This window comes from Glycine max, chromosome 16 (assembly GCF_000004515.6).
Source record: "Glycine max cultivar Williams 82 chromosome 16, Glycine_max_v4.0, whole genome shotgun sequence".
NCBI classification, from domain to species: domain Eukaryota; kingdom Viridiplantae; phylum Streptophyta; class Magnoliopsida; order Fabales; family Fabaceae; genus Glycine; species Glycine max.
In genome coordinates, this window is record NC_038252.2 from 7,475,656 (window position 1) to 7,619,834 (window position 144,179).

The 144,179-nt window shown below is 32.1% G+C and overlaps 10 protein-coding genes, 1 long non-coding RNA gene, 1 other non-coding gene and 1 pseudogene across 15 annotated transcripts; 9 read left to right on the forward strand and 4 right to left on the reverse strand.

Annotated features, from left to right (window-relative positions):
* Nucleotides 1-20,633: 20,633 nt before the first annotated feature.
* LOC100808521 (mechanosensitive ion channel protein 10) lies at nucleotides 20,634-34,444 on the forward strand. The gene is made up of 6 exons (XM_003548533.5): nucleotides 20,634-21,216; nucleotides 22,310-22,970; nucleotides 31,871-31,994; nucleotides 32,648-32,941; nucleotides 33,393-33,595; nucleotides 34,112-34,444. The coding sequence occupies exons 1-6, from the start codon at nucleotides 20,688-20,690 to the stop codon at nucleotides 34,380-34,382; spliced, it is 2,082 nt and encodes a 693-aa protein (XP_003548581.1). The 5' UTR covers nucleotides 20,634-20,687; the 3' UTR covers nucleotides 34,383-34,444.
* Nucleotides 34,445-44,153: 9,709 nt separating this feature from the next.
* On the forward strand, nucleotides 44,154-52,765 carry LOC100809061 (uncharacterized). The gene is given in 8 exon segments (XM_041010278.1): nucleotides 44,154-44,416; nucleotides 44,418-44,601; nucleotides 46,107-46,261; nucleotides 46,598-46,846; nucleotides 50,892-51,026; nucleotides 51,220-51,402; nucleotides 51,558-51,719; nucleotides 52,036-52,765. Coding segments are annotated over 8 exon segments (1,650 nt in total). The 5' UTR covers nucleotides 44,154-44,254; the 3' UTR covers nucleotides 52,456-52,765.
* LOC112999840 (small nucleolar RNA snoR126) lies at nucleotides 49,021-49,114 on the forward strand. The gene has a single exon (XR_003265058.1). It is a non-coding gene; the product is annotated as a small nucleolar RNA snoR126 (small nucleolar RNA).
* A 5,035-nt stretch (nucleotides 52,766-57,800) lies between the features above and the next one.
* Nucleotides 57,801-61,171, forward strand: LOC100809606 (RING-H2 finger protein ATL39). Its single transcript, XM_041010279.1, has one exon. It carries the CDS (start codon nucleotides 59,594-59,596, stop codon nucleotides 60,089-60,091), a length of 498 nt encoding a protein of 165 aa, XP_040866213.1. The 5' UTR covers nucleotides 57,801-59,593; the 3' UTR covers nucleotides 60,092-61,171.
* Nucleotides 61,172-64,588: 3,417 nt separating this feature from the next.
* Nucleotides 64,589-70,550, reverse strand: LOC547656 (syntaxin). 2 transcript variants are annotated; one of them, NM_001249060.2, is made up of 7 exons: nucleotides 70,173-70,550; nucleotides 69,419-69,512; nucleotides 68,982-69,121; nucleotides 68,646-68,720; nucleotides 65,958-66,115; nucleotides 65,740-65,840; nucleotides 64,589-65,060 (listed from the first exon to the last, which is right to left on the reverse strand). In NM_001249060.2, the coding sequence occupies exons 1-7, from the start codon at nucleotides 70,358-70,360 to the stop codon at nucleotides 64,995-64,997; spliced, it is 822 nt and encodes a 273-aa protein (NP_001235989.2). In that variant the 5' UTR covers nucleotides 70,361-70,550; the 3' UTR covers nucleotides 64,589-64,994. The 2 variants fall into 2 exon arrangements, with proteins under 2 accessions (NP_001235989.2, XP_040866134.1); XM_041010200.1 differs by having other exon boundaries at nucleotides 64,614-65,060; nucleotides 65,740-66,115; nucleotides 70,173-70,549.
* Nucleotides 70,551-73,156: 2,606 nt separating this feature from the next.
* On the forward strand, nucleotides 73,157-74,269 carry LOC100810142 (uncharacterized; annotated as a pseudogene).
* Nucleotides 74,270-79,214: 4,945 nt separating this feature from the next.
* On the forward strand, nucleotides 79,215-81,694 carry LOC100810672 (D-inositol 3-phosphate glycosyltransferase). The gene has a single exon (XM_003548536.5). The coding sequence runs from the start codon at nucleotides 80,062-80,064 to the stop codon at nucleotides 81,562-81,564; it is 1,503 nt and encodes a 500-aa protein (XP_003548584.2). The 5' UTR covers nucleotides 79,215-80,061; the 3' UTR covers nucleotides 81,565-81,694.
* Nucleotides 81,695-82,159: 465 nt separating this feature from the next.
* On the reverse strand, nucleotides 82,160-87,576 carry LOC100775725 (protein NUCLEAR FUSION DEFECTIVE 4). The gene is made up of 3 exons (XM_003547681.5): nucleotides 87,145-87,576; nucleotides 83,780-84,708; nucleotides 82,160-83,636 (listed from the first exon to the last, which is right to left on the reverse strand). Exons 1-3 carry the CDS (start codon nucleotides 87,547-87,549, stop codon nucleotides 83,168-83,170), a joined length of 1,803 nt encoding a protein of 600 aa, XP_003547729.2. The 5' UTR covers nucleotides 87,550-87,576; the 3' UTR covers nucleotides 82,160-83,167.
* A 5,382-nt stretch (nucleotides 87,577-92,958) lies between these two features.
* On the forward strand, nucleotides 92,959-95,881 carry LOC100811212 (pectin acetylesterase 8). The gene is made up of 10 exons (XM_041010280.1): nucleotides 92,959-93,079; nucleotides 93,187-93,269; nucleotides 93,661-93,787; nucleotides 94,009-94,088; nucleotides 94,211-94,297; nucleotides 94,380-94,504; nucleotides 94,599-94,659; nucleotides 94,750-94,803; nucleotides 94,890-94,967; nucleotides 95,852-95,881. The coding sequence occupies exons 1-10, from the start codon at nucleotides 92,959-92,961 to the stop codon at nucleotides 95,879-95,881; spliced, it is 846 nt and encodes a 281-aa protein (XP_040866214.1).
* Nucleotides 95,882-110,422: 14,541 nt separating this feature from the next.
* On the forward strand, nucleotides 110,423-115,476 carry LOC100776802 (pectin acetylesterase 8). The gene is made up of 13 exons (XM_003547683.5): nucleotides 110,423-110,885; nucleotides 111,652-111,805; nucleotides 111,913-111,995; nucleotides 112,384-112,510; nucleotides 112,791-112,870; nucleotides 112,993-113,079; nucleotides 113,162-113,286; nucleotides 113,380-113,440; nucleotides 113,533-113,586; nucleotides 113,673-113,750; nucleotides 114,348-114,453; nucleotides 114,749-114,894; nucleotides 115,283-115,476. The coding sequence occupies exons 2-13, from the start codon at nucleotides 111,685-111,687 to the stop codon at nucleotides 115,409-115,411; spliced, it is 1,197 nt and encodes a 398-aa protein (XP_003547731.1). The 5' UTR covers nucleotides 110,423-110,885; nucleotides 111,652-111,684; the 3' UTR covers nucleotides 115,412-115,476.
* Nucleotides 114,500-116,536, reverse strand: LOC102669344 (uncharacterized). The gene is made up of 2 exons (XR_418734.3): nucleotides 116,295-116,536; nucleotides 114,500-114,833 (listed from the first exon to the last, which is right to left on the reverse strand). It is a non-coding gene; the product is annotated as an uncharacterized lncRNA (long non-coding RNA).
* A 552-nt stretch (nucleotides 116,537-117,088) lies between these two features.
* Nucleotides 117,089-122,514, forward strand: LOC100812272 (E3 ubiquitin-protein ligase MBR1). The gene is made up of 6 exons (XM_003548539.5): nucleotides 117,089-117,697; nucleotides 118,590-119,636; nucleotides 119,905-120,099; nucleotides 120,191-120,342; nucleotides 121,410-121,520; nucleotides 122,186-122,514. The coding sequence occupies exons 1-6, from the start codon at nucleotides 117,536-117,538 to the stop codon at nucleotides 122,253-122,255; spliced, it is 1,737 nt and encodes a 578-aa protein (XP_003548587.1). The 5' UTR covers nucleotides 117,089-117,535; the 3' UTR covers nucleotides 122,256-122,514.
* A 7,467-nt stretch (nucleotides 122,515-129,981) lies between these two features.
* LOC100777675 (rop guanine nucleotide exchange factor 14) lies at nucleotides 129,982-137,057 on the reverse strand. Of its 3 annotated transcripts, none has more exons than XM_006599057.4 (8): nucleotides 136,823-137,057; nucleotides 135,727-135,863; nucleotides 132,642-133,037; nucleotides 132,252-132,406; nucleotides 132,085-132,159; nucleotides 131,727-131,996; nucleotides 130,946-131,293; nucleotides 129,982-130,688 (listed from the first exon to the last, which is right to left on the reverse strand). In XM_006599057.4, the coding sequence occupies exons 2-8, from the start codon at nucleotides 135,803-135,805 to the stop codon at nucleotides 130,341-130,343; spliced, it is 1,671 nt and encodes a 556-aa protein (XP_006599120.1). In that variant the 5' UTR covers nucleotides 135,806-135,863; nucleotides 136,823-137,057; the 3' UTR covers nucleotides 129,982-130,340. The 3 variants fall into 3 exon arrangements, with proteins under 3 accessions (XP_006599120.1, XP_006599119.1, XP_040866215.1); XM_006599056.4 differs by having other exon boundaries at nucleotides 135,727-135,876; XM_041010281.1 differs by lacking the exons at nucleotides 135,727-135,863; nucleotides 136,823-137,057 and adding an exon at nucleotides 133,516-133,603.
* Between the last annotated feature and the right edge of the window lie 7,122 nt (nucleotides 137,058-144,179).

A 144,179-nucleotide genomic window follows, 5' to 3' on the forward strand; every position in this document is an offset into this window, starting at 1 on the left:
AATGCGTTGCACCGTTTACAAATGAAAACGGGCACAACATATCAGACTCATCAACTAAAACACTTCTCTTTTTTCAAGTTCTGTTTCGTTGAAGTTGGTCCCTCAAAGCTCGCCATGCTAACATATCAGACATATGCTGACTTTGAGGAGTATAGCCCCAACGGATTACACTTCTAAAGCCACACATCCGCCTCAAATTTATGAACCTACACTCCATTTAACAAAGGTTGATTATTGTAATTTAGCATTTTCTATTTTGGTTCTTGAAAAAAAAAATTAATCCTTGAAAAATTTGTGTTTTTTTTTCTTCTTAAAATATTTTAGATAGCATTTTGAACCATATAAAAATATTTTAAACAGTAAAAAATATTGTCTAAAACATTTTAAAAACAAAAAATAAAATAAACATATTTTATAAAAACTAAAATGAAAAAAAAAATTAAAAAAAAATTTAGATCAAAAATATATTTAAGTATATTGTTCAAAATGACATGGTCAAAGGGCTCCCTCCTCTATCTAACATCCCATCACCACCTATCTTCCCACCAAGCACCCATAATGGCACACTCCTTTTGATCCGAGATAAGAAAAAGTCTAGGGATAAGGATGCCAATTTTTTTTCCTTCCACCCAGTCATCTAACCAAAATCTCACTTTGTAACCTCTCTTCAAGTCTCTCTACCACCAAGACTCCCTTGGATTTTCACACTCCCTTAAAAGGTCATGTCCAGGGATGGATCCAGAAATTTTAAGCTGTGGGGACAGCATACTTATATATAGATTAGCTATATAATATACATGGTACCTTTTTTTTTATTTTTATACAATTAAATTCAAATAATAAACAAATTTTAATATTTAAATTATATTATAATGAAAATTCATAATAAATAGTTAGCTTTAAATGTATAAACTTTATTTTCCACCGTAATAATAGACATATCAGGATCATGTGTTATTTGATTTGAATTCAAACTAGGCTCTCCTAGTTTTGCCATCAGCTCAGCTGTAGAACTACCAGTTTTTTTTCTCTTCCGAAGTGTCAGGATTCTCAGCAATCTTTCTCTCTAGACACGAGCTATCTTTATGACGATAACAAATTGAATGGAGACCTCCATATTGGAGGTGTAATAGATAGCCTCTGGCAATAACCTTAGCTTGTAGAGGCTCATCTAAACCAATCTCGACACATATTCTTACAAAACACCCCCTAGTTTGAACTGTCATAACCTTATCAACTTTCAGCATGACTCCCAGCGTGGACCCAAGCCTGGTCAAAAATTCATTGCTGAATAATTCTGTCGGAAGCACAGGAACTCTAATCCACATTGCCAATTTTCGTGCAACATTTGTATTTGCAAGGAAGAACGACCTCCATCTTTGAACCAGAATATAGTGATCCACCATGCCACCATCCAAGACCCATCAAAGATTGCATGATTATAATCTTCGTTTGATGAAAAAAGGACCTGATAATATTCTCTTGATACATCAAAAATTTTAATTGCACCCTTCTTCGCCCATTCACAATTAAGCTTTGCCTCCATAAGCTTGAATCCAACTCTTTTGCCTAACAATGTCACCATAAGCATCAAAAGCAGAAAAAGTCAGATGACCCTCCCTAGATAGCAACTTCTCTTTGTAAGGAGTGTTCGTCTCCTCCATTCTTGCCACATTGTCTACATGCATTTCTTGGTTCTCCTCGTTCTCGTGCGCCTTTCACTTGACTTTCCTAGTGTTTCGTAAAAGAAAGTCTTCTTCTTTTGATGTGTCATCAGAAAACCTTAGCAAAACTTTCTTCCTCCTAATAATTGTTCCCGTGAGTTCATTCTCTCTTAACTTTTCTCTTTATTATTCTCCTTCGGAGTCATTTATATTTAACAATCAAGGTCACGTGCTCAACAAATTTTTTCAAGGTTAGTTTTTTTTCTTTTCATTTATTGAGTGTGGTATATAGGTTGGAAGGTTTTAAATTGCTGTTGCGGTGAAGTTTAGTGACTGAAATTGAGGGAAATTGTGGATGTGTTCGTAGAGCTCTGAAAGAGTGAACGTAATTGTTGGCTTCTGGAGTGTAGGTTGTAAGGTTTTAAATTGCTGTCAAGAGTTGGAGTTACTGAAATTGAAGGAAATTGTGAATGAATGCGGTTTATGCTGTTGTAATTTTGGTTGTGTTACAGTTGTATAGACCTCGGATTCTGAAAGACTGAAACCATAGTATTGCGGCCACAATTGCAGTTGCGGACCACAATCAAGGATTTAATTTGCAGTTGTGGTTTCGTTGCAATCCTTGATGTTGTAGGAAATGTGGTTGACGTGGCTGCAATTGTAGTCATGATGCTGTTACAGTGACTCCGAAAACTTTGATTTTGCAACTGAAATTGTGGGCCAAACTGTTGTTTTTTAAACTTTGATCACAATTTGAAACTTTGGGAGTTAGTAGGTTGTTTCAGGGGTGAAACGATGTATTTTATGGTGAAGTGGATATAGAGATCAAATTGTTGGAGATTTGAAGGACTAAATAAACAAAATTGATGAAGAATGCATTTGTGAGGGGAGAAAATTGGGTGTTAGTCCTTTACTGTACTCTTTAATTTGTTTGTTCATATATGCATTGTACGTTGTTTATAATGATATCTTGCTGCTCTCTATTCCAAACAGTGTAATATTTGTTGATATAATCTTGTTGTGATTGTTGAATGGTTTCTGTTGAACTTTATACATGTGTTGGGTTGGGTGCGGTGATATTCATTAAATTGGACTTAACTTGCTAAGATATGTGAATTTGTGATAATTGCAAAACAAGTGTGAGGAGTAGTTGTCCATTTGGTTGAACTTGTTTTGTGGGTTTGATTGTTTAACTTGTGTGTGAGATGCAGGTAATCCTAAGCATGTATCACAGTGGTTTTTCTGCTCTTCATCTGGTGGCGGACTAGAGTAGGGGAAAGGTTTCAGGGCACTGTCCCAGTTTGCATTTAAAAATACGGATATTTGTTGGGAGGAGCTGGAGTGGAAAGGAAAGCATGGACAGTCACTGGCAATGGTTGCTACGAAGCCCCATTATTTTCTTGATTTGGACATCCAGCGAACGGTGGAAAATTTTCTTGATAATGTGCCTGAATTTTGGTCATTTGAAGAGTTTGCTGAGTCGGTGAAGGATGATGATATTTTTTTCATTGATAGGTCATTCTTTGTGCATTATTTCATTGCTTTAATGCATAAACAGGAATTCAGAGATGTATGGGATGTTGTAAATGAATTCCTCATGCAACAGCCTTTCTCCTCTTTGTGTAGGCTTCTTCTTATTACTCTTGAAGACCAGGACTTTGCTACTTTGTGGAATTGCTTTATAAGTCTCTCGGCCCTAAATTGGAACTTCAACATTCCAATGACGTCTCTAATTTGTTTGTGAATGTACTTTTTAAGTGTGGTGCTTATGGATCTATTGACCAGTTACTGTTGTTTAATGCTGTCATGACTTAGGGGAGGCAGCTTCTACGCCTTTTACGTGATGAAGAGGCTCGGGAGACGCTAGAAAAAATCAATAAAATTGTGTCAAAGATGTTTGCAATCCCAAACAATCCTAATAGCTTGACCCCAATCTTCAAGAACAAATATAAGATGAAAACTGCAAAAGTGATAAAGTATTTGAGACTTCTGTCATGGCTTCTTTACTATAGATTGTCAAAAAAATGCCTGACCCCTAAAACTTGGGAGTCTATATTTACGAATAATCAAATTGATTTTCTTAACTCTAATAAACATGCATTGTCAGATGAGGATGAACCATCAAAAGAAGATTGTTCATCCTCATTTGACAATGCATGTTTATTAGAGTTACGAAAATCAATTTAATTATTCGTAAAAAGTGAGAGAAAAAGAAAGGCTAGAAAGAAGAAGACCTGTGACCACAATGATAATAGTGATGATGAGCTGCTAGATTATGATACATCAAACCAAAAATTAGGTTTTCTGTCAAATACTAGAAGTTGGTTGCTTTCAATTGATGGGTACTCTTCAGCATGGAGCATTGTAATTTCCATATCTTTGAATAAACTATTAGGCTAATAAAACTTTAGTGGCTAGAATCATATTTGCAGCATTTGTGGCAAAAAATCTTTGATTTTGGTCATAATAATTCTTCCAGTGGATGAGAATTTGTTAGGAAAGAAGGTCAAGACCAGTCTCAAACAGAACCAAGACCTTTATTAGTGTATAAGAGGAGGAATAAAACTCAATAAGGATCTAACAAAATACTGTTAGACCAGTTAATACTATTAGAAGCAAATATTTCAGTTAGGAAAGTTAGAAGAAAGCTAAATAGATCCTTGAGAAGGTAGTTAGGATCATCATTGAGTTTAGTTTGTTAAACAAGGAAGTGTCCTTGTGTTAGAGAAGATGGCTTTGTAACACCTCATTTTTCATAAAATATATTTAAAATGATTTTATTTAAAATAAATAGAATTTTATGAAAATAATGAGTTTTTTGTATTTAAATAAATAAGAGAAATAATTTTACTAATTAAAATAATAGTTTTAAGATAAATAAAATAAATATATGTATTTAGAAGAAAAAAAATTATTTATTCATTGATTTTCTTTATATAAAATGACAAAATAAAGAAAAACAAAATGAATAATAGGTTCAGAGTACCCTAGGTATAAATAGAGACTTAATAGGTCACTTTTCACATTTACGACACGTCTGTATGCTCTATCTTTCTCTCAAATTCGGTTTTTCTTCTTCCTTTCCAAAAACTCACTATTTTTCCTGCATACACTTAAGTATGTCTCAGTAAAATGATGATTCCAGACTCATTAATAGTTGGATCGTCGTGAAATTTGAACACAAGGTTTGGAACTTATTTCCGCACACACTCACCGTTGCGATTTTCCATTCAATGTCTGTGATGGAAGAAATGTCCCTCGCCCTAAGTTTTCTTTTTTCTCGCATACACCCAAACATGTCCTAGTAAAACTACGATCTCAGACTCATTAACCGTTGGATCGTCGTGAAATTTGGACACCATCTTTGGAACTCATTTTCGCACATTCTCACCGTTGGGGTTTGGAAATAATGTTTTTGTAGAAAGAAATTAGTCTTGCACGTTGACAGTGGAGAGAAGATTACAATCTCTTCTCCTTCTCTGTAACGTTTGGAAATCCTAGTAGAACAATCAGAGGAAAAACTTGAGGAGTCTCACGGAATCACCAAAGATGCCACTATCACCTCGGACTACACCCGTGAGCTCGCATAGAGGTAATGGATGAGTTCATCGCAATTAGGGTTAGAATGAACATATGTAGGGGTTCTTAGAGGATTAAATTGAGGTTTATTCTTGGATGTTTGTTGTATTGTAATTCTTCCAGTATGATTATGTGAAATTGTTTGAGGGATTTTACTCCCCGTGTTGTGAGAAACATTTTTGTATAATTTGTTTGTGTTTTGGATAAGATTAGTGTGATAAATAATTATATTGGGATCATGAATTGTGATTGAAATTGTGTATAAGTGATAAATTGAATATGTGATGAATTGTGGAATAACATGTTGCTTTGAGATTATAACATTGTTATTAAGATTGAGTATAAGTGCAAAGTTGAACATGTGTTAATTTGTGAGATACACATAAACATGTGATGGTGGATTGTGACATTGTTTGTAAGATGTTAAAATTATGGACATGAAATTTGATTGTGAATAAGTGAGTGATTAACACTTGATATGACAATACTTATGTTGTGAATTATGAATTATATGATAACCTGATTGGTGTTTATTTTGAGAAAAATGTTTATGCGCAATGTTAAAGGGAAGATGTAGGATTCCTAGTTACCAACCTAAAGTGTTAAATTGTAGGGCAATGTGTTAAACGTGTTTGAAACACGAGTGTGAGGTTGTTGGTATTGTATAATTCACTAGCAGCGTCTGCGTGCAAAAATTGTTTTAGGGGTTGACCTGAATTAGGAAGGTGAGACCCTGACTCTCATATGGTTGAAATATTATCGCAAAACAGAGTGACACTGACTAGTCACCTTATGATTTTACTTAGTGAGAATGACCTGACATACCCATTGTGTGGTGTGTCTCGTTATGTACTCCTAAGCGCTCCAATGTGGTTTTTCAGTGACATGGTACCACATTGCATATAGGCTTGAGTCTTAGTATAATTATTACATAATGCCTGCTAATTATTTATTATGAAATTGATGAGAATTATTACGTCTCGACCCGATTATGTGATTCATGTGTAATGTGATAAATGATTGAAAAATGAATTTTAAATGATAAAGTGGTGAAGTGACGTGGATTGTATTAAGTTGAGCTATGTTATAAATACTTGTATTATTTATTTTGATCATGTCTTTGTTCATTTATATTTTGTAGAAATGTAATAACTCACTCCTAGAAATGTAATAAACCTCAATTTAATCCTCTAAGAACCCCTATATATATGTAACATTAGGGATGATTTTTTATTTTAATTGCATGATGTTATTTTATTTTATTTTACCTCACTGATTTAACGAAATTTCTTTTGTAAACTTTAACGGTGTCGTTCTAAGTTAGATATGTTTTTAATAAATTTTATTTGATAATAGTAAAGAGAATGTGACTCTTATACTCACATGAGACCCTGTATATTAATTGAATAAAATCATTTTAGTTAATTTTACATATTTATATGTTTTTCTTATTTATATGGATGATGGAAAGGAGGATGTCAAAGATTCTATGCGTTCCTTTGTAATTCTGCTTATCAATAAACCAAAAGAACATTCCTTCTGTTCTTCAATCCAAACACATATCTCTCTAGTTACCTAATACTTTCATTAGTAAGGATTCCTAACAATTTGTCTGAGATGCCCTGGATCAAAATGAGGCTAGAATCGTTGCCCTGGAATCCTCAATTGAAATCCTGAAGAAGACTACCAGCAAACAGGGGAATCACATTGCCGAAATCAAGAAGAGTGTGGAGGGCATCAATGACATGAAGGGGATGCTCAAAAGGTGGATGGAAAAGCAGGGCATTATGGATGAAGGCGACAATAGTGGCAAGAAATCGGTCGAAGGGGAAATTGTGGTGGAAACCCATGAGGCAGAACTGGAGGGGACATCTCATGAGTAGGCGAAGAAGGTGAAATTGCCATCGTTCGAGGGGAGCGACCCTCTTGGGTGGATAGCACAAGCCGAAAAATTCTGAGGTTCAACAAGTGAACCTCACAGAAAAGCTGAGGTCAGCATTTATCGGCATGGATAGCAATGTTGTACATTGGTACTAGTATTGGCGAAAAAATGCCAAGAACCTTACTTGGAAGGAATTCACAACAGCACTGTTGAGGAGGTATGGCAACAATGGGCGCGGCATTGGGTATGAGTGTTTGGCAGCCTTGAGGCAGAAAGGGAGCGTTGGGGAGTATGTTCAAGATTTTGAACTGCTCGTGGCACAAACAACTATGACTTCTTAGGAGCAATTATTGGGGTATTTTCTGGAGGGTCTTTGTCAAAGTATCCAAGGCAAGATTCGGCCTCATGAACCAAAAGAACTGATGAGGGTGATGGATTTGACATGTAATATTGAAGAAACAGAGAAGGAAGGTCAGCGATATAAGGATTCGTGAAATCGGAACATGGGTTTCAGGTTTCAATCTGCAGGTGGCAACGTTTTATGTGGCAACGTTTCAACCTGCAGATGAAGAAGAAGAAACAGAGGAGATTTAGATAGCTTGTCAATGGTTGGACTTGTCCTTATGTTTAGCCGGAGGGCTCACCCAGCCTCAAACCATGAAATTGGAAGCCTCAGTTCATGGACAAAGAGTGTTGGTGTAGATAGATAGTGGTGCGATCCACAATTTTATCTCCGCGGGGTTAGTACAAATGTTGGGACTGCAAGTGGAGCCAACAAAGTCTTATGGAGTGAGATTAAGGGATGGAAACAGGAAAAGAACTCAAGGGTGCCGCAAAGAGTTGGCGGTACAGTTAGGAGAATATGTAACTTAAGGAGATTTTTTTCCTGTTCGAGTTAGGAGGAGTAGATTTGATTTTAGGAGTTGCATGCTTGGCAGCTTTGGGAGAGGTTAAGGTGAATTGGAAAACTCTCACCATGAAGTTTTCTGCATCAAGAAAAGGTTTGGGAAATAAGAGGGGATCCGGGGTTGTCTAGAACTTTGATATCTATACCCAAGCTTTGATGAAGATGGCAGAGATAGAAGTTGTTTCAATGCTGTGGGTGGTGGAATCTGGGCCAACTAAGTCAGTATGGCTGAATCAAGTCCACTGTGATATGTCAGAAAAGGAGCAGCAGTAATTAAAGTCAACTCTGGACGAGTTTGCTCAAGTTCTGTCTGAGCCAAAGGGTTTGCCTCCCAGCTGAAGGGTAGATCATTGCATTCACATCAAAGTTGGAGTGGATTCTGTGAATGTCAGGCCTTACAGGTACCTCTATTTACAAGAAAATGAAATAGAAAAGCAAGTAATGGATATGATAAATGCTGGAATCATAAGACCTAGTAACAATCCTTATTCTAGCCCTGTGATACTAGTAAAAAAAGAAAGATGGTAGCTGGAGGTTCTGCATAGACTACGGAGCTTTGAATAAAGTTACAATACCTTGACAAATTTCCAATTCCGGTAATAGAGGAGCTGTTAGATGAATTGAATGGAGCTAAGTATTTTTAAAAGATTGATTTAAAAGCTGGGTACCATCTGATTAGGACGTTTCAGAATTACATACCAAAAACAACTTTTAGAACACACCAAGGGCATTATGAGTTTGTAGTAATGTCTTTTGGATTAACAAATGCCCCTGCAACTTTTGAATGTGCTATGAATTCTACCTTACAGTCCTATCTAAGGAAGTTTGTATTAGTTTTTTTTATGATATCTTGGTGTATAGCAAGTTTTGGGCTGATCATTTAACTCAATTAAGGGCTGTATTGGGGGTATTAGCAAAGGAGATGTTTTTTGCTAATCTAAAAAAGTGCAGTTTTGGGAAAACAGAAATGGAGTATTTGGGGCATATGATTTCATACAAAGGGGTTTCTATGGACAGCATGGTTGAAGCAATTCTGAAATGGACAATTCCTAAAACAATCAAGGCTTTGAGGGGTTTTTTGGGACTAGCCGGTTATTATAGAAGATTTATAAATGAATATGGAAAGATAGCAAGGCTCTTGACAAATTTGCTGAAAAAAAGGAAATTTCAAATGGACTCCAGAGAGTGCTGAAGCTTTTGCACAGTTACAACAAGCTATTATTAACGCTTCGGTACTCACAATGCCTGATTTTTCTCAGCCATTTTCAATAGAATGTGATGCTTCTGGAATAGGGATAGGAGCAATTTTGTCTTAGAATAAAAAGGCCAAGCTTTTTTCAGAAACCTTTCTCTGAATCTTCTCTAAGCAAATCAGTGTATGAGAAGCAGTTGATGGCTCCAGTTCTAGCCATTCAACAATGGATACCTTATTTGTTAGGAAGGAAGTTCACGGTTTATACTAATCAAAGGAGTTTGAAATAATTGTTGGAGCAAAGAATTACTACCCAAAGTCATCAAAACTGGTTGGCAAAATTATTGGGATATGAATTTGATATTGTGTACAAAATAGGGGCATTGTCTAGGATGGATGAAGAAAAGGAGTTGCAAGGGTTATCTAAGCCCTATTGACAGGAGGTGACAGAGAGTAAAGAAGAAGTTCAAGATCCTAATTCTCATGGTAAGTACACATTGGAGAATGATAGGCTTTATTATAAAGGGAAGCTGGTGTTGGCAGCTAATTAAGAATGGATTCTACAGCTGTTACAGGAATTTTTATTATAAAGGGAGAGTCGTTTCGTCGTTGCTACAGTGCTTGCGGTGGGTTTGCAGTAGCTGTTGGTGGTGGGGTTTTTTGTACTTCGTGGTGGTTTAACCATTGTTGTTGCAGTGATGTCGTTGTTGCGCTTCCTTAGATGGTGTCGTTGTAGTGGTTAAGGTGGTGTCATCGATGGCGGCTATTGGCTCTTGGTGGTGACGACAGGATGCGCTTGTTACTGGTGGTGGGAGAGATGAGGACAAGGGATAAAGAGGGAAAAAAAAAAGAAGAAAAAGTTAAAAAAGAAAAAAATGAAAAAATCATAATCTTTAATTTAAAAAATTATATATCCAATGATAAAAAGAAACTTTGGCATGGTGCAGAAGTTGTTTGTGCACCCTAGCCATTGTCTTCAAACGATTATCCAAACATGTATTATTAGGTCATTGGTGATAATTAAGTTTACAATAAGGTACAAAAAAGTGGTGTGTTGGATTGTCTTCTATAATTCTTAAAGCTATTTTATAAAATAATTTTTAAGAACTGTATTATAGAAGAAAAATGTTTATTTCATAATATTATCTTAAAAATAATTTACAAAGTGAAGAACATGAATTCTTGTAAAATGTAACCTTCTTAAAGTTAGAAACATAAATAAGATAAAATTATTCATTTGATCCCCAGTGTTTCATATTCTTTGTTTTTAATTCTTACATTTAAAATGATTTAATTTGTCTCTTATATATTACATTTTAAATCACCTATAAGGTAATGCTTTGAGATTGAAGGAGAAAATCCAATATATGGTTACTTTACCACCATAAAAGAAAGGGAATTGTTAGGGGCACCTAGCAAGATTTCTGGTGCACCCAGCAATTTTTTAGAATTTCCAAAATACCCATTAACGTTTTCGCGGAAGAACCTCCTTTCACAATTAATGTTACAATTGTAGAAGAACCTTCTTTCGTGCCATCTCACGGAAGAAGATTCTTCCACAGTTGTAACATTAATTGCAGAAGAACCTTCTTCCGTGCCATCTCGCGGAAGAACTTCTTCCGCAGGGAGCCACGGAAAAACTTTCTTCCGTGAGTTAATTTATTTTTTTGGTTTTTAAATTTTTGAATTATTTTGTATTTGCCTATGTTATTTTGTATTTTGTTTTACAAAATAAAAAATAAAAAATATAGTCCATATTTAATTCGGGTTATTATTATAAAATAAAAATATTTATTTAATACATATTAAATTTGTAATAGTAAAAAAATTTGTGATAGTTAATATTTTTTATTTTTAAAAAATATACAAATTAAACAATATATAGGTTATTAGCACGCTATAACCAATTGGGATAATGAGCCAATTAAGTTATAAAATAAATAATGATACTATATATATCACTACAATTTCTAATGCATATTTAATGCACATGTAAATTTAAATAATTAATTTTATGATAATTAATTTTGATATAAATCATACGAATTATTTAATTTGTATATATTTTTTTTAAAATAAAAAATATTTACTATCACAAATTTTTTACTATTACAAAATTTAATATATATTAAATAAATATTTTTTATTTTATAACAGTAATCCAAATTAAATATACATTAAATTTTGTAATAGTAACTCGAATTAAATAAAAAATATTTAATACATATTTAATTCAGGTTACTATTACAAAAATATTTAATGCATTAAATTTTGTAATAGTAACCCGAATTAAATAAAATATATTTAATGCATTAATTCGGGTTACGTTTACAAAAATATTTAATGCATTCAATTTTGTAATAGTAATCCAAATTAAATATACATTAAATTTTATAATGATAACCCAAATTAAATAAAAAATATTTAATTCATATATTTTTTTTAAAATAAAAAATATTTACTATCACAAATTTTTTTACTATTACAAAATTTAATATATATTAAATAAATATTTTTTATTTTGTAATAATAATCAGAATTAAATATGTATTAAATTTTGTGATAGTAAAATATAAAATATAAAATAATCCAAAAATTTAAAAATCAAAAAAGCAAATTAACTCACGGAAGAAGGATCTTCCGTAGTTGAAAATAACAACAGCAGAAGAACCTTCTTCCGTGGCTTCCCGCGGAAGAAATTCTTCCACAAGATGGCACGGAAGAAAGTTCTTCCGCAGTTGAAAATCACGTTTTTAAAACAAGGACAATTTTGTCCATTCACATAATTGTTGGGTGCACCCAGCAACTCAATAAAAGAAATGCTTGTAAGAAAAACCAAACGTCGACAATAACAAGGGTCAGGCCGGCTCAACATATTTCTAGGCCTAAAACTAATCTTAAAAGTGAGGCCCTTCTAAAACAAATATTTTTTTTTAAAAAAATAATTATTAATTTAATTAAAATAATTATATTTTTAGCATTGAAAGTTTATTTCTCAAACTTTTAGGGATGCAAAAATATTTATAAAACTATTGTAACCAATTTTTTTAACATTTTTTTCCTATCAATATTAAAGTTATTCCATTCAATCTTTATTGAAATGTTGTTGATTTAATTTTGAAAAACTTATTTATACTCAAGCAACACTTAAATGGATGACTAACATTATTCTATAAGCAATAAATGTATTTGGAAAAGAATTAAGTCTCTTTATATAATTAAGTACGACAATTGATGTATCATTATCATTTTTCATTTGGGTAATTTTTCTTAAATTTTTTTAGTTCTGTGAATAAATCTAATTCATTAATATCTCATTGATTATAAAATTTTAATGAACATTTAATGTTAAGATAATTTTCTTTAAAAAACCGAATATATCTTCATACATTTTAAATTGTTCAAATCTATTTTTGTAATGCAATAGTTGTTTAATTTATTATGTACAAGAAATAATCAATTCAACTGAAGATTTTATAACATTATTAATAATAATTTCATCAAATTGTTTAAAAATTCATCTTTAAAAAAAATTACCACTAACTTTAAAAGGATTTTTTTTCTACCGATAAGTCTCTCAAACTTGTTTCAATATTTATTCAATAACTTGAATCATATACATTTTTAGTAATGGTTTCTCCTAACTTTTGGGTTTCCTTTTCTTTTTCAATGTGAGCATGAGAATTAATACAATCCTGTTTATCAACTAATATTTTTTCTTTATTTTCATTTTCATCTATGTCTATATTATTTACTTTTTCATCCAACAAACAATCACTTAATAAATTTATTTATAACTCCCTTTTGTGATTCAATTAAAACATTCCCTGTTTTCTTTATCTTTTTTAAAAAAATTGAATAACCTAATTCATATTTTCGATTTGACATTTTAAAATAAAACAATTAACCTTTCCTACTATAACAAATAGCAACTTTAAATCAAGACTATAGAAAAAAAAACAATAAAACCTGACTGGCAAAGAATTGCTTCACAGAAACCTCTTCAAGATTTATCTTCAACGCTCCCACCAAATCGAATGTCGATGTTATTGATCAATTTAAAAGTTAGTGAATTTTAAACATAATAAATAATTTAGAATTCTATTTCTTACAATGAATCTAACTATCTAAGATGTAAAAATATATACACACTGACACGCATAAGATAAAATAAATTTATTAAACCCCGCCCAAATAATTGATATCAAATTTGATATAAAACAAATAAAAAACAAAATAGACTAGAATGAACGGACAAGAGAATGATTAGAGGGTATGGCATTGCGTAAGGCGTTTTTGAAAAACGATGGATTGAAAAGTGCAAGAAAGATGATCAGAGATATTGATGAACAAGAAAAAAGATCAGAGAGAATAACTTTTGAGTGTATTTTGCTGAGAATTTATATATTTAGAGTAGAGAGTGTAAAAGTGATTTTTGGACGAATTTTGGTAATAATTGATATATTTAATTAAAATAATTAAAATAATTTTTGGTAATAATTTTTGGTAATAATTATTTTAACATTAAAATTTATATATTTAATTAGTGATTTTTGTTAGATTTGCTAATAATTTTAATGTTAAAACAATATTGGGACGAATTTTTAGCATTAAAATAATTATAATTTAATTAAAATAATTATTAATTTAATTAAAATAATTAATTAAAATCATTAATTACTCTTTTTTATTATTTTAATGTACAATTTGATTAATGAGTAATTAATTTTTTAAGTCACACAAAATAATAAAAAAGAGACCCACTGTAATGATCAATAAATTTTGGATTCAAATACCAATATTACGTATTTGGAGCATCACTCGTACCAATATTGCAGGTTTGCAGCATCAACTTGGCCATGCAAGAAAATTAACCCACTACACTAGAATAAGATACATTAAAAAAATTATATAAAATATTAATTATAAGGGATATTAATCTGGGGAGGCCTAAAGCAAGGGTTTTGGCTGCTTTATGCTTCAGTCGACCGTGGGTCTTTGACAATTAGAATTCTTGTCACCTGCATTATTAATGGGGTTACTTGTTTTTAAATGGTAGGGACTAAAACTAAAACGGATTTAAAATTATGGGTAGCACTGTAGGTACTAAATTTGATTATTTTTTTTTTTTACGTATAAGGATTAGAATTAGAAAGAAAGTAAAGAATGTGTAACTATAGGGATTAAACACTCTTTATAGAGAACAGGAACAAAAATTTCTGTATTTTAAATTTAGTATTCTACCACATGCCATCGGTAGCATCAAGAATTGAAATAAACAAATACAATTCACACAAAAGTTGTATTATCAATAATGATTAAAACAAGTATAGGAGATTTGTATCTCTTAATCAATATTTCGTATTGATATTGATAAAAAAAAATTGCTGTGTGGCACCTTTCTCATTTATTTGGTTCAATTCTGCATTCCATTCTGCATTGGTGGTATCGAATCCACTCAAATAACTCCAGATTCTATTTAAATGCTGGCCATATAGACATCGCACTCGTCATCACCAAAACCACATTTTTCTTTTCCTTCCACCGCACGTCCTGTTACATCCCTTCTCTTCTTTCGGGTCAGATATTTCGTCACTAGCAAATCTAACTGTATATGGATGATTCCATGGAGTTGCAACTTAGTGTCTACGGAAAATGCTTCTTGACAGAAGATTAACAAAAGCACTATCTGGGAAGGTAATCAACTTTATAAATTACTAGTTGAAAAGAGATACTTCATGCTTTTATCTGTATTTTTAAAATAAAAAGAAATAGCAGTTGAAAAATGTAATGACAACAACAATTATATTTTGCAGGTTTAAGAAGGAAACGAAAACATTTATATATATTGAAGGGTAATTTAGAAATAAAAGATATGTACATTAAAGGAAATAATTGTTTTTATTAATAGTTATGGATAACAACTGATTTACAAAATTAAACAAATATAAGGATTATAACATCACGAAAATATATTCAATGGTGATTGTTTCAGCTGTCGCGTGGAATGTAATTTTTTACTTGTAAACATTTTATATATTTATCTATACAAAAAAAGTTGATACCAAAACATAATTATATATAATGAGAAATTATCGGCCTGTTAGGGATATATTTTTCTTTTTTTTTTTCTTGAATGGGATGATATGCTTTTCTTGAAAAATATTTATAATGTTTGCTTGAGTTTTTCTTATAACGTTTTTACGTTATCAACCAGAAATCATTAATAATATAAAATTTTAATTAACTATTATAAAAATCAATATATAATTATTTTTTATTAAACAATTTGTGTAAAGAACAAAGTGAGTATATATACTGTATATACTGTGTGTGCGCGCAATAAGTATATTTTGAAGAATAAATAGTTTATGCACTTTATATATATACAAAATAGTTTATGTAGTAATTGTAAAAAAATATGTTATCATTTAATTATAAATTACTATATATAATATATTTATTGACTTTTATAACAATAAACTTAAAATTCTACTCATCATAAACCCTGATTAGTTGATATTATAAAATTTTGTATATTATCATTACATAAAAACTAAACTCTACTTTTGAAACTTTGATCAATATCTCATGTATTATACATATATTTTAAAAAAAGAATGTTTTTAATATTATAATATATATATATATATATATATATATATATAAATAAATAATTCCATATATATACTTACACATTAATTTTTTAACTACTTAATTAGTGCTAAAGATTCTTTGTTTTTCAAATACTTTATACTTTAGTGGGATATCCCCACCAAAGTGTTTTATGATCTCATACCGTTAGTGTTAACTAACGTCTTTGTTGATAATAAGTCGATGGAACACATATTGTCTTTTTAGCATCATGTTGCTATTTGCTGAATATTATTATTTGTTGAAGGAAAATAGTTCTTAGACATCCAAAGGTGCTAGACACCTTGAGAAAAATAAGAAGAGATAAGAAATAAGTGATTATTTAAGTGTTTGTAAATTAAGTGATATGATATGATAAAAAGAAAGAGATAGAACAAAATGAAAAGTGTTATTTAATTGTTTGTAAATTAAGAATTTCCAAATATTATCAATCTTTGTTGAAATAGTATGCTTTTTAACCATAATAGATGTGTTTAAACCTTAAACTTGGTCGATCGATGGGGCACTTCTTTGACCTCGTACTGCAACTTTTTCTTTGGTGATCGATATCTATCTATCTAATTAATATCCATATATTCTTCAACAAGATCGATATGCATTTTTTTAATGCTTCACAAGTTGATGTAACATGACATTGTCACGTACCTATGATCTGAATTATATGATGGAAAGGGTGATTCATTTCATCATGATGTTCTTTTCGTGCGCATGAGCAGCCTTCACTATCGACGCATTCAGAGCTATTTACACCCAAACCTTCAGAAAGCTACTAGCACAATACGTATTTTTGACACTATTTATATATATCCTCTTATATATAAATTCGTTTTGATAGATATAACTTAATTAAATACTTTATTTCATGTTTTATTATTACTTAAGAATTAATTTATGTCAAAAGTTTAGTGATAAAATTTATTAAAATTAAATAATTAAAAATCTTTATATATATAGATACATATATCAATAAATTTATTAAAATAAGCTCAAAATAATTTATAATAATTCGGAGTCCAAGTAAATTTAATACAGGTTTTCAAACACTCTTAATCGTCTCTCAACCACAATGAATATGCTAATTTAGTGTGTACGAAATTCTCTTATCAGTGGAAACCATGTAGAAACTTCGAGAGTATAAATAAAGAATAAAGATACGAGTACATAATCACTCTGATTGACACCAAGAGAGATAAAGAAAGAGAAGAAGAAAAATAAGAAAAATAAAGGGAGGTGCATGTGTAATAAGTTCTACTCTTAAAAGAAGTGAGTATAATTTATTTTATTTTTTTATCTAAATCATAAATTGTTTTTGTTAAATAAATTATTCTTATGAGCACAATATGATCTTATATATTAATCTTTTGAGTTATAATAAATATTAATTAATATGATATAATAAAGAGAAATAAAAACAAAAAATATGTATTAATGAAATTTTTAAAGTGATAAAATATTCAAATATCACTACTCTAAAATAAAACAAAAAATACGTGCGCAAAAATCATCACAAGCGTTTTCAAGTTGACTTTAGCAATTCAGCCTAGAATTTAGGCAAGTTGCATTTCCATATCATGAAGCTTTCAAGTAAGTGCTAGTACGCACTGCACACGCGCTGTCATGCTCGTAGAGGGAGATCCCTCCTCATTCCTCAACCAATATATATATATAGATATATATAAAACATATTATATAAGAATGACCGGATTAAATTTAGACCATATAATTAAATATAGATGATCAAAATTTAAGATATTTTTCTCTCATATAATATGTGTATTATATGAGAACAATGGTATCATGTGAAGATGAGAATACTCAATCTCAATTGTTAAATTAAATTAAAAAATTAATATTAAAATATTTTAAATTTATTAAAAGATTTATCAAACAGAAAATAAAATATTTTAAATATTTAATTTATGATATCCTAAAATATCTCAAATTTATTATTACCACCATCATGACAGATTGTGTTACAACTATCATGACTGTCATCACAAACATTACAATAATCGTCAACCGTCACTACTACCAACATGATTATTGTCACTGTTACTTCAACCACCATCACCGTGATCGTTGTCATAATCACCATCGTTGTCACTAATATGATCGTCATTGTTGTTGCTATCGTCATCAACGACGGTGGAGGTAGCAGTAACCACGAAAATCATGTTGGTAGCGATCACGGTGGTGGTGGTGGTTGTTGTAGTGATGATCTTAACATAAATTATTTTTTTCAATAAATGACAAATTAAATTGTTAAGATATTTGATTTCCTGTTTAATAAATCTTTTAGAAATTGTACGGTTAAATGAAATTTTTAATTTGAATTTAAAATATTTTAATCTTCATCTTTTATTATAATCTAACAATTGAGATTGATCATTCTCACTATCACATAAGATGATCATTCTCATACATAGAGAGAAGATGAACCATATGAGAATGATAATCTTAATAAGAATGATCAATCTCAATTGTTAGATTAAATGAAATGTCAAGATTAAAATATTTTAAATTTAAATGAAAACTTTATTTAACCCTAAAATCTCTAAAAGATTTATTAAATGGGAAATCAAATATTTAAAGATTTAATTTATGTCTTTTATAAAAAAAAATTATGTCAAGATTGTCACCACAACCATCATCAATACCATGACCATTGCCACCAACATGATCATCGTTGCTGTCACTACCAGCAACAACGATTATGTTGATGATGACAACAATGATGACGGTGATCATGGTGTTGATGGTAGCAATTCACGATCATGATGGTGGTTGCACTGACAACTATGGCAGTTGTAACGAAAACGATTATAATGGTGGTGATCATATTGATAATAAGTTTGTGATATTTTAGGATTATATAAATTAAATCTTTAAGATATTTTATTTTTGTTTGATAAATATTTCAGAAATTTTATGGTTAAATAAAATTTTAATTTTAATATAGAATGTTTTAATCTTCATATTTTATTTTAATCTAATGATTGAGATTGATCCTTCTTATTTTTACATAAGATCATCATTCTCATATGATATAATCTCTTTCTTTTCCTCTCTGCATATTTATATTTATATTTATATTTATTAATAAATGTTAGAATGTTAGTTTTTTTTATAAAAAGAAAGATCAAATCTACAATATTTTTTATTTTTTAACCACCCAACTAGTCTTACATATATCTCCATCTCCATGAAACTATAAATTTAATTCCTACCGTTGTAATATACTATATCTATTATCTTCTTTCTATTCTTTCATCTTTTTATTTTTATTTTTATTTTTTTCTATTCTTTCTTTTTTATGACATCATTTATTATGTTTTATCATGCATTTTATTTCTATTCTCTCTCGAATAGACGTTTAGGGTTATCCATAGAAATATCAAGGTATTTTCTAAATTTACTTGAAAAATTAAGTAATAAAAATTAAATTGGAAGATTTGTAAAAACAAATAAAAAATATATAAACTTTTTAATCAAACGATTATTCTTTGTAATAAAAAATGATTATCTAATTTTATAAATGATTAATAATACAAAAATGAAATTATCCTTTGATCTTACCTCCGGACTCTAAAGACTCATTTGCAATTATATCTTACTAATTAATGATATTAACTTCTTATTATTTTTTAAGAAAATTCTTTGCCTCCTTGCACGTGCTTATTTGCCTTCTTTTACACGTATTGCGTATTTGCGTATTGCGTATTGTGCATCCTTAATTCACCTTTATGAAAAACATGAAAATGAAGGGTAATTGAAATAATTAATATTCTCTCGGAATGTTGTTCTAAGACACTTTATACATAATCACATGAACAAATAAAAATAATTAATGTAGTTAATTTTATTGATATTTTTTAAAATGTTATTAATGAATATACGAATTTTATCCATATCAATAATCATTAACTTATTAAAGTCTAAGGAGAAGTAATGAAAAAGAAAAACATAAATACTTAGAATATAATAAGGGTAAGTAATGAAAAAGAAAAAAAGAAGACAATATTGTATAAAAATATAAAATGTCTTAAAAAAAGAAACGTCAATTCATTTTGAATGGTGTCTTATAATAAGAACAAAAGAAAATATTAAATTACAATGCTAATACGTAAATATAATTTGAAACTTAAGACAGTTGCCTCAATCGCCTTCCTAAATATTACACAGCCCTCCTAATTTCTAGAATTAAATTTTTATCATTATTTTTTGTGAAATAAATTATTATTATTATTGATCAAAATTTAAATTTTGATCTTAATTAATAACATAGACCCATGCACATTTTTTTATAGTCTGAAAAAAGAGAACTACATAGAGGAGTATGAACTCCCCACCGAACAAAAAGGAAACAATTAGCTTAAAAAATCTGGCAATTGATCAAACATCAAACATCTCCCTCCAATCTACAGCCCAAATTTGTTAAGGCATCTGCACATTGATTTGCCTATCTGCACAGAAAATGGATATAATGATTCATTCTTTTGTTATTGTCTAAAATGTCATTGCAACTAAGACCCATGCACATTTTCGATAAGCATTATTTTATAACTTGATTAATTATTTATTAAAAGTATCAGAATAATATCTTCATTTATTACTCAGTTAGATTTATTAAGTATTTATTTGATTAAAATTTATCACAGCATGAAAATTTATTGGTAAATATTATAAAAATCACAAACTAGTCTCAGCAAATTCAAATAAGTTTGGTCTAAGGTTCTATATAAGTTTGTTTTCAAGTCCTCCATTCCCTCATATCCACTTTTAGCAAGAAAGGGTGGCCACCATCCTAAAATGGAGAAAACAAGGCCCTCAGACCAAGTTGTTCTGTTCTTGGACCAGCATAACCCTAAACCACCCTCTATAGAGTCCGAAAACCATCAAAATAAACCTAAACACCCCTTAAAGGTCAGAACTCTTAACCGTCTCAGCTTCTCAAAACCCAAATCCCGAATCCTAGAATACAACTATAATGTCCCCCGCAACAAAGTTGCAATCTCTGAAGAAATTAGTGACGTTATTCAACCCACCTATAAGCTCTCGTCCAACGATGACGACAAAGAGGACGACGAAGATGATTGCGAATGGGATGAGGACGAGACGGAGGAGGATGGTTCGGAGCATGGCCCAAAGTTGCACCAAAAGAGGAAGTGCAAAATCAAGTGGAGGCTCATGATGGAGTGGATTTTGTTCCTAAACATATTGACATGCTTGGTATGTTCTTTGACCATATCTTCCATAACCAACATGCACCTTTTGGGATTGGAGATTTGGAAGTGGTGTTTGATGGCAATGGTCACATTCAGTGGCCGTTTGGTTTCGGGTAATTATATATATTCATTTTTTCATCCATCTCACTACTATCTCAAATTTTTTAATTTCTTTTTTATCACCTTTAATTTCTCATATATTATCACACATATTACTTTCTTTCTCCATCTTTTAATTTTTTTTCTCTCGTTTCACACTTCCTCGGCCCGAATTAACCCACAACAAAATGAGAAATTATTAGAGAAATCATATGTGTATTGTTTCAGTCAATATTTACATATAACACTAACCATGAAAAAAAGTACTCATGGATACTTGGAATAACACCTGTTATGAATTATAAATTGATAATTAAATAAATATTCATTTATTAATAATACAAGAATACTAAATAATAAGATACTCGTACACGTAGGATACCCTCTACTTTGAGTTTATTTAAATTTTCATAATTATACCGAGTTTAATGTATATGTATTTACAATATAAAATAATTTTACGTTATCATCTAATCATAGATTATCATCGTTTGAATTATTTTAAAGTCAAAAATAAATTTATTATATATAACGAATTGTAATTTAATGAGTGTGTAAAATGTTTTATATTATTAATGCATAATCATTATACATAAACTAAATCCATTTTTCATTTTTAACACACACATTATGAGGAGTGACCAACACAGGTATAAATTTGATAATTATTATACTATTTTTATAATTTGATATAAAATGTCATTTTTATTTATCTAAGTCGATGAATTATATTTACGCATTACGTAGATTGTTTGTGTCAAATTTTATCAAAATTAAATAATAATAATATAATAATCAAATTATATATATTTTAATATATTTTTAAATATTTATATTAAGTTAATTTTAATATATATAAAAGAGATAATAAATGATTTTAAATTAATATAAAATATTACATATGTGATATATGTGAAAGAAACTTTAAATTCAAGATAAATTTAAAGAAAACATTATTCAATTGAAAATTATAAAATAGTATAATAATTGTGAAAGTAAACCAAGTATAATTTGATCCTCCTTAATATATTTATATTCCAAAATTATTTATTTTTAAGCATAAATATATGTTTCAAAAATATATTTTAATTTTTGATGGGATTTCAGGGTGGCTGGTAGGTCTAACGGTGTTCATCATCGAGCGAAACTTCATGCTCCGAGAGAAGGTACTGTACTTCATCTACGGGCTCCGAAAGAGCATAAGAAACTGCATGTGGCTAGGCCTGGTGCTACTCTCCTACTGGAGCGTGGTGTTCGACGACGTGCAAAAGAAGAACCACAAGTTCCTCAACAAGGTCTTCCAAGCCCTAGTAGCAGTCTTAGTTGGGGCCACCATCTGGCTCCTGAAGATCGTGCTGGTGAAGATGCTGGCGTCCTCGTTTCACGTCACCACCTACTTCGACCGAATGAAGGAGAGCGTCTTCCATCACTACATCTTGGAGACCCTGTCGGATCCACCGATGATGGACGATGTCGCCGAACAGCAGCACCATCTCACCAGGTGGAACAACGCCAAGAACTTGAACAAGTCCAAGAAGTTTGGGTCAAGGAGGATTGATATGGAGAAGCTGAGGAAGCTCAGCATGGAGAGCACCGCTTCGGCGTGGAGCGTGAAGAGGCTTGTGAACTACGTTAGGTCTTCTGGGTTGTCCACTATTTCAAGGACTGTCGATGATTTTGGCAACGCCGAGTCTGAGATTAATAGTGAGTGGGAAGCTAGGAACTGTGCTCAGAGGATTTTCAAGAACGTTGCCAAACCTGGTGCCAAGTAAGTGCATGTTAATATTCTGGTTTTTATTTCTTCAAATTATGCTTTTTGATTAGTTAATTAAGGTTATATATGGATCGGATTTGGTTATCATACGTGCCGTTGCTTTTTCTATTAATTATTTTAAGAGTCTTTTTCTAGTGTTTTTATTTTTATTTTTAAAACTATTTATATATGATGGGTTGATTTTACTAGGACAAGAAATTTCGGTTTGAATGGAGTTTTGTACTCACTTAATTAGCAGGAAACACCATCCTGAATATATGTTACTTTTTTCTTATTTTCTTACATCAAACAATCAATGTAAGAATTAGTTATATTTCAACCAATATAAAAAACATGATGAAAATAACATGTTGCATCACTCAGGATTACATTTCTTATTATAGGACAAAAAGTGAATACAAAACTTCGTTGTTCAACATTTCTTGTTATCCTAAGTGATAAAAACAATGTAAATAGTTTTAAAATCACTCTATTTTGATACATGATTTTTTTATTACTTGTTTCGTAAAAAATCTAATATATGTAACTAAATTTAAAAGGTAAATTAGGATGAAAATTGTAAATATAATTGTTCAACAACAATTGTACATTATATATGTTGATTGTCACTCCTTCATTTACAAATTGTTTTTGATACATGGAGGGTCCTTCATTTACAAATTGATAAGTGATATTTGGACGTAATAATTTCAAACACCTTTTTTTGAGATGATTTCAAACACCTCATTAATATCTATAAGGTTGTAATATTTCTATATTTTTTATTTTATTATGTTACTAATCATATTTATTATGTTTCTTTCTGGTCTCTTTGTCTCTTTAGATGTGGATTAGAGTTGGATGTCCACTAACTATTTTCTTACGAAAACCAACATCTGTTATTATAGTCCAAGATTATTGGAGGATCCCTTAATCCTCACCATTAGTTATGGAATACTCATTTAACTGTTGAGATGTCGCTAAGACACGAAAATCAGACCTAACTCTAGTTGATCCTGACACGAACAAATACATTTTATAAGCTAGTAAAACAAAATACAAATGGCCATTTCATTTTAGGATGGATTAGGGTGAAGGTGAGAGATAAAAAAAGGTCGAGAGAAAAAAATAATAGATATAGTATGTAATATATAGAAAAATATAGAGAGGTAAAAAAAAATAGATAGATGTATGTAAGAGAGTAAAATATATGTTTATAAGGACACTTAATATTAATGTAGACTTACTAACAATATTTCTCTTAAAAGACTACTAACAATAGTTATACTAACAATTTAATTTTAATTTCCACTAGTAAAAGTCTATGTCAATGTAAATTTACCAAAAGACAAACCTTTAATGTTAGTAAATAAACTTTTTGTAGCGTAATAAATCGATATAAGAATATGTTTTTCCTATTTATTTACCTCAGATACGTTTTTCTTTTATGAAAAGGGAAAGCTTTAGTTAAGAGCCCACAGCTACGTTTAATTAAACTGTTACAGTTATCATAAATAAAATTATTAACTTAGTTTTTTTTTCGCTGAATCTTCATATTTTTTCTGAATTATTAACTTAAATTCTTTAAAAGTTGAAAGGTTCTTTTTTTTTATCAGCAACAAATTTTAGAGATAATTAACAAAATGGAAAGATTAATATTATATTTATTAATTCCATCTTTTTTAATCTAAAAGGCACGCAGAAAACGTGGTAAAAAATCAGTATCTCTTCAGAATGTTGGAATAAAAAATCATTATTTCATGACACAAAATTTCTAAGCCACTAACAGTGGACAGTATAAGTGATTAAGGTACTTTATTCTTTTAAAAATACAAACAAACGCTATAAGAAAATCCGAGAAAAAAAAAGTTAGCCACTTTCGGGTAGGTCAATCCAAAGGGTTGTGAATTGTGATCACTTGTCCCCTTAATCATAAGTAAAAACTACTATGAAGAGGGTCAATTTTGTTGTTGTTGTTGAAAAATGAAAAAGGTGAATGGGATTTACACCACAGGATATATTGCAAGTCACGTTCGGACCCAGATGTCATAGCACTATCTATTGTGGGTTTGGTAATTGGTCCCGTGTTCATTTTATTTTTTTTACATTTGTTTTGTGGTCCTTATATATGATCCTCTTAAAATATAGAAATAATAAGTCTAAGGTGTGTCGTGAACCTAATCAAATTGGTGCTTCATTTCGTACTCAGAGTCAGTGGTCCTGCATTCGTTTAGTATTTCACTTCTCCATTTATCGATCCATTTCCGCAATTTGTGCTCAGTGCTTCTCTTTGGTTGCTCAATGTGGCAGTGCGTCATGCCGCAAAAGAAAGAACGTATTTAAAACACATACACAATCTGACCTAACTCAGTTTAAATAAATTTAAATTTAATTAATTGAGTTGGTTCCATTTAAATAGAAAATATATTTCAAATCAACCCGAATCAAATCAAAATATTAATTTTAACTAGATAGCACATTTCTTTGCATAAACTTAGGTAGATGACCCTTGTTTCAAAAAGGAAGCAACAGGAAACGATAAAAAGAGAGATAAGATGAATATATTAATTTTTTTTCTATTTATTTGGGAGAAAAAAAAAGATTTTTTTAAACAATTACAAAAAATTCCTCCCAAATTGACATGATGTCAAGAAAGACCAGCTCTCACTTTTTTTTTTAATTTTAAAATAATAATAAAATTTTCATATCATGAAAATTTAAAGAATTACTAATGTTATGTTAAGAAAAAAAATAATTGAATAAAAATTTTATCTCCTTACTTTTTTGCTTCTTATTTCTCTCCGTTGAAATTTTTTTTCAATTTTTTCTCTTATATATTTTCATTTTCGCATTTTATTTCTTTTTCTTTATATTTTAATTTTAATATAAATAATTCATAAATATCTTGTCACTCTTTCTTTAAAATAAAGTTTATTTTGACAATATACATTTGTTTTTTTTATAGAATTTTATCGTGGGATTTGTTATAGACCTAGTATTAGTAAATTAATCAACACTTAGGTGATGGGTTTGAGAGGGTTATAAGGTTGAGTGGATGATAAAAAAAAAGAAAGAAAAAAGAAAAAAATATGAGTTTAATTCGTTTTGTTAATATAAAAAATTAATAATTAATAATTAATGTTTATTAATAAAAAATGTGATAGATTTAATTTAGGCCGTCAAACAAACACGCCAGGTGCTTAGATCCATTTTTTCATCAACACAACCATAGCCGGTGATCAATTTTCTATTATTATTTTTATTCAAACTAAGTTAAGCGCAAGCAAAGCACTACTGATGAATTGTGAATTGTCCCACCAAGACCAGGGTTTTAGCTTGGTCCAAGAAAAGCACTTTCTCCACAATTCCTAGTACATTTTGTTGGGGTCCAGCCAAAAGTAGTCAAGCTGCATTTAATGCACTGCATGTCTCTTTGACAAATTTTACTAGCTTTACTTAGATGAATAGCTAGGGGGTGTAGTAATATTTGAAAGGCATGAAAAATGTTTTACGGTGCAAGCTTTGTTGAAAATCTTAGTAAATTTCTATACTACCTTTTGCTTTCTATAAATAAAGGGGCTTTGCAGGTGAAGGAAATTATGGAACAGAACCAAAGCAAAGCTTCTGGATAGTTGTGAGAACATAGTGAAAAGAAAAATAGTAAATTTGGAGAGTGTGAGAAAAATATACCGGCATAGGTATAAACTCTATAACTTTTTGATACTGTAAAACACAATATTCAAATAAAAATGAGTTTGACAGGAAACAGTATATTATATCTCTTATGTGTGAAAGAGAGTAAAAAGAATATTATAATGTTCTTTAATACAGTGAACTATTTTTTGAAGTTTGTTCAATGGTTTTTTCCTCGATATTAGAGGGTTTTTGACATTAAATATTGATGTTCATTTTTATAGTTACTGGTGTTTATTTTATTGCTTTCGTTGTGTCACAATTTTTAATTTTAATTTACACTGATCACGTTTTGCTTGTTGAGCCCAACAAGTGATATCAGAGCTTTAGTTGAGGCTCAGTATTGTGTAAATTAAAATCAAGGAGAACAATGGTATTATGGTCAAGCTCACCTCTACAAACTACCCCATTTGGAAGCCAAAAATGGAGGATATACATTTCTACAAGGATATGTGTGGTCTTGTGGAAAAGGGAGATGCAAAGCCATACAACGTGACAGTTGAAGACTAGAAAAAGTCACATTAGAAGGCCATCGATTTAATTAGGCAATGGGTGGATCTCAGTGTATTCCACCACGTGGCTGTAGAGACAAATGCCCAAACTATGTGAAAAAATATTGAAAAGATGTATCAAAGAAAGGCTGCACAAAACAAAACTTTTGTCATTAGAAGGTTGGTGAATTTAAATTATAAGAAGGGAAGATCAATTGCAGAGCACTTGAGTGACTTCTAAAACTTGATGAACCAATTAGTTACCATGAAGTTAGTGTTGGAAGACGAATTGCAAGCACTGTTAATTTTGAGTTCTTTGCCAGAAAGCTGGGAAACTTTGGTGGTGTCATTAAGCAACTTTGCTCCAAGCGGACAACTTACTTTATCTCAGGTGAAAGATAGTATGTTCAATGAAGAGACCAAAAGAAAAGACCTGGGATCAAGTAGTTCTCAAACCCTTGTCACAAAGAATAGAGGGAGGAGTAAGAGCAAAGGTCAATCAAGTAAAACCAAGGATAGATCACAACCTCAGCCTCGAAGAAAGTTTAAGTGTTATCAATGCGATGAAAAAGGACACCTCAAAAGAAATTGTAAAGCTTGGAAGAACAAGGAGAAGAAAGATCGGAGGAACCAAAGATCCGATGAAGATGAAAACACCACATCCCCTATAATTGATGGGGAAGTGGTGTTGATCTCTATTGAAGAAGAAGAAGAGTGTCATGTTGTAGATTCATGTGTTGAATGGGTCAATGAATCAACAACATCTTATCATGCGACTTCCAACAAGGAATTCTTTATTGTGTATAAAGTAGGAGACTTTGGAAAAGTAAAGACGGGCAATAGTAGCATTGCAAACATCATTGGAATTGGTGATGTGTGCATTCAAACCAATAATGGTTGCACACTAACACTGCAAGATGTGCAACATGTGCCTGATTTGCGTTTGAATATGATTTCTTTGTATGCCCTAGATTTAGTCAGATATCGCAAAAAAATTGGTGATGGAAAATGGAAGCTTACCAAAGGTTCATTGATGGTTGCGAAAGACACATTGTATTCAATGTTGTGCAAAAATAAAGTCAAACTAATCAGAGATGGATTGAATGCAGTTGAGATGATGCTTTGCCAAATTTCATGGCATAGAAGACTAGCTCACTTAAGTGAAAAGGGATTGCAATTTTTGATAAGGAAGTCCCTCATTCCTTCTAACAAAGGTGCAAAATTGAATCCTTGTGATTATTGTTTATTTGGCAAGCATCATAGAGTATATTTCTAGAAAACTTCAAAGTTGAAGGATAATATTGTTCTGGATACGGTTTATTCTAATATGTATGAACCCATGGAAGTGGAGACTCTTGGTGGTAGCAAATATTGTGACGTTTATTGATGATGCTTCATGGAAAGTGTGGGCGTACTTCTTAATAATGAAGGACCAAGTTTTTCAATACTTCAAAAGGTTTCATGTGATGGTGGAGAGAGCAGTTAGTAAACCTTTGAAGTTTCTTCATATGGATAATGGGGGTGAATATACTTCCCATGAATTTAAGAATTATTGTTTTGAGCATGGAATTAGACATGAGAAGAAGGTACTTGAAACCTCACAACATAATGGTGTGGCCCAAAGAATCAACAGAGCCATTATGGAGAAAGTTAGATGTATGCTCAAAATGGCTAAATTGCTTAAGCCATTTTGAGGTGAAGCTGTTCAAACCACGTGCTACCTGATTAACAAATCTCCATGTGTTCCTTTGGGCTTTGACATCCCTAAAAGAGTATGGTTTGGTTATGATATCAGTTACTCTTATTTGAAGGTGTTCAGATGCAAAGCTTTTGCTAAAGTAAGGAACAAAGACAAAACTTGATGATAAAGTCATTCCTTATATATTTTTGGGCTATGAAGACGAGGAATTCGATTACAGGTTATGGGGATCCTAAAAAGAGAAGAGTTACTAGAAGTAGAGATGTAGTGTTTCATGAGTAAGAAACTATGTTGGATTTTGATGCATTAGAAACCAGTGAACAAGGTGGTAAGTTTGATCTTACACCAATCACCCACGTTAGAAGAATTGCCACAAAAGGGTAACATCTTGATGATGAACTTAGGGTTAATCATGAGCTAGCAATTAATAAAAGATGGTGATTATGAAGGTGTTGAGTAGGAAGAGCAACTACTGCTTAAGAGATCAAATAAAGAGCGACAACCATCTAAAGGGTACCCTAGTTCAAAGTACATCCTCATCACTGATGAAGGGGAGCCAAAAAGTTTTACAAAAGTTGAAATTCATAAGGATAAAGTCCAATGGAGGAAAGCTATGAAAAAAGAAATATATTCCTTACAGAAAAATGATACTTATGAACTTGTGAAACTTCCTAAAGGTAGGAAAGCCTTGAAGAATAAGTGGGTGTTTAAGCTTAAGAAAGATGGTGACAAGCTAGTGAAGTATAGAGCTTCGGTTTTAGGCAAAAGCAAGGAATAGACTTTTATGAAATTTTCTCTCCAATTGTGAAAATGAGTTCAATTCGAGTTATACTCGAATTGGTTGCTAGCTTGGATTTGGAGCTTAAATAAATGGATGTGAAGATTGCATTTCTTCATGGAGATTTAGATAAAGAGATTTACATGGATCAACCAAGAGGATTTGAGGAGACGGGAAAGGAAAACATGGTTTACAGATTGAAGAAGAGTTTGTATGGATTGAAGTATGCTCCAAGATAGTGGTATAAGAAATTTGACTCATTCATGACGAGTCATGGATATACCAGGGCTGATGTAGATCATTCTGTATATGTCAAAATATTTCCAGGCAACAAATTTATCACCCTCTTGTTGTATGTAGATGATATGATGATAATGGGACAAGATAAGATGATTGGTGATTTGAAGGAGTTGTCAAATTCCTTTGATATGAAAAATCTTGGCCCACCAAAGCAAATTCTGGGTATGCCAAATTTTTTAGATCAGAAAGCTAGAAGAAAGCTATGGTTGTGCAACAATATGTGGAATGGGTCTTAGAAAGATTTAATATGAAGAATGTCAAGCTTGTTAGCCCACCACTGGCCAATCATTTTAAGCTCAACAAAATGAGTTGTCCTACTAGTCCAAATGAAAAAGAAGCTACTATGGTTGCTATACCATACTCCTCAACAGTCGAGAGTTTGATGTATGCAATGGTCTACACAAGGCCAGATATTGCTAATGCGGTCGGAGTGGTTAGCAGGTTTCTCTCTAATCTTGGTAAATACCACTAGGAAGTTTTGAAATGGATATTGAGGTATATGAAAGGCACCTGTAATAAGTTCTTATGCTTTGGCAAAGCATGCCTAAATTTGGAAGGCTATACAAATTTGGATATGGTAGGTGACTTGGATAGTAGAAAATCTACTTCAAGAATTCTATTCACTTTTGTAGGGGGGCTATATCCTGACAATCTAAATTGTAAAAGTGTGTGCCTTATCAACTACTGAAATAGAATATGTTTCCATGACCGAAGCAGGAAAATAAATATTTTTATTCAATAGATTTCTTCAACAGTTGGGAATGAAGTAAGAAAGGTATGTTATCCATTGTGATAATCAAAGTGCTTTGAATTTAAGTAAGAATGTGATATATCACTCTCGCACAAAGCACATTGATGCAAGATATCATTGGTTGGGACAAGAAGTGGAAGAACATTACATCAAGTTGGAAAAGATTCACACTGATAAAAGCCCAACAGATATAAAGACAAAAGTTGTAGCACGAGAAAAGCTTCAACTTTGTGGTAAGGTAATTGACATGGATTGCCTGTGAGCAATTGAAGATATTCCCCTTGGCTGGAGAGAGAGAATTGTTGGGGTTTAACCAAAAGTAGTCAATGTGCATTTAATGCATTGCATGCCTCTTTGACAAATTTTACTAGCCTTACTTAGATGAATAGCTAGGGGGTGCATTAATATTTGAAAGGCATTGAAAATGTTTTACGGTGCAAACTTTATTGAAAAACTTAACAAATGTTCACACTACCTTTTGCATTCTATAAATAGAGGACTTTATAGGTGAAGGAAATTATCGAGCAGAAACAAAGCAAAACTTTTGGGTAGTTATGAGAAAATAGTGAGATAAAAAATAGAGTGTTGAGTAAATCGTGTAGGAAAAATACACCAAGATCGGTATCAATTTTATAGCTCTTTGGTACTATAAAAAAAAGTATTTGAATAGGAATATATCTCACGGGAAACATTATATTATATCTCTTGTGTGTGAAAGAGAGTAGAGAAAATATTATAATGATCTTGAATATAGTGAAATATTTTTAAAGTTTATTTCATGGTTTTTTCATTGATATTGGAGGGTTTTTCACGTTAAATATTAATATTCATTTTTATAAATACCAATGTTTATTTTATTGTTTTTGTTGTGTTGCAATTTTTAATTTTAATTTATATTCATGTTTCACTACTTGTTGAGCCAACACATTTTTCATAAGAATAATAAACTATAAAGTGGGATGAAATATTTTGGTGGGCCAGAGTTGTAAATTGCTTCATTGATAATGTGTTTGGGACTTTGAGTCAACTAATTAACATAAATCATTGAACTGGTAGTTGACCTTTTCTTTGACAAATCATTGAACTAGTATTTGACTTTTTCTTTGACAAATCATTGAAAAAGTAACATCTGAAAATAATTACCACCGAGTATATATGACTGAGATAATTAATTAAAATATGGTATTTTGTAATTTATTGAAGGTATATTGAAGAGGAGGATCTCATGAGATTTTTGAAGAGGGTTGAGATACACACCATATTTCCCCTCTTTGAAGGCGCTCTCGAAACGGGACATATCAGCAGGTCTTCATTTAGAAATTGGGTGGTAAGTTTTGACATTAAATTTCTCTCTTCAAGTTATATAGCAGTGATGTTGAACCATATTTCATTTCTGAATTACAAAAAAGTATTTGATTGAACTTCTCCTTTTAAAAAAATTGTAAATAAACTAAAAATAAATAAATCAAGTACGCTTTTAGATCTTAAGGAAAATTGTGTACATGTCTTTTAAAAAGTAAAATGGTTGATTTTATAGTAATTATTATAGATAAAATAGTTTTATATAAGGATTAAATATATTTTTGGTCTCTCTAGTTAGCGTTTTTTTATTTTTGGTCCCTTTATAAGTTTAGTTTTTTAAATTTTTGTCCTCATAAGTGTAAGTCTTTCTAATTTTGATTCTTGTAAGATATTTTATTTAGTTTTACTCCCTGTAAATCTGTGTTTTTTTAATTTTGATCCCTGTAAATGTGAATTTATCAAAATTATAAATGAAAAAAAGTATAATTTTACCGGAATAAAATTTGGAAAAATGTCAACCTATAAGGATTAAAATTAAAAAAATAAACTTATAAAGATAAAAAAAAAATTTACTTGAATAAAAAATATATTTAAGTCTTTATATAATTGATTATTGGTATACAAAACTAGATACTAATAATGTATCAAAATTAAACTTCAATTAATTTTTTTTATCAGATTCGAGCATATTATGAACGAAAAGCTCTAGCACAATCATTGAATGATACCAAAACAGCAGTGCAGCAGCTTCACAAAATAGCAAGCGCAATCGTTAGTGTGATAATAATCATTGTGATGCTCTTGGTGATGGAGGTGGCTACGCTCAAGATAATATTATTTTGTATTACACAAACTGTTTTGATAGGTGTTGCTTTCCAAGGTACCTGCAAGACTGTATTGGAGGCCATCATCTTTGTCTTCGTCATGCACCCTTTTGATATTGGAGACCGCTGCGTCATTGATGGAGTTCATGTAATTTTCCAACTTTTCTAATTAAAAAGTTTAGGAAAACATTTTTTAATACAAGAAGAGGAAAATGAAATGTAGTTTCAAGATGCACATATATGAAAAAGATTTTAAAAAGTGAAAATAAAAACAGTTCAATAGTTGTGCATTGATGATATTTTATATTGATATCCAAACACAATTATCATTTGTATGACTTTTAAGATAACTATTATAAAAGTTAACAAACTTATCATACATGATAGATTGTGAAAGGATAAATCCCTATAAGCTTTTTGTCTAAAATAAAAATAAGTTAGACTTGATTTCAATATTAAATCTCTACCTTGAATACTTTTAAAACACTTTCTTATTCGTAGGTGTTGGACTTCTTTTCGAATATAGTATATAAAAAATTTGCTTCATTTGCATGTCAATTAACTTGATGATATTATGTACTAATAACATGTACTTACAGATGATTGTGGAAGAGATGAATATCTTGACAACAGTGTTTCTTCGATATGACAATGAGAAAATATACTACCCTAACGCAGTTTTACTCTCTAAGCCTATAAGCAATTTCTATAGGAGTCCAGAGATGTGTGATTCAATTGATTTCACCATTGATGTATCAACTTCTATGGAGACCATCCTTGCACTCAAGAAATCAATACAAATGTAAGATCTTTAATTTATTCCTTATTCTTTGTATGTGGAACTTTTTTTTATTTTATTTAGCTTTAAATATGTTTTTATCCTTAATAAATATTTTTATTTTACGTTGAGTGTCTAATAAAATAATCTTTTTATTTTTTTATCCTTGATATTCTATTTTAGTCCCTGATAAATTAGAAAATTTTATGTTTCCTTTCTAATACGTTAGTAAATTTTGTTTTAGTCTGTATTAATAACAAATGGAAAATATTTATCATGAAGCAAACACAAAATTTACTAATTTATTCTAGACTAAAAATAAGTGTCAATGATCAAAAATAAAATTATTACTTTATTAGATACTCGTCACAAAATAAAAATTTATTCAAAACCATATACAAAATTGAATATTTATTAGGAATAAAAACATATTTAAATCCTTTTATTTTCTTAAAACCAATTAGGATGTATTAGGGGGACTGTATAAAGATAAGCACCTTTTCATTTTTTAATATTTGACTTGTGTGCTTATGAGTTTAGGTACATTGAGAGCAAGCCAAAGTATTGGAATCCAAAACACAGCATGATAGCAAAAGGAATTGAGAATATGGACAAGCTAAAGTTGTGCTTATCTGTGCAACATACCATCAACCATCAGAACTACGGTGAACGAAACGTCAGGATAACAGAGCTTCTCTTGGAACTGAAGAAGATCTTTGAGATTCATGGTATTAAGTACCATCTTCTTCCTCAAGAGATCCAGATAACCCATATGAATATTGAACATGGCAAAGTTTTGTTTCAATCATGAAGTGCAATTTCCATCTCTTTGCATTTCCCATAAATAATTACCACGACAATCACTTGGATAAATACTTTCAAATTATCTTGATTTCAAACATCAATTCTACTATGCTCTATTTTGCTCGTGGTATATATGCATTATTAATTTTATAAATAGAATTTACTTAATTACCATACTTTTTATGGTGTGGTATACATTCTATATTGTTTTGTGGCATATTATTATTGTAAGACCATCCATATATATATATATATATATATATATATATATATATATATATATATATATATATATAAAGAATTTTGTGGATGGAGAAAATGTGGTTGAAGATTCTAACAAAGATTAGATATTGGTATAAGAAGTCTCAGTTTTATTTTGTTATCAAATTTTAAAAGGAAAGGTTCATTAACATAAGAAATGATTTGGAAAAAAAAATAAAGGAAAAGAAACATACTATATGGATCTGTTATTATAAATTGTCAGGTGCAATCCGTATTGTTCTTTAATTATATATGGAGAATAGAGTCAATTTTCCACCAAGATAGGCCTTTTTTATTATATTTAGTTGTTTATTGACATTCACCATTTTTGTTTGTGATTCCATCAATAAAGCAAGTCTTGCTTATCTGAAAAATGTGAAACTAAGTACTTATATTGTTATTGACAAAAATCGATACTTGTATATTTAATCATAGCTAGTAGACTCAGTACCCATGCCCAACTTTTTGGTGTTTTTTGGTTGAGACGGTATTGTAAAGAATCTCAAACCAAGACCAAGGTGTGGTGTTGTGGTGAGGGATGTTAGAAATTGAACGATCCACACATCTCTTATGATTTTGATGAAAATAAATACATAATTTATGTTAACTATTATGTAAATCAACAAAATTGATGAGTGAAAGCAACATCAGATAATATTTGTCTTTATATGCATACCTCCTCCACTAGAAGAAAGATGTATTCACTCTTCATGTATTAACAATTGTCCAATCAATTGAAACACATGTCTATATATCCATGTTTGTTAAAATAGATCAGTTTGTGCCATGTTAAATGATATTATTAAAAAGGAACATATTTGTTAAGCTATATTATTCTTCCTTTTCAATATCTAACCGACATTTTGAGATATGAAAGATAGATTTAGAAAGTATTGATTCAAAATCAATCAACACGCACATCAATTATCAATAATTGGAAACAAGAATCAAAGATCGGTCATATTTTCAATGCTTAAGATCCTCTCCTAATTTACAAACTTATCAATATAAAGAAGACATCAAAGACTCGAAGAAAAATGACGAACAAGAAGAGAAAAGGTTGTGCATTCAAAAGAGAAACACAAGAACTTCATTTTTTATTCTATTTCAAACTATTGTTTGTGAAAGTCAAAAGTGACTTAGTGAGTAAATAATACTTGAGTATTCTTAGATTTATAAAGAGTTTAAAGGTTGTGCCAGTACTGGTCTAGAGAATACTTATAAGTCGGGAGTGACAAGATAGAATATTTGTTGTAATTAAGTTTGATTAGTGGAACCCTTTACTGGTTGATAAAGGAGAACTGAGCGTATCTTAGGTTGAGTGAACCAGCATAAAGTAAGTGTTTATACTACTCTCCTCTAGCCTTTAAAAATACTTTCAAGGCATATTATTGACACATCCTTGCACACAAGTCTTACACTAGAACTATGTTTTACATACCATTGGACGACAATTCATCTTTGCTTAAGAAAATAGTTCTTATCATTGGACGATAGTCATATAAACTGTTTTGTTTATCAAACAACTTCCATTGCAAAAGTGTATAATATTTTATCTAATACACTATCTAACCCCCTTCTAGTGCGATTTATTGTATTTCAAGGGAGAAAGTGGTTGTTGTTGTTGTATTCACACATGTTTGTGTTGTTTGTCGAAAATCTCATCTTGAATGGTGAGGACGGGATGTAGCCCAATTTTGGGTGAACCAATAAAAAAATCTTTGTGTTGGATTCTTTCTTCCCTTCCTTTTTACATTATGCTATTTGCTGTCATATATATTGCAAAATGTTTCAAAAGAATCCTTAAAAAATATTTCTTTCAAAATGTTTCAAAATTTAGGCAAGGCAAAAAAATGATAGCCACACTTTCATAAATCATGATAGAAAACACATATTTTAAATTTGAATACTTCTTTTTCAAATTTAAAATATGTGCTTTCTATCATGATTTATGAAAGTGTGGCTATCATTTTTTTTGCCATGCGTAAATTTTGAAACATTTTGGAAGAAATATTTTCTCACTAATACACATGGTTTTCATTTAATTATTGCAAGCAAAAAGGCCCAATTTAAAAGTACTACTAACGTACTATTATAATTTTCATCAAATTAAGATAAGATAATAAAGAGTTTAATAAAATCTAAGGTTTTGTAGCATTTTATAAACCTTAATGGTAAATAGTTTAATAAATTTTGATGATCATCTTAAAAAAATAAAGATGCAAATATTTAAGACATAACTTATACATATTATGAATTTAAAGACTTCAATAAAATTTAATGAACATAATAAATTTAGGATGCTAATAAAGTCAAGCCTTTTAAATTTAAAATTAAGCAGAGTTAAAGATAGGTTCTGCAAAACCGTCTTTGAATAGTGTAAAATAAAGGAGGTTTTTGAAAATCGCCTTTGTTTTATATTATTTAAAGACGGCTTCGTAAAAACCCTCTTTGAAATATTATTGGTATTTACAAAAATATCACCACCCCCCAAACTAAGACGATTTTCTGACGACCGACTTTAATTGCACGTCGTGAAATACGCTAATTTTAGTAGTGCCTCAACATGCCACAAGGGCGTCTATTGCACACTTGAGTTGGATTCTGATGAAGACTAGGTGTGTGAATGTGCCTTGCGGTCTCATAATGTTAATTTTTTAATATTGTTTTGAAAAACTTGTTGGATATCATCATTTAATTATAATCAAATAAATGGATTTATTTCTCTATATTATATCAGAAAAATAAAATATATTATTGAAAGAGTGAAAGGAGTATGTGGGAATAACTTATGCACTATAATTTTAATCACAAAGTATCATATATAAAAAATTATTAACTTTTAGGATAATTACCTTAAAATTATACTTAGATATTTCAACTCATTGAAAAATATATTTGTTATAATATATTACATTTCTTGAAATATTATTTTATCTTTCTTGCATCATTCATTTATTAAGTACTTACAGTTTTTTTATCTTATATATCCTTTTATTAGCTTCACTACAAAAGCTAATATGAATATGATAGGTAGTTTATACTTTATACTGAGAATCACATACTAAATAAAGAATCCTCACCTTTGTATTTGGCTTGACTTTTGTGTCACTCCTTTAGCTCAATTTTAGCATTTATTTTGACGGCAAAATTTGGCCCTTTCATTTAAGATATAAGAAGACATCATTTAAGAGAGAAGCTATTTTTGTTGCATTATTGGTAAATAGTGATAACATACTTAATTTCCAATAGAAATTTTGTTGCTCAATTAATAAGGATTCTTCTCAAATCAAAAGTTTCGATTCATATATACACATTGAATAAATAGTCAAATTTATTCTTAAAAATGTGAGGTGTTGACAAATTAGTTCCTGAAAAATACAAATTTTGGTCCTAAAAAATACAACTTATTATCAAATTGGTTATTGGATATTACAACTTAATGATAAAATAATCTCATAAATTTAATAATAAAACTAATTTATTGTATTTTTTTTCATATTCAATGATTAATTTTGTATTTTTTATTTTTAAGGGACTAATTTGTCAATCCCTCATACTTTTAAGGATAAATTTAACTATTTAGTCATATATATATATAGTAGGACTCCTACGGAAAGATTCTTATGTTAGAACATGAGAGCAACTAATAACACAATACACATTTTTAAGGATGTACACGTTTTAACTCTATTAATTTTGGTCAACACACATTTTTTCCTTTGATTTGCTCACTAATGCAATCGTTTTTAGCTCAATTAATTCCTATTGATTTTCTTTAATGCTTTTTCTATCAATTAGAGCCTATTATTTTTTTCACTTAATTATTGAAAAAATTATTTCCAAAACTACCCCCACCTACTTCCTTTCAAATGTGTATTATAGAATGCTGAGTAGGTTAAAATATCAAGAATCACAAAAAAAATGTCAACTTTTTTTTTTTACAAAACTATGTGGTATTGTAAAACTATTTATCAAAGATAAATGATTTTAACATCAATTGTAATTATAACCGATGTAGAAAAATGACTTTTTACATTGACTATAACCATAATTGACATAGAAAGTCACTTTTATACACCGTTTATAATTATCGCCATTGTACAAAAATCTATAAAAAAGTGACTTTTTACATCGTTTTGTTACCACTATTTTGGTAAAATACATTTTTAGGGAAGCATGAGGATAAAATCATAAAAATCAAAATTTTGGATGGTAAAATTTGTGAAATGTTGAAAGTTGGATTGTAAAATTCGTGAAAAAAAAATCAGCGATAAAATCTGCTAAATTATAAAAATTGAGTGGTAAAATTTATAAAAATAAAACTTGAATAATAAAATTCGTAAAATAATGAAAGTTTGGTATTAAATTTTACAATTAAGCTTAAATAAATGAACCCTTAGTCCTTATACATAGTATTTTTAATTCAATCGAATTTAAATGGTTGGGACTAAAAACTAAAAAATGATTAAAAATGGTATGCATACATTGTATGTAGAGCAAAAGACAACCACCAAGCATGTAGAACAACAAGTGTATATGAGAAATTATTAGGTGGTCCATGATCATCATGTCATCAATGGTTTCGACGAATAATTATATAACACATTGATAACTTTATATTTTAAATTGATTAAGATCCCTTAAATAACACAATTAAATATACTTTTAATTTAGTCAAATATCTTCAATTGTTCATGTGTCACATGATTATTGGTCGGGATCACGGATGATTTGATGATCCTTGATCACCTAATAATTTTTCAGGATTATTCCAACTTATCTGGAGATCTTGAGTTTAAGTTGTGGGTATAGAGGGAAAAAATCTATGAATAAACACCAACTTAGTAGTTTTTTTTAAAAAAATTAATAAAAGGGCAGAGACTGGATGGAAAAAAAGCAATGAAAGTGGTAAACTAATGACTATTGAGCATTTTGGTCGAAGAAGTGGTTTGTAGAGGTTGGCCTTGAGTCTCTCAACAATGGCCATTTTGGTCGAAGAAGTGGTAAACTAATGGTAATACATAATATTTTTAAAAAGGATATGCAAGGTTCTACCTATTGTTGTGTTGCAACAATGAATGTCATTTTGGTGACAAAATGGTAGGTATTTGTTTAAAAATAAATAAATATTCCCAAATCATCTTATGCTTCAACCATATTCCTTTTCAACCTGACTCAAATTATACCTTGACATCAATGTTAGATATTTTTACGATAATGTTGCTGGATATTATCATTTAATCATAATCAAATAAATGGATTTATTTCTCTATACTATATCAGAAAAATAAAATATATCATTGAAAGAGTAAAAGGAGTATGAGAAAATAGCTTATGCACGGTCATCTTAATCACAAAATATCATATATAAAAAATTATTAATTTTTACGATAATTACCTTAAAAGTTATACCGATAGAGATTTCAACTCACTAAAAAAATATATTTGTTATAATATATTGCATTTTTTGAAATATTTTTTTTTATCTTTCTTGCATCATTCATTTATTGAGTACTTACCGTTTCTATTTTTATCTTATATGTCCTTTTATTAGCTTCCCTACAAAAGGTAATATGAATATGATAGGTAGTTTATAGTTTATACATAGAATCACGTGTTGAATAAAAAAATCTTCACCTTTGTGTTTGGCTTCACTTTTGTGTCACTCCTTTAGCTCAATTTTAGCATTTGTTTTGTCGGCAAAATTTGGCCCTTTCATTTAAGATATAAGAAGACATTATTTAAGAGAGAAGCTATTTTTGTTTCATTATTGTTAAATGGTGATAACATACTTAATTTCCAATAGAAATTTTGTTGCTTAATTAGTAAGGGGTTCTTCTCAAATCAAAAGTATTTATATATACACAAAGAATAAATAATCAAATTTGACCTTAAAAGTATGAGGTGCTAATAAATTAATCCTTAAAAAAAATATAAATTTAGTCCTAAAAATACAACTTATTATCAAATTGATTATTGAATATTATAACTTAATGATAAAATAGTTTCATAAATTTAACAATAAAATTAATTTTTATCACATTTTTTGCATATTCAATTACTATATATTTTTTTTTCATTTTTCAGGAACTAATTTGTTAACACCTCACACACCTTCAAGAATAAATTTAACTATTTATAGAAACTAGAATACGAATATAACTAATAACACAATACACATTTTTAAGGATATACATGTTTTAACTCCATTAATTTTGGTCAACATACATTTTTTTTCTTCCATTTGCTCACCAATGCATTTTTTAACTCCATTAATTCCTATTCATTTTCTTTAATGTTTTTTCTATCAATGCCTATTGTTTTTTGTCAACACACGTTTTCCTTAATGTTGGTCTACATATTTTCTTTAATGCCTATTGTTTTTTTTTTCACTTCATTGTTGCAAAAAATTATTTTCCAAACTACCCCCACCTACTTCCTTTCAAATATATATATAATAGGATGCTGAGTAGGTTAAAATAGCAAGAATCACAAACAAAATGTCAACTTTAATGCATATATCCCTTTTCTTTTTTCTTGTACTTTGTTTCAATAACTCACCTTTTGTTGATTCTCTTCCACCCATCCTTCATCCTATTGCTTTTCAACCTGACTCAAATTATCACCCCGACATCAACCTACTCTTCTTTTCCATGGTGAATAACATTGCTAATTACAATCATCAGCCATCAAGATTATTTTTTATTGGTAGTTTTCAATTTATTGAATATGAATTGGAACTCGGTGTTCCTTATGAAAAAATTACCAATTTTGAAGTCAAATCGGTTAGAATGATATGGAGGCCAAAATGTGCTAATTTTCATGTGTATGACCCCAAGACAGAAGGCAATCATCAACGTATCTATTGGTCAGTAAGAGAAGATGGTATATATCATAGTTGGGACAATGTAAATTGGGATAAAAGGACAGGCTGGGGAGTTTGTACATGGGCAATATCAGATTAAACAACACAGGGTCATGGGAAGCGCTATATCCAATGTAATTTATGAATTAATAATGGATGTGTTTAATGTTTATTTCTCTTTATCTTGAAATATAAAGATTAGATTCAAGAATTGCTAATAAAATCACTTTTTTTTTTTACTTTTGAAATTCATGAAATTTAGTTGGATCATTCTTGGGATGACAACTTGGGAAAGGACCTATGATCACAAGAGCTGCAGGTGTAATTGGAGATGGTATAAATGTAGGCACATTAGGAAATATTTACCAAGTTGTCATTCATCTTCAAATGAGTTGTTACCTTTCGTCTTCAAATGGCGGCAAAAAATGAACCACCATCATTTGTTGACACGTTATCTCCATTGACCACTAGCGATGCAAAGGATGGGAAGGAGGAAGGACAATGTTTATCTCTCAATGGTAACAAATAGTAATAAAAAATAAGTGCATGGTGAGTTAAAAAGGTAAAAAAAAAAAAAAACACACAATTTGATTACCTCTGATGTAGCTTAGTGTGTTCAACTCACATATGTCACATGAATTTTCCGTGCCATCAACATTAACAAGTATGACACATACTTAATGGTTGGACTATGTTGTAATATTTATACATTTATACACTAAATTAGTCATTTCGAATATATAATCTCTAAATTGATAAGAAATACATAATCTAGGATCTATATAATAAATAAGCTATTTATCCTAAATTTTAACCAATAATAAAATTTTTTTAAAGATGGTGTTGGAGAGAACCGGGCACAATATTTTGTTACTAACTATTGTAATTGGCAGGGTACCAATATGATTAATTAATTTTGAAGTTAGCAAGAGCATATTCGAGTTCACACAGATCCATGAATCATATTAAATAATATTGTAATTATCATTTTTCAATGGCCGATAAAAGTGCTTACAAAGTTTAACATATTCCTTGTCAACAAAAAACAGTTTAACACCATAATAGATAGGAAAATTTTCATAATATAATTAAATTATTACAAATAAAAAATAGATTTATTATATAAAAAATACGTATAGATCTAGGAGACACCTAGAAGTAAAACTTTGTGTATTTTTTTCTTTAAGAAGATAATCATATCCTCATCGTTGTATCTCAATGGATGAAAGTCAATTGGATGAAAAAAAAAAAAACAAAATGACTATGATTATCATTTTTAAATACATGAGCAATAACTTTTGTAAAAATATTCTTCTCATGGTCAATTTATTTAAAATTAAAAAGTGTTTCTAAAAATAGTGATTTTTTCACAAGTAGAAAGATAGAATTTACTTCTTAAAAGAAGAAAGAGACTGTTTTATTTTTTATGTAAAAAGAGTTAAAAAAAACACACATAAAAACTACTTATTTTATTTTAAAGAAAACATTTTTCAAGAAATAACTTTAAACAAAGACTTAATTTCAAATTTTACCACTCAAATTTCATTATTTTATAAGTTTTACCATTCAACTTTCATTATTTTACACATTTTATCACCTAAATTTTATTTTTATTGGAAATTTTACTACCCAAGTTTTAATTTTTTGCACATTTTACCATTACTAATGAACTTTTTTTTTACAAAACTAGGTGGTATTGTAAAACTATGTACCAAACTAGGTAATCTCTAAAATTATTTACTAAAGATAAATTATTTTAACTTTTGACATCAGTTGTAATTATAACCGATGTAGAAAAGTGACTTTTTACTTCAATTAACGTAAAATTTACTTTTTTTTACATTATTTATAATCACCACCGATGTTCAAAAATCTAGAAAATTGATTTTTTTTAGATTATTTTATTACCAACATGTTGGCAAAGTACATTTTTTAGGAAAGCATGATTATAAAATACATAAAAATCAAATTTTTGGATCGTAAAATTTGCAAAATGTTGAAAGTTGGATAATAAAATTTGTAAAAAAAAATTCAGTGATAAAATTTGCAAAATTATGAAAATTGGGTGGTAAAATTCACAAAAATAAAACTTGAATGATAAAATTCACGAAATAATGAAAGTTTGATAAAAAAATTTTACAATTAAACTTAAACAAATGAATCCTTATATATATAGTATTTTTAATTCAATCAAATTTAAAATGGTTGGGACTAAAAACTAAAAAATGATTAAAAATGGTATGTAGAGCAAAAGACAACCACCAAACATGTAGATCAACAAGTATGTATGAGAAATTATTAGGTGATTTATGATAATCTCCATGATTTCAACAAATAATTATATGATACGTAGATAATTTTATATTTTAAATTGATTAAGATTTCTTAAATAACATAATTAAATATATTTTCAATTTAATAAATATATTTTTGATTGTTTACATGTCATATCATTATTGGTCTGGTGGATGATTTGATGATTTTGGACTACCTAATAATTTTTTCAGGATTATTCAACTTATCTAGACAGATCTTGAGTTTAAGTTGTGGGTATGGAGAAGAAAAAAATCTTTCTATGGATAAAAAGTTTATACAATTGTAAACACCAACTTAGTATTTTTTTAAAAAATAAATAAATAAAGGGTGGAGACCGGATTGAAAAAAAGCAGTCAAAGTGATAACTAATGGGGACTGAGCATTTTGATCGAAGAAATGGTTTGTAGAGGTTGTTGGCCTTGAGTCTCTCAACAATGGCCATGTTGCTACAAACGCATTACCCTCTCGGTCTACACTCACCGCGTTACCCTTATCTTTTCCCAAACCCTTATTATCATTCATTTCTCATTATCCCCACCAAACCCCTACCGCGATTCAATGCCGCAGTTGCATTATCCGGTCACCGGACTCTGTCGCCACCCCCAGCCTTCGCTTCCGACCGCCACGCGCTTCCGGAACCAGCCCCTTCCCCTCAAGGTTTTTACGCGCGTCGCCGTCTCCACCGTGCTGTTTCTCTGCTTCGGCGTTCGCATGTGCTTGGCCTCTTCGCCGCCGGCGGCGGCGGCTCTACCCACGGTTCAGGATGAGCAAACTGTTCAAGGTTTCCAAGAAGCCCAACATTCTCTATTCTCTGATATGTTATTGTTAGTGTTGTTGTTAATTATAATAGTTGAATTCGGTGGTTTCTGGTGTGGTTTTTAGTTTTTGTCACTAATTTTGGTAAACGTTGATTTTTTTTTTAGTTTTTAATTTCTCCTAATAATTACGAAAAATGTCCCTGTGACAGTCTGATTTTGTATATTTTTGTAGTTATTCATAAAAAAAACAAGGCATCTGAAAATATTTAGATAACAAAAGGGTAACGCTTAGGTTCCTTGATGTTAGATGAATTTATACATTTTTAGGTTAAACTAGGATATCTCTTAGCTGACAGCTAGTAGATGCTAATCCCTTGAGGTACTGAGATACATTTGAGTAACTAACTTTTCCCAATATATGCTCTTCCATACACATAACCTGGGATCAAACATTTGATCACGTGTTTAAGTGGCATAATTATCTGTCAATCATACCTCACCAACTGATAGCAACCCGAATCCACCTACAAGTGCAGACAACACAGAGGCCCAAGGTAGCAGCAATAGCAGGCACAAACGGAATGCCAGTAAACCAGCATATCTCAAAGACTACGTGTAATTGGCACCTAGCACTATCAGCATAGTTGGTGATTGTTTAGCAAAAGGACAAAGTTTGTTATTAGTGGGGTAGATGGTTAGTAGTGCTGTAGTGGAGTGCAATTTCTGTTAGTAGTAAATTGGTGCGTGTGTATTTGATTCTCAGTAGCCTATACAATCATGATCAGCATCAATAATAAATCAAGAGAAATATTTCAGTAACATTACCTATTATAGTAGGAGGCTACCTTGACCTTGAATCCAAGGCATTTATCCGCAATTCATTTTCCCTCTGCTCCTATCACCAACACACCATGTTAGTCGCTAGAATTATATTGAACTTGAATAAGGAACAGTTTCACCAAAACATTAATGCAGAATTTCTTCCCTTAAGTATGCGGTATTGTTAGATTATGTATGCAAAACTATTGATGAGGATTACTTAATAAGTTTAATTGTTTGATTTTTTATTGAAATTAAATCCTACAGACTTTGCTTACTGAAGGGGTAAAGAAAGTCTATTATTTCCTCAAAAAAATTTGCTGCCTCAGGAAGGACACTAGGAACCTAGAGTAGAATGAAAAATTGAACAAAAGATGGGGAGGATTTTGGGGTGTTTTGTTTCTTTAATTTCTTCTTTCCTTGCTTGTATATTTTCATATTTTAATTCTGTCATTTACCTTAACAATTTAAAATTTGTTTTAGCTACCGCCATTTAGTAAGGAAGTTGAAGTTGATGTTACAAAATTTATTATGGATCTCCATAATTCTATCTGGTAATCAAATGTACATAGCGCTTGCTACCCATCAGTTGTTTTGACTGTTTTAGCATAGGTTGAGAGAAGTCATAATGATAAGCACCTACTTAGTTTATGCATGTATACACACATAATTATCCATGATGTTGTGATTTGTGGTTTAATGTTCACAGATGATCAGGATGGAAGAAAACAAGACAACAAAGAAACTGTAGTAGATAAGGAATTAGAGGAAGCTTTTAATGCCTGGAAATCTAAAACATTTGCATTGACTGTTCCTCTGAAAGTTGTTGCTCTGCGTGGTTCCATACCTCCTTCATGGATCAAGGTCTGTAACATATATTCCTTAACCTGTTTTCTGTGATTAATTAACATGTTCTATTATTGTTTGTACTGTATTTTCTCTCTGTGCCGGTTCCTGGGAATGGTCTTTCTGTATTCTTCCCAATCTGGATGTGTATTGTTTGCTCAAAAGTTCTCTGAAATCCTAATATTGTGTCCTGTTATTAACTCTTTTCTTGCATCAATTAGCAGTTCATACTGTAGCTTCCTTTGAATCTTCCATGTCATTTTAAGCAACTTATAGTTGCTAAAATAATTTAATCTAGATTTGCAGTAACTTATGTTATAGTTTGTCATGTTAATTTTTTTTTTTCATTTTTAGGACTTCATAAATTCTCAAGGGAGGAGAATGAAGTTTAACGTCAAGTATTATGCAAGTCTTGAGAACATGTTTTCTGATCCATCTATTCCTTTTACTAAAGGAAAAATTGGCCCAGCATCTGCTTTGGCAGCTGATATTGTTGGTATTGGCGATTCATGGCTCAAATTTGCTATTAACAAAGGTATAATTGAGCCAATAAGAGATGTAGAAGATCAGGAGTGGTTTAAAAGCTTAGATGACAAATGGAAGGTAACCCTATATTTTGTATTTCTTCTCCTTTGGACTTGTCTCTCAATATTGGTTGCATGCTTCTTTTATAACAAAAGAATTGATTTCATGAACTTAGTTCAGCTTAAATTTGAAATATGTATATCTTTATTTTGAAAACCATATAGGGGCAAACCAAGACATCATAGTTGTCTGAATGCTTCTGTGTGTTCACTTGGCTATGTGACATGCTTGTATGCATGCCCATTTATATCTGCATACTTCTATGCTTGTGCTAAACTGATAGAACTTGTATCACAGTAGATTTTTTTGAGTTCCTTATATATCAGAGACAGTTCCTACATACCTTATTTTAAGAGAGAGACTGTTAGGCCAGGAACTGCAGAAATTGAAAGTGGGCTTGAGATTGAATGACCCAAGAGTCTTGGAAGTTTACAATAGAAGGGATAAGGGAGTAATGAAAAAGAGGGGGGGGGGGGGGGTTGGTTGGTTAGGAAACTGTACCAAAAAAGGATGCACAATACTACCACATAGAAGCGTTGTTGGGATGAAGTTATATTGCATGTTCGGGAAAGAAAAGGGAAGTTTTGACAGTGTCGTGGTTAAGCTTAGTCCTGTGAGGATAGCTTCCATAGCTACTTTTGGGGTTATTCCTGTGTATTCTGTTGCTCCATTCAGCCAACAGTTCCTTTTTCCATTTGAATTCAATGAAATTCAGTGGCTTTTCTATCTTAATTTAATCATATCTTTCTTCTATTTAATGATCTAACAAGGTGAGAGAGAGAGATCTTAACCGAAAGATTGTAACTCTAGACTCTAAAGGGGGATAAGGCTTTGTTCTTGTTGTTTTCTTTCTTTTGTTTTTTAGTTTATTTTTTTCCAAATAAAAAGTAATTTTGGGATATAAGGTGGAAACCTAAATGTGAACTTGGGTTAAGAGAAAACACTTGAAGTTCTAAGGAAATGTAAAAGTGAAATGGAGTATAGGTAATCTTGGACAGTGAAGTACCACTATTATCTGTAGTTATATACTTATTGACAGCTATTTGTCTGAACCTCAATAGCCATGATATTTCTTGTTAGCAACCTGAATATTAATCAGAGTGAGCTCTTGCTTACATGGTACAGTGCTATCACTACACCAGCTTTTTATTCCAAAAACATAATATCACCCAATAATGGTTTGAACCTCAGATAGTGGCACGTAGCGGCTGGCCCAAAACTGCTATAGCATGATAGAGCATAGCGTTATAGCCACTATTCTGAAATTTTTTATAGTCTATAGTTTATATAATGTATAATATATATACATATAAATTCTCAAAAATGATAAAAAAAATACTCAAAATTCATGACATTCATAATTAACAATAAGAAGTTATGTCAAGGGAGTCTAGTTCAATTGGTTGGACAGGGTGTGAGTTATTGTAAACCCTTGACATTGCCTTCGATTCTTACGAATAAAAAAAACAATAAGTTATAGGTGTCTTAAATAAAACATACAAGTAAAGATGAAGACTAGCATGAACCACTTGTGTAAGTGGTTTATTTGGACCACATTTGTAGACCGTCAGATTTATCTCACTCACACAGCCATATGATGCACCCTCTCCACTAGATTTTTTTTTCTTCTTTCTCCCTCTTCTTGCTCCATTCAGTTTTTCGACCTGCACCAGTAAAAAAACATGCCACTGCTCACTGGAGGCGATTTCCGGCGGCAGCGATCTTCCCTCCCTCCCTCTTTTTTCCCTCTCTGCATGAATTTCAACTGTGTTTTCCTTCCCCCGTCTCTCACAACGTCTTTTCCTGGTCCCACTTAAATCCCTACCCTGCCGATTCTAATTTAATCGAAAACGAAGTCAAACAAAATAGATCACACAAAAATTTGAAGTTTCTAGAATTGACATGAAAGCAAGGACGAACGACTTCCCTTTGCCTTCGCTGTAGGCAATGATTTGGAGGTTGTTGGTCAGGGGACCGATTAAGTTTGTCAATACGAGCAGAGAGGACTCTTAACTCCTTCAAAACAAAGTCAATGTGTGTGACCAGATCCTGTCTTATTTCTTGCAAATCTTTTGCCAATTCTGACTGTTGCATGCCCACATTTTTTATTAAATTAATTTTTCATTTTAAAACTGGGTTCTTCTAATGCTGATTTTGTTGTTGACTTGTTTTTAAAATTATATAATGACCAAGGGCTGTGATGACCGAGAACATTTCTTGATTCTGATGAGGACCAAAGCAAGTTGTTTGCTCTATGATGACAGTGTTTGTGCATGTCTGAGCCTACCATTTCCGTTCAACTTATGTTTAATTGTTAGAACTCAGAACAATAATTTCTTTGCTATAAACAATTCGACTTCACCACACCAAAAAAAATCAACTTCACTTAGCTCTTGAAATTCTTTTCTGATTTTTCATCAGCAATGCACTGTAAGCTGATTGATACGGTGCATCCCTTCTACAAGGAGAAGACAATTGAAAAACAAATTTAAAAAATTTGACAAATCCAGTATTATGTATTTATGATAAATATTTGTTTGTTAAGTTGCAGTTCTAAGAATGTTATGGCAACAGTTTAATCACATAATAGTTTGAGATTTTTTTCTTCTTCTTAATTCTACTTTTTGGTAAATCAATGACGTCATATCAGAAAAATCAACTTCAAATTCAAGATCGATTTATGTGGATAAGGAAGGTACGATGCTTGTTGGTAGAGGGTTGAGCAAGTGGTTAACTTTAAACTGCTGAACTGGACGCAGAATGACATGCATTTCGAACTTCATTTTCACTAATAGGAATTGAATTTGAAAATTCTGCATTTCTTGATTAAATGAACAGTCTTTACTGCATATATGAGTTTTTAATCTCATAACAAAGTCACTCTTTGTTGGGGGAAAGCTGCGCCACCGTGGTGGGGTAGGCATGGTCCACGTAGACCGGCCTAAAGTCTCATGATGACAGCAGATCTGTTGGTGTAGAGAATGGAGTTGGATAAATTTATACTAAAAATCTAAATTAATTACTATTTTTTTTTAATAAAAAAGCCCAATTAATTATTTTACAAAAATTTATTAATGTAAATTTCTTCGAAGTACAACTTAATATTTAATTTGCTTTTTCAATTCTTTTTGAGAATATGCTTTTTCAAATTTTATACAACGCTGTTTATAGATTCATACACTCAAAACTAGAAGTTGATTGAAGACTAACAAATAATAACAAGAACAAAGTTCAGACGAGAGAAACAAAAAAATATATATGAAGAATAGTAGTTAAAAAAGTACTTGTTAGTATGTCTCAAAATTCAAGTGGTTCCTTACTTGGTATTCATAAACTTATCTTATAGACAAAGGTTAATTATAAATAGTAGTACCATTTAATTCTTCAAATCAATTATTACAAAATCAATATAAAAGAAAGGATAATAAAGTTATTTGATCACAAATATAAATATTTATAATTTTTAAAATAAATTATAAAAGGAAGAAATATAACTATTTCTACAATGAAGACCATAAAAAGAAAAATAGGATTTATAAAAAAAAATAGTATATTTTTCTTAAAAGAGAAAATATGTCATTATTTTCACAATGAATACTATAAAAAGGGAAAAATATTTTATCAAAAAATAAAATAAAATAGATAATTAATACTTAAATATTATTATTTTCTACAATCAAACTCTTTAAATAAATATAATTAGTTTATTATTAAAATATTATACATTGTACATACTAAAAAAATTAGATTTAAAAAAACCATGGCCCCCATCCACACTATGCACGTCTGCCCCTGTAATTTGTTATTATCCTTTTGTAACGTTTCTTGATAGTCATCATAGTAAAAACCTGGTCTATTGATTCATGTTGCATATCCCTTAGGTTAATTCTTGCATATACAATGTTTAGTTAGTTGTGATTATTTTGGAAAGTTCTGGTATATACATCTTCTTGATTTGTGGTGCATTTGCCTGGGTTTATAGTGTATACAATGTTAAGTTGATTATTATCCTTTTTGGATTATCTCTTGATAGCATATGGTACACGCTCTAACAAAGTTCCAGGTATACCTACGCAGGAACTGTGAGGGAGAAATAGATCCTAAAGGTGATATATGGGCTTCTCCATATCGATGGGGCTGCATGGTAATAGCATACAAGACAAATAAATTTCAAAAGCATAAGTTGGCTCCTGTAGAGGTAGGTTGTTTTTAGTAGACACTGTAAAACCCTTATGCTGTGTTTGTTTGAGGGAGGGGGAGAGTAATAATGTTGGTTTTATGTGGATGCCTTGTACACTATACTTTAATTCAAATATTTTTCTTCTATTTTCATCCTCTAAACCAAACACAACATTATAGTGTTTATGAGAGCATGTGAACTGAAATTGCAGGACTGGGCAGATCTGTGGCGTCCTGATCTTGCAGGGAGGATCTTGATGGTTGATTCTCCAAGAGAAGTTGTTGGTGCAGTTTTGAAATATATGGGAGCTTCCTACAATACAAATGACATCAACGCAGAAGTTAATGGTGGGAGAGATGTTGTTAAACATAATTTGGCTTTGCTAGCAAAACAGGTATTGTTACTGGATGATGTCTCAACTGATGCTGTTGTTTTTTTATTGAAATAGAGGTGGGAAGCCTTCTACAATTCAATACTTGACAGAATATTTTTCATTTTTGTTTTCCAAACAATAATTTAAGATGCTATTCATTTTATATGTATTTGTAGGTTCGACTCTTTGATAGTTCAAACTATTTAAAAGCTTTTGGGGTTGGAGATGCGTGGGTAGCTGTTGGATGGAGTAGTGATATTATTCCTGCTGCTAAACGCATGTCTAATGTCGCCGTTGTTGTTCCAAAGTCCGGAGTGAGTTTATGGGCAGATCTTTGGGTATTACTCTTACTGTTATCTTGCTTTTTAGGGTTTGATATCTGTTTTTTGTTTTGAAAGGCAAGGGTTTGATATCTGTTAGATTAATGGTTATAAGAAATTATTACGTAGAATGATATAATATAGTATCTGGAAACTGGTAGTGGCACCCTTGCAATACTGCAATAGAAAATTGTATATAAGCTATCAAATGGGATTCAGATACACCTATTTAATGATGGTTGTGTTCAATTTACAAATAAATTAGTCGAGAATTTTATTTCCTTAGACACTAGGCAGTATTGACTTTTTTTCACCTTTGTTTTTGTTTTCCCAGGCAATTCCTGCTGCCTCTAGGATTCAAACAAATCGGATTGGTGGACGCATCAGGGGACCATCACCATTGATCCATCAGTGGATAGAGTTTTGTCTGCAATCTGCAAGAGCACTCCCCTTTAAGCAGGAGGTGATCCCAGGTGCCTCTCCCTCTCATCTTCAAGGTCATTCAGCCAATGTGCCTGTGGAGTTAACCAAGGGTGGGCCGAGGATAAATGGCAACCTAGTTGATGGAGCACCTCCACCAGACATCTTAGAAAGGTGTGAGTTTCTAGAGCCATTATCTAATTCAACATTGTCAGATTACCACTGGTTGCTTACCTCTATCCAGGAACCTGGCCATGGATTGATACACAAAATGTATCAGAATATCATATCAGTGGTCAAATTTTCTGGATGGTTTAATTCAAAGCTTACTTGAGTCACTAAGTTGTGGAATACATATCAAGGATCCGGGGCTAATAATTTGATTGACCAGAAACTTGAAAAGTTTACTGATATAGTTTACACTCATGGAGGTCCATTTTCTAGATTACAAGGTGTAGAGAAGAGGCTGTCGTTTAAGCCACAACAGTGTTGATTCTGCATATGGTTAAAAGCAACGACTTTTCTGTAAAATGCATCTGATAAAAGGCTATTTACGTACAATTACGACAAGTTTGTTCATTTTTTTTTAACTTAGTGCTTGTCTTTATGAAGGAAATTATTAGTACAAATCAACATTAAGAGGCTGTTTGGTTCAAAGGAGGGAAGGGAAGGGAAGGAAGGGATTTTGATTAAACATATTGTTTGGTTGAGAGGAGGGCTGGAGAAGGGAGGTAGTCCTTAAAGTATTTGGTCATTTTATGTTTTTGAAATATATCATTTGGAACATTTTTTTAATTTTCTGTTTGAAACATTAATGTTTTATTAATATTTAAATTTTAAAATAATTAATTTAACATAGTGATGGTTTAAATTGCCACTATCTTTATGTTTTATTTTAAAAATAAACCAAAATCATCTCCTCCAATCTAATATCCACAACCACCATCCAAACACGTAACCTCTATAACCACTAACACTACCGTCCAGATTTGTCCATTCTGCATCAACCTACCCACCACATCACCAACCACCAAGCCATCATCAACAAATTGCCCAGATTGACAACCTCCACCACCAAACAACATCCCATAATCACACTGCTACCCACCTTCTTTGACCTTCGCTCTTCTCCTTCCTTTGGTTTCTCATGTCGTCTCCCTCACTTTGCCTGATGGTGTTGTCATGGACCATCGTATGTCGTCGTTTGTGGTAAATTTGAAGCATGAGACGCATATCTTAATCGAGTTTTCAAGTTATAGATCTAGGAATGATTGCATGGAAACTCACCATCGTGTCGTTTCTCTTGCATGCACACTTGTTTCTCCTTTTGCACACATGCAACAATGTTACTTCTCCCTCAACTTCTTTTTGGGGTTTGTTGCAACTAGATCAGGGTAGAAAAACATTACTCTCTCTGTAGATCTGGAAGTCAAATTTGGAGATGAAGGGAAAATAAAAAAGAAAGTTGCGGGCTTGGAATACAACGAGTCTCAATTAGATTTGTTGCAGACTTGGAAAATAACATTGAATCCTATAGGTTAGAATATCATGAGTGTGATTGGGGGATTGTATTGGCTGTGGGTTTTGGATTCAGTGAGTGAATAAGAGGAGGGAGAAGGTGGGTTGGCTATAGAGGTTCATAATTTTTTAATTAAAATACTCAAGAAAAAATATGTGAAGGAAATATTGCTTCTCTCTTAGCATACTCGGTTGAGAGGTTCCATTAAATAAGGAAAAAGATAAGTACAACAGGTAAAGTAGAGGTGCAGACTAAGGCACCCTGCAATTCGACTACAACAGGAGAAAGAGAAAAATACAACATAAAAGATAATACAACCAAAACATATAAAAGTATACAAGTAATAATTCAACACTCCCCTTTAAGTTGGAGCATATAATATAAATTATATGCTCCAAGCTTGGAACATATAAAATTCAATACAAGGCCCTCTCAAGGATTTAGTCAAAACATATGCAAGTTGATTGTTTGAACTAACAAACTCGGTAGAAATCTAATTGGACAGTAGCTTTCCCTCATAAAATGACAATCAATTTTTATGTGCTTAGTTTTATCATGAAACACTTGATTAGAAGCAATATGAAAGTTTGTCTGGTTATCACAATACAATTTCATTGGCTAAATTTCATAGAATTGTAGTTCTTGAAGGAGATGTTTGATCCACACCGACTCACATGTGGTTGTGGCCATGGTCCTATATTCGGCTTTTGCACTACATTGAGCAACATTAAACTGTTTCTTACTCTTCCTAGAGATAAGATTTCCACCAATGGAGACACTATCTTGTGTTAAAGAGTCTATCTATAGGAGAACCTGTGCAATCAAAATCACAATACCCAAAGATTTGGGCATCTCATTTATCTTCATGATATAACTAGGAATCCAAGTTACAACATTCCAGTGATCAACATGAGGAGGTTGCATAAACTAATTAGCAACCCCAACTGCAAATGAGATATTAGGTCTGGTGATTGCGAGATAGATGAGCTTCTCAACTAGTCTTCTATATCTTTCTAGATTTGAAAATGGTTCACCCTATTCTGCTATGAACTTTTGATTTGGATTCATAGGACTATCAATGGGTCAACAATCAATCATGTCGGTCTCTTCTAAAATGTACAAATCATACCTTCTTTGTGAAATGACAATGTTCCTTTAGGATTGAGTCACCTATATACCAAGGAAGTATTTCAAGTTGACCAAGATCCTTTGTTTGAAAGGGAGTGAACAAGTGTCATTTCAATTGGGAGATTTTTTAGTGTATCATTTTCTATAATAAACATATCATCAACGTAAACAACAAGATATGCACACTTCCTAGAAGAGGTGTGACAATAAAAAATAGAGTGATTCATTTTACTGTGTTTCATCCCAAAACATTGCACATGACTAAACTTCCCAAACCAATCTTGGAGACTATTTAAGTCCATAGAAAGAACGTTTAAGTCTGCAAACTAGACCAGATTGCCCCTGAGCAACAAACCTAGGAGGTTGCTCCATGTAAATCTCTTTTTCTAAATCACCATGAAGAAAGTCATTTTTTTATGTCTAATTGATGAAGTGGCCAATGACAGATAGCAACCATGGCAAGAAAAAAACAAACAATGGTGATCTTATCCACTGGAGAGAAGGTATCGCAATAATCAAGATCGTAGATCTGAGTGTAGCCTTTAGCCACTAAACGAGACTTAAGACAATCAAATTCACCATTAGGACCAACCTCAATAACTTAGACCCATCTACAACCAACTGCCTTCTTTCCTGAGGAAGACAAACCAATTCATATGTACCACTATGTTTAATAGTATGCATTTCATAAATCAAGGCTTGTTGCCATCCAGGGTGAACAAGTGTTTCATACATATTTTTAGGAATTGTAAGAGATGACACGAAGGAGATAAAAGCAAAATATGAAGAAGATAAACGATGATAACTAACAACATTATAAATAGGATGAGGATTACAGGTAGACCAAATACATTTCCTAAGAGCAATGGGCCAACCTGTGTTGTTATCAAAAGGAGAAGATGGAGAAGGATCCATAGTAGGAATGATTAAGGAGGAACATGAACTAGAAGAATCTTCTTGTTGAACAATGTTAGCTCTCTATGTTCTGTTATGCTCTATAATGAGATGAGGTGAAGGCAACTCAGGTGGACTGTTGGTTGGAAAGTGAAACTGACTACTTGTTGGATTAAGGTCCTCACAATTAAGAGAAACCATTAGACTAAAGGATATGATAGGTAAGACTCATTGGACAAAATTAGGATCTTGCATGGAAGAAGAGAAAAAATAAGTCTCTTTAAAGGTAACATCCATAGACACATAATGTCTTTTAGTGATTGGAGAGTAGCATTTGTACCCCTTTTAAAGATGAGAATACCTAAGAAACACACATTTGACAACCCTAGCAAATTTTTTATGAAGACCTGGATAGACATCATGCCCAAAACATGTGCAACAAAAAATCATAGGAGAAACATGATATAAAGGTTCCTTGAGAAAAATGATTGAATAAGGAATCATGTTATTAAGAGATGAAGATGACATTCTGTTTAAAGTAAATGAGAACTGCATCCCCCAATGATGAACAAGAATACTTGCATTTAACAATAAGGTATGTGCAGTTTCAACTAAGTGTCTATTTTTTCTTTCAACTATGTCATTTTGTTGTGGTGTATGTGAACATGTAGACTAATGTAAAATTCCATGTGAAGATAAGAATGAAGAGATATTTCAAGAGAAATATTCTTTGGCATAGTCACTACGAAGAATTTTAATGACTTTTCCAAATTGATTCTTGATCTCATTAAAAAAGGACATGACAATAGACAAAAGTTCAAATTTGTCTTTAATTAAATAAACCCAAATACATCTAGAGTATTCATCAATAAAGGTATCAAAATATCTAAATCCAAAAGATGTTACACGGCTTGGTCCCCAAATATCTCAACTAATGGTAAAGAAAATTGAGTCACATCTTTTTTTAGTTTGCCTAGGAAAAGAAGATTGGACAACACGAACTTTAAGATTTTGGGTTGAAGTGTGATGTTAAGTTCACTTGTGTGGCTGACTCATGACCCATTGGTACTCTTTGTTTTTACCCCCTCAAATGCACAACACAATCCATATATCTTATACAATCCAGAGAAGACAATCCATAAGTATTATTAATATAGTCTAGAAAGTGCAATTTGTAGGTGTATTGTTTAATTTTTTTTGCATCAAGCATTGTGGTTACACCATAGGATCTTGTAACTTTTAGCTGCAGATCACAAATTACAACTTCGTACTATATGATGTGACATGACAAGTGTACAAATGCGTAGAAAAAGGAATTGAAGTAACAATCATGAATTACAACTTCACATTGTATAGCACTTAGAGCATCTTTAATGTTAGATCTTGAGTAAAGATCTTGAGCTCAAGATCTAGCCTTGTGTGGATCTCCCAATAAAGAGGCACCAGAGATCTCCAAGGTGGAGAATGGGTTCTTCTACAAGAACCCTGAAGATCTCTGACATATCTGAAACAACACAAAAAATATTGAAAAAAAATAGAAATCAGTGGGAACAACCAAGGTCATTGAAGAAAAAAAAACAAAATAGGAAGAACAAAAAGCTAAACTTACTTGGAGGTGGTTGTAGATGGTCGCGGCGGAGGGTCATAGACGATCGTGGACAGTCATGATGGAGGGCCACAAAGAAGGAAGGAGGAAGGGGGTCGCAAAGGGGGTGAGGGGGGAGCCACAAGGCCAATGAGGGGAGAGGAAGGTCGTGAACGCGAGAGGGGAGAGCAATGTTGTTAATGGCGGATGGCGGTTCATGGCGGAAAGCCAAAAATCTACCATAAAAATATGGCGGATGGCGTAGCCGGAAAATGGCGGACAAAAAAAAAAAAAAAAAAAAATATATATATATATATATATATATATATATATATATATATATATATATATATATATAACCAAGTACCAACACCAAATAAACTCATTCAAATTGAAAAAAATCAATGGATTGCATTCAAATAAACTAAAAAAGTTAAAAAGTTTCATGAGTTCATACAAAAGAGGACTGAACAAAAAAAAAACGTGGTGTCAAACAGAAAAAAAAAAATAAAAATGGGTGTAAAAAATAAAAAGGGTGTCAAATAGAAAAAAAAAGTTGCAGACATAAAAAATGGGTGTCAAACAACAAAAAAAAACAAATAGAAAAAACGCACCATCGTCCACAACGTTCGCGCTGTGCGTCACTGCCGTTCGCGCTGTCGTGTGTCGCTGTTGTTCGTCACCGTCGTTTGTGGTGCTGTTGGTCGCTGCGACGCTGTTGGTCGCTGCTTCGCAGGGTCGTGCCGCTGCCGTCATCGCTGCTGGTAGTGGTGGCTGCTGGTGCTGGTTCGTTGCTGTTTGTTTCTGTTCATGGCTGCTGCGCTTTTCAAAATATATTATCGGGTAGGGTTGGGTCGGGTCAGCCCAACACCTACCGCAAAAAAACAAAAAGGCCACTATTCCGCCTTTCCCGCTATTCAGCCATGACCTGCCATGGCTATGGTGGCCGCCATGGCACCGCCATTAGCAACCCACCACGCCACTGCTATTTGGTGACGTTTTTTCAAAATTTCATCACACTTTTCCGTCATGGCGCCGCCATGGCCGCCATTTGATAACACTAGGGGAGAGGGACGAGGACGATGACGAGGCGTGAAGTGGAGTGGAGGGAGAGGGAGGAAGGAGAAGGAAGAAGAAGGTGGAGGAAAGGGGAGTGACAAGGAAGAAAAAGAAAAAAAAAAAAGAAGGAAGAAGATGAAAGGTCAGGAGAGAGGAAGGAGATGAAAAGAAAGAGAAAAAATAAAAAGTGGGGTTAGGATGAGGGAGTGAACCTTGGGAAAATAAAAAAGAAAAAGGAAGTGTGAGGGAGCTTGGTTAGGATAGGAGAGAAAAAATAATTAATTTAACAAATAACTAAATAAAATATTAAAAAATAGGATCCACGCGGAACCTATAAAAAATATCTAAGATCTTAAAATAAAATATATCATATATTAAAGAAAAAAATGAGACAAATCTTAATAGATCTTTCATCCTAAATGATATTATGTGATCTATCAAAAAGTGATCTAAGATCCTAATTTAAAATTTATCATTAAAGATGCTGTTATGCATCATATAAAATGGTCATACTTTTGATTTGGCCTGATCTACGATCAAAACAAACATATGCCGGTAAATTGTTTTGTAGCATACCTATTTTGAAGAAAAAAAAGTTTGTAAAAGTGACGAACTAGATCAACCAGTCTAAAATAATAGATCTATGAATCACCACATTTATCATTAGATGTTCGTACCTAGATCGTCGTGAAGGTATGCTTTGTTTTAATTTATTTAACATATTACTGTCAAGTAACAAAGAAATGAAAGATACAATCTTCGGATGTTCGAAAGCCGAAAAGACATCGTTAAGAGGACTTTGGCGCCTCTGAACACAGTGGATGCTTGTTTTAAATGATGGAGAGGATTCCAATAACCTCCGGTAAGAAGCAAAGCTATAGACACTTGGAAATCCAAATTAGTGAGTATACAAGAGATGCGTAAAATGAGCTTCACTTGTAGCTTTAGGCGTGAAATTTCTTATATTTCTTCTGTTATTGTCTATAAGACGTAAATTTAAAATGTTTTTTTAATAAGATGTAATTTATAATATTTTTTGGATTAATTATTTTTATATTAGAAATATTCTTCATAAAATGTATTAAGACAAGTTGAAAGGAGGTCCAGAAGACGTTGGAACCTAGAAAACAAAGAGACAATAAATTAACATTAAGAATTTCTTGCATTTATAAAAACAAGACGATTGTATAGAACCTAAGCCAATATTCCAAGGCCGGCTTTATCTTTGTCTCTAGACTTTATAGTCTGAATTAATTAAAGTCATAGTGAACACATTTCTCTATATCTATGGACAATGGTGATGAGCCTCTGTTGCATGGCAAAATCGGTACCATACTAATAGCCATGGGTTCAGCCAGTTTCCTGGTCACAATATTCCATCTCGTAATCCTTTGCCGCACCCACCGCCAGGTGGCGAACAACCAAAATTCAGAACAAGAAGAAGCCCTAGGGCGGCGCACGGGAGAGAACGCTCGGGTGCCGCACCTGATTCCAGCCCAGAAGTACGAAAAGAAGAAGAAAAGTGATGGTAACGAGGGTGATGAAACATGTGCTGTGTGCTTGGAAGAGTTCGAAGAGGGTGAAGAGTTGAGGAGGCTTCCGGAATGCATGCACTTTTTCCACGTGGCGTGCATAGACGCGTGGCTCTACTCCCATTCCAACTGTCCCGTTTGCAGGGTCCACGCCACGCCCTCGCCGGCGTTGAATGCGCAACACACCATAGATATCATGCAAATAGCTCGCGTTCAAAATGGCTCTGCACGACTTGAAATAATATTGACCTGAAATATCTGCATGTCATCTTCTTAATCCAACCCAATGTAAATCTATAAGATAATTAAGAGCCATGAACTGAAACCCATGATAATAATTACAATATATATATACATATATATGTATGTGCGCGAGCTGATAATTAACGTAAAACTAGTAAAAAAAAAATATATTATGTGTAGCAGGTTTTCTTTATTTTGATGATAATTAACTTTAAAATTATATTAACAAATGTTTGACACCTAATAAAAAATATCTGCTAGAAAAGAAATTTAGCTGAGGTGAGGATTCATTAGAATTGGTGCACGTCACTTCGAGTTCGATTGAATACGCAACCGACTATTTTCAATATATTAACCAAATAGAAATTGGAATCGGGAAAAAATGATCCATGCGAGTCACAATCCCATCACAATCCTAGATTGTTTTATAATTATTGTTTCACTCTAAATTGTCACGCTTCATTCTTATTCTATAAGGAACTAATTGAACACATTAGCGTAAACATATTTTTATCCATTAGTCCCTATATATTAAAAAGAGTTAACTATGTTGTTTGGAAAAACAATTATTGAAAAAAGATAGACTTGAAAGCATAAGTTACACATCAAAACTCTAATCCCCTAAGGCGACCTGGGTCTTATCTAGTTGGATATCTTTTTAAGTATCATTTTAACTGAGTGAAATATGAGTATAATTTTTTATTGACGGACAAACAAGCCACAAGTGAAATATGAGTATAATTTTTTATCTTGAAGTTGTTGGTTTCAACTTATGGATTTTGAAAACACAAAAATTTCACAAGTATTTTTATAAATAAATTAATTGAAAAATATTTTCATAAATAAATTGATTAAATTTTTTGAAATAAATTAAAATAAAGTGTTATGCTTTATTAATTTTAAGATATCATGTAACCTTGGGAGTCATCATTTCTTCAAAGAATCAAGCACCATCATTTAAGTGTTATTTTAATCATTCGATCCAATCATTTTAGTTTTGTTAATTTATCATTCAATCGACTTAGTTTAAAATTTTAATATGATCTGATTCGATCCAATTTAAAGCAATTTGGATTGAATCGGCTTTCAATTTTATTTTCAGAGAAAATATTAAATAAGAAATAGAGATTGAATTGTGTTTTTAAAAATTTTAAACTTTTTCTTAGACTGAAAATGCATTTACCATTTGATGTAGATTTAACAAAAAAGGATAAGGGAAGTTTAAGAAAAATTTTATCATACAATAAGAAAAACAATTTTCTTGATAAATCAAAAACAAATGTAAGATCTAAAATCAAATTTGAATCCTTTGTCAATTAACACAAAGATAAACATTAAAGAAAAGCATACAAAAGTTTATATTAAATCATCTTTATTCCAAGATTACGTCTGATTCTTGACAACCCACCAAATTTTCACTAATTTATCACAAATTTACAAGTCCAAGTAATCTTCACAACCACTTTTGGCTCTTACAAATTCAAGCTCTGCATCAAGTTTGACTTAACTCAATATTATTTGTCCTACCAAGTCATTGCTAACTCTAAACAAATCAATAAAATTTGTTGGAAGTTTGTACACTGACTAATATTAGATCGTCTTCCAAATAGATATATTTCTCAACACTTTAGTTTTTTCTCTCAAGGTTTACAAGGTGTTTTGAGAGCGTAGTATTTATACAAAGATTTACAGAAAGCTTTAAAAAAAATAATTTGTATATTGTTTCTTCAAAAAAATTTCTATTTGTAGCCCTCATCTTCAAGTATATGGTATTCTTTGTCAACCCTCTTGACTCACTTAAAAAAGTAATTTAAAAAAGCACATGAACAAGTTTCCAGATGCCACTACTCGTCAAACCTATGCTTCTAGTTTGGTGATAAAAGGAGAAAAACCATAGAGATGGAATGGATTACTGAGAACAAAAAATAAGTTACAAGAATCCAGCAGGTCTAAACAGATTAAATGACAGGCAGTGTCTATAACTTGGAGAAACAAGAAAATAAAGTCGTCAAATTCAAATTCAAATGTCTTTCACCCTTAATAAATACAAGTCAACTGTACAATTGGTAACAAGTACTGTTATGAAACACGATAGCAACAAACTTATAGACATAATTTCTCCAAACTATTAAACCATATTAGTTTTATAGGCTTGTGACTATAAGTAGACAGTAGCAATGTTTGAATATACTGTCCTAACACTAGCTTTAGAGATCCAACAAAAAGTTCTCAACATCAGTCCCTGAATTATGTTTGCAAGAACTATTTATGAAATCTTTGGAAATCACACAATCTAAATCATCTTAGCATGTAAAATATTTAGAAAAAATATGTTTATGATGTTACCTTGTTGTAGCAGCAATTCCAAAAGGTATTGCAGATGTAAGTAACATTACTAACATATTGTGTTGTTTGGTATTTAGTCACTTGGACATGATAGCTTTGATATTCAAGAGGAGCTTCCTTTGAATCCACTGAAATATGTCTGTTGAAAGGGTTAAAACCTGCAAAGTAGCTCTCATCGCATCAGTAAGAAGTAACTGTGATTAAATAAACCAAAGAATCATGGCACTTCTGCATCATGAGAATTAATCATTGTTATCACTTATCAGCATTAGATCTAACTACAGATGAATTAGTATCTATGTAAAAAGTTACAGAACATTATATCTCATTAAATTATACGCATCAGCATATCATTGATTGAAAGGGCCCCCTGCGTATAATTGTAAAATTATTGGAACACCAGTTTATGACTCACTATTTTCTTTAAAACAAGTTGCAAAACCAGTTCAATAACAATTGGAACCAGGCAAACAATTCTTGAACTTTTTCTGAGCAATTCAATGTTCAAATAAACAAAGATCGAGACAGGGGCTTCAATGTGTATCTGAACCATAATTAACATAACAGATTCCAAAGCCTTCTTTGTGAGATTTTCATACAAACCCATCTCAGTCGTAGAATGACTTAGCCTAAGTCTTAATTATGTTTTACCAAACAAAATTGAACATCTTGACAGATTTTCAATAGTTGAACATCTTCTACATGGTCTCTTTAACGTTTCAACTTGAGATTACTTGGCAGTTGCACTCCAAAGCTTTAATGTCAACTAGAACAATAGAAAATCTGATGCATAAAGCTTTAACGTTTCAACTTGAGCAAAAGGTATATTATTATTAAAAATAGTCTCAAGACTCTAGAAAAGCAAGATACAAAAAGAGGGGAATCTGATACAAAAGGTATATTATTAATAAAGCCTTAATTCAAAAAGTAATTTTCATAGCTACCCTTGCTTGCATGAAAAATTATCAATAACAATCTCTAACAAGATTCACAATGAGAAGTATTTTTCAATGACACCCAAGCAAGCAAGCAAACACACACAAACATGGATTGGATTCCCTTTCATCAATTGGCTTTACGAAATGATCTCTTCAACAACGCCAGTGAGAGCTGCAGAGGGCGACATGGTGGGTTTTGTCAGATCTAGTTTCTGAAGATAAAGAGAATGAAAACCGAAAAGAATCGAACCCGTGATCATGATTTGGATCTAGATCTCGTGGTTTTGGGGATCTAGATGGTGTTCTTGAGATATAGCAGCTGATTTAATAAAAAAAATGTTTCATATCAATTGTATTAACAACCGATGTAAAAAGACCAAAATCGGCCAATCATTTTAAACAATTAAGGGATCAAATTAATCATTTTAACAATTAAGGACATGATTGTTGTGTTTCAAACAATTAAGGGATCAAATTAATCATTTTAACAATTGAGGGACCAAATAAAAACTTAAATTATAAATAAGGGACCAAATGTATTCCAATTACCCTCCTCCAAAAATTTCTACTAAAAAGTTAGACGTTTATCTTCCATAATCCATATAGTTACAGGAAAAAAAAAAAACCCTGTGATCGTATCTTGCACCCTCACATTGTGACCCATATTTTTAATTGCTCAGAAGTAAACAAAACGAGTACACAACGAAGACCAAGTAGCACCAAACTATAGATGTCGGAACAATGCTGCAAGGAAACAAATAATCTAAGATAATTATGCAACTACGGTTGGATGGACATTTATAAATACAAACTCCGCAGGAGACAAGACTACATGTACGTAAACTACAAAGAATTGTACGAAATGCCAGTTAGTTTAAAAAGTTGATTTCTGAGTATAGCAGAAATTGCCAGGAAACTCCCCATTGAAGATAGCGATGATCTTTGGAATTAAACCCCAAAGTTAAATCTTGATATTTTTTTCTTTTTCTTTTATAGGGATTGGCCACTCTTAGAAGGGTGAATATTAACATGGAATGAAGAAAGGTGTCCATTAGCATAAAGAAAAAGGAAAAAAAGAAACCTTAGTGCCATTATCAATTTCCCACCTTTCCTTGCCTTGTCATGTTTTAGGCTTTCGAAAGAGACGAAGAACAATTGAGTATCATCACGAATAAATGCCACACACCGACAATACATGCATTTTTCCTCCATACACATTATAATTCCAATTCTGAAAAAGAAAAGCACTAAAACAAAAACAAAATACCATATACGAAGGTTTTGCCGAAGAGCCAGCACTCAGCACAGCTAGCCAGTTTTAGCGTTGCATTTACAGGTAAAGGACAATCAAAGAATTAAATACTTTTTAATTAAAGAAACATGGAGAGAACTTACACCATAATCCGTGACACATTTTAAAACCCCAAACACTAACATAGAGAGCACATAAAACCACACAACAAAATTATGGGAATTCCCACATCATGAACTGAAATCAGATGCAACAAACTCCAGTCAACCACCAGACCCGGCAAAACACCAATCAAGTGACATCATCAGCAAGGGAGATGCTATCTGCTTCCCTGTATATATGCATTTGCTCCATAATGGAATTGAGACAATCTTTGACTAAGCAGCAAGAACTATGATCACGATGAGAAGCACAATCCCAAAAATCACCAAAAGCAAGCATGTCTTTGAAGAAAAAAGAAAAGAAAATAACACAAAGTTAACAAAGGAAAATACACAGAACTTTCAAAGGGAAATAATATAAAAACCAAAGGTTTGACTAAAGATCAAGGTGGTAGACAGTCTATGATAATTCCTGTAAGTAGGAAACTACAAAAGGTAATAATGTGAGTAAATCGATCAATTTATTCACAATCGGATTATATTTATTTGATACACTATTGCCAATATTAGTATTGAAAAAGAATACAATTGAGAAAACAAACAAATTCCATCAACCACTGCTTCTCTGCCCTCTTGTGCCGACAATGCAATAATCTGTATGCAATATGCAAACTGAATACTAGACAAAACTAGAATAGCCCAACTACATAGATCCAAGATGCACTCCATGAGTCTTGGTCATTTGTAGAACTACGGACCATGTATTCTAGTCATTAATAAATTTAGACTAAATGTCAGTTTTGATCTATTATGTTTTAGTATTGTTTCATTTTGGTCATGATTTCAGCATCACAAGCCTATACAAAACTATTTTAAAGTCAAACCCCTTTATTTGGTCCTAAGTCAATCCTCTTCAGGAGATACCTCCTTCGGAGATTACACATATAAAAATTCATTTCATGGAAGCAGGTTAAGATTTACAAAGAGTAATAAAATTGCAATAAGAAACTTGATATATTACCAAAGAGGAATTTGATCTTTGGGTTTTTGAAGCTTTTGCAAGTTGAGATTTTGCTTGTGCAGTTGCTGCATGGGAGTTCTCAATGTTGGAGCCAATATCATCTACAAAATGAAATTTAGTGGCATTAGATAGCGTGAACAGGTACAGAAAAATAAATTCATTCAGTAAAATAAAGATGCAAGTAATCAGGAAGAACAAAAGGAAATGGAATAAATTACCAATCATGGCTCCTTGCTCATGGACAAGCACAGCAAGATCTTTGAAGATCTCATTAACTTCACCAATTTGCTGTTGTATTTCTTGAATGCCTTGCTCCCTTTCCTCAATAATAGCCTCATTGAAGGCAATCTCATTATCTAAGAATAAAACCTCCTGCCTGCAGCATGAATAATGCAATAGCTAAGGTACTAAAATAATGCAATGTGGAGAATTTGAAAATTTTGATAACATAAATGAATTCAGTTGTTCATCTACTTTAGCGACACAATGGAGAATCCTACCATTGATTATGCCACCACCAATTCCATTGCACCACAAAATCTTTAAAAAAAAAAAGAGGGGGGAGGGATGGGACTAAGGGGGGGAGAGAGAGCGCTTTTGGTATCAATTCTTTTCAGCATAATAGTATGTTGCAAATGAATTTTTTTTTATCCTGGGTTAAAGACCACAAGTGCTTCTCAACCCACTGGGTTAGAGACTAATCTTGATCGCGATGCGTTACTGCTGCTAGCTCAAGGGAATTTTTCACATAGAGGGAATCTAATATGGGTTCTCCAGCTAAATAGATTGTTTCCTCACTTGTGAATAAAGCGGCTGGAACAAAAAAATGAGGTTATAACGGAGGCACCATCGGAACTTGTCAGAATCGTCCCAAAAATCTGAGATAAGGTTGCAATGGAGGGGCAACCTAGGCACTGGAAGCATGGCTAGAACGGGTTGTTCATGCGCTGGCAGAAGGACGCACAAAAAAACTGTTTGGCACGGAGAAGAAGGGCACGTGGATGCACGTGAGGCAACAGCGTGACCACTGTTGAATAGATCAGCAGACGGCGAGCACGATGGTGTAATTTCCGGTCAAAATGGCAGTGGCGGCAGAGGTGGCCGAAAAAGTCACCAGAGAAGGAAAAAAGGTCGCCTGACTAAGGTCAGTGAGAAAAGGGGTGAATTGAAGACTAAACAGTTTGCAAACTTTTTTTTTTTTATCACTAGGGAAAGTGGGTCCTTCGGGCAAGAAAGGTTTGTGCCTCTATTAGGCTCTAGATACCATATTGAAAAGAAAGGACAAAGGCATATTGTGACTGTAAACCATGTGTCTGAATACAACACGGATGAGAAATTATATAGGCTTATTGCAATAATTACAAATAAATGGAGGATATCTGGTTTCCTCTTCATCAGATATTATGTGCCTATAATCTACATTAATTACAGAATACTCCTATTGATTCTTAAGAATTATAATACCTACTTATAATCTAGTTATTTATTAGGTATACTTATAGTTATGTAAATACCCAAATCATGAGCACCCCTACATGAGAGTGAGATTCAAGAGATCTTGCATCATTTTGAGGCATCCGATGAAGAGGGAGTGGGAGATGCTCCAATTGATAACAATGAAGAGGATTATATTGGGGTTCCAGAAAATGATTAGAGTCTTTATGTTTGCATTATTTTTTTTTTGGAAGGCAACAAATATAGTATATTTTATTAATCATAGAAACAGCAGCACCAGAGGTACTGCTGGTGACTTATACATAAGTGCAAGGCACCTGATAACATCTACCAGCATAATTAAAAACAAGCTATGACCCCACCACATATCTAGATCTGACTAACCCAAATTAACCAAAATAGTCCCCAAGATTGGAAGACCAGTGGTTGAACGAAGTACAGAACTTTTTATCTCTGGTCTTTACCCATGACCATGTTAGGAGTAAAGCGTCTTCCATCACTTTGGCTGGATCAAACCGGTGGCCTTGGAATACCAAGAGATTCCTATGCTGCCATATTGAGCTTGTTAATGCAATCCACCATCGACACCATGTTTTATGATTCTTCCCACCTCCAAAGCCATCACAGAATTGGGCAAAGTGAGATGCTGGCTTAGCTGCAAGTGGACCAACTATCCTACTCCAGCTCAGAGATTCCCACCTTTATGTTTGCATTATGTAGTTATGCTTCTATCATTTTGTTATTTTGAACTCTTGAATGAGTTTGTTAGGTTATCATTGTTCATAGTTCTTCTTTTTCTTTTGAACAATTCAACTCTTTAATGAGTTTGTTAGGCATTGGTTATTGTGAACTCATGAAACTTGTCATGTTTTTCATTTATATATGTGTACACACACACACACATATATATTTTAATTACTTATACCAATTGTTTTTTAGTTTTATTATTTGCATTTACTGTTATGTCTACTGTTTTTTTACTTTTTTAATTTTTATATATTATTTTGTTAGTATTTATAATTATATATATATTTGGTCCGCCATGGCTTCCACCATTTCCGCAACGTCATCCGCCATAAATTTATGGCGGATTTTTTGGCTTGCCGCCATGGTCCGCCATCCGCCATAAACAACACTGGTAGTACTAAATGCAAAAGTTAAATTGGAAAGATAGCCATTTTCTGATAAATAATTGATGTTCAGTTATCCAATAAACATAGAGAGGTTCCTTTTTTTGGGTAACCACTATAATTAGAGCCTTTGGTGTATTAATCAATTCATGTTCCTTTGAATCACCAAAAAAGAAAAAGAAAAAAGCAACAATTCTTTTTTGGCCTAATGTAATTTTTCAAATGATTAATACTGATCATTGACTTAAAATTACATTTCAATGTGTGACACCAACATCACTGATTTACTACTAAAAGTACTAATAATATATGAGAAATCACCTCCTTGATTCCACAAGCAGGGCACGCTGTTCTGGTGACTTATCAGAACCAACATCTACTTCGCTAGCTGTATAGCTGCAAACCAAAATGAAAATCCCATGTCATATTGAATATAACGGTAATGAGAACTAATACCAACAGAACACTTATATTGACTACATAAGAACAATTGATCATCAAGAAAACAAGTGCATCAAATTAAGCCGCAAAATTCTCAAAGTAACCTACTCTTCACTCTTCATTGTTCAAAAAACGAAGCCACACACTTAAAAACAAAAGAGAAACACAGGATTTCCCCTAAACTTTTACAGGCTCTAATAATAATACATAAATCACCTCGAAGGAAGGACTGCTTGTGGAACAAAAGGAGTGTACGCTGTTTCCCTCTCAGCTGCAAGACGTTGTGCCTTCTGAAACTCTTTCAACACTGCCTGAAAATCTTTCGCAAGTTTAGCATCTGCAATCTTCTTGCTTGCCTGCAATAATAAGAAATGTTTTTGAGGCAAAAGACATGGAAGGTCATGGAACCCTAAAATGCAATAAAGACATTGCCCGTAACACAAGTTTTCACAGTATTCATTAAAAAATGAGGCAGATTGATTATGAAATTACCAATTCAGTAAAACTGACAGCAACAATTTAAGCAAAAACAGTGTTTAGAGAAGTTCATGCATTTTGGAAGTTGATCACAAAATACTGAGACTGAGACCATATAAACAAACCGATTTGCACATGCAGATGCAGTACAATACAAGATAAAGTTTCAAACTTACATTAACTTCAGCATGGTGATCAATGTCACTGGCTTGCTTAAGTTTAGCTGATGTATCTTTCACCAATTGCCCAATATGTAGTCTTGTCTTGTGGCTGCAAGTTCAAAAATAGTCTAACACAGTAAGAACCTAAGAGATTCTTGTTCCACTAAATTAAAACATAATATACAAAAGGGAGCTGAGTTCAGTTTGCAAGGCTGAAAAGGGAGTTCAGTTTCCCAAGATCCCTCAACTTCATTCACTTTTGAATCACGAAGTTTCATTTTACAATAGTATAACTACTCAAAACATTATAAGTACTGGGGGAAATCATCATTGGACAGAGTGTCCTGTTCCTGATATGAAAAAATAGCACATTAGCATATCACTATTATAGCTTAATCCTGACTAAAGAAACAATTGAGAGGAAACAGGACCTCAATCAAAGTATCAACAATAGAAATGCTGATAATTCCCCCCATCTGCTTTTCAATTGACTCTTTCGGAAGTGGAAAAACAGTGGGATACAACCAAATGTTAAAGACTTGATAACTTAAAACGAACCCAAGGCAGTTAACAAGCAACTTGGAATTTCATTAACGAAGTAACCTCAAATCACCAAAAAAAAAAAAAAAAAAGGTCCACTGCAATTGAATTGAGAAAATGTGCAAGTTATTGTAACTCGAAGGGCAATTCAGCTGAATCAACAAAATAAAATTGGTCGTATTTCTTGGGGAAACGAAAAAAGCAATGATAAATTGTTAAAAGAACTAACAGTTTTTCGCGGAGGTCGGGGGTGTCTTTGGGGGTTCCGAGGGTGTTGACGAGTCTCTGGAAGGTGGAGACGGCGGTGTTGATCTGGAATATTCCGGCAGCCACCGCTTGCGTCGGGTCTTGCTTCCCGTTCATCAACCCGCGCCTCGAACTGAAGGGCCGCCCAGCCTCGATGTCCTGAAAGCTCATAATTCCGTTTCACTTTCTCGAGAAAATCGGGGGAATTTTCCAGAGAAAGAGAGGGAAAAGGCCACCGGGATCTGGGACGAAGAAGGAAAAAAAGAAAGAAAAGAAAAGACCAGAATTTGGGGAATTAGGGTAGTACAAGAAAAGCGAAGGAAGATTTGGATTCGGTGAGGTAGTTTCTTCGGTGGGTCTCTTCTATGGTTGTAATTCCCTGCCGCTAGTTGAACTGGAGGCGCTATTAGGGGCACGTGGCGGGTTTGGATAGGATGGACTCGAGCATCTATTTTGGTGGCGTCATGGCAAATCAACAATTCCTAATTATTGGTGTTGTGCTTCTTTAATTAATTTTAAATTGTGGGGAGAGAGAGTTTATATCTAATAATACAAAAAAATTAAAAAATTACCTAAGTTATACACCGAAAATATTTATGCAGATGATACAAATTAGTATCAAGTGAATATTTCTAATAAACTCAATGTCTGAATTGAAACAATAAAAAATTTGGAACAGAAGTCTTCATGTTAAATAAAAATATTAAAGAATAAACATTAAAATAACTAGGGCCCTATTCACAAAAGAAAAAAAAAAAGGGACCTAAGGCACTTACCTTAATCACCTAACATGTTACATGACTCATCACCCATACTAATAATTAGTTTTTTTTATATTATTATTCTTGAATTTTCTCATTAATTTTGTGTAATGTGTCAAACGTAGAACACATGCACATAATTTTTTGGCATTCACCCAGTGTTTCATTTTGAGTATGCACTTTTAATTGGCTGTGTTTATCTAAAATCAAACAAAGATTATTTTGTGTTGTGACATGCATTTTCAAATTGTTGAGGAAGAAGAATCAGGCTTTCGCTGTTCACTCTCGACAATAACAAAGGCTATTGGAAGGATTTTTTTATTCTCATCTTGTACAAGTGCCACAAGAAGAGTCCCTTTATACTTTTCATACAAGCAAGTTCCATTGATGAGAACAACGGACTTGCAATGTTGAAACCCATTGATGAATGGACCGAAACTCCAAAAAAAACGATGAAATTTCACGACACCCTCTATTGTTTGACCTTATTGGAGGAGGGGTGTATTGACCGTGTTTCCTTCTCTACAACCATATTAAAAAGATAATCATACATAGCTTGCAACAATCTTGGTAAATTGTAGTGCGATTTTTTCTAATTACCATAGATGTTTTTAATGGTCTTTTGCTTTGTCAATAATGTTTTCTTGTATGTTGTAATGTGTCCTTTAGTGTTTTTGACATGTGCTATCAAGGCTAACATTGAAGTTGATTGATAATTTTTTGTCAATGTTTGGATACTTTTACTGACGAGTATATAAGATAACTTTGCATGATCTTATGATATGACAAGATTTGAACAAGTATGGGATTCATGGAACTTTCTAATTTTCCATTTCTTACTTGCAAGGATGTATGTTGTCCTGTACCTCCAAGCACATCCATTGTCAACACATTTGACAATTAGCTTTGTTGAAATGATGTCTTGTAATTAACTCTTTTGTTCACATGATACCAATGCAAAGCATGTTGAATTTCTTCTTTGGTTTCAAAAGGCATCCCTTTAAAGAGGATTCCCATTGCATGCTGGACTTCTTCACGATCCAATGATGGTCGTATTCAAAATCTTGAAAAATAGTTTCAACACTACTACAAAAACAAGCTTAACAACGCTCGTTCAACTCTACTGAAATCATTGTTAAAAATGTGGTGGCATTTTTGAAAATAGAAGTAACATTTCAACAACGATTTTCGAGGAAACATCATGAAAACTCCAAATCAATGACAATTTTTAGGGAAACTATCGATGAAATTGAGTATTATAAATAGTTTTGAAAAAACCATCTTTAAGTGTGGCGAATTTTGCCTTCTTTTGATATTTTCAACTCGCACCCTCTTTTAGAGTCTCACCCAAATACATGACGCCTTAGCTGCAACTGGTTCATCGCACTTGCCACCATGACTCATAATTGTTGCCATGATAATTGATTGCAATGTCGGCTCGTCAATTTGCCTCTCCACACCAACCTGAGTCGATGATAATTGTTTTTAATCATAGTAGATATAAATATCAAATAAATTTTGTATATTTGATTTAAAAAAAATGTTCTTTCAATAAAATAAAATAAAAATCTGTAAGTTATCTTTTTTTTAACAATCAGTAAGTTATATGCTTGGCCAAAAGAAAGGAAACTAATTATATCCCTTCTTTGATAGTATTAGTTTTGTAGTCACAAGAACTCAATTGTACTCCAAGTGTCCAATTGCTATATGCAAGGTTCCGATTCCAATTAAAATAATGGCATCATTATTCAACAAAAATAGAAAAACAAAATAATGGCATAATTTACATTTACTAATAGAATCTCTGCCAAGAATAAAAAACTAATCTCTTCTCTTATCATATCACCTTAATTATATATAAACTTTTCTTTCATTTTTGAAAATGTCAAATAACTTGAGATGTTTATTTGTCTATATTCTAAATTTTGAAGAAATTTTTTAATTAAAAATAATACTAAAACACACGAAAAATTTCCATTAATTAAAAAAAATGTAACAAAGTTAACATCAATATGCAAACGGATGGGTGAATTACAAGTACATGACACTAACAAAGCCCACCATATCAGTTAGAAGTTCAAGCTTTTCCTCTTTGGAGTGGACATCAATTGCATGGGGTGGAGGTCTAACCCTAGCTGTTCCAATTCTAGCCTTCATTTCCTTCCACATCAATGGCCACTTCCAAACACTCATAACAACAATAACCATGGGCATTGGAGTCTTTTTATGCCTCCCAGTAGACCTCTTCAAAACCACCAAGATCTTCATTCCCTACATTGCAACCATTTTTGCTGCCATCACTGTAGCAACTTCAACCTACACACACCACTTAGACCTCATGGCTCGTGCCTTCTTAGGGCCAACAAGACAAACCCTAAAGAAAAAAATAACCCTATTTTCTTCCACAAAGCAAGGAGTCTCTAGTTGGCTATCTCTTTATGCCACTATTGTTGGTTGCTTAGGTTCATCCATTGTTTCATCCTTCACTTACCAAATGCTCCGAGAACCCAATGACAGTGAACATGGGTTCATAAGCCTGTGGATTGTCTCAATCTTTTGTGGCTAGTGGGGTCTTTACATGCCTTCACAGCTAAAAATAGAACAAGTTCTTCTTCTGTTCCCAACATTTGTCATCAAGGTTGAAACTTTTTTCTATTTTCAAATACCCAAATGCAATTTGAGGCTTGGTGGCTATTCTCCTCTCCTCATTTTCTACAATGAGCATTTTCACCGGTGGGGTGCTTTACATAGTGGGCCAACTCTGCATTAAACCAGTCCACTTGCTTTATGTCTGGCTAACCTATTTCCTCTCCCCACTGGTTTCCTTGCCACTACTACTCCACCCTTTTCAGCACCTAATCAAGGCCAATGCTATGAAAATAAAGATTCTGGGATTCCTATTGTCACTTTTAAGTTCTGGGTTTGGGTTCTACTTCTGTAACAATCATTGGAAGTGATGGCACTTGCTGGTGGTTAGGGCCATTCAAGGCACATCAAGTGGGTTGGTGCACACTTTTGGAAGGGTGTTGGTGTTGGAGAGTGCTACTTCTAGTGAAGAGGGTGCCTTTTCTGTTTGGTATAGTTGGGTGAGAGGTGTTGGCTTGTGTGGAGGGTTCATGTGGCTTTAGTGGTGCCAAGGAAAGTCAAGACTTCTTTTGGAGCTGTTTTTTGTAGTGGCATTGTTGGAATTGTTGTTTTGCTTTTTGGAAAGGTTGGTGACTTTGGTGGTGTTGTCAGAAAGGGTAGTGAAACACGTTCCCATGACCACCTTGTCGGTGCCTTGGATTACCACGAACATATCAGCGTTTGGAAGTCTTAGAAATAATAAACCAATGTTGTAACATTAATTTTGCATTTTGTATGCCTTGGATTTTATGCCTCTTTTGCAAATGCATGCAAAAGGATGCTATAATAGAATTGATTTCATGATGATTGCTTTTGGGTGTTGATAATTTATATTTAAGAGCACAAAATGCATCAAAAAATAGATGAAAATTAGCAATGTGCCTCCATTTTTTGTGATTTCTTTTTGTGAGAATTATTAAATAACTGAATTTTTATGAGTTTTACACAGTGGAGGTATCATCATGATGATTGATAGTGTTTTTATGGGAATTTTCGGATTTTAAGCAAGGAAGATTAGGAAGTGCAATCTGATGGCTCGCGCGCAACGCTTACTAAGTGAGGGAATCCGCTCAACGCCAAAACAGCTCGCCCAGCGCAGCTACAAACCCTAAAGAGCACAAAGCCAGAGAGCACCCCGCTCAGCGCACAACCAACTTGCCCAGCGCAGCTTTTGTCGCTTCTTGCGCTTAGCGCATCCATCTCGCTCAACACCCAGTCACTAACTTGTGCTCAGCGAGACCATGCTCACTGAGAACGCATTCATAAAGTGAGAAGCCCAAAAGTCTTTAAAGCTTGAAAGGAAGGGGAATATGAAGGGAGGTTCATGCATGTTGGTGAAACAGAGAGTGAGCTTAGGCATAAAGGAATATAAAGCAAGCTGATTTCCTCTCATTTTGGCTTCAGCACTTCACCTTTCCTTGTCTTTTCCATTTGTAGTTGAGCTCTCCATGTTAATGGAGAGCTAAATACTCCATTGTTGGGAGTTTTCCAATGAGCACTCTTGATGTAAAAACTCTAACTATCTATTTAATATTATAGCTGGTGTCTTTGCTTCTATCTGTGATTATTTTCATGTATGTGATTTGATCATCCATTTATATGCTTTGTTAGGATTTAAGTGTTAGAAAATGCGGTTAATCCTTAGAACAAGGTAGAGCAATTAAAATTCTTCATCTCTAGGAATAGTGTGAAGTAATTTAGTGTGGTTTGCATCTCAGTCGTAATGTCGCTTGCTTTGTTTGATTTCTTTGAGGAATTGAGAATGAGACTAGGAGGGTTAGGCTCTTTCATGTGAGGAATTGCGGTTAGAGTAAATTTGTGGGTGCAAGTGACATTAGGATAATATTCAATAGAGAAAAACTTTTCCAATTACGTCAAGAGAGGTTTCAATAGGGCGTTCCTCGACATAATTACCTTGGTATTTATTTTCATTCGCTAAGCTTGGTGTTTAATTCTATTATTCAGTTTTAACTTGGAAAAATGTTATAGTTTATTGTACGACATGAATTATTTGTTGACTTTCATTTACATCCAACTATAAATTGTTTACAAACTGAATATGTGTCATTTGAGTACAAGAAATTTCCTGTGGACATGATACTTGGTTTTACCGTTTTAATTTACTATTTGGAAAAATTGGTGCACTTGACAATTAGTGAATATGTGTATTTGGGTTATCCCCATAAAAATGGATATATCCTTGCATAAAAAAGTCTTCAAAAAATTCTAGGACCATTCAAATTGTTCACCCCTTAACTTTGTTATTTCAGTTATTTGCTTAACTATTTTATTAGAATTACGATATTCATAGATTAAATTTGTACAAATTTTACAATTTAAGAGAGATATCAATGAGAGAGATATGTTGTTTAAAATGAATGATATGGAGGGGAAAAATGAATTATTGAAAATATTATAAATGTACCATTACCTGTTTTATGAGAATATTATATTTAAATTATATTAATTGGAAGTACATATCAGTCACGTAAATTACTTCCAACATGTCTAAAAGTTAGGTTGATAGAGCTCCACGGTGTCACCCTTTTGGCTGCCATAGGTACTTCATGGCTACGCACGACGGTGGGACACTACTCCTTACTATTTTCCCATTGTAAATGATCTTTTAAATGCTCTACACATTACAAGACATGAATGATGTTGGAAGCATTTTTATTGTTATGAATTGAAACAAAATACCAGATAGACTAGATGTTTAGGAATGGAGTCAAATTTGTTGATAATCTTTTGGTCACGACTCTAAAATGTTGTGCTTTCGTTAAGTTGTAGAGGGATCTTGGTTTAGGGAAGGTTACTTATACTCTTTTTACCTAAGGGATTAGGACTAAGAAACTTTTATTGGTTGATTTTGATATTAGAACATGAATGGAGTATGAGTTGTGTGTTTAATGGAAGAAGCAAGTAGAGTTGGTGAACTCTAACCGTGACAATGATTTTGTTATCTATTCTTAACCTCTGTTACAACTTTATATTATTATAAAATTACAAAAACATCATTTTAACTTTGTTTACATACTGGATCTATTTTAGTCCTTCACAAAACCAACTATAGTTTGTGTCTTTACTGCTTTCTTGTGATACTTGTGAGCTTAGATAGTAAATGCATGAAATTATCCAATATTGAACAAGTCTCTGTGGAATCGATACTTAGACATTTTGTTTGATACTACTTGTTACGATTTGGTACGCTTGCCATGCCCCAAACGAGGAGGGGCTCGCCATAGATCATGCGATCCCAGCTTAAAAGATGAGAAGATATGCTTCAGCCACTTTGTTGTCTTCCCCCCACACACAAACTTTGTGAGGTGATCAAACCAGCTGCAATCGAAATAATTGTCGTTGTCGTGTGATGTTGGTTTTCATTCGCGGGATTGTGGGATTCTATGCTCATCGGGAGGTACAAGTATGGACTGTTTGGTTCATATCTAATGATGGTTGTGGTGTTAGGTTAAAGTATGAGTGAAGATGATGAGTTAGTGGTGGGTTGCACACAGTGGCACTGGGTTGGTGTAGGCGACAAGGTTTGACACAAGTGGCGCACAATGGTACTGGTAGGGGTCGCATCAACATCGTTGATGGCGTAGGGGTCTGCGCACAAGAAGAAGTCTTTGGTCATGAAAATTGGATTGGGATTTTGGTTCTTGCATTTATGTTTGATTTGAATTGAAATGACACAAGGAAGGAGAAAACAAAATGGATATGAAATCTTTTTGTTTCCTCCTTTAATTGATTCAAGTAGTTTTTAACCGCAAAAAATTATAATTTAAAAATTGAAATGAATATCGACGATTTTAAAATCGTCACAAATTGTATTTTTAAAAAGTTAAAGGTCATTTCTCTGATTAACCGAGAAATCCTAACGATAAATATCAGAAACAAAACTTTTTAAATATAAAAAAATAAAACCGATTTTTTCTACCATGGGTCAAAAATAAAAATTTGATATATATAAGAGTCCCAAACATATTTTACCCTAACATTTTTTATAATTTTTTATTAACATATGCAAGACTTATCGTATTCTTAATTGAAAAAAATATATTGTATCATCATCCGTGTGTCATATCATACTCGTGTTGTATCTTGTATTCAGGCTGCATAAATCATCAACTACCAATGCATCCTTCTATGGAAAGTTGATATATTTCTAAGCAAACGCAGACATAGTTTGGCTATCTTCAATACATACCTAAAGGAAAATGTTGGGAACAGGCTAAACTTTACGTTTCAAATCACGTACACGCAAATTTCAAGTCAACCAAACAAGCCTAAAAAGAGATCCAAGTCAAAATGTACATGCTGATCGGTCTGCTTTAAAATAACAGTACTCGTTGATTTATTTTACTAATTTTTGGTTTCTTAAGAAAATTGATTTAAACTTTCACTTTTTGTATATCCAATTTTAAAATTAGTACTCCTCTAAATTCAAAATTTAAGCGAAAAAAAATTCCAAGTTGGATGCTTGAAATAAATAAATTTTAATTTTTTTCACCGGTCTCAATTTTATAATTGTCCTTAAGTTTAGGCAATAGAAATGATGCCCACATTTGAATTAACTTAAGGCTAGTCTAATAAATGTAGTTTCTTTTTTGTATGAAATCAAGAAAATTAAATGAAATTAACTCACATATTTTTTTAGACAAACTATATAGTTAATCAATATGAATTTATATATTTTTATTTATATATGAGTCTACATATCGACATCTATGATATAATATACATAAAATATAATTATGTATTTTGTTTCATAATAATTATTATGTAAGAAGTAAAAATAAGTCTCAAAATAATTGTAATTTAAAATTTTCAAACTTTTCAATGTAATATTTATTATTTTTTTACTTATATATCTAATAATATTAATTTTTTAACATAATATTAATTATTATTTTACTTATATTTTTTTTATAATATTAATTATGAAAAAAAAATCTATAAATCAATTATTGACAATAAAATTAATTTTATAAAAAATATTATTCTCTTTCATTTATTTGTTAATTTTTCTTCATCATCTGATTAAAATAAAATCTACGATAACAGATATTAAAGATAGTGGAAGTATTGTATGTATGAATAGAGAAATTTAAAAATAAACATATGTACTTCAGTATGAGAATAGTTTATTAATTTTTCTTCATCTGATTAAAATAAAATCTACGACAACAGATATTAAGGATAGTGGAAGTATTGTATGTATGAATAGAGAAATTTAAAAATAAACATAAGTACTTCAGTATGGGAATAGTCAATTGTGTTTGTTAATGTGCATGTATGTTAGGTAATGTGCACCATTTTCTTACAAATACAAATAAATGGCATAAGTGTTCGTGCGTGCATATAGAAAACGAATATGCATAATACGGTTGAGTTGCATTTACAATACTATGGTAAATTCTGGCGGTTCAATGCGTAATTGTCACATCCACGACTTCTTTGACCGACAAATACAAGTTGATTGCATTAGATGTATTTAAATGGCAAAAAATAATTAAAAGAAATATCAACAGTAATCAACAAGCCAGCAAATATCAACTGTCAACAGGAAGTCATTTTTTTATCTATAAAAAATAAATACCGTAATAATACTCACAGACATCCAGCTCAATAAACTTAGCTAAACCTCCTTAATAAGAAGTCATCTTAAACATGAAAACTAAATTTATCAAAGGAAAATAGATGCTTTGACTCGCATTTAGTATAGATACACCTTATTCAAAAAGAAAAATTAGTTTAATACAAAGTGAAATATGTGATGTAACAGAAAAAAACGAAGGAAGGTTGAAAAATTAATGAAGGTAAAATAAGAATGTAAAAAATATAAAAAAAAAATATCTTTTTCATAGAAAAAGCAAAAGAAAACTAAATAACCTAGGCAACAATGCCATATAAAAGTATATAAATCAGAAAAAGCTAAAATTTTAAAGGTTAGGTTGTTTTAGTAACTTCTTTACAAAACTAAAACTTATCTAAAAAAAAGACAAGAATCACAAGACTTATCTTATGACTTAAAAAGTCTATCTGAGTTTATTGAATAATACGTGTGAATATTGTAAATTTCTTGATATCATATCTAATTCTACTTGACTAAAAAAATATGCTTCTTGTGATTGAGTCTCTCTCTCCATGACAAAAACGAGAAATTAAAAAAGAAAACTTAATCAGGAATTCAGGATATTAATTAATGATTCTTAATCTGAATTCTGAAGTCTAATAGTGCATGCGTGTTAAACAGTCTCATTTTTTCAAATACTCACGAAACCCACATCACACGAATCCACTTTTTAGCCTCAAAGACAGGCGTGAGGAACGCACTTATAAGAAAACTCAAACTCAAACGCACTTGCTTCAGTGCATGTCTACCTCCCCAATGGCACCTCATATTCTTCTTCGCTTTCCATTTTTCCTTAACATTCATCATACAATTCCAAGTTCCAACCCTCAAGAAACCGAAGAATCTCTATGCACATATCCTCAGAACTCCCTGAGGAAATGGCCCTCAATACCACCAAGTCTAAAAACTCAACTTCACCTTCAAATTTCTACTTGTGCACCACTCTTTTCTTCATTGTCCTCTTCACCATACCCGTTCTTTTCCTCCTCCATGCCCCAACCACCACCATCTCCATATGCACCAACCCAGCCAAAACATGGTCTGGTGATCTTCAGTTAGTTGAATTTGCGTGGAACCGCCTCTCGTTTTTTGAACACAAGCCACCACCCTTTGCTCTCAAAGTTGCTGTCTTCTCCAGGAAATGGCCTATTGGCACAACCCCTGGTGGCATGGAGCGCCATGCTCACACCCTTCACACGGCTTTGGCACGCCGTGGCCATCAAATTCATGTCTTCACATCTCCACCTGATCAAGATGAGAGCATTTCAATCTCATCATTCTCTGAGGTGAACAAAAACAACCATCAATCTTCCCCTTACATCCATTTCCATGAAGGTGAGCCTGGCAGGTGGCACTATAACAAGGCGTGGGAACAGTTTGTAGAAGAAAACAAGCCAGAACCATTCGATGTTGTGCACTCAGAAAGTGTGGCACTCCCTCACTGGCTAGCGCGCAACATGTCAAATCTTGCAGTGTCTTGGCATGGCATAGCCCTTGAGAGCTTGCAATCAAGTATTTTCCAGGACTTGACTCGCCGGCCTGACGAGCCTATGTCCCCTCTCTTCAACAAAAGCATACAGGGCGTTGTGCCAAAGGTGCTGAATGAGATAAGGTTCTTCAGGAATTATGCCCATCATGTTGCTATTAGTGATAGTTGTGGTGAGATGCTGAGGGATGTGTACCAAATTCCTAACACAAGAGTCCATGTAATACTAAATGGTGTTGATGAGGATGACTTTGGAGAAGATGTTGAATTGGGAAGGGAATTCAGAACCAAAATTGGCATTCCAGGGAATGCAAGTTTGGTAATTGGTGTAGCTGGAAGATTAGTGAAGGACAAAGGCCATCCTCTGCTTCATGAAGCATACTCAAGGCTTATAGCCAAGCACCCTAATGTGTACTTGATTGTTGCTGGTTCTGGACCATGGGAGAACAGGTACAGGGATTTAGGGAGCCAGGTTCTTGTTCTGGGATCAATGAGCCCTTCCATGTTAAGAGCTTTCTATAATGCTATTGACATTTTTGTCAATCCCACTCTCAGACCACAAGGGCTTGACCTTACTTTGATGGAGGCAATGATGAGTGGGAAGCCTCTTTTGGCATCAAGATTTCCAAGCATTAAAGGAACTATTGTGGTTGATGATGAATATGGTTACATGTTTTCGCCGAATGTGGAGTCGTTGTTGGAGGCGCTGGAAGCAGTGGTAAAGGAAGGACCGCAGAGGCTAGCAATGCAGGGCAAGGCATCCCGGGAATATGCTGCCAAAATGTTTACAGCAAGAAAGATGGCATTAGCATATGAGAGGTTATTCCTATGTATAAAAGATCGTACATTCTGCACCTATCCTTGAAGCTTAGGTTAGAATAGAAACTCCTTTTGCACCTTTCTTTCATTTATTTTTGTTATTCAGTATGATAAAATTATATTCAAATTTTTAAACAATGATTAGATTTAGTTATCAAATGATTATAATTTCTTGAATCACTTTCATACATTATGGCTTCCGTATTGGTCTCGAATATGGAGTATCTAATATTGTAAGACACAATAAATAAAGGAGATTTACTAGAAGTTGTAACAAAATATATGTGAGAAATAATAATTAGAAAAATAAAGTCATGAAGATAAAAGGTTGTGAGTTTACTATACATTAGGGGATATTATTCTCGTTGAAGGGATATTATTCCTTCTTATGTACTAAGCATTTTTCATTGACATTATATCCATTTAGTATTTTACTTGAGAAGTTATATGATGTTTATTTGTTACTCTACCACAAATAGAGAGACATGTAAGTAATAGTAAACTGAGTCTCCTCTGTTTACTTCTCATAACAGAGTAGTAAACAAAGTAATAGAGAGCCAACTCATTTTCCTGTGTTTATCTATGGTCTCCTCTCTATATTTCTAACAATATGATCTATCAATCAATGGGCAAACTGAGACTGACTATATGAGGATATATAAATGATCATTCATCGATACATAGAATGAACAGACACTTTTTTCTTTTGTCTCAACAAGGCACACATGCCAATGACTCAAAACATAATAAAGATGATGATGAAATCAGAGGAAAAATTTACCATAATAAAGATGATGATGAAATCAGAGGAAAAATTTACAAATACATCTCTGTCAGGATTCTAATTTCTAAGAATAGCATCATGACATGAGTAATCAGAATTTACAAGTCTATATCTGTCTCTATCTTGCAAGTGATGAATAATCAGAATTCTCATAACAGAACCTGGGAAAAGGAAAAGTCTCACTCAAGGTCATACAGTCAAATGAGGCTTGTATCATGTGTTTCCCAAATTACAAAATTGAGCTCTTGAAGTTTTATTTATCTTTGGAAATGGAAGAAACTGAAGGAAAAGAAAACACAGGGTAGCTCAGGCACTTGAGCCACATTTTCATGGGAGATCTTAAAATATAAAAGAATTAAATAACTAAAGCTTTCAAAATGTCATGTCTGACTTTGTTAAAAGAGCTTTTTCCGAAAGCTACTGAAAAGTATATGGTAGCAGCATCTTTGGAACCAACACCTGGGCAAAGCATAGCTCCTGCTTCTACAGCTGAACTATCAGGTTAAAGTTAAACACAACTTTGTTCAAGCAGAGGAGTTATGTGCTAAGTGTGAACCAAATCATGGCTGCCAAAGAGGCAAAACTTCTAGCAGGTCCATGTCTAGATGTAATTTTTTGACCCCCTCTTTTCTCATTTTTTGGGCACTGTGAAAGAGTTAAACAAAATCCTTATCCTGTTGGTTCTGAATTTACAACTCTGCTTCAGTACAAATGTTCCTCAAGAATAGCTTTAGCTCTGCTTCTCTAATCTCAAACTCCTAATGCATATTTGTTCTTATAAAAGTCAACTTTCTGCTACTGTACAAATGAACTCGGCCACATCATCATCCTCATGGCCAATCAATAACAAAAATTAAGACACAATTTATTGAGTTGAAATACGGTTCTTCTCAAAATGATCATATGCATGTTTCGTTCTTAAGAATAATAGCATGCTGGAAGCTAGTCCCAGGACAGATATGCATCCCCACCAGACAAATGTCCAGAAGTAACACTGCCTTCCCATGCACACTACTGAGTCAGACGTTATCAAGTTTCCGGGTATTGAGTGTGCATTAGCATCATAAACTAGTGCAGCAAGAAAGCCATAGAGAAGAGATCCAATAGGGATATTTGATATGAGAATGTTGTGATTGATGCCCACACTGTTTGGTCCAAACAGCTCAGATGTAACTGACACAGCAGCTGCGAATATAAAACCAGAGCTCAATCCAATCAGTGCGGTGCCTGTCTGCAGTGTCAGAAGACTGTCTGATGCAGCAAGGAGGAAGAATGCAACTGGGGTTGGTATAAGTGAAATCGATAACCAACCAGTCCTTGCAAAGTAGATCTTACTGCAATGCAGAAGATACAATCATCACGACTACTACAATTTTATTTCCAAGATTCACTTCCAATTCAAGACAGGCAAAAAGAAAATATTTTCCACAATAGAAAGCTCCAAAAGTATAATACATCGATCAAAGAGAATACTTACTTCCGAATATAGTCTGGTCCAGCTGAAAGCAAGCGACCAAAAAAGGAAAAGGTTGCATAGAGCGTGACAAGTGTAGAAGTATTTGAACGCTGGCCCAGAGATTGGGCAATCTGTCCCAGATTATTGCTATAGACTAGACCAAGTGTACCTCCACACAAGTATGTAGCATAGTATAGCCAAAAATCCAATCTGCGGACAACTACTGCTACTGGGTGCTCTTCTCCTAGCACTGTTAAGTGATCCTGGACAATCATCGTCTCACAACACATATCACTATCTTTTTCCCTCTGGCTCCCAAACATGTATCCGTTATCACTAAGCAGACTGTAAGTATCTCCATTTCTAACAATACTATTGTGACAGCTATGGAGCTCTCTATGCATCTCAAGATCATCATCATGAACAAGAATGAAGCTAGAGCTTCCCATCTGAAAGCTGGAATGGATGGTACGCCGAAACCAAGCCCGAGCATATACAATGCCAGGAATACATAATGGGAAGATGAGGAGGAGAGTAGCTCCACCAAAATAGAGCTGAGCAGAAGTCACACCAGAAGCAGATGAGCCAAACAGGAGAAGATAAAGACCAGTTAAAAGGGCTATGAAGTTCAATATTAGAAATATCATTGAGTCCTGATTTACTGCATCAGGAGGGAGAGGGTCTAAAGCCGGCTGGCGAAGAATAGGAACAAGTACTGCAATACATATGAGAAGGGGAACAAGAGCATTCAATAGAAGATACAGTGCATCGGATGATGGATCAATTGAATTGGCAACAAGGGTGTAGAGTGCTGCACTGATGCCATTGAAACTCACAGTGAGTGATAATGCAAGTGCTCGGTTAACCGGAAAATTCCTAATGCAGAGAACAAAACATACAGTGTTGAACCAACAGATGCTACAGCCTCCTAAAAGGCACAGAAGAAAAACCTGCCAATAAAAACTAAAGGGTAGTCAATGCAACATGGGCGGTAAACAAATTTTCTGTATATTACGATTCAGTGAAGTTTACAAGCTGATCAGCCACGGTTTAGTTACCAGATGTAATCGCAGAATTACTGATTCAGAATTTTCAGATGTATTACTGTTTACTGAATCTCATGGTTTAGTTACCAGATGTAATCTCGTTCTTTTAAACTATGGTTTATTATATAGAATACAGCACATCTTTGCAGAGAAATCATAGAAGTGTATTTTATAAAGCATGAGACTTTATAGATACTTCTAGATTAAATCAGATAACTAATGACAAATTATATTTTTATAAGAAAAAACATGTGAGAATGGTATTGATTGAGAGAAAAAGATGCAAGCTACAGTTGAATTTATCAGCTTGCCATATGCAACACATTCATTCGTATATCTCAGAATGGTGAATAAATAAATATGGATCCCCAATCATAACAACTCATTCAATTTTCGTTCTCACAGGTTTGCAATGAAAGACAAAGGAGACTGGTTATTATTTTCGCCAATACTTTCTGCAATCAGCAGAAAACGCATTTTGATAACATGTATTAATCAATCCATTAAAAATTTGAGCACATGGGATTATACCCTTAATTGAACAAACAGGATTAAGGAATATAATTCTAAAAGTATGTCATCACTCAGGTTTTTTCTGATGCAGGTTGATTATAAAGTAATATTGCAATCATACTTTCTATGACTCCGTACGGTGCGCCACAATCATGTGTTGCTATCGAAAATAGTAAGTTTGTGGAGATTCTTTTAGGGCTATAGGTATGTTCACACTTCACACGATGTAATCTTATTTGAATCAAGAACATGCATGACATGATACAGTTAGCTCTTTTAACAAGGAAAATTAAGCATGTATTACTTAAATCAAAATTGTGGACAATTTGAACTGTACAATATGGCTGCTTTTTTTTTTTTAAAAAAAGAACTATTTTATTTTGCTTGTAGAACCATGATTGGAATTAGGATCACAAGCAATGAAAACCGTGAACTGTATAATATTGATTTAGTAATTAATATAATATCATCCCTTTCAAACTGTAAAACCTGACGACAACAGTGTTTCAAATATATGTGCCTAGGCTAAGATTCAAGATTTTATTAAGCAAAAAATTGCTTGCTTCAGATCAAAATTATGATATGATTATTTACTATAATCTATTTTATTGTTTTTAATTCATCTACTGCCTTCTCGAGAGTATCATTTAACCAGAATCAAAATACCAATAACATCATCACTCAATCGTTGGGAAAAAAAATTCCCTTAATTTCCAACAAATGTTTGGTGGAACAGAGAATAATAAGTTAATAACTATTCCAAGAAACACAGCATTTTCATACTCGGACAGGGTTTATATGGAATGATTTTTTTATTTATTTAAATATTCTCAAATAAGGATATATTAACCTAAGAATTATATTAATATATAACTAACATCAAAATATAAATATAATTTTTTGTAATCCATTTTTTTTAGAAATAATAATAATATCAAAACGAGTTAAAGTAAACACGCAATGATGATATTTATTTTTGGAGTTGAAAATAAATATTCCTCCAGAAAATAATATGAAAATTTTTACTATTATGAAAAGGAAAAAAAAACGATGATATTGGATATTAGAAAATTTTAGAATTATAAACCAAATATAATTTTTTTAAAATAATGCCTATAATACAAATACAATCATTTATTTTTCTATAATATGAAGGTTGTCTTCAGATGAGTGTGTTGGTAAGTGAACTACACTTATACATTCATGGGATAGAAAGTTAATAATATAGTCTACTCTTTTAAGTACAATTTTTATTATTAGTTAAAATTTATTAAAAAATTAAATTTTATAAATCTCATTTTTTATTCAATTATTTAAAAAAATTGAATAGATTAATTATTTTCAATTGTGAAGAAGTTGTAATTTCAAATAAATGTTAACTAAAGTATATTAAATAAATTTGTAACAATTTTTTTCTCTCATTTTCTAACACTCTTTTTGTAATATTTTCTAACACACTCTTTTATAATATTGGTTAAATTTTATAAGACCTATAAAATTATTTTTTTTTATAATTTTTAATAAACTTCACATTATGTATAAGAGAATTGGTTAAATATTTTATTGAATTACTTAATTTATTAAAATTAAAAAAATATTAATTTAGTTGAAAACAATAAATTTATCTTAAATTATAATATTTTCCAAAATTATATCTTTAATATTTCTCTCTTTTAATGGTTTCTCACTATATTTTCTTTTTTCTTCTAATGAGATATATCTAAAGATAATTAATAGTACTTAATTAATTAATGACCATTCAAAAGTCAAAATTAATTAATCCGCACTCCATCTACAAAATAGGCAAAAAAATAAAAAAGAAATTACCAGAAAATAAGGCAAATCGACGACGCCGGTGATGAGGAGCCACTGGAGGCCGTAGCCGAAGAAGCCCATGAAAGCCGCGACAAACATAACAACAGAAACCGGCAGGTGCATTAGGGCAATCCCCGAGGACCACCCGAAAACCTTCCCCATATCGTTCGCCGTCGCGAGATAGTTCAGTTGCACCTGCGACACGTTAAGCGCGGATTTGAGCGACGACGAGTACTGCGAGAAATCGAAATTGGTTCCCGTGAAGGCCTGAATCCAAATCGTGGCCACCAGGATCATCCATTTCCGCGACTGCCCCGCCATCAGCACCGCCAAGAGCTTCGGCCTTCGCCGCGGTGATTCGGAGGAGAAGGAGGGTGCTGAGTTTATTGGGTCGAAACCGAATCTGCGTGGACGCATGTTACGTATGTGATATGTAATGCAATATAATATATATATATATATATATATATATATATATATATATATATATATATATATATATATATATATATATATATATAGACAGAGAAAAGTGGAATTGAAATGCGGTTTGGGGTTTGGGGGAAATTTTTAATAGCGCCCGAAGAGGGTCGATCGATCTCTGTGTGTGCCGTGTCTCTTTTGGCATATGTTGTGTTCCCCTACTTTCAGCGTTCCGCCATCTCGCCGTGGTCCGGTATTAAAAGAGCAGTTTTGTTAAACAGGAAAATAAAATTTAATTAAAGACTAATAAAAATTTGGTCTATTATTTTAATTTTTGTATCAGATTAGTCCCTTAATAATAAACTTAGTTTTAAAAATTGATCAATCCAATCATTAGAACAATGGTTGAATCAATATCCTTACTAATAAATTGAGATAATATTTACATAACGGCAAAAATAAAATTTCATAATGACAAAATATAATTTGTTAGGCAACAAAATAAGATATTTATATTTTTTTCAAGAGTGCTATGGTGCACAAGTCTTTCAAACGGTATGCAGTGGACTACAAGTAATACCCATTAGATTAATCTCATCCTTATATATTATTATAGTGCATCATCTACATTGTATTTCTTCTTTGTTCACCGTCTTCCACTGTTGTGGGTCGAAAAAATAACAATTTTTGAGGACAATTTCTTCCTATCCAACACTCTCTTCTTTGACGACATCATTGCACACCCAGCTCCTCCTCTAGTATCGCGCAGCCACACTCGTCGACTAGGTAGGTGCCTTGGAGCTAGTTGTTTGTGAATTATGATTGTTGGAGAGATTTTCAAATGCTATATGAGTTGTCCTTTTCATATTACAATATGCAGCTTCCGAACTTTCATCTACTGCATTCTTTCCAGGAGTGCCCTGTGCTGGTGTCTTGCTGTCGTGTTTCTTTCCTTTTATTTATTTATATTAAAAAAGTAGATTTTGTAGGATAAATTTTAATTAATTGGTCGAAATGGAAATTTTTTAGTTTTGAAATAGATTTAGTGATTCAGGAGAAGTTTAAGGGTTTGATCAATACTGACCTTGAGAATATTTATAGACCAAAAATAAAAAAAAAATGTTTGTTGTAATCAAAGTTGATTAATAGAATTTCTTTACTAGTTGTTAAAAGAAAATTAGACGTAACTCAGATTGAGTGAATCAATATAAAATTAAGTATTTTTATTATTTTTTTTAACTTGTTAGAGTATTTTCAAAGTTTATTATTTGACACATTAATTTTTCACTACTACAAATACATTTTATAAATATCATTGAACGACAGTACACCTGTCCTTAAGAAAACTGGATTCAATAGTTCGAGTGAGAGTGCTTACAAATTGTTTTGTTTATTAAATAACTTTCATTCGAAAACAATTTAATATTTTCTCTAAGTTAGACAATGGCCATGTACTGTTAACGCTCTTTTTCCTTATTTATTTTCCAGTTGATCATATAGGAATCAAATCAACGATAATGATAAACTTAATTTACAAGTTAGGACCCCGTCACATTCCTCACATTCTTCCCATGCCTAAGTCTCTCACATCGTCACTGACTTTCTCATACCTCTATTTTTAAACAAAGTAAAAGATAAAAATAAACTAAGGGTCATATCTTCTATTTATAATGGCCCAAATGTAACTGGCTTCGCAGGATTAGCACGAAAGTGCACTTTTGGCAGACAATTCAAAATTTAAATATGTTCTTTAAGTCCCAGGAATAGCATGATTGTGGTCATGGTGACCCACCTGTACTCGAAAATGACATTATTGCTCCTTTTTGGCCAAATTCACCTTGGTTGTGTTGTTCTTGGAGTGTTTTTTGTGCTATTCTGGAGATGTCCAAATTCTTCAAGTCACCATTTTTAGGTGTTTTTCCTATTTATACTCTTGGGGGCCCTTCTTGCTACACATTTGGCATAAAAACATGAATTTTGTCAATAAAATATGCATAAACAAGAACAAAATAGGAGTAAAACTCACCTCCTAACATGCAAAATATGGTTCATCAAACCTCCTGACACTTGAGCAAAACTCACTTTCTAATAGGAAATTGATTTAAATTGGTCAATAAATCAATGTTAATTAAAAATTGATTTAAATTAAACAATCAAAAGATTGAAATTAATTTAAATTAGACAACCAAATAATGTTGAATTTTATTTGATTTAAATTGGTCCATCGATTAATGTTGATTAAAATTGGACAATCAAAATATTAAAATTAATTTAAATTAGACAACCAAATAATGTTGATTTTTTAGTTAATTATGCTAATAAAATTTTGCTTCAAAATGGAGTAAGCTAGAAGATGACATGTGGCAAAATTCATCAGAAAATGTCATGTGATAATTGATTCCTCAAAAAGTGAGTCACAATGACATGTGACACTTTTTTCCTCAAAAGTGAGTAACAATTGAATAGTATATAGATATAAAATATAGTTCAATTAATCGCCATAGTCTTCATGGATTTGAAAATATAATTTACACATGTGTAAGTTATCTTCATTGGAGATAAACTCCTTTGATCAAATTAGAGCAAATTGTTTGATACTTTTGAAAGTTAATGTGATGAAAGAACTAGCCGCACAATTTACATTGCCTTAATTTAAGATGTTTTACTCTTGTTCTCTTCATTGCAGATAAACTCATATTATCAAATTTCAAAAACAAATTGTTTTTATAGTAAATGGTATTAGAAAAAACGTGTGCACCTTATTTTTAGCAGTAAAAAAAGATTCATGATTTTCTGCAGATAGAGGGCGTTAATGTTTCCAACAGTAGAATATTTGACTTGCATTTATTTTTAGAAATTCATTTTTAATGATTTGATTAATTGTGATTTACACTATTTACCGTTAAATTGATTAGTTTGTACATTTTAAAATTTCAGAACATCCAGTTTACACAACCACCGTTAACTTTCAACCTAGTGAGTATATCTTAGGCAAAAGATCTGATTTGCATTTGCACTTATTTTTGGAAATTAATTTTTAAAGATTTGATTAATTATGATTTTCACTATTTATAGTTAAATTGATTAGTTTGTCTTTTAAATTTGAGAACATCTGGTTTACACAATCACCATTAACTTTCAAGTTAGTGAGTATATTTTTTAGGCATAAAATCTTATTTGCATTAATGATTTGCACTTATTTTTGGAAATTGATTTTTAACGATTTGATTTATTTTCAAGTTAGTGAAAGTTCTGATTTGCATTAATGATTTGTATTTATTTTTGGAAATTGATTTTTAACGATTTGATTGATTTCCAACTTAGTGGAAGATCTAATTTGTATTACTGATTTGCACTTTTTTTTAAAATTGATTTTTAACAATTTGATTAATTGTGATTTCCATTATTTATAGTTAAACTCAAGGTTATCTAACTTATTTAAACTCGTAAGAGTTTTATAGTTGTAGACTCAATTGGTAAACTCATAAGAATTCACTTCATATAAAAATAATAACAAAATATTTATAAATAAAAATTTCAATAATATAATAAAGTAAAATTGTAAATCATAAATTTTACAATACTTTAATAACCAAATTTGGTAATGCATCACTATTAGATGATAACTCACAAATATTATAAGAGTTTGATGTTATCAAATGTGAGAATTTTTTATTTGGGAATGACATACATTTTGATCTAATTTTTTTTAACTTATTGACTCGTTGACTCGGAGTAAACTCGAGAGTTTGTTGAGTTTAGTTAGAGTTTTTAGAGTCTATCCCGAGTTTACTAAAAAGAGAGTTTTTACACACGAGTCAACTCAAAGAAGGTAAGTGAATTCCTAAACTCGTAAGAGTTAGCGAATTAACTAAAGAATTTGATAATGATAGTTATATTGATTAATTTATTTTTAAAGTTTTTAACATCTCATTTATACAAACACCATTAACTTCCAAGTTAGTGAGTATAACTCTTAGGCCGATGTAAAATGATTATTGATTGAGAGCGTGATTTTTGTCATTATAAGTTGACATTTTTTTTTTTAATTTTGATCCCTGTAAGATATTGTGCTTATTTTTAGTCATAATAAATTTACATTTTCTCAATTTTGGTCTTTGTAAATTTTTATTTTTTTCATATAGTCCTCATAAGTTGGTGTTTACATGGATTAAAATTGCAAAAAATGAAAACTTATTAGGACAAGGAAAGGGAGCAAAAAATCTTACAATGACCAAAATTGAAAAGACAGAAACATACATGGACTAAAATTAAAAAATAAACTTACAAAGAGCAAAAACAAAAAAAATATTAACTTATAACCAAAAATATGTTTAAGTCATAATAATTTCTTGTTGCCTCCTAGATTCTTAACCAATTATAATTGAATAAATTAATTTTTTTTCTTACCATGGTAGATTTGATTAAGCATAGAGATTACTATCACTTGTGTCAAACTAGTGTTAGGTTGCAAAAAGCACGTATTAATATTGTTTCCGAGTGCGAAAAGTTAAATAACATACAATGCTCAGAAAACGAAAATCCAAGAGTAAACTCTCATTTCACACGTTCTTATCCAATTTTCCACTTAATTTTCCAAAAGAGTTTGTTTCCCAATTTGTTCTTAATCATTATCTATCTCAGCAAGTCACCAAATCTGTGTCCCGTGGCGCGCATTTTATAAGCCACCACCCTCAACTCAGTTTCACTCACATTTTAATTCAAATCACACCACTCCCTTCTTCCTTTCCAGGTCCTCCTAGTGACCTTCATTCTCTCCATATGCTTCTTCCTTCTTGTTTTCATTTTTTCTCTTTTGATCATTTCTTGTTGTGGGGTTGGAAGAAGTAGGCTATGTTTTTTATTTTATTTTGGGGTGTAGAATACATAAAAAAAGGTCATTGAATATAGCTCTATAGTAAACTGTTGTTAATATAGGCAATGTTCATATTTTTATTGTAAGTTTTATCTACCAATAGGGCCATTGGGGTGCTTCATTTAACTTGCATTAATATTGGAAGTTTCATTTTCTGGGCTAGTTTATCGAATTGGGTTAACTTTCTGGCACTAAACAGATAAAAGTGTTCAGAATTCTATTATTGTGGAATGGTTTGAAATATTTCATCTACCTTCTCCAACAAGAAAACAAGTCTTTTTTATCTAATATCACTTTACCATTCTTGTTCATAATTTTCATTCTATGATCTCTGTTTCCTCTCCCTTTCTCTCTATTAAAGGTTCTCCACAATAGTTAATGAAGCTCTTTTTATTTTTGGCAAGCCAAAATAATTTGGCTTTATGTGAATTAGTTAAAATACCATATTGATATTTTTTATAAGGAACCATGTGTACCATGTTTTCTATGCATAGGTTTATCGTTTGCTTTTGGTTAAACTTTGCTAAATGGAGAGTGCAAGAATCAGCCACTGGTTAAATCTTCTAGTTTGTGTACTGCTATTGCTCAAGGCAGAAGGATCTTCAGTTCCATTGACTTTGGTCAAGAATTCAGAAACAAAAGGAGCTGGTGAGAAATTTTTGTTGTGATATCATGGAACTTTAATTCTCCATTGCTTCTATTTTTAGTAATATTTATATAATATATAATAAATTGAAGCTTAACGTGTCATGCAGTTTGTTTGGATGGAAGTCCACCAGCTTACCACTTTGATAAGGGATTTGGAAAAGGGATTAACAACTGGATTGTTCACATTGAGGTATGTTCCTTTCAGGAAAGTGGTACCAATAATATATCTTTTTAATACATTTTGTTTTGAGTACAATACAGCTAGAACAATGCGCTACCAACACTCTCTATTAATGGCTGAAATTTATTGAAAATTACAAATCTTGATGGGTCTCATTTTTTATTTAATGAATCGCTCTCATGATTTAGAAGTAAAATTCACCAAAATTTGTGATTTCTAACAAATTTCAGTCAATAGTAGAAAGAGTATTAGTAAGAGTGCTACTAGCCTTCCTTATACAACTACTTTCATCTCTTGAGTAATTTTTAAATGTCAAATTTGTCAATTGCTTTTTCTTTGTTTTGACAAACCATGGAAAGTTCTCTTTTCTTGGTAATGAACTTCATTAAAATTTATTTAGGGAGGAGGATGGTGCAACAATGTCACGAGTTGCCTTGACCGTAAGAACACTACCTTAGGTTCATCTAACCACATGTCGGATATTTCCTTTTATGCAATTTTAAGCAATCAGCAACAGTTTAATCCAGGTAATTTCCACTAGTCAATATGAAAGATTTGGAGTGATATTTGAAATCTAGAGGATATTCTCTGACTTGCGGGAGTACTTACTCTCATTTCTATTTGTCTTTTATATTATTTCTTTCTGTTGCAGCATCATTCTGATACAAAACGTATCACAATGTGTATTGTTTCTATTTGAGTTGTGAATTGTTTTGCTCAGCTTTCTAACGAAATTTATAAATTTCAGATTTCTACAATTGGAATAGAGTCAAGGTTAGGTACTGTGATGGTTCATCGTTTACCGGTGATGTGGAAGAAGTTGATCCAGTAAGTTTTGCAGAATTCAAAGGAATTTTAAATTAAATTCCGAGGAAAATATTAAGTGTTGGTAAATTTTATTTTTCCAATTGTCTTTCTGATGAGATTTGTATATCTGATGTATAAATCAGACAACCAATTTGCACTTCAGAGGAGCAAGGATTTTTTCAGCTGTAATGGAAGAATTACTAGCAAAAGGAATGAAGAACGCTAAAAATGTATTAGACATTGATGATTTGGCACTTTTTTTCTTCCTCGTGAATGGTTTTTTCTTTCCCTAACTGAAACTTGTACCTGCAGGCTATTCTCTCTGGCTGTTCAGCTGGAGGATTGACTACTATATTACACTGTGATAGCTTTAAAGCTTTGTTGCCTTCTAGAGCTAATGTGAAATGTGTTCCAGATGCTGGTTATTTTGTCAATGTGTATGCTCCTCTAATTTGTTTTCACTTAACTTTTTTATTTATTTCTTATAGTTCCTTAGACCATTGAATGATTTAATTTGTTGTTGTACAATAGAGAGGATATTTCAGGAGCACATTCCTTTCAAGAGTTCTACAGTGAAGTTGTTTCAATACATGTACTACTTGCATGTCTTTTCTCTTTTGATTATTTTCTAATGGTCAAAACTTTCATTAAATAGAGACTGATTTTTTTTAAACTATTTTAGGGTTCAGCAAAGAATTTACCCACATCTTGCACTTCAAAACACAACCCAGCACTGGTAAGTTTCAAGATTGTCACTTGTAATTTTTACTTTTATCTTTGCAATTTCTTTGGTGTTACTGATGCTTCTGAATTGTTGTGTAGTGTTTTTTTCCACAATATGTGGCATCACATATCAGTACCCCAATCTTCGTTGTTAATTCAGCCTATGACTGGTGGCAGGTTAGATTATTCTGTTGCTAAAGAAGTTTCAGTTTGTTTCCAGAGAATCAGAGTGGTGGTCCTTTAGAATATATCCTAGTAGGCAATTCTAGTGCGTTTTTTGGGAGTTAGCTTTTCACATATTTCATATATAGCACATAGTTGCTTAATTAACTAATGGATGAAATCCGTTCATGCAAAATCAATTGGTATAAAAACTGTATATGCAAAGGTATGGAGGAGGTTCATTGTACATAACCTTTACCCGTGCATATGCAACAAGACTGTTTCCGAATTCGTAAGTATATGATAAGAAATTGAGCAAAAATTACTCTACATTATCTCTTCATCTTAGTATTTCCTGATTTCACTATCAATCTTTTTCTTTCAAAAGAGAACTCTGAAATATAAGTGAATAAAGCATAGTCATATTTGCCAATTGAAAATAAGCTTAGTAAAGTCTTTTTTTCTGATCCTCAAGATATTGCTTTTGATTCAGATTGGAAACATCTTTGTACCTAGCTCTGCGGATCCCAGTAATAGTTGGCATAGTTGCAAGCTTAATTTAAGCAACTGTTCACCTGATCAACTAAGTAAATTGCAAGGTGAACACTTTCTGATCTTAATAGCCTGTGTATAATCAAATTTTGTTACATACAAAAGTATTTCACTGTGCTTCTAATCAATCCTAGAAAACAGTCTAAAAATTGTCCTGCCTCAGTCACCACTTGATGTATGTAACTTGTTCACAGACCTTAAAATTTTAAAACACTGGCATGAGAAAGAAAAAATAACATGTAAAAGGGTTATCCATTTGAGTAAAAGCTTCTAGTAGAGTTCCAAACAGCAATATTTTTCACCACTTCTACGCCATTTGAGTGAAAATATAGTTTTGTGATTTTCAGGCTTCAAAAGTGAATTCCAAAGGGCATTGAGTGAGGTAGGAGATTCTCCATCTAAAGGAATGTTTATTGACTCTTGCTATGCCCACTGCCAAACAGAAACACAAGAGACATGGTTTAAAAGCGGTTCTCAACTGCTTGCCAATAAAGTGAGATATTGCCTTATTTTCTCCCTTTTCCAGAATATAAGCATTTTTGTGTGGTTTTATTTTAGGAAAAATGTGTTTTTGATTATTGTACTTTCCGTCAAACTTAGTTATAGTCTTTGTCCTTTGAAATTAATGAAGCCAATCCTCCAAATATTGAAATATGTTATTTTTGTGATTTCGTCTCTCTTCAGTCTTCACTAACTTTGTTGATGACAAAATCATATATTTTCAAAAGTTAGAAGACTGATTTCATAGATTTAAAAGTATAAGAACTAAAATCAATATTGACCAAAAGTAGAAGGACCAAAACCATATTTTTTTTCCTTTTTTTTATCATTACTTCCTTTTGTATCCCGTTGAAAAGCTAACTTTGTATGCATTGCATTCTACAGACTATTGCCAAGGCAGTGGGAGACTGGTTTTATGGTCGAAGTCCTTTTCACCATATAGATTGTAATTTTCCTTGCAACCCTACTTGCCACAATCGTGTATTTCAAGTAAAAGACTACCCTGGAATATAAATTTGTCTGATCAAATATATATATCATTCTTATAAACCACACTTATCATTTAACTGGTTATTGTATGAGAAATTAAGGTTTATAAGTAACAAAGCTAGCAAAATGAGAAAATGCTACCATTACACTGAGCTTGTGTGCTGTGAGCCCTCAATCAATGTTGTAATTGTTGTATTCATATTAAAACAAACTAATTTAAAAATTAAAACTGTTTAGCCAAAGTACATTAATGATTTAGTTGTATAACAGCCCAAGAGGCATTAGGTTAAGAGCTTGTAATAGTCTCTATGTTTAAATAACATGACCAAAGGGAAGTAAGGTGCATTAGCAAGGAGGACCATCTTTCCAAATTATCAGAATAAGAGCTTGCGATTCCTGTAATTAACCACCAGTAGTTTCGGTGTACAAATGCGTCCACACCAAGAATTTAATCCATACTTTAATTTGAAGTAATTTCATGTTGCATATGCCTGACATTTGGGAATCATTTTATTATATCAGCAAGTCAACGTTATTATAGAGTCAACATATCACTATAATGTGACATTTTTCTACACTTCCGCCATTGAAACTTATGAATTGGGAGATTTCCACTAATATTAAAGATTTAAAAAAAACTTTTTTATAAGAAAAAAGGTATCACAAAACTTTTAATCTTTACACAGACACCAAAATATAGATGTTAATAATTTTAACGTATTGGCTCTCCAAAGGCCATTTAAAAATCCATAACTAAATTATTACAATTTAAAACATAAATGCAAAGAGAAAATATAACATGGTACAAAGTCTCACATGCAAATAAGAATCACTCCAAACACAAACAACACGAAAAAAATAAAAAAGTGAGATACATCTCACCACATATAACAAAGTAAGTATTTAAAACAATTAAAAACATTATATCATCACACTAGCAAACATTTATACCATAATCACACAATCATTACATTTTTATAGACACACATGTATTATGATACAGATTTTACTTAGGACTCTATATGCATGTGATATCAATAAAACATTTTTGAAAGAAGCCCATGAAAATATGCAATTGCCAGATTTTCACACCATGGGAAACCCCGACAACATACTCTCACTGAGGTGAGACTCTCAACAGTGCGTCAAGATTATCCTGTCTTTTAAAGATATTCCAGCTCATGGAATCAACATAAGTTACACGAAGATTTTAAATCGAATAATCCCCAATGATGAAGTATTACTTCAACTCTTTCATGTCCTCCCAAATTAGTTCAACAAAATCCCTCAAAAATACAACATAATATGATACATGAGACATAAAAAACATATCATGACATCTTAACATTATCTTAACATGATAATGTCTGTCTCACATGAACTCAATCACATATAAATTTTTTTAAATTATTATCAGAACATCACTTAATTCACATATATAGATGATGATAATAAGATAATCTCAACACAACATATGAGGTAACAATCACAACAATACTACCACATCATAAATGTTAATTAATGATTAATAACATAAAACAATACATAATGCAAATGCACATATAAGCAAAACAGCCTCAAATATATAAGAAAATAATAACACGCGACTCCTGAACCACAAATAAATAATTCCAATGCTTTCATATATATATATATATATATATATATATATATTTACACGTAACTACTATGTAATCATGCGAAATATTTGCATATAAGAACAATATATATAATAACTAATCATATATTAATATATCTAATATAACAAAAGACATGTGTAGGCACTTATATATATAACGTAATGCAACAAAGTTTAGAAACCCACGCTCCACTTTGTGACCAAAAGTTGGAAGACAAGTTACTGGAATTAATTGTATAAAATAATAGGATACAAGCTTGAAGGAAATTAAGTCCTTACACATAAAAAAAATCACTACAACGTATTGCTAAAACCAAAAATGCATCACACCAGTTCAATATTAACTACTGCACCAAGGTATATACAAATAAGAGACTTCACATCAATAACTTATAAACTGAAAATCTTATAAGTTCAGGAGGCATTAACATTTATAAAAAGAAAAGCTTCAATGCATATAAAATTGAAATATCACAATAAGTTACATATATTTTAAGGCACGTGTATACTATTATTAATAATTTAATATAATTGAAATCTTTTCTGGAATTTGTTAGAGTTTTGTGGTCTTAGTTCTTTTCTCCCACATTGTTTGGTTTGTAAAACTTGTATCTCATTAGTGTTATATATAGAGACACATTGTAATCTTTAAAGTGTGCAAGTAATAAAAAGTTCTCTTAGTGTAGTCGTGAACGTAGGTACATACATTGTATGTTGAACTATGTTAAAATTTTGTGTTTTCTCTCTTTTCTCCTTATTCATTTCTCTTCTTCTTATTGCTCTATACTAATGTTGAAACCTATCGACAAGTGTACCGATTTACACAAGTAATATATAAAACGGTAAGACCGAGTATCGTATCCACAGGAAATTTGTTTCACCTAGATTATATATATTCAGTATGTAAACACTTTTTAACTTGGAAATAAAATAAAGATTCAATGATGGATAAGTTTTCTGCAATGTGTTAAACTACTTAGACAATGGAAAAATAAACTTAAAGCTGTAAAAATGTGATAAATATTAAGATAAAAGTGTCGGGGAGCTTTCTATTGAACTTTCTCTTGCCTTATCAAAGGTTTTTCTCTATTTAAAGTTATTCTATCACTCTTGCATCAAGTAAATACTTAGACCATGACTCCTCACAAGAATGAGGCAATGAGCTTAACTCTCTTAGCTTTTGATTTTGATTCCTCAACAAACTTGTTATAAAAGAGTTGCAATAAGCATACAGTACAAAACATACTAGATTACTGCATTCTATTTCTAGATACACAGGCCTCTAGCTTGCTCTATCAATTTCTAAGGTTTTAAAGCATTTTCCAACACTAAAAAGCCTAACTAAACATACAAATGAGTGATCAAGCCACAAGCATGTAAAATAAATATAGATGGAAGCAAAGAACACCAGAAAATAACATTAAATAGATAGTTAGAAGTTTACATCAAGAGTTTTCAGTAGATTACTCCCCAACAAAGAAGTTCTAGCCTTCCATTACAAGAAAAGCTTCATACAAACAACAAAAGGAATATTTTTGGTGAAAGAAAATGGAAAAGGGTGAAGAAGAATGTCTTCTCTCTAGCCTCTCTGCCTTCTTCTCTTTGTTTTCACGTAGCAATGGCTTGGTCTAAACTTGGTGCTCCTTTGGTTTCCCACCAACTCAGTGTTTTAAAGGCTCTTAGACTTCTCAGAACACGAAGGCTCGCTCAGCGAGCATGTCTCGTTGAGTGAGAGTAAGTGAAAATCCGCTAAGCGAGCTTGGGCGCGCTAAGCGCGAGAAGAGACAAATCCTCGTTGGGCGGGCTGGCTGCGCGCTAAGCGCACTGATCTCTGACTTATCCTCTTCTAGGGTTTTGCATTCCCTAAGCGAGCTGGCTACCTCGCTAAACGGATGAGGCTCGCTTAGCCAATCTGTCTCGCTAAGCGAGTTCTTCAGCAGCTTTTTACACCTTCTCTTCTTTAGCGCGCCTACAAACTGAGTAGAATTCAACATTAGATCACAAAAATGGAGTTTCTACTCTATAAATTCACACAAGAATGAAAATATTTACAATTTCCACAAAAAGAACCATAAATTGGAGGTATATTGCTATTTTCTTAAAAAATTTCAATGCACTAAGAACTCATGAACAACAATTAACAACTAACAACTGGTATCAGAGCTTTTGGTTACTCCACGGGGTTTCCTTAGTTTAGAGGAATTAGTGGGAGTATTCTCAATTTAGAGGAGGCAGTGGGAGCAATGACATTAGAAGAGGGGAAAGTGAAGATCGAGAAGTTCAATGATAGAGATTTCAGCTTTTGGAAGATGCAGATAGAGGATTATCTATATCAAAAGAAGTTGTATCAACCCTTATCAGGGGATAAGCCAGACAACATGAAGCAAGAAGAATGGAACTTGCTAGATTGATAGGCTCTTGGTGTGATCAAATTGACATTAGCCAAGAACGTCGCATTCAACATCGTAAACGAGAAGACTATTGGAGGCTTAATGAAGGCGTTATCAGATATGTACAAGAAGCCGTCGGCAGCAAACAAAGTATACTTGATGCATCAGTTGTTTAACCTCAAGATGGGAGAATGTATCTCTATAACTGATCATATTAATGAATTTAATACTATTCTTGTCCAGTTGGAGTCAGTGTAGATTAAATTTGAGGATGAGGTGAAGGCATTGATTCTATTGTCATCACTACCGAATAGTTAGGCTGCAATTGTTACTGCAATTAATAGTTCTACAAGGGAGAACACATTAAAGCTTAATGACATTCGTGACTTGATCTTAAGCGAAGATGTTTGCAAGAAAGATTCAGGAGAATCTTCTAGTCATGTTTCCAATTCAGCATTGAATACTGAAGGCAGAGAAAGGACTACCCAGAAGGGCCAGAATGGTCGAGGCAGATCAAAGTCAAGAGGGAAAGGTCAGACAAAATTTCGAAGTGACATTATTTGCTGGAATTGTGACAAGAGAGGTCACTTTACCAATTAGTGCAAGACACCAAAGAAGAACAAGACTCAAAAAAATAAGAAGCACGATGACGATGAATCCACAAATACAACAACTGATGAATTTGATGATGCATTAATTTGCAGTTTGGATAGTCCTGTAAAGATTTATTGTCTAACTATATTTCTGGAAGGTTTGGGAAAGTCTCTTGACAATGTCGGAAGAGGTGATATTGACATCAAGACCTCCAGTGGATCCCTATGGACATTGCACAATGTCAAACATATTTCTGCCTTAAAGAGAAATTTAATATCTATAGGGTAGTTGGATGATGACGGGCATTACACCACTTTTGGAGATGGATCTTAGAAGGTAACAAAAGGCAATCTCATTGTGGCTCGTGGAAAGAAGTGAAGATCTCTTTAGTGGTCTTAGTTCCTTTGTCCCACATCGCTTGGTGTTATATATAGAGACACCTTGTAAGCTTTAAAGTGTGCAAGTAATAAAAAGTTCTCTTAGTGTAGCCGTGGATGTAGGTACATGCATTGTGTGCTGAACCACATTAAAACTTTGTGTCTTCTTTCTTTTCTCCTTATTCCTTTCTCTTATTTTTATTGCTCTATACGAACTATATCTCTTCCATAAGTTCTGATACTTGTCACTAACTATTTTCGTCCACCTAGTGCTTGGTAAAAGGTCCAATGCAGTATCAAACATATTTATATATACAGTCGTATAGGTAGCATTAGGATTCTAAAAAGAAAAACTAAACAAATAGATAAACTTCTTTCTAATTAATCAAGACCAATGCATTTTCGTTTTTAACATTTTATACTAATATAGTTAAAGTGTTATGCTTCATGACCAGAGAAGAGCCAATTTGAACATCGCCGTTAACAACAAATAATTTCAAGACGCTTCAAGAACAAGAAACAAAATTACACAGAGATAGGATTTTTGGTAACACATAGAGATAGGATAATTTGGCTATATGATTAGAAATCATACCCAGAATATACATTTTTTTATGTAATTCATCAAAATTCCTAAATAACATAGATAGGGACAAGAATCCTAAAACATCTAAACACTCAATTTAACTATCTAAAACAGAAATCAACATAGTTTCGGGTATTTACAACCCATTAAAGATCAAAGAAAGCACAAACATACGATTAATGTGATCCAAGAGTAATTCCTCTACCAATTATGCCATAAAAGATATCTCACTCCTCCTTACCTCAAAAGAAAAAAAGGTAGAGAAGAGATACCGTTCCAACTCTGACTCATAGTTTCAACGGGCTCCCTTCGAAGACTCTACAATGACAAGGGTTTCAAAAATAGAGAAGTTTGGTTTTGGATTAGGGAAAGAATGGAACTGTTCTCTATTGGTGTTGACTAACTAAACATATAAAACCAAGGATTGGGAAAAACTTATGAGTCATGAGACAACGTCCAAAGTTTTACTCATAAACACATTCTAATAAAACTCTTATTTTACTTTTAACATAAATCAATTTTATTTTTTCACAATAATAAATTTATAATAATAATTATTGATTTAATTATAAAAAATTGCAATACTTAATTTATTTATTTATTAAATGAGTATATAAAATAAATTTTGGGGTGTTACATTGTTCATCTTTTGCTAAGGGATATAGTTTTAGACTTTCCATGTAGCATTCCTTAGTTGTCTTCTGATCTATATGAACTGTTATTATGGACCAGATTTCTGAGGGGAACATCATAGCCAAGCGACAGGTGGATACTATGCTACCCAGATTTCTTTAGATCCCTATGTTGTAGCCCTTCATGGACGAAGTTGGTGTACAACCACATGCACCCTCTAGTACCTACCCTTACTCTAGCAAAGTCGGATAGTGGATCGTCATGAGGGAGGAGTTTTGTCTCTAGGATATTAAGTTGTTTGAAAGTGTTCCAAAGTGTTTTTTGCACTGTACAGTTAGTGATTTCAACACTTATTGCAACAGGGTCATCTTGAATTGGGTCTATTGCTTTGAAACCAGCTGACTTGAAGGTAATTAGAGGCATGTTTGGGGCCTTATGCAGAGATATCATGTTGACTAATCAGACCTAGCACAAATGTCTCTTGTGGGCCAACTTTGTTTCCCCTTGCAATGGTGGGGGTACTTGTAAAGACAATCTTAAGTTCATGTTAGAGACGCAGAAATATGCAAGCATCAATATGTAGGTTGAAATTAGAATGGTTTACTTGGATCGTGATGATCCTTTTTATAGAGATAAGATTAGATTATCTTATCTCAATCTTCCTTCCAAGATAATATAAATAGGAAAAGATATAATCTTATCTTATCTTTCATCTAATAATACATCATTCCCAATATTAGGGATTTATTTTCATCTTTTGGCTAGAAAATAAACTAGATATTCAAAATCATAGTAGGTTACTCCGCTGGTTGTCAAGTACAACGACTTTTGAGTCCAAGTAGTATATATATATATATATATATATATATATATATATATATATATATATATATATATATATATAGTCATATTATTTATATAATTCGAAATTTATTTAGATATAATGTGTTTGGAAGACCCAATCAAATAAAGAAATTCTAATAATATTTTTAAAAAAAGGTTTTGAAGACCTTATCAATGAAGAAACTTTTTAAGAATATATACTTATTTTTCTTTCTCACCAGAAGTGATAAAATTCTAATGATATTTTTGTAAAAGGTCTTATCAAAGAAAAAAAAATCTTACTAAAAATAGAAAAACAATAAAAAAAAGATTATTTCTTTCTCACTAGAAGTGAAAAAATAATGTAAAAATGAGAAGAAGGGGATAATTTTCTCACTCGAAGTGAGAAAATCATGTGAAAAGTGAAAATAAAAAAAAGGTACGAATATTTTGTAAATAGACAAGAAAATAATAATTTTCTCATCGAAAGTGAAAAGTAAATATAAAAGAAAAAAATAAAATGCACACTAGAAGTTGTTTTTTCTAAAAAGATTTTGTAAAAGGTCTCGAAGACCTTGATTAAAGAAAGAAATTAAGAAATTTTTTTTATCAAAAGTGAGAAAAATAATTAAAATTGAAAAATAATCAATTTTTTATTTTTGAAGAATGAGAATAGAAAATATTAGTTAGTTCTTTCACTAAAGTAAGAAAATAGTGTTGTAATGATTGAGGTTGTATGAGTTTTATAATAATTTGATTAAGCACATATGATTATCTTGTTTTTCTATTTCAATTTGCTTTATCTATTGCAATTAATGTTGTTAAAATTAAATATGGCATTTGGTTGAGTTTCGCATACATATACATTACAAGGCTTTCGATTTTATTTTGAAAAAAAAATTCAATTCTAGCGATTTGCAATGGTTTAGTGCTTTTTGCATGTGTAGTTAATTTTTCAATGGCATTATATTTAACTTTAAAGTCTTGTGGTCAATGTGTATACTGAACATATATATTTTATAAAAAGATTATAAAAGCTACACAGCATATTTCTTTTCTCTAGGTTTGAAATATACAGTATGATAATGATTACCAAAATCAACCGTATACTTCTAATTTTGTGTTGCTGCAACAATATTTGCTTCCACCTAAAGTTATTTCCTAATTGATATTATTGGTATAAACTTTATATACCACATTTTAGTATTGTTATGTCTTTGGCTATATTATCATTTTTAATTTTATTTTAATTTGGGTGTGTGATATACATCATAGCCAATTTTATGCATGATTAGTTATTGGTTTTTATTTCTGTTCCTCCTATTAATTTTTTCAATATTTTTTTTAGGCAACCTATTTCATTTTGTATATAGCATCTTGATCTTTTTTAATCATAATTTAAAAGAATAATGTATGTCAAAAAGATTTTATATATGATTGAAAAAATCTATTGTTAATGAAGTAGAACTTTATACTTTAGTCACGTGCTACACTCCTTGGCAAGTAATTTTTTGAATCCTAGAGACATTGTTTCTTGTGTCCATAGTATCATAGACCACAACAGTTCTACGTGTTTAAAAGTGAGAAAACATTTCGAGAACTTTTAAGATTTGATATTTTGTGATTTCTTATTCCTAGAAATTGATATTTCAAGAACTAGGGATCATATATATAATTGAAATTAAATTGTTGAATAGATTATCTTTGTATGTAATTATTAATTTGATTACCTTTTCCCTCAAAGAATAAATACATTCTCATTAGATATGCATATTACGATTATTAATTTACATTGATTTGATTATGTCAATATGCATACTTTAGAATTAATTTCTTGCCTTCTTGTGTTTGAGAAAAATAATCAACTTTTGATGAAATATCATAAGACCCGCCTAACCGGTTATGTTTCATTTTCAGAAATGAATGCAGCAATAGCAATATCTAACTATTATGTTTATGAACGTAGTGGAGGCCATGGTCATGATTGTGGACATGATCATGAAAGAAGTTTTAAGGATTTTATTTCATCATGTTCTTGAATTTATGATTTATAGAATGTTTTGTGTTATTTATTATTTAATGTTATTGGATCTTATGTAAGTTTTTTTAAGATAATAAATATTTTAATTATAAGATTGATATTCTTCAAATATATTTTTCAAAATAATTGTCACATTGATTATTTATACTCTTCGTTTATTGAAAAAAAAAATTCTTGTTTAGTAATGTAATAAGTCAATGTTAGCATTGTTTTTGTACTACAAATTTAATTGAAGGCTCTAGAAGAGCTAATTATGTATTGTACCTGAATGAACAAAGTTACATGTTAGAAATACAAATGTGTATTGAAAAAAGTTATGAGTTATTTCTTTATGGTTTGTACTACACATATATTAGTTCAATGAAAACACATAATGTCATAAACCAAAAGTTTATGAATAAATTTTTGTTGTTGTTTGGCATGATTAATTAGGTCATCCCATGTCAATTATGATGAGAAAATTGTTTGAAAATTCATGTGAACACCCATGGTAGAGTTAGAAGATTTTTCAGTACAATGATTTCCTCATGTATTATCTATTCCCAAGGGAAGTTGGTAATTAGATCATCACCAGGAAAAAGTAGGAATAAGTCTATTTTATTTTTAGAACGAATACAATGTGATATTTATGGATCAATACACCTATCATGTGAATCATTTAGATATTTTATGATGCATCAACTAAATGGTCACATGTTTATTGTTGTTAACTCACATCCAAACATTTAGGAAATTGTTAGATCAATTAATCCGACTAATAACTCATCCCGAATTAATCATCCAATTAAGAAAATTTACATCTCATGATTTTAATGAGTATTGTGTGTATATTAGAATTATTATTGAACATCTTATAGCATTTGTTCATACACAAAATGGACTTGCAGGATCACTTAAAGCATCTCAAGTTGATAGCAAGACCATTCATTATTCATGATAGATCAAAACTTCCAAATATTTTATTGAGAACATGCAATCATGCATGTTGTAGTATTGATTTGCATCATGCCAATAAGTTATAATTAATTCTCCCCTTTAAAATTCATTTTTGGTGAGCAACCTAATATTTCCCATTCAAGAATTTGTGGATGTGTTGTATATTCCATTTGTTTCATCACAACACAGTAAGATGAGTGTTGAACATTTATCTATATGACTTAGTTTGTCAATTGTCATTTTGAATCAGTTGTCTCAACATTAGAGGGAGAGAATAAGGAATTGGAAACATATATATTAGTTTAATGAATTATCATCTTGATCCTCGAACAAAACAATATGAACTAGAAGTTTAAAAAGATAATTCATTTATAAAGTTTAGTAAAAATAATGGTTAAATCATATGTATCAACTATTGGTTCCAAAGATTAAAAAAAAAATAATTCAATTAAGTAAAGGAACTAAAAGTTAAATGGTCAAGTTGAGGTTATGAAAATCTAAAAAGATTTCTTTGACATAATTAATGATTTAGTTCCAAAAGAACCAAGATATCTCAATAAATTATGTCATGCATGGAATACAATGGACCCAAAATAAAGTTAACATTGATAATGTGTTTGCATGTACTATAGGGCTATATGTAACTATTCCTTACCGTTGCTTAGCATTTGTGTTAAATAAAGGAAAAAAAAAATAAGGAATGTTAAAAAGAAAGAGAATATTTTCTAAATTAAGCTACTTGTTAAGGAGAATTTTCATAAGAGAGAAAATTGATTTGGTTGCTTAAAATTAAAGTGACATAAGGTAGATTTCTTATGAAGAGCACTGAAGATGCTACAAGTGTAAAATCCAATTTTTTTTTAATTATAATCATTAAAACGATTATAATTAAATATTTTCATTTCTAACAATATAATGAGTATATCAAATGAAATTCTTATTATGAAAAAATGAGAACAATAAATATAAATCATTATACCACATTTGAATGATTAAAATTAAAACATAATGCACATGATTTTTTAAATAGTTATGCAACCATTAACTAATCTTCAATGTTTGGTGAAAAAAAATGAAGCTTGATCATCTATATATGCAATCCTCTTAGATTAATTAACGGACAATGGTCATGTATTGTTAACGCTATTTCCCTGATTTATTTCCCAATTGATCATTTAGGAATCAAATTAACGAAAATGACAAATACCAAAGAGGGTGATTAAATATAGTTAATCCGATTAGAAGTTCACAAAACAAGTTTGATCATGCATATTTTTATAGGCTCAATTATTTCATAATTTTTTCAATTGGAAGTAAATGGTCACAAACATACAATTGATTAAAATTAGGATTGATCAGTTCCTAGAACAGAAAAACCAATGTAATAATTCAATTGATAAAGGAAATTACTAGAGATTCAATTAAAATAGAAAAAATGGATTGCATGCTAAATTTACATCACAACCCTCACAAAAGTAATTAGCCAGCCATAGGCACAAGAAGCACAAAATTACAATCAAACTCATAAAGAATGAAAAATCATATAAACTTAATTTACAAGTTAGGACCCCCGTCACGTTCCTCACTTTCTTCCCAAGCCCAAGTCTCTTACACTGTCACTCACACCTATATTTTTTAAAGAAAGTAAAAGATAAAAATAAACTAAGGATCCTATCTTCTATTTATAATGGCCCAAATGTAACTGAATTCGCAGGATCAGCACGACTGTGATCTTTTGTCAGACAATTCAAAATTCAAATATGCTCTTCAACTTCCAGGAACAACATGAATGTGATCATGGTTACCCCAACTACACTAGGAAATGACACACTTGGCCAAATTCACCTCGGTTGTGTTGTTCTTGGAGTGGTTTTGATAAGGACAATTGTGCTATTATGGAGATGCCCAAATATTTTCCAAGTTATCACTTTTAGGTGTTTTTCGTATTTATACTCTTGGGGACCTTCTTGTTACACACATGGCATAATAAAATATGGATAAACATAAACAAAATGGGAGTAAAACTCACCTCCTAACACATGCAAAATATGGTTTATCAAACCTCCTCATCCTTGAGCAAAACTCACTTCCTAATAGGAAATTGATTTAAATTGGTCAATAAATCAACTAAAAATTGATTTAAAATGAACAATCAAAACACATTGTCTTAATTTAAGATGGTTTACTCTTGTTCTCTTCGTTGCAGATAAACTCATTTGATCAAATTTCAAAAACAAATTGTTTTTAAAGTAAATGTTATTAGAAACAATATGTGCACCTTATTTTTAAAAGTAAAAAAAAAATATCCTTGGTTTTCTGCAGATAGAGGGTGCTAAAGTTTCCCACAGTGGAAGATCTTAATCTTATTTGCATTAATGATATGCACTTATTTTTGGAAATTGACTTTTAAGGATTTGATTAATTGTGATTTCCAATATTTACCGTTAAACTTATTAGTTTGTTTTTAAAATTTCAAAACATCTGGTCTACACGACCACCGTTAACTTTCAAAGTTAGTGGAATATCATATTTGCATAAATGATTTGCATTTATTGTTTGAAATTGATTTTTAACGTTTTCATTAATTTATATGTTAGTAGAAGATTTGATTTGCACTTATTTTTGGATTTTTTAAAACTATTTGATTAATTGTGATTTCCATTATTAAAGTTAAATTGATTAATTTGTTTTTTAAATTTAAGAACATTTGGTTTACAAAACCACGGTTAACTTTCAAGTTAGTGAGTATATCCCTTAGGTGAAAGATCTTATTGGCATTTGTACTTATTTTTTGGAAATTGATTTTTAACAATTTGATTAATTTCAAGTTAGTGGAAGATGTTATTTGCATTAATGATTTGCACTTTTTTTAAAAAAAATTATTTTTAACGATTTGATTAATTTCCAAGTTAGGAGAAGATCTAATTTACATTAATGATTTGCACTTATTTTTGTAAATTTATTTTTAACTATTGGATTAAGTGTGATTTCCACTATTTACAGTTAAATTGACTAGTTTTTTTTTTTTTTTTTTTTTAAATTTCAAAACATGAAAAGTTACACAACTACCATTAACTTTGAAGTTAGTGAGTATATCTCTTAGGTAGAAGATCTGATTTGCATTTGCACTTATTTTTGGAAATTGAGTTTTAGTCATTACATTAATGATTTGCACTTATTTTTTATATTGATTTTCAACGATTTCATTAATTTCCAAGTTAGTGGAAGTTCTTATTTGCATTTATTTTTGGAAATTAATTTTTATCAATATGATTAATTGTGATTTCCACTATTTATAGTTAAATGGATTGGTTTGTTTTCTAAATTCCAAAACATGTAATTTACACCAACACCCTTAACTTTCAAGTTTGTGAGTATATCTCTTATGCTACATGCAAAATGGTTATTGACAAGGAGCACGACTAACATCACAGTCCTGACCTACCTAATAATAATTGGCTTAAATGTCAAAACACCTGATTTACAACCCACGGTTAACTTTCAAGTGAGTGAGTATATCTCTTACGCGAAAGATTTCATTTGATTAATTTCCAAGTTAGTGGAAGATCTGAATTGCATTAATGATTTCAATTATTTTTATATTGATTTTTAACGATTTGACTAATTTTCAAGTTAGTGGAAGATCTAATTTTTATTAATGATTTGCACTTATTTTTGGATATTATTTTTAACATTTGATTAATTTCAAGTTAGTTGGAGATCTTATTTGCATTAATGATTTACACTTATTTTTGGAAATTGATTTTTAACGATTTGAGTAATTGTGATTTCCACTATTATGGTTAAATTGACTAGTTTTTTTTTTTTTTTTTAAATTTCCACACAACTATTAACTTTCGAGATAGTAAGTATATCCCTTAGGCGGAAGATTTGATTCGCATTAATGATTTGCACTTATTTTTGAAAATTGATTTTTCATGATTTGATTAATTTTTGGAAGATTTGATTTGGACTTATTTTTAATGATTCTTATCATCGAAAATAGTGACCGTGAATATACACAAGCTATTATTTTCTTGCTAACTTGATATAATCTCCTACCGCATGTGTCAGCTAGTGTTGGTAAAAAAAGTATTGATAATGTTTCTCAGTGCTTTTCCACGAGAGTCACAAATAACATACGTACAATGCTCAGAAAACGAAAATCCTAGAGTAAACTCTCACTTCAAACATTCTTATCCAATTTTCCACTCAAATTCCCAAAGAGTTTGTTTCCCAATTTTTCCTTAATCATTGTCTATCTCAGCAAGTCACTAAATCTGTGTCCCCGTGGCATGCATTTTATAAGCCACCACCCTCAACTCAGTTTCACTCACATTTTAATTCAAACCACACCACTCCTTCCTTTCCAGGTCCTCCAAGTGACCTTCTTCATTCTCTCCATATGCTTTTTCCTTGTTTTCATTTTTTCTCTTTTGATCATTTCTTGTTGTGGGGTTGGAAGAAGGAGGCTATGCTTTTATTTTTATTTTAGGCTGTAGAATACATAAAAAAATGTTATTGAATATAGCTCTATAGTAAACTGCATTTTGTTAATAGAGGCAGTGTTCAAATGGGAGGCAGTGTTCGAATGGGACCGATGTTTTGTGATGTTGTTCATATTTTTATCTTAATTTGTATCTACCAATAAGGCCATTGGGGTGCCTCATTTAACTTACATTAATATTAGAAGTTTCATTTTCTGGGCTAGTTTATCGAATTGGCTTAACTTTCTAGCACTAATTAAACCGATAAAACTTAAAAGGGTTCAGAATTCTATCATTGTGGAATGGTTTGAAATATTTCATCTACCTTCTTCAACAATAAAACAAATCTTTTTTTTTTTAATTATCGCTTTACCTTTCTTGTTCATAATTTTCATTCTATGATCTCTGTCTCCTCTCTCTTTCTCTCCCTTTTTTGGGTATATTTTGTCTTTTTTGTTTCTGCACAACTGTCAATAAAGTTTTGAAACGGATATTCGTTCCTCTCTATTAAAGGTTCTCCTCAATAGTTAATGAAGCTCTGGTTTTTCTTTTTGGCCAGCCAAAATAATTTGGTTCTATGTGAATTAGTTACATATCATATTGATTTTTATTTTTTATAAGGAATCCTGTGTACCTTGTTTTCTATGCACAGGTTTATCATTTGCTTTTGGTTGGATTTTGCTGAATGGAAAGTGCAAGAATCAGCCAATGGTTAAATCTTCTAGTTTGTGTACTGCTATTACTTAAGGCAGAAGGATCTTCAGTTCCATTGACTTTGGTCGAGAATGCCGAATCAAAAGGAGCTGGTGAGAAATTTTTGTTGTGATATTATGGAACTTTAATTCTCCATTGTTTCTATTTTTAGTAATATTTATATAATATATGATAAATTGAAGCTTAACGTGTCATGCAGTATGTTTGGATGGAAGTCCACCAGCTTACCACTTTGATAAGGGATTTGGAGAAGGGATTGACAACTGGATTGTTCACATTGAGGTTTGTTCCTTTCAGCAAAGTGGCACCGATAATACATCTTTTTAATACGTTTTGTTATGAGCACAATATGGCTATAACAATGCGTTAGCTACGAATACTCTCTCTATTATTGGTTAAAATTTATTGAAAATTACAAATCTTGGTGGATCTAATTTTCTATTTAATGAATCGCTCTCATGATTTAGAGGTAAAATTTATCAAAATTTGTGATTTCTAATAAATTTCAGTCAATAGTAGGGAGAGTATTAGTAAGAGTGATACTAGGCTTCCTTATTCATCTCTTGAGCAATTCTTAAATGTCAAATTTGTCAATTGCTTTTTATTTGTTTTGACAAACCATGGAAAGTTCTCTTTTCTTGGTGACGATCTTCTCTATAATTTAATTTAGGGAGGAGGATGGTGCAACAATGTCGAGAGTTGCCTTGAACGTAAGAACACTAGATTAGGTTCATCTAAGCAAATGAAGGATATTTACTTTTCGGCAATTTTAAGCAATGAGCAACAGTTTAATCCAGGTAATTTCCACTAGTCAATATGATTGGGTGAGTGGGAATCTGTTATATTGGGGGGTGTTTTCTGTCAGAGGCATGGAAGATTTGGAATGATATTTGGAGTCTAGAGGATATTCTCTACTTGCGGGAGTACTTACTCTCATTTCTATTTGTCTTTTATGTTATTTCTTTCTGTGGCAGCATCATTCTGATACCAAACGTATCACAATGTGTATTATGTCTATTTATGAGTTGTGAACTCAATTGTTTTGCCCAGCTTTCTAACGAAATTTATAAATTTCAGATTTCTACAATTGGAATAGAGTCAAGGTTAGGTACTGTGATGGTTCATCGTTTACTGGTGATGTGGAAGAAGTTGATCCAGTAAGTTTTGCAGAATTCAAAGGAATTTTAAATTAAGTTCCGAGGAAAATATTAAGTGTAGGTAAATTTTATTTTTCCAATTGTCTTTCTGATGAGATTTGTATATGTGATGTATAAATCAGACAACCAATTTGCACTTCAGAGGAGCAAGGATTTTTTCAGCTGTAATGGAAGAATTACTAGCAAAAGGAATGAAGAACGTTAAAAATGTATTAGACATTGATGATTTGGCACTTTTTTTCTTCCTCGTGAATGGTTTTTTCTTTCGCTAACTGAAACTTGTACCTGCAGGCTATTCTCTCTGGCTGTTCAGCGGGAGGATTGACTACTATATTACACTGTGATAGCTTTAAAGCTTTGTTGCCTTCTGGAGCTAATGTGAAATGTGTTCCAGATGCTGGTTATTTTGTCAATGTGTATGCTCCTCTAATTTGTTTTCACTTAACTTTTTTTTTATTTCTTATAGTTCCTTAGACCATTGAAGGATTTAATTTGTTATTGTACAATAGAGAGGATATTTCAGGAGCACATTCCATTCAAGAGTTCTACAGTGAAGTTGTTTCAATACATGTACTACTTGCATGTCTTTTCTCTTTTGATTATTTTCTAATGGTCAAAACTTTCATTAAATAGAGACTGATTTTTTTAAAAAACTATTTTAGGGTTCAGCAAAGAATTTACCCACATCTTGCACTTCAAAACTCAACCCAGCACTGGTAAGTTTCAAGATTGTCACTTGTAATTTTTACTTTTATCTTTGCAACTTCTTTGGTGTTACTGATGCTTCTGAATTGTTGTGTAGTGCTTCTTTCCACAATATGTGGCATCACATATCAGTACTCCAATCTTCGTTGTTAATTCAGCCTATGACAGGTGGCAGGTTAGATTATTTTGTTGCTAAAGAAGTTTCAGTTTGTTTCCAGAGAATCAGAGTGGTGTTCCTTTAGAATGTATAGGCCATACAAGAAACTTATCACGCCATGTTCATATTTTTTCATTAATTGGTGGATATATAACAAGATGGTAAAGTAATGATCATAGTAGGCAATTCTGGTCCATTTTCTGGGAGTTAGCTTTTCACATATTTCATATATCGACCATAGTTATGAACCCAGAATTCTAAGTCCAAAATTTTGTAGTTGCTTAATTAACTAATGGATGAAATCCGTTCAAGCAAAATCAATTGGTATAAAAACTATATATGCGAAGGTATGGGGGAGGTTCATTGTACATAACCTTACCCATGCATGCATATGCAGCAAGGCTGCTTCCGGATTCGAAAGAAGTATATGATAAGAAATTGAGCCAAATTTACTCTACATAATTTATTCATCTTAGTATTTCCTGATTTCACTATGAATGTTTTGTTTTCAAAAGAGAACTCTGAAATATACCTGAATAAAGCGTAGTCATATTTGCCAACTTAAAATAAGCTTAGTAAAGTCTTTTTTTCTGATCTCAAGATATTTTGATTCAGATTCGAAACATCTTTATACCTGGCTCCGCTGATCCCAGTAATAGTTGGCATAGCTGCAAGATTAATATAAGCAACTGCTCAACTGATCAACTAAGTAAAATTCAAGGTGAACACTTTCTGATCTTAATAGCTTGTGTATGATCGAATTTTGCTAAACATAAAAGAATTTCATTGTGCTTCTAATCAATCCTAGAAAACAGTCTAAACATTTTACTGCCTTAGTCACCACTTGATGTATGTATTTGTTCACAAACCTTAAATTTAAAACACTGGCATGAGAGAAAATATAACATGCAAAAGGGTCATCCATTTGAGTAAGAGCTTCTAGTAGAGCTCAAAACAACAATATTTTTCACCACTTCTATGCCGTTGGAGTGAAAATATAGCTTTGTGATTTTCAGGCTTCAAGAGTGAATTCGAAAGGGCATTGAGTGAGGTAGGAGATTCTCCATCTAAAGGAATGTTTATTGACTCTTGCTATGCCCACTGCCAAACAGAATTACAGGAGACATGGTTAAAGAGTGACTCTCCACAGCTCGCCAATACAGTAAGATAATGCATTATTTTCTCCCTTTTCCAGAATATAAGCATATAAGCATTTTTATGTGGTTTTGTTTTGGGAAAAAAATGTCTTTTTGGTCCTTGTACTTTCCATCAAACTTGGTTATACTTTATATACTTTGAAAGTAATGAAATCAATCCTCCAAGTAAAATATGTTATTTTGGTTTCGTCCCTCGCCACTAACTTTGTTGATGACAAAATCACATATTTTCAAAAGCTAGAAGACCAATTTCATCTATTTAAAAGTATAAGAACTAGAACAGATATTGACTGAAAGTAGAAAGACCAAAAACAAAATTTTTCCTTCTTTTTTTATTATTACTTCCTTTTGTATCCAGTTGAAAAGCTAACTTGTATGCATTACATTCTGTAGACTATTGCCAAGGCAGTGGGAGACTGGTTTTATGGTCGAAGCTCTTTCCACCATGTAGATTGTAATTTTCCTTGCAACCCTACTTGCCACAATCGTGTTTTTAATCTAAAAGATCACCCCGGAATATAAATTTGTTTGATCAACTATATAAATCATTCTTATAAACTACACTGATCAGGTAATTGGTTATGGTATGAGAAAATAAGGTTTATAAGTAACACTGAGCTTGTGTGCTGTGAGCCCTTAATCAATGCTGTAATTGTATTCATAGTAAAATGATATATTATGCGGTGCTTTTACTAATGGATTGTTTTACTTTACCGGTGTTAAAACAAACTAATTTAAAAATTAAAACTGTTTAGCCAAAGTACATTAAACCCACATTTATATTTACGCAAAAAAACAAAGAAACATCTACAAACAACCAAGAGCCTTTTTATCCCAACTGCCCCTTTTAACATCATTAACAACAACCAGCTTCAAAAATGTTGAAATAGACGCTCAAACTACATGTAAGAATCAACAAATATGTGGGTTGAACCAAATCTGCATTATTTAAATTAACCTTCCAAGACAAAAAAAAAAAAAAGACTCCACAAATTTATTATTTTTTATATGAAAAATGAAAACTACATTTAAAAAAAATGTTTAATTAGTGATTTGTTAGTATAGTTTCTACCTTTTAATCAGTGCAAGTGAATTTTTACTTCTTATAATTTAATTTATATTTTAATTTATTTTGTAATTCCTAAAACTAATATTTTTAGTCATTAAAATATAAATTATATAAAATAAAAAATCTCTTTTAAAATTATAGAGACTAAAAAATAATGAAATAGGAACTAAATGAATAATTTAACTAAAAAAACTGACGATCAAACCCTACTTCACACTCCACGGACGATCAAACCCTACTTCACACTCCAAGGAAGGGCAATGGTGTGTTCGGTGACAAAAGATATCGAAAAAGGTCGAACCGTGAAAAAAAAAAAAGGCAGTAGAAGAAACTCACCTTAACGCGTCCGGAATGGTGCAAACAAAGTGAAAATCGAAGTGGTGTCAAGTGGAAATTGGGATCTAAGAACCTCTAATCCCACGAAGACCCACAAGTCAGCAGAACATGAGGATAAGTAACATAGGCACCGTGAAATGAAGGGAATAAAAGCTTGCAAAAGGGATCCATTTTTAGAAGAAAGGGAATATTAAATTCCAATTTTCCATGTTCCATTTCAAAATATTATTATTTTATACATTCCTTCCGATTCTCTCTCAAAATATTATTAATATCTAAATTATTATGATGAAATTATATTTTTTATGAGAATATGAAGATATTATATCATATAAATACAAAATTCAATTATAAAATTTAAAACTGTTAACCTCATGCAATGCATGGGACCAAATTTAATATGTATAATATAAGAAAATATATTATAAAAGTGTAAAATAATTTATATAATTATTTAATTATAATTTATTATATATGATAAATTTATTAATTTTTATAATAATTATTTTTAAAGGTCTGATTTATGATGTGAGTGTTTTACGTGGATGGACATTAAACTTATAATATTTTTCTTTATGTTGATTATTTTTCCACACCAACCTTCCGATCCAATAACATCATTCATAAAGACACTTGACTTTAAGTTTGGAACCCATGGACAATTGTTTGGTCCCATAATGGACCTTGACTTAAAGACCAAACATTGTTGGGAGTTCTAGATTTCTAGGCCTTGGGCCACTTGACCCATCACAAATTTAATTTCATGCAATTACGAAGACACCCTGCATTCTGCAACGATCAGCAGCAAGCAAAGCAATGGCGTTGGTACGTCCAAAATTAATTTGAATCCCAAAATCGTGGCAGAGAGAGAGAGAAAAAAAACTGTCTTCTCACCGTTTAATAAGTAACACACTTTCTTACAAATAAAGGCTCATCCTCTCTCTCTCTCTCTCTCTTCTCTTCCCTCTGCAGCAAACAAGTGAGTTGCTTTGTCTCATTCACTCAGCTACTTCTTCTCCATATCTCCACCTAAAAATGCAACCTCTACCCCTTCTTTTTTGTTGCGCCCTTTTTTCTCTTCAATCATATACACAGTATCAGGTGCCGATGCAAGTGTAGTTTTGCTTCGGTGTAGATCTGACCCATGTGGGGATACCAGGAAAAGAAAGGATTTTGATTTCTGGGTTTTGTTTTTTGGTGCATTGGGTCATTGGAAAAGTGGAGAGATTGTTGTTGGTGTCATGGGTTCCAATGGTAGCAAAGCCACTTCTTCGTATTTAAGTAGTTCTTCATCGTCTTCTTCGGGGAGTTTAAGGAAGGGTCGATCTAAGGGCCTTAAAGTTTTTCAATCTTGTTGTCTTGGAACAACTTCTGGTTCTCACGACAGTGATAATGAAGACCAGGTAACTTACCATTGTCTTTTGTTAGCTTTTGCATTGTTACTGTATTTTTTTTTCCTTCCATGTTTTTATTTCTTTTCGTTTTTTGCTTGTGTATCGTCCTCTTTTACCTGCTTTAAGCTCCTAACTGATATGCTTGAGGCTATTTGGATATTTGGATTGTGAAATGAAGGTTGCTAGTTGCTACTCATACAGCCAAGGATTCAGACGTTACTTGCTTTCTGGTTCTGTTCAATTTTAGATGAATTAGATTGAGAAGAATCGTTGTTTCGAATCTTTCATGCATTTTATCTGTTTGTTTTTCTTTAGTTAAGTATGCAAGACATTTTTTCTATGCATGGGGTGGTGGTGTAGTATTGTTGATTTTTACTTTGTTAAATTATTAGTGCTGTTTATGTTGTTGTTATTTGATGTAAGATGTTTCGCCTATGCATGGAGTGGTGGTATACTGGTTTTGACTTTATATTGTTAAATTATTAGTGCTGTTAATGTTGTTGTCAATGGAGTGGTGGTATACTAGTATTCTGAAGTTATTCAATTACCGCTTTGTGTCTATAACTTAATAATAAATTTTTTGCGTGGGGATTCCTTTTTACCCATTAAGAAATAAGTGAAAAGGTATTAGGTAAACTTGTTCCCCTGGAGGATCGCATCTAGTCTGCAAATAAATTGCAAGAGTTATATTTCTTGATTTTTGTGAAGGATGAGACAAGTCCTGTCATCTTATGGAATTGACACTTGTCTAGGAAGTAATAATCGAAATGATTTTACTTTTTCTTTCAATTTTCTTTTCAAATATTGTTTCTGGTTGTATCGATAACAATTTTGGTTGATTTAGTCACAGTTTTTTGGAGCTAATTAACTGCCTAACTAGAATTTGTTACTCTTGTTGTAGGTTTGTGATCAGAATAAAGTAAATGGAAGTGATGCTACATATGCTGATGGCAATGGCACAGACTCGGATGAGGTGAAAGCGGAGTCATTTAGAAAGGTTAAACCTGGGGCAATGACTTGTATGCCTTCTAACATAGGCCTTGATGGATGGGGAGAAACAAGCATCCCCAACACTTCATCCAGAACTGGAAGCAGCTCTATCCATACTTCTTCAACTCATTCCTTGAACCCTACAAGTCATTGCCTTTCTCGGTTTAGTCTCATTCCTGGTAATGTAAGCTTCAGACTTAGCAGAACCACTAGTTTGGGGTCATCAAGTCCTCGTCCTGTTTCTTCTGCCAATCTCTCAATATTTGACAATGAAGATGAGCATAATCTCCATCCTGGATCTCCTGGATGTTTGATTAACAGAAGTGTAACACAACAACGTAGTAATTTGCTTCCTGCATCTTTTTTCAATCAAATACATGCACAATGTCATGAAGATGCTTCTAATAATTCAAGGTCAAATGTCCCGACATCAGGCATACTTGGAAACTTGCAGAGCAATTCCACAGATGGAGTATGTACAAGAGAAGGGCCAGATGTGAACTTACTTTCTCCAAGAAGTCAGACCGCGACAGAAAATGTTGACAATGACACTACACATATTGATCAACGAAATGGTGCTCGAGAACCAGTTGAACGGAATTTTCATTTTAGCCGAACTTTAAGTGTCGGAAGGCTTCGTGACAGAGTTCTCCGTCGATCAACATTATCTGACCTCACCTTTTTCCCTTTGCAACAAGAGACAGAGCTGAGAGATGCTAGCCTGCCTAGCCAGGATATGGACAGGCAAGCAGTGGAGGGAAATTCAAGAGTGTCACCATCTGATCATAGTACCATTAATTCTTCAACAAATAGATATCCTCCATCTAGTATGTCTAACTCCATGTTTAGCATCCAAGATTATGAGGGTGAGACTTCAGGATTGAGAGAAGGTAGGTATCAGGATCTACTGGAGCATAGGTCCAATTTCCTTGAACGGAGAAGAAGAATACGGTCCCAGGTTTGTGGATTTTGAACTTTGAGTAACTACTGGTTATTTGATAATATAGTAATATACTAACAAGCAATATTCATAGCCTTTAAAAAAAAAGGCATAATCCAAATGTGGCAAAGTAATGACTAATGAGGTTGATTATTTTTGTTGCCATAAATAAATCATGATTATTTTTATAAACAATAAAATGAAAGACTAAGACTTAAGGTTACTTATTTAAAAATGTCCTCACTTGAAATTTTTCCTTTACTTATTTACATGTAAAATTATTTAGGTTCGTGCTCTTCAGCGATTGGGCAGCCGGTTTGAAAATCTTTCTGGACATGATAGATCGTGCATCTTGTCTGGTCAACATAGAAATGGTCATTGTACATGCCGAATCAATAATCGTAACACTAATTCAAATGATGACACTGGTGCTAGAGCTAGCATATCAAGAATTGTTATGCTTGCTGAAGCCCTATTTGAGGTAATTTTAAAGTGCTGTTTAGTTACTCTGGTTTCTGATGATCACTAACTATATTTTTACTGTTTGAATCTTTTGTACATATTTTAATTAGGTTCTAGATGAAATTCACCACCAATCTGTTGTTTTATCTTCCCGCCCATCTGTATCTTCTATTGGATCTGTTCCTGCACCTAATGATGTTGTCGATTCCTTGCCTGTCAAGTTATATGAGAAGTTGCATAAGCATCAAGAGGATGCTGCGCAGTAAGTCTTTTCTATATTTTTATCCGTATGAATTGAACATAGTACCAGGAAGTTTACAACACTCATACACTCTGTTCAACCAATTGAGCTAGACACTACTCAGTGTTCAGTTAATCAAATGCCTTTAATGGATTTTCCATTTTTTTCTGCTTTTATTTCCCTTTATTTATTGTTAATTTTGTTTTTTTACATCTCTATTTAGTAACTTGTCAGATAAAATTTACACAATAGGAAACTTGTTGATGATCAATTCTTCCAAAAGCTTTAGATATTAGGTGAAAGGCTTATGGATGACTTCATCTCTAAAATGCACTCTCATGGAAGAGCTGGCACTTGAAGTGTGGAATTGTACCTTGTGTTGAAAATTGACTTTTTATATAGAAGAAAAGAGTGACAAGGTCCAACTTTTGACCACTTGGCCATTGAAGCTTTGATACCATAATTAAGGAAAGTGATTGAGAGAAATTGTTTGTTAGGCTTCATAAATGATTAAAGAAAGTATTTATAGTACCTATTTACAAAATCCAAGAGTACTTCTAACTTAACAAAAAAACAATAACTTGTATAATAATCAGTAGGCTAATTATACTTTTGGTTCCTCTATGATAGTCAATGTGTGATTAATATTATGAATTGGTTTGGTCATAACAGAGGGACCAAAAGCTAAAGGGTAATTAAGTCTCATTACTAACCAATTATTCTAATCTAATCAATGTAAATAGCATTGAATATATAATAAATGGCAATATTCTATAAATGTTAAATATTATGAATTTTTTTCCCAAAATAAAAAAGAAGGAAAATGCAAAATAAAATAAATGAAAATATTCTATAAATGTTAATATTACGAAGGCCCACTGGTTTTGATCACAATATGCCTTTTTTGCATGTTAAAAGTTTTACATGACAAGAAGAAAACACTAACTGGTATTATGAAATGGTAGCTGGCATTTCTTTTCATGCCTAGTTTGTGTTACTTGTTATCACTTTTACAGTTTTTGCGAGTGTATTTCATAGTATAGAGGTATTTTACTTCTTTTAATGTTGCTAATCCCTTATTTTCACAGATGTTATATATGCCTTGTTGAGTATGAGGATGGAGACAACATGCGAGTACTACCGTGCCATCATGAATTTCATAGAACATGTATAGACAAGTGGCTGAAGGAGATTCACAGGTATGACACAAAATAAGCATTTGAGTTTTCTTCTTGTTAACTATATTGGTAAATTAAAACTTCTATCGTTCCTTGACGGGACAGAAGGTTTTATGAAATAGAGAAATGAGCTTTGCATTTTTTATGCAAGCACTGATAATGAAATGTAATGTTGGCAGAAATTAGATTTCTGCAAAATTATGAGCTAGTTAAGATTGTACATTGGTAAAATATGATGAATGTTGTACCATCTTTTTGGTCGTGCCTGGTGCCTTAGTTTATGGCAATTATCAATGTGGTAAGATCTTAGTGTCACTGGAATGACTATCTAATTGTCAATTACCATTGACCTGAAGATTTCATCTACTTCTGTATTTTCTATTGACACTTCTACCTGTGCTATTCTTTCCAAAACATAAGATATTTGGTGATGGATATAACGTATATATTTAAAGATTCAAGAGGGATCATAAAATTAAATGATAAACTGAATTTCTTGTCATTGAAGAGCCACTAATGGTCCATATGATTCTTGTCTTTAATTTGTGCTATTTATATATCCCTAATGTACCTTATTTTTTTGTGAATAAAAAAAAAAGTCTTTGAATGATTTCACGTTATTTACTTAACATGTTACTCTGGAGGCTTTGAATGTTTCTAACTTTTTTTTTTAATATTTTGCACAGGGTATGCCCACTTTGTCGAAGGGACATATGCATATCCGACTCAACACCAACAGAGAACTCGAGTTGCTAGTTGTTGATGAATATCCCTTTGAAACGTCCTCTGTCACTTGCCTTTTCTGCTGTGAATATTAGAACTTCACTCCTTTTATGCTGAAACTACCATTGTTGTCAATGATTATTTACTGTTATCGCTGAATAAACATCAAATCCATGGTAGAGATAAAAATGACCTGCTTAAGGGAGAGGACAAAAGGTAAAAGAAGGTTCTTAAAGGGTCCTTGTGTTGTATCCTAAAATTTTTTATTTATTTCTTGGCCCTTGTGTTTCAACTGTTGTCTAAGTTTGAGAATGGCTATTAAGGTTACTCAGACCTTGTTGAACACGTCATCATCCAAAAGCATAATTGTGAAACCTGGTTTGGCCCGACTGATTGAACCGGTTCAATCGGGACCCAATGGTTTAACCAAATCGGTTTTATTATTGGATCGATCACATAACTGACCCGGAATGATCTGATTAAACTCGGCCGGTTAGGTACCGAATTCCGGTTGAACCTGTCCAATCTAACCAGTTTTAGAAAAAAAAATGGACCATCTACACCTCTCTATTATAATATCATTTTGAAATATGAATGAATTTTTTTTACTCAAATAATATCATTTTGAAATATAATTTTAAAATTTTAATATATAACGGGTCAAACTGGACAAATTATTGGTCCACCGGTTGGATCACTGATCCACTAATTTATTATCTTAGTCGGGTCAATGATTGAGTCGGGTTTTATAATTATGTCAAAAAATAAATATTTACAAAGTTTACTTCTAGTTAATAAAAATTATTATTTTTGCATTTGTTGTCATAAAAAAGTAAATATTTACAAAATTTACCTCGAGTTTATAGAAATTATTATTTTTGCATTTATTGCAAAAGAATCATCAGTTCCCCACGAGATAAACGAGAACATAACATAATGGTAATTATGAAATTAACATACATTACCTAATTATAAAGTTCAACAAATTAATTCATGTATATTAAGAAAATTAATTAATTTAGTTAATCATATTAAATATGTTAAATTATTTATATTATCATTTTAAAATTACTCTTACATTATCTCTATTTATTTAATTATTTCTCGTTAATGTTTGAACAGAAAATAACTAAGAATAAATAGGAAAAATAATAATTAATATATTTAAAAATTACAAAATATTCTTATAAAAAAGAACATAAATTTCTGAAAAGGGTTTTATATTTACCAATGGTATAAGTAATTTTTTTTCTGAAACACCATTTACGTACGATAGAAATTAGTTGCCGCATATAGAAATGTAGGATGTAGGTTTGGTAGGGGTTGTACCACGGAAAAATAAGATTGAGTGAGGTGGGTTCCACTCTGTAACCATATTTTTATTCTATTTTTTATTTATTTCTCTTAAACAGTAAAATATATCATTTTATTTTTTTTCTTTTTCAAATTATCTCTCTATTATTTTGATTTATTCTATTTTTTTTTCTTCTAAATCAAACACAATCTAAATATTTATACAAGTATCAAGATGAAACCTTTTTAATCACAATTTTTTTTTTTTTGAATTTTAACAGAAACATCTCCTTGAATGTTAGAACACCTGTGTGATATCCTCTTTAGTCTCCTATTTCAATCTTGATTTATTAATTTCTATTCAGTACTCTTTTATGAAATTGGAAATGTCTATTTTTGTGCATTAAGGATTAAGCCATTATTTGGTCACTTAATTACAAGAATAAAAATATTAATGAACAAAAAGATTAAGAATTAAGACAAATCAATTTTTTGTGCATCTTATGGGATGACATGTCTTTTTTAAATTTTTGAAAAAGAAGAGTCATGCCTCTATTGTTTCACTCTTGACAATGGCAAAACCTATTGGAAGGATTTTATTGTTGTCATCTTATGCAACTAACACAAGCATAGTCTCTTTGTAGTTTCCATACAACCATGTTCCATTGACTTGAACAATGAACTTTTAATATTGAAACTCATCAATACATGGTCTGAAACTCCAAAATTGAAACCTATACTGTTTGACCTTCTTGTGGGGGCATTGACAATGTTTCCTTCTCTACAACCATAGGAAAAAAAATATTGCATAGCTTGCAACAATTTCAATAAATCGTGGAACAATCTTTCTCAGTTGTCGTAGATGTTTTCAATGGCTTTTTGTTTTGCCAACCATGTTTTCCGGTACGTGGTAGTGTATCCTTCAGTGTTTTTCATCAAACTATAGTCGAAAGTTCTTCAACAAATAAATCAAATTTTAATGAGTTCATCCAGGAAGAACAACTTATTGCTCTCGATGAACAACTTTAACCACAAAAACATGGACAACTTCGTCAATAGCTGACAAGAAATAAACAACCTCCCAGATGTGGAACTGGTGGACATAGATGACATTAATTGCCTTAGTTAAAATGTTGTGTACTTTGAATGTCAGTTTGTCCTTATTAATTGATTGAACACTAAACACTGCATTTTATTGATAGAGCATTATATTTTTCTGAGACGAATTGACTGAACATTATTTTTTTAGATAATTTGACCAAACATTGCTTTTTTCCGAGACGATTTGACTAAACATTGTGTTTTTTAGATGAATTGACTAAACAATGTTTTTTTTAAATACGCAAACCACCATAATAAATGTAGACACAAAATAAACTGTTTATATTGTTGGTACGATCTCAATCATTGGTATGACTCACGAGAGAACAATAAATCATTTAATATAAATAACAGCGGGAATTAGATGTAACTCAACAAATTTGTTTGATATTTACCATATTACTTAGAAGATGAAAAGTGTATCCACTATTGTGTATTGTGATGGAAACATGATTTCATCATCTTAAGGGATAATGTTTGAATGTCTTAGTGGTCTTAAAGTCATCATAATAAGTGAGGACGTATCACTTGAAGCCTTAAGAAGTTTTTTTATGCCAATAGAAGTTGTACAATTTTACTTGATGGTTGTGTTGTATACGAGTCTACAAAGCTCAAATGTGATAATGATGTAGGAAAAATATTTTTCATCTATTCAGAATTTAGTATTAAATTTCTATTTGAGCTGAATGTAACTTTTGGACAATCTCTACTTGAAATCTTATCTTTGGCCTGTTGTGTAAACCAAAAAGTGTTGATGAAATCATTATTATAGTACGTGATAAATATGTATAATCATTGTGCAAACTAGTTATTCTTACATTTTTATAATAAACTTGTAATTTATCATTGAAATTATATTGTTACTTTTATTTTTTAAAAATAATCTAATGTTAGTCCCTAAGTTTATGCCTGACTCTTAATTATTTTTGTCACCTCGCATTGAAAATGCTCTCTACCTTAATCATAATCTTCTTGGCTATTTATTTGTATTTGGCTTATGTTTGATTGCGGAGGTATATCAAAGTAACGTTAGATTAATTATAAATTGGTAATATTGAGACATGAAATTTTATTAATTTACAAAAGTATTAATTAATCGAAAAAATAATAATTTTTTTTACATAAATAGTTTATCAATTTAAAGCGTGCTTGTTTGATGCAACAAATTTAATATTAATTTATCATAACATATTTGAAAATTATGTTGTCTAAATTATTTTTAATACCGAAAAATTCATTTAAATACACACTTTTTAAAAAAAATTATAGAAATATTGATTGAGCTAGTTTTATACAAAATATGGAAATGAAATTAAAATGAAAATATGAATATACAAAAAATATCCAATTAAAAATAAAATAAATATTTAAAAAACAAGAAGGAAAATATTAAAAAAAACACAGTTAAGAAATCAGTTATTCAAAACGAATTTCTTAACTTGGTTAAAAAAAATTAAAAGTACATGTCGAGAAATCAATTTTCAAGGAATCAATTTCTCAACGTCTTAAAAGAATAGTAATTAGAAAACCGATTTCTCAACTAAGAAAAAACAAGTTGTGCTAATTTCTCATCATGCACAGTAAAGTATATCATTGATGTAAATAATCTTGGGCATATATTATTTAAAAAGTATTTTCTTCTTTTTTTAAAAAAAAATATTTTCTTTCTTTTGAGAAATAACTTTTTTAATGCAAATATTTTTTAAGAATGGTGGATAATTGGAAAAGTGACTTGTGATGATACTTTAGTTCTTTTTTTTTTATATAATTTTCATGTAACTAGTATTAAATTTTGAATATTTTATAATTAGTTTTATCATTTTAAAGAATAAAATAAAATTTTTAATATATTTATTATTGGTTTTAAAATTTTATTTCATAAAATTAACAATAAATACTTTACATTAACTACTAATTATGTTGAGTTAGTAGAGAAAAATTTCTAAAATACTTACTTATATTAAATGAAATTAAATATAACATGTTTTGAATTTTAAAAGAAGTCAGAAGAGTATATATTTTAATTTTTTTAAAAAAAAATGGACCTAGTTCTTGATATCAAGACAAGTTCAGAAACTATAGATTTAGTGATAACTTTTAATGTATCTACCAGTTTGCAACGTATTCAGAGATCGTGGAATGGGTTGAGGTGTCAATATAGGGTGACATTTGTAGGAATTCTTGTTTGGGAAAGAGTAATTTCCAGAAGAATATTAAAAATGGACTTGTCTTCAATAGTTGATCACAATTTCAATAGTTATGTAAAAATGGCACTGCCACTTGCCAGGTCTTTTGCATAACACATTTTTTGTAGTTGATCCTATCTCAATAATTATGTGAAAATGGCATTGCCAGAATCTTTTCCAGACCACAGACCCATTTATTCTCTTTATAGAATTAGAAAGAATAGCATCAGACCGGAACATTGACACTGTTGCATCCTAAAGCAAAGAAGTGTTTGCTTTCATGGTTTAGAAGTGAACTTGTTTATTCGGAGGAATCATCAAAAGGAAAAATGAGTACCAATGATGTTAGTATGGAGCTAACGGCATGTTTGGTTCCGCGTTGTGATAAGGTTATATGTGCATCAATTATGTGAAAACTTGAAACAATAAATACAAGTTTCTTCGTAAATTGACAATTGGACGTGAATTTGGTTATGCAATGACGTAGAACCAAACACGGACTAAGCTTAATTAATAAGAAATTTCTTACTTGATGGTGTCATTAAAAGACAAAATATACGATGAATGGTTATGAAATCTATATACGAAGTTCATTCCTCTTGTTTTCAATGCATTAAACTAACATTTATTTAGGAAGATAAACTACAAGAATTTTAGGTTGCTGATACCTGTGATTATGAAATATTCAAGCTCAAGATTAAATACAATCTCGCAATAGTTGAAACTTGGGTATGAAGTACTATGGTCCCATTTGTAAGAAACAAAATGGGATATTTTTTGGTCCTTTTTGTAAGAAATATTGACATGTTCTAAAATCTTTTGAAGGCTAAATTACTTGGTTACCTATACTTTATTGGTTATCCTATTTACAAGCAACCAAGTATTCTTCTATTTACAAGCAACTAGAGTTTCCTGCGTTCTTTGCATCTTGAAAGAGGAGTAATCATTCTTTTTGGCATGTGAAAGCGGAATAGACATTTGGTGTGACTTGCTTAATCTTCTACAACACCAACACCATAAAACACATGGTTTTCAAGCACCACCATGGCTCTCAAAGAGAAGACGATTTTTATTTTTATTTTATATAAACTCACTGCCCAAGGATTCCAATGAAATCTTTGTTGAGGATTCATTGGACAACAGTGAAGAGTCAATTGTTGAGATTGTTGAAGATTCATTGGACATGACAATCAAAGATGAAATTAAGGGTACACAACATTTTTAGACCCAGGCAAAAATCATGGGTTGATGATGATTTAATAGAAAATGAAGTGGTTGATTCGAATGCTTGTGCTCCCTCAACTTCCAATGGACGCAACATTAAGTAGCTTCCTGACTTGAAGATTTGAATAGGATTCTGGATGGTTTTAGGCCTAGTTTTAGTGGAAAATAAAAAAAAATTGACATTTTAAAAAACAATACAACAACAACAACAACAACGCCTTATCCCACTAGGTGGGGTCGGCTACATGGATCAACTTCCGCCATAATGTTCTATCAAGTACCATACTTCTATCCAAACCATTAATTTCGAGATCCTTTTTTATAACCTCTCTTATAGTCTTTTTGGGTCTTCCTCTGCCTCGAATTGTTTGTCTTCTCTCCATCTGGTCTACTCTCCTCACTATAGAGTCTACCGGTCTTCTCTCTACATGCCCAAACCACCTAAGTCTATTTTCCACCATCTTCTCTACAATAGGCGCTACTCCAACCCTCTCTCTAATAGCTTCGTTTCTAATTTTATCCTGTCGAGTCTTACCACACATCCACCGCAACATCCTCATCTCCGCTACACCTACTTTATTCTCATGTTGGCTCTTGACCGCCCAACATTCTGTTCCGTACAAAATCGCCGGTCTTACCGCAGTCCGATAAAACTTTCCCTTTAGCTTGATCGGTACCTTTGCATCACATAATACCCCCGATGATTTTCTCCATTTCATCCATCCTGCTTGAATGCGATGATTCACATCCCCTTCAATTTCCCCATCATCCTGTATTACAGACCCAAGATATTTAAACCGTGTGACTTGAGGGATAATATGGTCTCCTATTTTCACCTCTGAGTTAGAAACCCTCCTTCTTTTGTTGAACTTACATTCCATATACTCCGATTTGCTTCTGCTTAGGCGAAAGCCATGTGTTTCTAGAGCTCGTCTCCAAGTTTCCAACCTCTCATTCAACTCCTCCCTCGACTCTCCAAGGAGGACTATGTCATCTGCAAAAAGCATGCATCTCGGCGCTATCTCTTGGATTTGTTCCGTGAGGACATCCAGAATTAAGGTAAAAAGGTAGGGGCTAAGGGTTGACCCTTGATGTAAACCAATTGTGATGGGAAAATCGTCTGACTCTCCACCCTGTGTCCTAACACTAGTCAATACCCTATCATACATATCTTGGATAGCTCGAATATATGCAACCCTAACCCCTTTCTTCTCTAGAGCTTTCCACAAAATCTCTCTAGGCACTCTATCATACGCTTTCTCCAAGTCAATAAAAATCAAGTGCAAGTCTTGTTGGGCCATGCGATATTGCTCCATCACCCGCCGTAATAAATAAATCGCTTCCATGGTCGACCTTCCCGGCATGAAACCAAATTGATTCTCAGTAACTTGAGTCTCCTTTCTTAATCTCCGTTCGATCACTCTTTCCCATAATTTCATGGTATGACTCATGAGTTTGATTCCCCTATAATTTGCACAATTTTGTATATCCCCCTTGTTCTTATAGATTGGCACTAACGTGCTTCTCCTCCATTCCTCCGGCATGCGTTTTGACCTCATAATTTCGTTAAAGAGTTCGGTGAGCCACTCAAGACCTCTATCTCCAAGAGTTTTCCACACTTCAATAGGTATGTTGTTTGGCCCCACCGCCTTATCATTACTCATTCTTTTTAAAAAACAATGCGGATACAAAATGTTCACCATTAGTTCTATCATTAGATTTTGAGTGCTATCATTGGCGTGTAGTATTTAATCTTAGGGGTAGTTTTGGAATAAAATATTAATTTATCGCAATAATAATTAAAAATAACTAAATTAACCACTTGTACTGATTTTGATAAATCGGTTATTTGTTTACCTATAGTACAGGAGGTAGTATGATTTAAAAGAAATGTTAGAAAAACCCTCTCTATCACACTTTGTTAGCTAAAAAATATTAGAACTCACGACATCATATGCATGAAACTCATTACATAGACAGTAGAACCCACATAATTTTGTTGAGTCCAATTTTTTTTTATCAACAATAGTTTGTTGAAATGAAAAGGTATGCCAACATTCCTCTTTAAATATTCAAATTGTTAGCTTAGCCATTAAGAAACTAGGATATACAATATTCAGAATCTACGACTGGAATTGTTGTGCACAAGACACAAAATTCCTAGGGAACAAAAGCACCCAAAATCTGTAAGGCAAACCTGTCAGTTTGCTTCTTCTATTCATACTGCTAATATGGTAACACTAACAATACTTATCATTTACAAAAGCCAACTACTCAAAGCCACTGTGAGGAATTTTGAGGATATACACTCTTACTAGCCTCTACCAATGCACCACAATCGACCACGGCTTGGCATGGCGGGTACAGAGTTACTAGCATTGGCATGAGTAGATGAGAATTCTATGTCAGAAGTACTGCCACAACTAGAAGCACAATATTGTCCATCTACCTCGTTCATCTTATCGATTAACGAGTGCCTGACACGCGAACCAACCACCCAAGCTTCATAAAGATTTATCCCAGGAGAGCAACTTGCTGAAATTGGTGTATTGGGATTGCTTAAAGAATCCTCTTGCAATATATCTGCTATTCTAGACAGTATGCTGAAGGCTAAACTTCCAAGAACTCTTGAGTATGCTTCTAAAATGGAATGCCCAATATCCTACCAAAAGTAGAGAGAAAGAAATTAATACTACAACTAAATGATTGCATGAAATTTCACACCTTGATTAAGGAGAAACTTGTGGTCACCAACAACTTAGATATCTTGGTTTTCTTTTCTATTTATCTAATTCATTTTTTAGTAGACACAAGTTTATTTAACATGGAGTTTTTAGTTTCTAGGGTGAAGAAGAAATTTTTTTAACAGTTTTGTAAATGACTATGAAGAATTATATAATTTGTTACTATGAAACTCACCTTGCCAAATTGAACTTTCGCAGCATCCAGAAATGTTTGGGGAAGGTTTGGATATCTTGCTTTAAGCATACTTAGAAGCGTTTCTGCACGTTCCAACAATAGTTCCATCTTATCTATACCTGCCATAGGGTCCTTCATGAAAGACCACGAGGTTCGAACGGGGGATTTTCCACTATTTTCTTGTATAATTCTCTCTTTCCATGAAAATGTAGCAGCTTCCAATCTATTAATGGTCTCTAGGGCAGTATGTTCAGAACTCAAATTGAGAGCTTTAAGCATTTCTTCTCCAGAACTCGATTCAGCCATCAAGACCTTGTGCAGTTCCTCTCCAAGGCTTGCCTTCCCAGACTAAAACATAGATACAGATTTAGAAACAATGCCATGAAAATCACAATACAAATAAAGAAAAAAATCTACCTAGCAAAATAATGATTGCTATATTTCTTGACAAAGAAAATAAATCTTCATGATCTGGGATATCTAAAGATGCAGTTTTCTTGTGCATGAAATTAAGCTCGGATTAAATGCCAATAACATTCCTTAAACTACATCATAATTTCCTTTTATTCAACATCATACTTTACAACATTAACCCCATTCAGTCTTAAACATACATAGACCACATAAGAACTCCTTTGTATTCATCATCATGTTCACATTCACACCTTAAATTCCATTCTACTTTCAACACAGAAGACCCTATTTTGTTGCTATCACACTAATGGAGAGCAATTTTCTTGAGGCTAAAAGCATATAAATTCAAACCCTCAAAGTTGATTACCTTCAGAAGTGCATCCTTAATTATTGTTGGCATGGGCATTTCAAGCAACATACTATCATTGATAGCTTTGGCAGCCTTGAATATCTGCTGTACTACCCTTCCCTGATTAAGCAGCCTCTTTCTTTCAATGTCAGATAGCCCCATTCTTGGTACTCGGGGCGATGGAAGCCACCATCTTCTGCTTTGCCGTCCGCTTGTGTTCCTCCCTGCTGACCGGCTTCCTTCCTCTGCATACCAAAACTCAGTTTGCACCATTGAGTCTAGTGCCTCCTGTCAACCAGAATACCAAAAATATGTCACAATCTAATAAGTAACAGAACGTTTGATGGTCTTAAATTAGAACGAAGAGGTGACCTACAATAAGCATAGAGTCCAACTTCTGAAGTGCTGGAAGATTCATTTGGATGTCTGCACGAGCTTTTGGGGTCATTATCTGTTCAAAGAGAATTGCTACCTTATTTTACTGCAATGTGTTAATATATGAAAATATTCCCCCATTTCGTTTCCAATTCAAATAAAAGATACCTCAAAGATTCCACCGTTGGCACCATTTTGCTTAGCGGGAACTAACTGAACCATATAATTGGTAGGAGACAACAACCAGCCCATTTCTCGTCGCCATTTGCTCTTCCTCTCTTCAGATAGAGGTTCCAACTTCCACAACTCACCAAAAACTGTGACTGCATATATTTTCATCTTACTTTCAAATTGGCTTAAAAAAGGTAACCAGAGAAACAACATAAATGAGATCACATTTGTATATAGGTTTTAAGAAATTGTGTTTATGATTTTTACCCTAAAAGCTTTGAAAAGGCATTCAGTCCATTTCTTTTCCAGTGATAAATTTTATAAACTATATGCACTTATCAATGAAAACAAAAGATAGTGTAAAATCAAAATGCACTTATAGCCAACCTGCAAGGTTTGTGATGGCAGTAGACAGTGCCAAAGCTGTGTTGAGGCCTTTAGCTCCTCCTGTAACATCACCTCCTAGAAGCAGCTTTGCAAACTTTTCTTTCATGGCTTCTACATCTGAACAATTGGCCACGTCAAAAGCGGACTTATCTTTAACATAGAAATGTTGAGGACTTTCTGCGATTTCCCACTCTTCCAATTCTTGTTCATCTCTTTTCATTGCAAAACATTTTGATGAGAATGATCCAAAAGCATCTTTGCTGGATGAAGAGCTGGAGTCATCATCATCATTGAATGAATCAGTTATACATCCATCTCCTCTGCTAGTTCTGCTTTCATCTCCGTAGGATCGATTATCCGGAATGCAATTATCAAGGCCATTATATGTCATAATCCCTGAAACCATTACAAATTCATAATTATGATTTCCAGCACTTGCTATGGTTGAATTTAGCAGTATGGCCAAAATCCAAATCCTCAAGAACAAAATGAACATCTATCTCGCTTTAAATGTCAAAAATGAAAGAATATATATTCTCATTGATCTTGGATATGCAAAACAATGTAAAACTGCAAGTAAGCAGCATATGAAGAAATAAAAGTGAAACTGGAAATATGTCAACATGTTTACAACGAAGCGATATATATTTTCTCATACGTATGTCAACATAAAAATGACTTTTAGCCTGTGCTGTTTAAGTGAAAAGTTATATATTTTCTCATACGTATTCACACAAAGAGAAGCTACTTCAGAAACATAACTGAACTAACATGGCAGCATTTTACAAAGTTATTGGCAAAAACATCTTTAACACCTAAAAAATTATTCAAATACTTAGGTCTTAGGATCTTAAAAAATGTAGAGTTCTTCTACCATTCTCAATTTCTCATTTAGCATGAATAGTTTATCAATTGAAATTCCACCATTTCGCCTTCACAGATATTCTGATGAATTTTATAACGTTTTCCCAGTACAAGGTCAAACATTTCTTCTGGTCGTCTTAACAAATTAATGAACCTACTGCAACATTGACTAGAATATACGTCATCCTCGCCAGTGTTATAAAAACTCGTTTTTTATATCAATAATATATAAATTTAAAGTGCATTAAAAAAAATATAACTTTAAGAGCATTATTTCTGTGGACCAGTATTTTTAAATGGTCCAAAATGGACCATAACTCTAAACGGTTAGATTAATCTCATTTTATAAGTCAAATTTACATCTTCTATATCAGATAATAGCTCCAACAAATCTCTTCCTAGCAACCACTGACGTCAACCACCATAGGCCGCCACCGGAAATCGACCACATTTCGTAAACTTCAATCCTCTGCCTAAATTTAAACTATATCTGTTTCACCCTCAAGTTCACACCATAGAGAAGGGTATAACCATTGGTCAAATTTGTCCACGTTGTAAATGGAGCACGTATGTTCTCATGATGCAAATGTTATCATCAGTTAATTTGTTTATTTCTTTTTTATTTTTACCGTGTATTCCACCTTGCATTTTGTGTAATAAAATTCTAATTTTGATTGAATTTAAACTAGAATTACATTTTCAATTTCATGTGTTAAAGATTTTAAAATGTAAATATATTTTTTTGTTCTGGGATTTTTATTGGGTAGCCTGATTTCTAAGCTTAGTAAAAAATATTTTATTTTGAAAATTTTAGGATGTATAGGAGAAAATTGAGTACAATGGATCATCTAAACTGAAAACCAATACCATGTGAAACAAAAAATTCTGAATGGAAAACATAAGCTCCCGGTGATATGACAGAATGGAATAGTGGGAGTGGGACACAACAACCACTTCCAATTCAAATGGGATCAAGTAATAATAATAATAATAACAACAAGGACAAGAGATAAGTGAAACCCAAAGAGAAGATAATCCCCACACATGGGTCCTTTACAAATAGAAAGAAAACAGTTCAAAGTAATGTTTTCAAGTTCCCTCTTTTGTTCTAAAGTTTGGATTGGGAAAATGTATGCTTTAAGTTTTTAGACTGTTTATTTATTATGTTTATACCATTTATTACAAAATTATAAAACTAAAAATATAGTGGTATTTTTACAATTATAAATAAAAATATATTAAGTAAAAAATAAAATACAGATGAAAACATTGTTTTCCAAAACCAAAGATTGTGTTATTTTTAGTAATAATTAGCAAGTTATAGATAGATTCTAAAATTCTGCTAATACAATGAATTTGTTTGGATATAAGACTAGAAATGATAGAGTTTTTTTTTTTTTATTTAAAAAAGTTTTATATTTTCAAGTAAAAAAATTCTCAAAAGGATTTCTGACTTTATCCAAACAGAACCATTATATTCTTGTCATTTTTTTAGTTTGCTCTTGAATAAACCCATTTAATCGAACAAGAAAATTTCAATTGAGAAAGCAAATCAAATGCTGTAAACTTGATGAACTACTAACGTTGTCCTTTTCTAATAGGATGGCACAGGCAAGACCACATTCTTTTTTCTTTATTTTTATTTTTTGCTTTAAAAATAAGTAAGAAGGGCTTATTTCAGGAAGCATGTAATGTTACTGGTGAAAGAAAAAAAATATATTTTAATGAGTCGAGGTAGGAAATAAAGCTAGTACTTATGGTCCAAACAGGAAGATGCCGATAGCCGAACTTAGTAAAATATTGATAAACATATGAGAAATATTAGTTATTAGTAACCGAATAAAAACGTCAAATTTCAAATTCAAATATCTATTTTCATTGAATAATAAAATCAGAAACAAATGTCAGACCCTCGGGTCGAAAATGGAAAGATTCAAATTTGGTTAATGGGTACACTTAAGTACTTGACATACTATTTATTATTTTCTCCCTCAGTGGACCCTTCTTTTTAAAGTAAAATTACTAATACAATACACAACTTTTCAACTTAGAAAATTCTCGAACCAAATAAACAAGGATTTTTTTGCGCGTAAGATTTTAACTCTCCTAATGTAATAATGAAGTATCGTTTTTTCTCCCGAAAAAGAAATAGTAGAAGATATAAAAAAAAAGAGAGTAGAAGATTACAGTTACAAGAGTAAAATAGGGAGTAAGAACTTACTTTCTGGCTCATCAAAATCAATGCTGATTTTGGCTTCCTTTGTGCAGCAAGCTAGTCTTTTTCTCATCAGCGACGACATGCTTTTCTCTTTGTGCCTCTCCAATTTGACGATGATGATGGTTTCAATTCAGGCTTCACTAAAAACATTCACTGTTGTTTCACCAACAAAAATATCCCAAAATTATTTTCATGTACATAAACAAAATTTACAAAATAACTAAACAAAAACAAGGTCCTTGTGTCCAAACAAGGCACATAAGATATTCGTATTATACAAAGCTATTCAAAGTTCAAACCTTACTATACGTCATACACTATTAAAAAACATTAAGAAAAAGAAAAAGAAAAAGAAGCTACATGTCACGTTGTATGTCAAACGGGAATTAATTAGTCATTGAATAATAAGTAATAAGTAATAAATAATAAATAATAAACAATCATAGAGAAATTAAAAGAAAAGGTAAAAAAAGTACACTGTTTGAAAAAGGTACGACCTCATGTCACTTTTTAGAAGCCATGGTCAAAAAGTGTGAGAAAGCGAAGGATGGGTGGTCTGATGCAACATGTGCAAGGCAGATTCGACCTTTTCATTCCCACATTTTCAGTTTCAGATATATAATTACTTTTGCAAGAAGCTTTTTTTTTTTTTTTTCAGACATTCTTAAAATTTTGAGTTTAAGTTTAACTTATCTTATAAAATCGACTTGACTTGTAAGACGAAGATGATTTCCAACAGAAACTACGAAGTGAAGTAAGAATGGTTTGGTGGTGAAGGAAGAAGGAAGAAAGGAAATGATTGTGAGTTTGAATTCTCAATCAAAATAACGAACAATAACATTTGTCCATAAAAAATAAACTACCAAATTCTATCAAAAAAATAATGTCGGAAATCGGAATCAAAATGCGGCGTTTTTTTTTTCAGTAAGAATTAATTACAGTATTAAAGAATTTATGACTCTTATGCACCATACTTTATCAGCTAGACCTTTTTGATCAAAACGCAGCGTGTAACTAAGCTGAAGCCACCCGAAAATGAAAAAGTAGAACATAAAACTGAAGGGTAAAGTAGAAAGTAGAGAGTGGAAGGAGAAAAAACCTGAGCAAATTTGAAATAGTGGATCTTCTTGCAGACTCGTACAACAAGAGAGTATCGTTCTATTGTTTGTTAGTTCAAACCTTCACAGTAGTGGTGGCATTTTAAAGGACTCAAATTTTGTCAGCGGAAAAAGAGAGATTGAACCGAAGAATGAGTAATGGCGTATGGGTGTGCATTTAATACTAGGAGAGAAGAAGAAGAAGAAGAAGAATTACTTACCATGAAAAGCAGAACAAAAAAAAATGATGAAATGCAACAGAAAAGAAGAGAAATGGTGCATCGGGTAACGTAGAGAAGAGCGTCTTTGCTGTATCTGGACCGTTCGATCAGCGGGTCCATATGCCTGATGACGCTCTGGTTCGCGTGAACGGTCACGATGATGGGACGCAGGTTTTATGGTGGGACCGAAGATAGTGGGGCTTAGGGCCCAATGATAACGCCGTATTAGGATCTCGAAGGCGAAAAAACAACTTTCTCGTGATAGGCTTTCTATGGATTTCAAAATTAAAAATTCAACGAGCTCAGTTTGTGACACGTGGACAAAGATTTATTTGAAGCTCATTTTTTAATAGAAAAATATATTTGAAGCTCATTTAATAGTTGGCCCGAGTTAATCAATTTTTTTTTCAATCTCCTTTAGGAGTTTGAATTTAAAAATTGTCCACATAAATGCTTTTATCTGTCGCCCCCGTACAGGTTATTAATTGAATTTTCCTAATTTGAATTTAAGAGTCATATTAAATGATTTTTATTACATTTTTAGAATAATTAATGCATCTACATTACATAATTACTTAAATGAATGGGTTAGCTTAAAGGTAAATAGTCATTTTTAATAAATTCATAATAAAAATTTAAATTTTAGTATTTAAAAGTGGAAAAATACAATAAATTATTAATTTTCGTTGGTTAGTTATCGTAACAAAAATGTCAAAAAAGTAATTGTAAGCATTCATGACTATGACTACTGAATACACGGAATCAAAATGTCTATATAAGTTGTGTCTCCTTCACATGTGCTTTTTCCTTCCAGAAACATTCATGAGTATCTAAGGATTGTTGAAGTTCCAAGTGCGCCTTTGCCTCCTCAACAAATAAATCATGAGTGTCCGAGAGTATCTAGTTTATGCTATAGGTTATTAACAGCCTGTTGAGCTTTGGAGACTTGGAGGTGGACATCTCCAAATGTAGTTTTATTCCATGTATTAAATTCTACCTTCAAAAGCCTCAACTTCTGACACAAACAACAAACATTGGACAACCACAAATAACTTTCTTCCTAGTTTCCTCTACGATACGTCTACAACCTGGGTTTCTCATGTAAAAATTCTTAAGGGGTTTCCTAGACTATCAATGATAGGAAACAACAGGATCTTGAAACCTATGGTTCTCACAGACAATCAATAAACAACAATAGATAATGATGTGTACCTTTCTCCATAGGAAGACTTGTACCTTTCTCCATAGGAACTTCTCTCCGGTGCACTTTGATTTTCTTGAAAGAGGAGAGAAACAAGATTTCACTTCCTTTGGCCTTTCTTTTCTGCCTCTCTCCGTTAGTGATGGCTATGAGTGAGAAAGAACACTTTTCTGGTCAGGAAGGGGACCTTATTTCACGTTAGTGGGTATTAAGCCCCTTTTATAACCACTACTCCCATCAAGTAGCAGTCAACCCTAGAAACTTCTCCTATTAAGCCCAATTACAATTTAGTCCTTAATCGTTAATTATTTACTTATTAGTCCCTACATAAGTCACATGTCTCTCACATGAGACATAAATTCTAACATTCTCCCACTTGGCTCATGTGATATTAATAAACATTATGGACTAAATAAATAAATAGATTAACTAACATAATGCGCATTAAAATTGACTAAATTGTTCTATACATTGGGTACATCATAATTTCATGATTAAGAATAAGAACCAATTTGAGTTATGGCGGTTGTACATCATCTAATCGACATAGTCCCTTCCATGTACTACAAATTAGTCTTCTCCTTAATGTGACCATTAGTTAGGAGTACATAATTGGTCCAACATAATGTCTTCATTTAAGACAAAACCTGTTAACATTACTCTAACACAAACATGCATGCAAACATAGATAACAGGTAATCAGAAACATATCATAATTGAGCTCAGAGTGTCAGCAAAATTACTTAAGGTAAATTACACTTAATGATCATCAATAACAATAATGTCCATACTTTCAACATGTTCTATAATGTCTTGGGCAATAATCCCTTATTCAAAGGGTCAACTATCATAAGGTTTGTGCTAATATGTTCTATTAATACTCTTTGTTTCTGAACTCCTTCCTTCACGACAAAGTACCTCAATTTTATATGCTTAACACCCTTAGAGTACTTGTCGTTCTTACAAAAAATATTGTTGCGGAGTTATCACAATACATTTTCAGCGGCCTAGCAATACTGTCGACAATTCCAAGCCCTGAAATAAAGTTCCGCAACCAATTAATCTGAATTGTAGCCTCAAAATATACTACAAATTCAGCTTTCAGATGCAACAACAACTGATGCATACAAAATATCTTTCATTTATTTTCGTTCCATATCATTTCTAGGACATTCTGCGAGACTAAATTAGTATCCCTTCTAAATTAGAATAGGTGGTGTTAAACACCTTTCCATCTTGAATCTCTCTAGTACTTTATCGATATATATACTTTCTGAGATAAGTCTGACAATCCTTGTGATTTATTATGGAATACTTCTATCCCTATCACATAGCTTACCTCACCCATATCTTTCACTTCAAAGTTTCTAGAGAGAAATTTCTTAGTCTCATGAAGAAGACCAAGATCGTTAGTTACAAGCAAGATATCACCAATATACAGAATTAGAAAAATAACCTTACTCCCACTAACCTTCAGATACATACACTGATAAACAGTATTTGCCTTAAATTTAAAGGAAACAATGACATCATTAAACCTCAAATACCATTGGCGGGAAGCTTACTTTAAGACTGTATATTGATTTCTTTAGTTTGCACACTATGTGTTCCTTTCCTTCAACTGAGAACCCCATTGGTTGGTCCATACAAACATTCTCCTCTAAATCTCTATTAAGAAAGGCAGTTTTCACATCCATCTGATGTAGCTCCAAGTCATAATGGGATACTAATGCCATAATAATCCTGAAAGAATCCTTTCGTGGGACCGGTAAAATGCCTCTTTATAATCAATGTCATCTTTCTGAGTAAATTCCTTAGCAACAAGTCTAGCCTTGTAGCGTTCAAGGTTGCCATGAGAGTCACGTTTAGTCTTGAAGACCCACTTACAACCAACTCTCTTACAACCCTTTGGTAATCCTACAAGGTCCCAAACTCTATTATGTTCCATGGAATTTATCTCTTCTTTCATGACATTTAACCACTTCTCAGAATTATCACAACTTATAGCTTGTGAAAACAAAACTGGATCATTATCATTAATGCTTAAGTTTGTTTCTATTTCATGTAGGTATACCACATAATCATTCGAAATAGCTGGTCTCCTTTCTCTTTGAGACCTTTTTAATGCTACTTCTTGTGGTTCTTCCATAATAGGTTCATTATGCATCATGGGTTCATTATTGTGTTGCTCTTCTTCATTAATTTTGTAGCAATAACTGAAGGAGCAATCACCTTACTGTTAGAGGCATAAGCTAAAAGGACTTACACTCTAACTTCTTTAATTTCCATTTCTCGTGGAACTGTACTCACACTGATTTCATCATTTCCAATGAACCTTGCATTTCCAGTTTTGACAATTCTCATACTATAATCAGAACAATAAAACATATACCATTTTAACTTTTTTGGATAACCAATGAAATATCCACTGATTGTTCTTGCATCCAATTTTCTTTCTTGCGGATTATAAATCCTTATTTCTGCCTGGCAACCCCAAACATGCAGGTGCCTTATACTAGGTATCCTATTTGTCCACAGTTCAAAAGGTGTCTTTGGAAATACCTTACTAGGAACCCTGTTCAACAACTACATGGCAGTTTTCAAGGTATACATCCACAAGGATACGGATAAAGTCTAATTGATTAACATACTCCTAACCATATCCATTAAAGTTCCATTCTGTCTTTCTGATACACTATTTTGGTGTGGTGTACCGGGAATTGTGTATTGCACACAAATGCACGTTTCTGAACAAGCTTAGCAAATGGACCTGGGTGTTGCCCAGTTTCATCATATCTTCCGTAATACTCATCACCTCTATCATATCTAATAATTTTCACATTTATGTCTAATTGCCCTTTTACTTCATTGTAGTAAATTTCTAAGGCATCCATTGCCTAAGAAATCTCGGGCAGTAAGTAGACATAACTGTAACGTGAATAATAATCAATAATGGTGATAAAGTATCATTCCTTTCCGAAAGAACTAACATCAAAAGGTCCACAAATATCAGTATGCACAATTTCAAGAAGCTGAGTGCTTCTTGTAGCTCCTTTCTTTGTATGTTTTGTTTGTTTTCCTTTAATACAACCCACACAAATATTTAGATCCGTAAAATCTAGATAAGGAAGAATTTCATTTTTTTATTAATCTTTCCATCCTTTCTCTAAAAATGTGACCTAAACGTTTATGCCACAAGAAAGCAGATCGTTCATTCACTAAACTATGTTTAGTGCCAACATTATGATGCAGAGTTAAAACAGTTTCAGCATACAAACTGTTTATTTTCAATTTATATAAACCATCACAAGAATACCAGTACCAATGAGATGATTATGCTGGAATGGATTGAAACATTCATTACCAAATTAAAAGAGTATCCAGTAACATCAAGTTTAGATAATGAAACTAAATTACTAGATAAACTAGGTACATAAAGAGTTTCCAGTAAATCTAAATGATGTCCAGTGTCGAGTTTTACGCAATAAGTCTCGACTGCTTACACTGGAGTTTCACTCTATTCCCCATGAAAATGAACTTCTCATTTGGGCTTATGGTTTGGATTGTAAGGAATCTCTGCATAATGTTAGAAACATGAGTCATACATCCAGAATTAATCCATCATGTATCATGGAAAACTTTAGTTAAGTTTGATTCAAAACATACACGAGCATTAAGCTCACTTTTCTTTTCGAACCAAGACTTGCACTTTAGGTAATCCTTATGGAAATGTTCGGATTTCCTACAAAATTAACAATTATTTCCCTTTGATACCTTCCTTTGGATTTGCAAAGAGTCGTCATTGTTCTTTAATGACCCTTTGCCTTTATCATGCTTCTTCATAAATTTCTTTTCAAGCTCCTTGATTTCCTTGGTGGCTTACATAATGAACTGAGTGACTTTCTTGATTCTTAAGCCTTATTTTTTTTTCCTGAACTATACTGTGCAATCCATGCACATTCCATTTATCTTTCATGGTATTATAGTTCATTTAGAATGGGCCAAACTCAGACGGTAATGAGTTTAGAACAAACTGAACAAGAAAGTTCTTATTCACAACCATTATATTCCCAAGGTCTTAAGTCTTGCTGCAATGTTTGTCATCTCAATGACATGTTCATACATAGTATGTGAACCATCAAACTTCATGGTGGTCAATGTACTCATTAATGTCCCAGCAACAGACTTATCAGCTGTTTGAGAGCACTCTCCCACTAACCACATAAACTTTTTAGCACTTTCGATTTTAGGGAGAGTTGTCTTAATACTCTTTGCAACAGTCATTCTCATCAACATTAGGCTGAGTCTGTTAGATCTTGCCCAAGTTTTATAATGGACTTTCTCTTCATTGCTACTAGCATCAATAAAAGTAACAAACTTCTCTTCCAACATAGCAAGATCATGATCCAAAACACTAAGGTGAAATTGGACTTGCTCATTTCAGTCAAAGAAGTTAAGCCCATTAAAATTGGCTCAGATGATACATAAGAATCCAATGAATTCAAAACATGTATTACATAATGATTCATTCAGATAACGGTTAATGTATATTGATGTTCTCCTTTGGGTGATACACCAACACACAACATACAAACATAATGATGCTAATAAAATTTTAACATTATTTGACAATTAAATATGCACCAATTAGTAATATTTATTTCCTTTGGGCATATAAATAAAACTAATGATACACACAAATTGCCTACAATTATATTCATTAATTATAAGAACAACTAATCAACCTTTGGGCGATCCATAAATGCCTTACAACAATGAATTTCAATTACCCATAAACCAATAATCATATAATTTAGCATCCATTATTCTATGAGTAATTGGAATAACCATTAAGTTGGAATTAAATAACCTTACAAATTTGGTCACTTTGGTGACTAACAAATTCAACATACATTTAATTCCAACCAAGTATAATTGAAATAATCATTAATTTGGAATTAAATAACCTTACAAATTTGGCCACTTTGGTGACTAACAAATTCAACATACATTTAATTCCAACCAAATATGTATGGTCTGCACATACTTATTGCTATTAACAATTCATAGCCATTCTATTAATTTCATTCCAGGCCATAAAATAATATTTGCATTTATTTGTGTTTTTGCATTCAAACACGTTCAAGCAAATATGTAGCATATATATATATTTACTGCTACCAATAATTGCAAAACATTCACATTAATTTAATTACAGAATATAAACTTTCAATCCTTTAATCACCTTCAACAATAATTTTTTGAAAAAAAAAAGGATCAAGTGGGATTGGAAATAGCAAACATAAGGTTGCAAATAGCAATTTCCAAAATTTCGTACCTACGCAGCTTTTCAAAATTGGAATTGAATCTTTACGTTAATGACACACTTCCTTTCTTTCACCATTAGAAGTAAAAACTTTCTCCAAATTTAATATATGCATGTCGTGTAGCTTTCTCTCCGATAATCATAAGTTTTCAAATAATCTTTCTCCAAAAATTGGTATTCAACAATAACAAAATATTGCCAATAAAACAATACATGCAGTGGAAAATAAAATTCCTAAATTTCATAATTAGGATTTATGCATGATTGGAAGAAATTAAATTATCCCTAAATTTCATAATTAGGGTTCATACATAATTGAGGGAAATTAAATTATCCCTAAATTTCATAATTAGGGTTCATACATAATTGGGAGAAATTAAATCATTCTTGGAGAATCATAAATTTCATAACACATGCTCTGATACCACATGTAAAAATTCTTAAGGGGTTTCCTAGACTATCAATGATAGGAAACAACAGGATCTTGAAACCTATGGTTCTCACAGACAATCAATAAACAACAATAGATAATGATGTGTACCTTTCTCCATAGGAAGACTTGTACCTTTCTCCATAGGAACTTCTCTCCGGTGCACTTTGATTTCCTTGAA

Excerpts from the sequence above, each read along its gene's own strand:
- LOC100777675 (XM_006599057.4), bottom strand. The coding sequence starts at position 135,805 with ATGTCGTCGCTGATGAGAAAAAGACTAGCTTGCTGCACAAAGGAAGCC. Across the intron at positions 131,294-131,726 it reads TTAAGGATGCACTTCTGAAG|TCTGGGAAGGCAAGCCTTGG; the intron begins GTAATCAACTTT and ends TCTATGTTTTAG. Across the intron at positions 130,689-130,945 it reads CGAAAGTTCAATTTGGCAAG|GATATTGGGCATTCCATTTT; the intron begins GTGAGTTTCATA and ends TACTTTTGGTAG.
- LOC100776802 (XM_003547683.5), top strand. The coding sequence starts at position 111,685 with ATGGAAAGTGCAAGAATCAGCCAATGGTTAAATCTTCTAGTTTGTGTA. Across the intron at positions 113,441-113,532 it reads GTGAAGTTGTTTCAATACAT|GGTTCAGCAAAGAATTTACC; the intron begins GTACTACTTGCA and ends AAACTATTTTAG. Across the intron at positions 114,454-114,748 it reads TCAACTAAGTAAAATTCAAG|GCTTCAAGAGTGAATTCGAA; the intron begins GTGAACACTTTC and ends TGTGATTTTCAG.
- LOC100775725 (XM_003547681.5), bottom strand. The coding sequence starts at position 87,549 with ATGCGTCCACGCAGATTCGGTTTCGACCCAATAAACTCAGCACCCTCC. Across the intron at positions 84,709-87,144 it reads TCGATTTGCCTTATTTTCTG|GTTTTTCTTCTGTGCCTTTT; the intron begins GTAATTTCTTTT and ends TTTTATTGGCAG. Across the intron at positions 83,637-83,779 it reads GGACCAGACTATATTCGGAA|TAAGATCTACTTTGCAAGGA; the intron begins GTAAGTATTCTC and ends TCTGCATTGCAG.
- LOC100808521 (XM_003548533.5), top strand. The coding sequence starts at position 20,688 with ATGGAGAAAACAAGGCCCTCAGACCAAGTTGTTCTGTTCTTGGACCAG. Across the intron at positions 22,971-31,870 it reads GTTGCCAAACCTGGTGCCAA|GTATATTGAAGAGGAGGATC; the intron begins GTAAGTGCATGT and ends AATTTATTGAAG. Across the intron at positions 32,942-33,392 it reads GCGTCATTGATGGAGTTCAT|ATGATTGTGGAAGAGATGAA; the intron begins GTAATTTTCCAA and ends ATGTACTTACAG.
- LOC547656 (XM_041010200.1), bottom strand. The coding sequence starts at position 70,360 with ATGAGCTTTCAGGACATCGAGGCTGGGCGGCCCTTCAGTTCGAGGCGC. Across the intron at positions 69,513-70,172 it reads CCCGACCTCCGCGAAAAACT|CCACAAGACAAGACTACATA; the intron begins GTTAGTTCTTTT and ends TTGAACTTGCAG. Across the intron at positions 69,122-69,418 it reads ATCACCATGCTGAAGTTAAT|GCAAGCAAGAAGATTGCAGA; the intron begins GTAAGTTTGAAA and ends TTATTATTGCAG.
- LOC100810672 (XM_003548536.5), top strand. The coding sequence starts at position 80,062 with ATGCACATATCCTCAGAACTCCCTGAGGAAATGGCCCTCAATACCACC.
- LOC100812272 (XM_003548539.5), top strand. The coding sequence starts at position 117,536 with ATGGGTTCCAATGGTAGCAAAGCCACTTCTTCGTATTTAAGTAGTTCT. Across the intron at positions 117,698-118,589 it reads ACAGTGATAATGAAGACCAG|GTTTGTGATCAGAATAAAGT; the intron begins GTAACTTACCAT and ends CTCTTGTTGTAG. Across the intron at positions 120,100-120,190 it reads TTGCTGAAGCCCTATTTGAG|GTTCTAGATGAAATTCACCA; the intron begins GTAATTTTAAAG and ends TATTTTAATTAG.
- LOC100811212 (XM_041010280.1), top strand. The coding sequence starts at position 92,959 with ATGGAGAGTGCAAGAATCAGCCACTGGTTAAATCTTCTAGTTTGTGTA. Across the intron at positions 93,788-94,008 it reads TCAGCAACAGTTTAATCCAG|ATTTCTACAATTGGAATAGA; the intron begins GTAATTTCCACT and ends TATAAATTTCAG. Across the intron at positions 94,505-94,598 it reads GCTGGTTATTTTGTCAATGT|AGAGGATATTTCAGGAGCAC; the intron begins GTATGCTCCTCT and ends GTTGTACAATAG.
- LOC100809606 (XM_041010279.1), top strand. The coding sequence starts at position 59,594 with ATGGACAATGGTGATGAGCCTCTGTTGCATGGCAAAATCGGTACCATA.